Source organism: Erpetoichthys calabaricus, chromosome 8, assembly GCF_900747795.2.
Source record: "Erpetoichthys calabaricus chromosome 8, fErpCal1.3, whole genome shotgun sequence".
Lineage (NCBI taxonomy): Eukaryota > Metazoa > Chordata > Cladistia > Polypteriformes > Polypteridae > Erpetoichthys > Erpetoichthys calabaricus.
This window is the reverse complement of record NC_041401.2, coordinates 183,544,280-183,688,458: the sequence shown is the minus strand read 5'-3', so window position 1 is coordinate 183,688,458 and position 144,179 is coordinate 183,544,280. Positions and strand designations below refer to the sequence as shown.

Genomic DNA, 144,179 nt, shown 5'->3' with positions numbered 1-144,179 from the left:
ACCGTGCATTTCAAACCTAGGCCTTCAGTAGTGCTCTGTCTGAATCAACCCGCCCCTCAAAAATTAATTTTTGGTTATAAAAACCATCTTAATATGCAGAAATACAGTATAAAGAGCCGTTGCATTGCAGATAAATAACTCCTGTAGCCAATAGACAAACCAGGGGTGAATAAGTTCCTTTCTACTGCAGCTACAGCCCACGACACACATAAAAAACATCAATAATAACTCATATTATTTAGGAAAATCGCAACATTTTACTCACCAAAAATTCAGATTATTTGTAAGCAAAATCCATCCTCCTCTCTTTCCTCAAAAACAGTTCAATTACTCTGTCGTACAGATTATCCATGTGCTTCAGTTCCATCACGAAGTCCCTTTCTAACGCCATCGAAGCTAATGCTGAAAGTCGAACCTGCCCTGTCGTATTTCTGGCATAAGTTTTAATTCGCTTTAGGGCTGAAAATGTCCGCTCGACAGAAGCAGTGGACACGGGAATGCTCACCGCCAAACATACCAATGTGTACAGCTGCCCCATGATGCTCTCATTCAGATTTTTATATTACACCATCCTATCCCATCAACGGGTCTGAATACGGTGACGTTGCCGTACGCCTGCTAGAGGACCCTAGTGAAACCAACTCAAAATCTGATTGGTTGAAGCAACAGTTTAATCGACATTTATTTTGTGTTAGAGGGCCTGCAGAACGGATTGTGAAGGCCTCCCGGGCAGACTTCTTTGACTTTGACCCTGCCTGGTAACAAATGATGGCTGAAATGTGATTGGTTAAATGCTTTAATACGAAAATACATGTCTGGAAGCAGCATAACCATCAGAAAAGCTGTGAAAGGAAACGGACAGACTATTTGGAATTATTTAATAAGTATTCATGGACAAAACATAATTAAGATCAGTTTGTGATTCAGATATTTTTTTAGGCCAGCAGAGAAGGCCTTGCAGGCCCTGATGGTCCGCCACTGATGAAATGTATGTATTCCAAATTGACGATATATTAGTTACCCTATTCAACACCAGGCACCTCACATGCAGATAAGGAGCCTTAGGTTGAGCTGGGAGAACTTTTTGCCCAAGGTGAGCTCCGTCGAGGGGGCGGATGGGATAGCAGGCTGCTTGCTGCTTGTGCTGATCGACAAATTTACAAAACAAAAGACGCTGACGGAAAGGTGAGACGGAATTTAAGGTGTGCAGGGATTACAAGTTTTTTTGTAGGTTTCAGGGATTCTAGTGTTAAGTAAAAGTTTACGCCACCTATACGCACATAACATATTTTGAAGAATACATGTAGGAAAATAAAATACTTTGAATGGTCTGTTTTAACCAGCTGCTTCAGATTTGAATTTACACATTTATGTCTTTACCAAGGACCCATAGAGATGAAAAATCAAAAAAACATCTCCTTTATGTCCTTTTGGTCCCTAGACAACAATGAGATCAGAAGGAATTAAAATAGGGATGTTTTCTTTTGTCTCCAGCTTCTCAGATTCTTCTCGGCATTCTCACAAGTGTCTCCTCTTGTGTTTCAGCGGAGATCTCAGCAACGTCATGCAATGGGCCGAGATCTTTCAAGTAGTGCCTTGACATTTTTTTAAAGTTTGAAAGTATTTACATTGCATGCTTATTAATATCTGGTGAAAGGTATGGACAGTTGTTTGTTTTAATAAAACATTTTACTATGATTACAAAACTGTAGTCCTTGCTTCAGAGTAATACTATCAGTTGCTTTGATTTACAGTATATGGCTGTGCTCCAAATAAATGATGCTCATTCGGGAAGAAAGGGCAGGCAGTGTGCCATAGAGGTTAAGGACTTCAAACCTAGAGGTTGTGGGTTTAAATCCCACTACTGACACCTGTATGACCACAAGCAAGTCACTTCACCTGCCTGTGCTCCGGTTGGAAAGGCAAATGTTTTCAAACCAATCATTGCTCAAAAGTCACTGTGGATAAAGGCATCCGTCCAATAATAAATAAAAAATATGAAGTCTTAGAGATTAAAACAAGATTAGAAATACAGGAGATCTCACAAAATATAACTTATTTTTCAAATTAAATTCTCAATTTTGAGACCTTTTATCCTCAGTTGTTTCTTGTGTCTCCTTTTAGTCCAAAGCATTTTCTGTTAAAGAATTTTAAGAGAAACATCTGTGACAGAAACGATTCTTAAATGAAACATAAATGGGAATCTCTTGTAGGGTCTCATGAGCTATCAAAGATCAAATTTTGAGCTGTACAATTTCCATATGGGTGGCAGTAATGGATTTATTGTGATTATTCTCTCTCAAGGTCATTCCTAATATCCAATGCTTGTTATTCATCTGCATTTTTATATATCTTCTTCTTTTTTCGGCTGCTCCTGTTAGGGGTTGTCACAGCGGATCATCTTCTTCCATATCTTTCTGTCCTCTGCATCTTGCTCTGTTACACCCACCACCTGCATGTCCTCTCTCACCACATCCATAAACCTCCTCTTAGGCCTTCCTCTTTTCCTCTTCCCTGACAGCTCTATCCTTAGCATCCTTCTCCCAATATACCCAGCATCTCTCCTCTGCACATGTCCAAATCAACGCAATCTCACCTCTCTGACTTTGTCTCCCAACTGTCCAACTTGAGCTGACCCTCTAATGTCCTCATTTGTAATCCTGTCCATCCTCGTCACACCCAGTGCAAATCTTAACATCTTTAACTCTGCCACCTCCATCAGTCTCCTGCTTTCTGGTCAGTGCCACCGTCTCCAGCCCATATAACATAGCTGGTCTCACTACCGTCCTGTAGACCTTCCATTTCACTCTTGCTGATACTCGTCTGTCACAAATCACTCCTGACACTCTTCTCCACCCATTCCACCCTGCCTGCACTCTCTTCTTTACTTCTCGTCCACAATCCCCATTACTCTGTACTGCTGATCCCAAGTATTTAAACTCATCCACCTTCGCCAACTCTACTCCCTGCATCCTCACCATTCCACTGACCTCCCTCTCATTCACACACATGTATTCTGTCTTGTTCCTACTGACCTTCATTCCTCTCCTCTCTAGAGCAGATCTCCAACTCTCCAGGGTCTCCTCAACCTGCTCCCTACTATCACTACAGATCACAATGTCATAAGTAAGCATCACAGTCCACAGGGACTTCTGTCTAATCTCGTCTGTCAACCTGTCCATCACCATTGCAAATAAGAAAGGGCTCAGAGCCGATCCCTGATGTAATCCCACCTCCACCTTGAATACACCCATTACTCCTACTGCAGACCTCACCACGGTCACACTTCCCTCGTACATATCCTGTACAACTCTTACATACTTCTCTGCCACTTCCGACTTCCTCATACAATACCATAACTCCTCTCGAGTCACCCTGTCATATGCTTTCTCCAGGTCCACGAAGACGCAATGCAGCTCCTTCTGGCCTTCTCTAAACTTCTCCATCAACATCCATCCATCCATCCATTTTCCAACCCGCTGAATCCGAACACAGGGTCACGGGGGTCTGCTGGAGCCAATCCCAGCCAACACAGGGCACAAGGCAGGAACCAATCCCGGGCAGGGTGCCAACCCACCACAGGACACACACAAACACACCCACACACCAAGCACACACTAGGGCCAAGTTAGAATCGCCAATCCACCTAACCAGCATGTCTTTGGACTGTGGGAGGAAACCGGAGCGCCCGGAGGAAACCCACGCAGACACGGGGAGAACATGCAAACTCCACGCAGGGAGGTCTCCATCAACATCCTCAGAGCAAACATTGCATCTGTGGTGCTCATTCTTGGCATGAAACCACACTGCTGCTCACTAATCATCACCTCACTTCTTAACCAAGCTTCCACTACTCTTTCCCATAACTTCATGCTGTATATATGCACACTGTAAAAATATCTAAGCAAGTGAAAAGTATTTATATAATGACATTAAATCTTGTTTTTCTTATTGTATGAATTATTGACTTATCTAAAAGAATTACATTTAGAATTATTTAGCTAAGTTTAAGAAATCTTGTCAAGTAACCCCACTGACAGATGCTTCTGCTAAATAAAAGCAAAATAACTCCCACTTAAGTTGTTTTGTTCGATTTTTTGCAGTGCAGTAAAATCCTGCGTTAAATCTTCAAGTGTCAGTCTCTATTTGGGATATACAGATGCATCTCAATAAATTAGAATATCATCGAAAAGTTAATTTATTTCAGTAATTCAATTCAAAAAGTGTAACTCATGTATTATATAGATTCCTTACACACAGAGTGATATATTTCAAGCGTTTATTTCTTTTCATTTTACTGATTATGGCCTAACAGGTAATGAAAACTCAAAATTCAGTATCTAAGAAAATTAGAATATTACATAAGACCAATAATAAAAATGATTTTTAATACAGAAATGTTGGCCTACTGAAAAGTATGTCCATGTACGGACTCAATACTTTGTTGGTGCTCCTTTTGCATGAATGACTGCGTCAATGCGGCATGGCATGGAGGCCATCAGCCTGTGGCACACTGCTGAGGTGTTATGGAAGCCCAGGATGCTTTGATAGCGGCCTTCAGCTCGTAAGCATCCTAAGGTGAAACCAAGACTCATATTGCTTGTATTCTGTCACACTTGATTCTAAATATTTTGTTCATTTCGATTAATATATATGTGTCTCTTTATGTAAACATCGTCTGATTTTTAGTTTTATGTTTCAGTTTTATATTTGTGAATGTGTGCAAATATGTCAATGGCTGTCTTTATAGAAGAGAGCTATACGGCACCAAACTGAATTGAATTTTAATTATATAATGTTTAGCATTTCAAATTTGCATTACTAGTACCCTGGTCTGAATATTTATTAACATTTTTGCAGTATTTATAATGACACGCCCTATAAAATGTGCATTCTGGATATTTGACCACAGCCAGCAGACATCATGCATTAGTAAGCTAAACTTTAATACAATTGCCAGATACCTAATATATTATTTATTTCAAGGAGGAGATGAAAGATGGGTCGTATTTTATCTAAAATATCAAGCGGTTCACCTAACAGAACATCACACCAGGAAATTCAATGCAGTAAAATGATTATTTATTATTCATCTCCTATTATCTCTAATTTTGTACAGAAAATGGATTGAAATAAATCTCTGGTCCTTCATTTCCATCACCCATTGGTAACAGTTAAATGCAGCAGGTGCTCAGCACAGACGCAGGGAAAAGGAGAAGAAAAAAAAAAATAAAGTGGCAAGGCTGATAATTTGTGCAGAGCAGAAGATTCCTCCCTACGGCGTGACACTTCACCTAGGAGAGCAGCGGCAAGCTGCCAGCGTGAATATAAAAAGAGGAGACTGGGCTAAAATGTCAGTCGGCTGGTGAGGAGAACTCACTCACATGCTGAGCCTAATGAAGGCTAATTATTTGCGGGGTTATTCCAATAGTTTTATCCTTAAAAGTAGAAGACGTGTACAGTATCAGCAATTTAGAAAATGTTTGTTCATTTATTTTCTTCATCATGAACATCTTATGGATTAAATTACAGATCTAAAAATATGTTACCCAAATTCACTTAAAACTACGATAGTGTAGAAAAGAATATTCTTAGAGTTGATGATTTGCTTATATTCAAAGACAATCGTAAGCATATATGAAAATAAGTATTATATCCTAATGCACACTAACATAGTAAGGGTTAAACCATAAAACACCCTTCCTTGTCTATTTTATTACTTTTCTCTTTGCAGCTGCTAAGCTTAAAAACTTACATCAAGGACATTGTACTTTTAGAGGGCTAAACAGTCCATTGTTTTAAGAAAGGCAGCCATTGAGGCTTTGGCCATGAGAGAAAACCACATAGGCCTTTGCTTCCACTTGCAGCGTTTGGGCCTCTGCCTCCCTGTCTGCCTGCCTGGACAGGTGATGACAAGTCAAGGAAAATGCAGTTTATAAGATACAGCGTTATTGTATTAGGGGCGCAGCTGCCCCCAACCTCTATCCCAATATCTTATGTGTGGGTCTGCCTGATACTGACTTACTGGTGGGAATCGATTGATAAATAAGTTTCAGATACCTGCACAGGGTATGAAATAATGATGGCAGTTTCGGTCAGGTGATGGACATTAGGTAATGATGGGAAAGATAGATAGATAGATAGATAGATAGATAGATAGATAGATAGATAGATAGATAGATAGATAGATAGATAGATAGATAGATAGATAGATAGATAGATAGATAGATAGATAGATAGTGTAAAAGAAGGCACAAAGACAAGATAAAGGTTTGGGGTTTCCGGCTCCGTATAGTGAACAGTTTGCAAAAATAAACTTTTTACAGAGTGTCCCGATCGACATTCCACATTCGACAAAAACAGGGGATACTGAAGAGCTTTTATAGGGATTGGACCGGCCCCCAATCAGAGGATTGCTGGGTAAGGAGGTGCAGTGTCTTCTGGGAAAAGTGTGATGTCATCCGGGGAAAATTTAGGGAGGTGTTGGTAGTGATGCCTTGTCAGGGTGTCGGCGTTTCCTTCTTTCTAGGAAAATAAAGAAAAAGAAGTTAAGTGTCTCATCCGTTCCTTTTGGCCTCGGGTTTCGCGCTTGCTCTAGAGTCCTTCCGCGGCTCCCTAAGCGCTTGTGCGTGACGATAGATAGATAGATAGATAGATAGATAGATAGATAGATAGATAGATAGATAGATAGATAGATAGATAGATAGATAGATAGATAGAATTTGGTATAGTAGGCAGGATTAGATAGATAGATAGATAGATAGATAGATAGATAGATAGATAGATAGATAGATAGATAGATAGATAGATAGATAGATAGATAGATAGATAGATAGATAGATAGATAGATAGATAGATAGATAGATAGATAGATAGATAGATAGAATTTGGTATAGTAGGCAGGATTAGATAGATAGATAGATAGATAGATAGATAGATAGATAGATAGATAGATAGATAGATAGATAGATAGATAGATAGATAGATAGATAGATAGATAGATAGATAGATAGATAGATAGATAGATAGATAGATAGATAGATAGATAGATAGATATGAAAGGTTATTTAAGTTATTTATACTGTTGTTTCCTGTGTGTGTATGTGTCTTTTCTTTGATATTATATTATTCTGAAGATATGTAGGTAAGAATTCCCTTGTACTGACTACACATTATGACAATAAACATAAACTTAAGTCAAGCCAGACGTGGACATTCTTCGGTTGTCACAGTTTGGTCTGTCAGATGTCCTCCACTGTTTGCTGCCTAAGACTGTAGTGGACAGTTCTCTTTTGGCTTAATGCCTCCGGTGGTTAATGGACTGTGGCTGTAGAAATAAAAGGCATGCCTAACGAACTGTACACACTCAGTTTCTGTTAAATTTGCACTAACATGAAGTACTACATAATTAACATCGTCCTCGCTCATATCAGCACTGACGCCTCTCCGTTCACCCAACTATGATGAAGAGGAAAACTGAGTAATATTTTCAATTTCATCATCTTTAATTTGATGCCTTTTGCTTAGACTTACAAATCTGCTCTTTGTGATGGCCTCTTGCATGTAATCGAGGTTTGCTATTACTGGATTTCCCTGGGATGCACAAACAGGAAAGGCGTAATTTAAAACATAAATAAATACTAGAAAAATGCTGCCATTAATCATTACATAATCAGACTATATTGAAAGAAGTTTTCAAACTATATTTATTTCAGTCAGTAGTAACTTTTGCTGTAAATCTACACCTTGATTGCTTTTTTTCCTTTATATTTTGTTGACTTTTCTTTCATAGACATGTGCACGGTGAAGCTGCACTGCAGCAGGAAGCTCTTTGCCTTTTCCCCTGATTTGTAAAGCTATTCAGGAGACACGAGTGAAAAATATATTTAGTTTAAGACATCTGTCAACAAATAACTTATTTTGCTTTTTTTAATTTTTTGTTAGGGTGATTTACAAAAAACAAAACAGATTGGAAGTATCATTTGTAATCCAGCATTTCTCTGAACTTTAAAAAGGGTCTTAATGGATTTTGTGAAAACTCTATTCATATTATCAATGTTAACTTTCTTTCAACTTCATACAGTGATAACACACCCACTGCAGCTTCCCTTTCTGTGTCTCCTACTTCCTTTAAGATGCTGGCTGAGCTAAGGGCCCACCCTGCCTGTTGTGAATTCAAAGTGTTGTCACTTAAATGTTGATCGATGTTAACATGCACAATGTTCTTGAACCTCCTCAGTCCAAGTCAAGTCACGTCAAGTGGGATTTTTTGTAACAGCATCTATGCACATAACTTGGTACATTATAGAGTGCTGTGAAATTACATTTTCCAGGGATACAATGCAAGATTTAGACAATGAATATAACAATATAACAACATTACAGGGGTTTGAACAATTTTACATAAGGTACTGCAGAACAAGGAACGACATTGTTGTCTCCCCCTGTCCTTCCACTATATTAGTCACCTGGCTGGGTAAACAGTCTATCACCGGATATTTTCTCTTTTTTGGACCATTCTCTGTAAACACTAGAGATGGTTGTGCGTGCAAATCCCAGTAGATGAGCAGCCTATCTGACACCTACAACCATGCCACGTTCAAAGTCACTTCAATTCCCTGTCTTCCCCATTCTGATGCTGGGTTTGAACTTCAGCAGATTATTTTGATTGCATTGAGTTGCTGCCATGTGATTGGCTGATTAGATATTTTTAAAAAAGAAAACTTCTGACTCGGCCGTGTGTATACTATATTCAGTACTGTAGTACTGAATTATTATTATAGTAATAATAAGGACACAAAGTTGCATAAAGGTTTGGGGTTTCTGGCCCCGTACACTGCACAGTATTCAAAAAAACAAATAATGCAGTCAGTGATATGACTTGTCACCATTACAACAGACAGTAATGTATGTTGGAGGGACCATTTATGGGGTGGGACCGGAAACTGGTGAATGGAATGCTGGGAAGGAACTGAGGTGCTGTATGGGAGCCATGATGTCATCAGAAGGGGACCAGAGGAAGGGATGGAATGGAAAAAGTGGTAGCGCGTGGGGGTTAGGGAATCCAGGCAAAGTTATGGTGTCTCTGCCTTTCTGTGAAAATAAAAGAAAAAAGGTTAGTACCCCACCTTTGTCCCCTGGCATGATATTTTACGTTGCTTATCAGGTCTTTACACGGCACCTAATGCGTGCGTGTATGACAATATATACTGTATATACAGTATATATATATATATATATATATATATATATATATATATATATATATATATATATATATATATTCATGGCATTCGAAGTCTGTGTCACAATCTGATTGTATGGGTGGTTACCTACCAGGTAACGCTTTGTGGTTGGCCAGCAATCTGCTAACATCCGCCACGGTGCCCTCAGTTTGTGAGGAGCAGATCATAGAATGGTTGAAATAGTTTACTGTCAAATGCATTTATATATACTGTGTATTGTGAAAGAAACAGCCGGACACACAACGAAGGTTTGAGGCAGGCACCCGTATAGTTTCCCTAGCTGCAAAAGGCTTTACAGTAGAGTACAATGTGTACTGGTTAGAGTCCAAAACAGAACTGTTTAAGAATGGAGGATGAGGAGCTTTTATAGCTGGATCACAGGAAGTGACGTTCTTGGGCCGGGACAGGCAGTGAGGTCCTCGGGGGGCGGGAACGGTTTGGTCTGCAGAGAGAAAAGAGAGAGGCTTAGTGCACCCCACCACCCCCTGGCCTGGTGTGGAATTGTCGTTTCCTGGTCCCTTTGGTTGACTTCCAAGCGCACGTGTGTGACAATATATATATATATACTAGCTGTGCAAGCCCATGCTTTAAAAAGCCCTGGCTCCTTGAAACCATGGATTCTGGCACTTCAATCATTCAATTACATCGGTTGTGCATTTGCGATTAAGCGAGGTTTTCTTTTTGCTGGTTTCATTTTGTTGATGTGCTCGCCTCTGTTGTCTATCAGTGACTAAGAGAGGTTCTCTTTCCTCTGAGGTTTCGCTTTGCCAATTTGCTCGCCTCGCTTGTTCATTAGAGGCTAAGTGAGGTTCTCTTTCCTCAGCGGTTTCATTTTGCCGACGTGCTTGCCTCCATTGTCTATTAGCAGCTATGCGAGTTTCTCTCTCCTCTGAGGTTTTGTTGTGCCGATGTGCTCACCTCACTTGTGTATTGGCGGCTAAGCGAGTTTCTCTCTTTTCTCAGCGGTTTCACTTTGGCAACAGAGTCGCTCTCTTTGTGCTTCATGCTGTAGCATCGCACTTCCGGGCCGGACAGACAGACACAGACACTTCCACGCATAGACGTTTATATATAAGATAAATATGTAGTGGGGCCACATAGGGGGTTTTATTTGTATGTAAGTATGTCCTGTTGAGTGATTGGTAAATGTGAATAACAACACTGGGTGTACCGATTCCTGTTTGTAAATTGGGGTCGTTGTCTCTTAAACAGGTTTGCACCTGTGCGGAGTGGTTTATGGGATTTGTAGTTTGTGGTTTGTATGCACTGTACCAATAAAACCCAAACAGAAGGGTGTGGCGGGACTTTTTGATTGTGCCGTTTTCCAATCAAAATCATCTGCAGCAGCTCCTAAACCTTTCAGTTACTGGACATTCGTAGCAGAGAAGGATGGTGCTTGGCCACTGGATTTAAGGACGGAGGTGGGTTCTTTTTTCTTCCAATCCCAGAAGAGGCGCGCCTCCAAAGACTATTCTTCTGGGCTCTGGTGGTAGGACAGTATTTCACTATCCATGCTCCGGGAAGCAGTTTATTGAATATATATATATATATATATATATATATATATATATATATATATATATATATATATATATATATATATATATTCCATATATAGTTTCCATTTCCAGAATCACTTCCATCACTTACTGTAAGGACTTTTTCAGGACTGTAAATATCTTTGTGTGGGTGTTTGTTCGTGGGGTTTGTTTAATACTTTTTGTGTTTGTAAGTAGTTTTTCTAGCAAATACGGAAAATTTCATATATTTTTGCGACTGGTGTATTTAATCTTTATGGACATTTTCCTGGGTGTTGTTATTATTCGGGTGGCAGGGTGAAAATACGGTAGGGCTTAGGCCCGATTCTATCCATCCCTCATTTTAAAAGCATAGTGGCTTCCTTGCTACGTAAATCTGGTGGCAACCTCCGCACACGCAAGCATGGGGGTACACTACATATATATATACACATACATATATATATACACATATATATATATATATATATATATATATATATACACATACATATATATATATATATATATATATATATATATACACATACATATATATATATATATATATATATATATATATTACACACCTCGACTGGGCCCGCGAAGAGGTCCTTCGACGCACATGTGTGACAGCACGTATTGTTACTAAAATAGTAAGCATTGTGTTAGGTTACTCATCACTTTACAAAGTAGCTGGACTACATAACGTGCGTTACTTTTAACGTGTTGCCCTATTTCTCCTGCTACCCCTTTTCTCCTGCTGAGCTTGGCACTGTACGTTCAGATCATCAACACAAGTTTAGCGATTCCCTGAAATACTGAGACAGATTATTTCAGCCAGGAGAAGGAATAATGCAGTCGCCTGAGAATTTACCTCAGGAAGCTTATCTTGTGGACGCTTCCTTTGTTTTCTACCCATGGATGCTGGAAGCTTGTGCAAAGCTAATAGGGCGCGATGGACATACGCAGACTACAAACTCTAAGAAGCCAGAAGGAGGCCCCAGGAATGGTGATGTCAGGGTGGATCCGCCTTCTGTGGCTCCACCCACAAAGAATCAGGAACAAAAGTTAATTTTAAAACAGAGTACTCTTTTTAAAGAGAGCAACAGAAGGAAGGAAATCCATGTGTATGTGAAGAATTTGTCTTCTGGTTAAACGACAAAGTGCTTTGTTTTCGTCGATTGAGATTCTTGCCTTGCATGTTGGGTTTTGTCATTCGTTCATTTTGATTTTCTGGTTTAGTCCCCTGTGAGTTTCCTGTTTATGTGTTCATCCCCTAATCACTTTCTCTTGCTTCCATCCATGGCAGAATGGCCACCATATGTTGTACAAAACATATAATAAATAAGCTTCCCTTATTTAATATAACCCTCGATTTTTTTTCAGATTTTCTATCAAGTAATCAATGTAGTTACTTATCTAAAAAAATCTTGCTTCTTGTAGTATATGAAGCTGTCTTCATGTCACTACTGCAAGCCTGTTTCCAGAAGGGTGGACCAATTGGCCCTGACTGTGTGTGTGCATGTGCACACTGAACTGTCCATTTTAGCAAAGGGGCTTGAAGGTTATTATCCTTAAGAGAATGAGGACCACCTGTTTCTGTTATTAATTTTTTTTTTTCAATCACGTTTGCACTTTCAGTTAGAGATTTTTCCTATTGAGACGGACAGGTTGACAGAAGAGATTAGATAGGAGCCCCTGTGGACTATGATGTTTGCTGATGACATTGTGATCTGCAACGATATTAGGGAGCAGGTTGAGGAGACCCTGGAGAGGTGGAGATCTGCTCTGGAGAGGAGAGGAATGAAGGTCAGTAGGACCACCAAGACAGAATGCATGTGTGTAAATGAGAGGGAGGTCAGTGAAATGGTGAGTATGCAGAGAGTAGAGTTGGCGAAGGTGGATGTATTTAAATACTTGGGATCAACAGTACAGAGTAATGGGGATTGTGGACGAGAAGTAAAGAAGAGAGTGCAGGCAGGGTGGAATGGGTGGAGAAGAATGTCAGGAGTAATTTGTGACAGATGGGAATCAGCAAGAGTGAAATGGAAGGTCTACAGGACGGTAGTGAGACCAGCTATGTTATATGGGTGGCACTGACCAGAAAGCAGGAGACAGAGCTGGGGGTGGCAGAGTTAAAGATGCTAAGATTTTATATGATAGATTTGAGTGTGATGAGGATGGATGGGATTAGAAATGAGTATATTAGAGGGTCAGCTCAAGTTGGACAGTTGGAAGATAGTCAGAGAGGCGAGATTGCATTGGTTTGGACATGTGCAGAGGAGAGATGCTGGGTTTATTGGGAGAAGGATGCTAAGGATAGAGCTGCCAGGGAAGAGGAAAAGAGGAAGGCCTAAGAGGAGGTTTATGGATGTGGTGAGAGAGGACATGCAGGTGGTGGGTGTAACAGAACAAGATGACGAGGACAGAAAGATATGGAAAATGATGATCCGCTTTGCAACCCCTAATGGGAGCAGCCAAAAGAAGGAGAAGAAGACCATGCAACACGCACCAATGAAAAGGTTGGAAAAGTCCAGTACCATTTGTTCCCTTAACCTCCTTGACATTAACTCAGGTGTGGAATTCTATGTAAAAATGGTTAACCCAGAACATCTCTCCAGTTAAGCTATATGATCCAATGTACATGCAGTGTAAAGGATAAATAAAATTTGAGACAGTAGTCTGCTGCCTTCTAGTGGATAAAATAACCTTATGGTTAAAAAAAACATGAATATTTCTATGCATTTTTTTCACTCTCGTAACTCATTGATATTCAAGATTTGGGTGAAGCCTTCAACCAAAACAATGGTGTGTAAATGAAAAGGTGTAGAGGGGGTTTAATAACATAAATGAGCTTAGGTAGTTCTTTATTCAAAATGAACCACCAGGAACTGTGTGAGACCCCCTGGATTTGTAGGAGGGTGGGCAGATCCTGGCAATGATTGACAATTGGTGTCGGCTCTTGGAGAACATAACACAGGCGGCCAACATAGTCAAAATCAGAAACAAAGAATAATACACATAATCAAGAAAAGTAACACAAACATAAATAAATGGCACGACAAAAAGGCTTTGAAGCCCAGTGAAGAGATGAACAAACCCCAGTTTGTGTCAGGGGAAATAGGGAAGCCTACAATGAGACAATGGGTGCATCGATCAGGTGAATCAGGCACTGATATTCTACTCTAGAAAAATCTAAGAAAAGTGGGCAAAGAAACGCGTTTCAAAACATAAAGGACGTGCTCTAAATCTGCATTGGTACAGCAATGGACACTAGACATGCCTTTCCTACACTGATGTTTATGATTATGTTGACCTCTTTTGTAAGTCGCTTTGGAATAAAGCATCTTCTAAGTAAATAAATGTAAATGTAAAAGTATCCTGCATTCAGATTACACTGTGAGAAACATGGTAGGTTAAAGCTGATTGACTGAAATATGGAATAAGCTACCAAGTAGTGTGGTAGACAGTAGGACTTGAGGGACCTTCGAAAACTAAACTTGACGTTAGTTTAGAAGAATGAAGCGGACAGGCCTGGCAAGCTCTGTTGGGCTCAATGGCCTCTTCTCGTCCAGATTGCTCTCCTGTTCTAATGTTCAGACTGTTAAAGTCAAGGAACGATCTGGAAGATCTCTGACAAACTGCTGGCAGTGTCCACGTATTATTATCAAATCAAATCAAATCAAAATGTATTTATAAGGCACAATTTTAAAACACCATAAGGGTAGACCAATGTGCTGTACAATAAAATAAAAAAAATATCAATAATAAATCAGTAAACAAACAAAGTACAAAAATTACATAAATACTAAAACAAATAAGTTAAAAGAATCGATTAGAAGATAAACAATTTAAAGAAAAACAATGGATATGAAAAAATTTATAAATTATTAATAAAATTGATACCAGAGTTACTCATATACAGTTAAAAGCAATCAAAAACAAGTGTGTTTTAAGTCTTGATTTAAACATTTGGGTTGATGAAGCTGACCTAATTTCAATTGGCAGAGCGTTCCATTACTTTGGTGCAAGAACTACAAAGGCACGATCAGCCCTGGTCTTCATCTTAGACTTTGGCACGACCAACAATTGCTGTTGAGAGGAGCGTAGGGAGCAGACTGGTGTATATGGAACCAGCAACTCGGCCAGATAGGATGGGGCGACACCATTTAGTGACTTATAAATCAAAAGTAAAATTTTAAATTGAATCCTAAATTCAACTGGGAGCCAATGAAGCGAGGCCAGAATTGGAGTAATGGACATAACTTTCTAAGACCCGGTAAGAAAACGAGCAGTAGCATTCTGAACCATCTGTAGCCGAGAAAGATGAAATTTACTGATTCCAAAATAAAGTGAATTATAATAATCGAGGCTCGATATAATAAAAGCATGGCATGCCTTTGTAAAGGACAGCCGGGTCCCATGCCCGGCAGGGACGCCTCTGCTACATCTGTTCCGGGGGAGCAGCCATGGACTGTTCAATACCTCCCCCGGGACGCTTGGTGGCAGCCAATGATTCCCCAACCCAGTGCATGGCTCCAGGGGAGATGGAGTCCTCCACAGCCTGGTTGGGGGCTCGGAGGGCCACCAGGGGGAGCTGCGTGGAGTCAGCAGCCTGGCTGGTCATACCTTCAGCCCCACCCGGAAGGGCAATTAGGACCAGGTGGCCAAGCACCTGGACGGCTTCCGGGTGGGATATAAAAAGTGCCAGGCACCACCACTGAGAGAGCCAGAGTCGGGAGTGGTGGTGCTGAGGTGGAGAGAAGTGTGGTTAATTGTGAGTGTATTTTGGGACTGTGTTGGGCCTGTGGGACACGGGGAAGGCGTGCCTCACGGCTGAAGATAAATAAAAAAGCATTTATTTAAGTACGTGCCTCTGCCTGAGTCTGTGCCGGGTCGGGCGCTATATAGCGCCTTTTACACCTTCTTCAAATCAGAGTGCCCCAGAAACGGTTTGACTCTCGTAAACTGTCTAAGCTGAAAAAAGCAGCTCTTAAAAATGGACGATATCTGTTTATTAAAATAAAGATCGGAAATCAAGGATAACCCCAAGATTTTTGACGTAGGGTTTGCAAAACACAGCTAATGAGCCGAGCTGATCCCTGACAGCCCCATCAGAAGCCATTGGTCCAAATACAATAACTTTAGTCTTACTCTGATTGAGATTCAAAAAATACTAGAAAGGGCAGGTTTAGCTGACACCATAGCGGTGGTACACAAAAAAATAATCTCCATGGGTGAGCTGTCATGAAGGAAATCTTTCTTAAGACTTTCTTGTAAATGTCAGCATTTGAAGTGAGCAAAACAATATTTAGATAAGCCACAATCATTTTGGAACAAAATACTGTGGATTAGTGAAACAAAAAAAAAAAATATCTGTTTGACAAAACCCACACAAGACATATTTGGAGAAAAACAACGAAAGCTTTTAAAGAAACGAGCGCCTTGCCAGCACCTAAAATATTATGTTACTGTGGTAAAAGGAGCGAGGCATTTAACTAAATGTAAAGAAATCCGAAAAGCTAACACTCAAGAGTCACTGAAGAAATAGAAACTGGAAAGGGTTTGAATATTCCACCAAGGTAATAATAATAATAATAATTCTTTACATTGATAGAAAGCTTTTCTCACTACCCAAAGTGCTTTACATAGACCAAGAACACTGGTTGCGGTGTCAGTTCAGGGATGGAAGACCGCCAAGAGACTGGTACATCTGCTGCAGGTTTGCCTACAAACATATAATGGATAGGATGGTGTGGTATAGCAGGTCCACAGCTCTCTCAGAAAAGTCCAATTTTTGAATAAATAATCACCGGCTCGCAGCTTAGTGAGGCGGCGTGGTGGTTGCGGCTGTAGCGTCTCAGGGCGATTTGTGGTGTGGGCATTTCTCACCTAGGTGAAAGACTGCCCACATCCGTGATTGTTCCTGGGAATGCTAATGGGCTGCAGCTGCTACGTCCTAATAGAATAAGAAAGAATAAGAAAAGGATGAAAGAGAACGAAAGATGGAGGTTGCTGGAGAGCGAGGAGCAGGAGAGGAAAGAGAGAGAGAGAGTGAGAGTGAGAGAGAGAGCCGGTGCGGGCGAGCGAGCAAGACAGTGAATGCCCGCAGGCAGCTAAAGGGAAGCCTGGGTGTTAGGCCGACACCCGGGAGTTGTAGTAATGGTCGCTCCCACTGAGTGAGCATGTAGCGGGAGTGACCAATGAAGAAGAGAGACTGTCCGCGTAAGGCCGGGACGGCAGCGGGAGTCGGGAGGCTTGGAGGAGAAGTTCTTGTCGTGAGCGTCCTGGTTGGCAAGGACTCCAAGTCTCAAGCCTGGGATGAGAGTGCGACCGAAGCCAGGATCGAGAGGCCTCCAGACCTGTGAAAGAGAAAGAAGGACAGCTGCAAAGAGAGAGAGAGAGCGTCTCGCCTGATGGAGGGCCCTAACGGGAGAAGCAGGTGAGACGCTCGTGTAAAAGAAGCACTGGGCTTTTCATGGTTTTAAAGGACTGCTTCCAGCAGTTTTAAAGGATTGTTCTATTGTTTTAAACCTGTCACTTTCATTTTAATGGATTATTTATTTAATGATTTTTGAATACACTGCACTTTATTTGAACACTTTTGTTTTGATTGTTGGATTTTAAATGAAAACCACTTTTTGCACTTTGTGCCATCCCCTTTGCTATGTTGCCTCACTGTCTAGCTCATCTCGGTTATAACTATCGACGGTGTAGAGTTCAAGGGCTCCCTAACAGTGGATGGGAGTATGGAGCAGAACCCGCATCGTCACAGGCGGGACAAATCATACTGGTGTTACAGATCAGCTGTGTAGTGGGGTTTCAAAGCTGAGATCGGGTCTTTGTAGTGTCAGTTTGTAACGGCCGACACCGTACCCAGCCGGCAGCTGCACCTCCAAGACCTGTGGCCTGGATAATTTACTGAGATGAATCTAACTATCAAGCTGTACCTCTTAACAAATTACACTTTTTCCCCACAATCGACAGTGAAAATATAAGCACGCAAAAAGCAGATGATGTAAAAAATAAACTGATTAAATGTATTAAATGAGACCACAAGACAAATGCAAAAATAGAAACATATATAAATTTAAATATCCCTCAACCACATCAACAATAAGACACCACCATATATAAATACAACAAAACCCTCCCTTGCCCCTGTAACATATAACACACAACACGAATAACAAAAATGAATGATATACTGAATGATTGTGAACTTGAGTCCGGTTATAAAAACTGTCCTGAATACAGATGACTGAACTAGTGGTAAATGAGTCGTTTGATTTTCCCGGCAAATGGAACAACCTCACCGTGATTCCTCGGCGTATGGTGGATGGCGAATCGACCCCGGGGTCTCGGCAGATGAAGGATGAAAGCAGTCCGGCAAAATGAAAAACAAACTGGTGCAAAGGCGCAATGTGGAAAAACAGCAAGTAAGTTGATACGTGGATTAAAACGAATGGTCTCCTTTCTCCTCTCTTCTCTCCCCTCCTCTCTCCTTTCTAATTACTTAAATAGTCCTTGTGACGGCTGTAATTGATTAATTAAGAACAGGTGTTTTCCAGGTTAGAGGCTATGGTCTTCTTCCATCATCCGTCCCCCTTTACGGGGACGGCATTTCCTGATACACACACATAAACAGCAAACGGGACAATGGAAACAAGACGCACTTAGAACTGACATTTAACAACACTAAATATGTGTCCCCGCAACAGGTTCAGGGATGGAAGACCTCCAAAAGACTGGTACATTTTCAGCTCCACAAAAGAAGGTCTGCCTACCAATATACAATGGAGAGATCATCACACAATAGTGCAGCGGTAAACACCTCTGGAACACCACTTGATGGCGCAACACTCAACATCCCTGCTGCGCCACCTTGACAATGAAACGTTCACGACCCCTGCTTAAGTATCTTTATGTCCGGCCACAAGACCGCAGTAGAAAAAAATGACCACACCATCATTCTGAAGACTCTGTGTGCTATTTCAAAGAGTTGAAAGTGGTCCCTGCAAGCAGCAGCTTCAAATGGAGGGCTTCGTAACGGTGCTGACAAGATGCATCAGTCCTGAGATGAGTCACCAACAGTAGGAGCTGGGATTTCAACATTGAAATGAGCAGCTGCAGCGCCCGCTGCAGGGGAGCCTATGACAAAACAGCTAGCCTGACAAAGTCGGATGTAATTCCAGTTAGTGCAGGAGCAGAGAGCGATCCTTTTAAGGACAACAAGAGTGATGGAAAGAGCAACAATTCATTTACATCACCACTGTCTACTGGTAGGGTGACAATTTTTTTTTTTTCACGTGCCTTACTCTTTTTTTTTTTTTGTTTTAGTTTATTAATTGGCACACCAAATCTGCATAATGAAATTCAGAATTGCAGGGGGTTGAGCAGCACTGGGTGCAAGTCAAGGAGTGGAAAGCAGAAAAAAGATTATTAACTGTAATAATTATAAGTATCCATCCATTATCCAACCTGCTATATCCTAACTGCAGGGGTCTGCTGGAGCCAATCCCAGCCAACACAGGGTGCAAGGCAGGAAGCAGACCCCAGGCAGGGCGCCAGCCCACCGCAGATAATTATAAGTATTTTAACTGTATTTTGTATTAATCATGCTGCAGAGAACTATATGATTTTATCCTTCTTTATGATTTGATCTGCATTTAGGTAGGAAAGGAATTATGTTTATGCACAGAATATGAGACTGACTTACATTCTTCTATGTGAAAGTGCTAACCTCTTGATATTAACAGAACCCCCTGTGATATTATAAATCAATGTGATCGTTTTCTTCACTCTTGCTTAAAAATATAAGACAAAAATGTAATTTATGAATTAATAAATAAGGATTATTAATCTAATCAAACAAATATAATCTAATGAAGATATTAAAGTTATAGATAGATAGATAGATAGATAGATAGATAGATAGATAGATAGATAGATAGATAGATAGATAGATAGATAGATAGATAGATAGATAGATAGATAGATAGATAGATACTTTATTAATCCCAATGGGAAATTCACATCAATGGGAAATTAGAAATTAGAAATTATAAGAATGTAATCTCTTTATAACTAATGCAATGAACTTTAAGAAAACTGCTTAAAATGGGTTTGTGTGTGTGTACTGAGAAGGGCACAGTCTTTACAAAATATAAGTGCCTGGTACTGCTTTGTTTTTCTATCCATCTATCCATCCATTATCCAACCCGCTATATGCTAACTACAGGGTCATGGGGGGTCTGCTGGAGCCAATCCCAGCCAACACAGTGCACAAGGCAGGAAGCAGACCCCAGGCAGGGCGCCAGCCCACCACAGATGATGATAAGTATTTTAACTCACAAAATACCAATGACTTTATTTTGTATTAATCATGCTGCAGAGAACTATATGATTTTATACTTCTATATAATTTGATCTGCATTTAGGTAGGAAAGGAGTTATGTGTATGCACAGAATATGAGACTGACTTACATTCTTCTATGTGAAAATGCTAACCTCTGTAATATTATAAATCAATGTGATCGTTTTCTTCACTCTTGCTTAAAAATATAAGACAAAAATGTCATTTATGAATTAATAAATAAGGATTATTAATCTAATCAAACAAATATAATCTAATGAAGATATTAAAGTTATAAGAATGTAATCTCTTTATAACTAATGCAATGAACTTTAAGAAAACTGCTTAAAATGGGTTTGTGTGTGTGTACTGAGAAGGGCACAGTCTTTAGAAAATATAAGTGCCTGGTACTGCGTTGTTTTTCTATACTCCTGTATGTCATAAATTAAGATGTAACCCTAATCTACAGTATGTATGACCTCAAAATGAACTGTTATGTTTTTTCTTTCTGTTCTCTCTTTTGCTAATGAACAAGCTAGGTGACAAAAGAGAGAGCAGTTTTTCTTTTAGTGCAGTCTGCCCGAACTTAGATCAGTTGGCTGAGCTTAGTCTCACAGTCTCTCTAACTCACCAAGAATAAATATTAAAGAAATTGCTTTTAATTTTAAATTGGTGTTTTCGACTTCAGCGCTCACACAGTTCATCCCATCCCACCAATATTCAGCATTGAGAGGAAAAACGGAGTACCGGAAGAAGAATCTATGTGGACACAGAGAGAAGGCGCAAACGCCAAGGAGGTGACGGAGTGTGGGATGTGAACCCAGGACACTGGAAGCATGAAGCAGAAGAGCTACGCATTTTGCAGACCCAATTTATAAAACCCTGCGAATAGCAGTCATGAATTAAAAAGAAGAGAAATATGCTATTGTTAGTTTTTAGTTAACTTCCTTTGTCACAGAGATTTAGTAAAACATGCATCTTGGCTGGGGTGCACAAAATGTGACACACATTAATGCCGTAAAAAGGAAAGAGGATTATGTCCTATGGCTTCCTCATAGCCATCACAAGAGATGCATTACAGTCAACGGAGTTTTACTGCAGCTCTTGACGGCGCCATTGGACTACTTGCTAATTCTTGCTCTAGGAGGAAATGCACATGAGATGATGTGGCACTGCATCAGGGGATTTTCACCCAGGAAAACAGTAAACATGTGGCCACAGTTTTGCTGATGAAGGAAACTCTTTGTGAAAGGGTGAAGTTGAAAAAGAGAAGACCTCAAGCTAAATAAAGAACCTTAAAGTTCAACTTTTATTGGAAGTCAAAGTCAAAGGTTCAGAGTTTCAAATATAGGGAAATGATATGAAACCGATCCCAGCTCCACACTAGGACTCCTAATGCTCCAGCGCTTTGACTCCTCATTTGTGACATAACCAGACTGCTTCTGTTACTCCTGTCACAATAACCTGCCTATGATTTACACACAGAAAAGGAATTGTGTCACAGGAATAAGTGAGTAAGAAAGGTCAAAAATCTGGAATAGTTTACTAATAGTGATACATTTAAACAAAATCCGCCATTACGGCGTGAATGAATTGACGGTATGCTACATTATTATTATTATATTATTATTATTAAGTTACTCATATCCTTAGCCCAACATCCACATATCATATGTGTTTACAAAGTGTGTTTTAATAAGTTTGCATGTGTTTAAAGCATGTGGGGGGTATTTTAAGGCTTAAACTATAAAAACAATATTTATTTATATGGTCTTTCTATATCGCAGATTTTCACCTATCGCTGAGGGTCTGGAACGTAACTTCAGCGACAGGCGGGGGATCACTGCATGTATCTATCGATTATATAAAAAAATCTTGGGTCGAGGCGTGATCATCTCGGAGAGACACTTTGAAGTCCCGCGAGACTTCTTGCACGTCACGGCCAAACTGTCAAACAATTTCTCTGAGACCCTTTAACGTCCCATGACAAAAGGACAGCTGCTGTACAGGCTTTTAAATGATTGACGCGCAGAGCGACATGCAGATCACGCGGTTTGGTAGCAGCTAGCAGACAGCCAGCAGCTGATCCATCTTTAGCGTGCGTTCAGCCCCCCCCCCCCTCTTCACAACGCAAGCAGCAGAGACGTGATATGGCTGGCATGAAGCACGCCCCTTGGGGAGGGGGTTAAGGGGTGGGCAAGCGAAGTAAGTAGGGAGCACAGCCCCCCTAGTATATATTGTGGGGAACAGCCCGGACACAGACAGGCAGAGATCATTTTGTCACCCAACACACATTTATTTACAAGTCTGTTTACAAAGTTCAGTGCTCCACAACCCACAGACTCCCCAAAGTCCTGGCCAAGCCACTATGCCTCACTCTTCAGGCCGTCTCCGTGTCTCCTCCCGAGACCTTGTCCAGCTTCTCTCCCGACTGAAGGGAGGCGGCCCCTTTTATGTGCACCCGGATGTGCTCCAGGTGCTTCCCGGCAATCTCCCACCGGCACTCCGCAGTGTGGCGGAAGTGCCGGCTGCGTATCCGGAAGCACTCCGGGTGTCCCCAATGGTCTTCCCCCCAGCACTTCCAGGGTTCTCCAGGCATGGGGGCGCTCCCTGGCAGCGACCACGGGCCCCTACAGGGTTGAGCTTCCCAGCTTCATGCCCGTGGCCCCCAAAGGAACCAGGGCGGTCGCCCCCTTCATGGTCTGGAGGAGGCACAAGCCCTCCTCCGGTCTTCCTGGGCGTCCCGTCTGGGTGCCACCCCCAGCCGTGTGCCACTATATATATGTATATTGTGACAGTTTAAAGGTCCCCGTGACCCCTTGAACCCTCAGACCAAATGTCAGACACCAGATAAAAGTCCAAAATGAATATTTATTATAATAATAAGTGCACAAAGCACCCTCCACTCCACTATACTCCAATAAATCAATAATCACACATAAACAATCAATACAATCCTCCACTCCCAGACGCGTTGCCACCCTTCCACCCAGCTCAGCTCAACGTCTGGGATTTCCCACAATCCTTTTATAGTCCTTGACCTGGAAGTGGTTCTGTCCCTCACTCCATGTGACTTTCTATCACTTCCGGATCAGGTAAAAACTTCTCCTTTTCTTCAGCCCGGAAGTATATCATTTCTTCCGTTCCCATGACTTGGAAATACTTCTGGGCCATACAGAAAGCATAAATCCCTGGGCCTCCCTGCAGCGACTCCTGGCGGCCCCCATGGTATCCAGCAGAGCTGTGCATTAAAACTCCAAGGTCCATGAGGCCCTGCTCGAATTCGGGGCACCTCCATGTTGCAGGGAGGGCTCCATCTGGCAGCCTGGGGGTATTGGCTGGACTGTATGGCCGGCAATCCCTCACAATATATATATATATATATATATATATATATATATACCAAGGGGGCATGCCAGCCACCCTACCCAACACAGACAGGCAGACAAAAGTTGTCACACAACACATGATTTATTTTCCTGTAAGAGAAGCCCTTTCCCTTTGCTCCCCACTACACAGCACAGCACAATACAAAAGTCTTCTCTTCTTCTCCTTTTCTCAGCCACCTCCACTCCTCTCCTAGCAAGCTTTGTCCACCACCTCCCAACTCTGGCTCTTCGAATGGAGTGAGGCCGTCCCTTTCATAGGGCACCTGGAAGTGCTCCAGGTGCTCCCATATCTTCTTCCGGCAGCACTTCCAGAAGCAGGGTTGAGCTTCTAAGCTCCAAAACCTATGGCCCCACTGTGAGCCAGAGGGGTTGCCCTCTCGTGATCTGAGGGAAGTATTGCCATGAAAATGCCCTCTACCCCTTTCCTTCCATATATATACAGTGCATCCGGAAAGCATTCACAGCGCATCACTTTTTCCACATTTTGTTATTTTGTTCCTCAGAATTCTACACACAACACCCCATAATGACAACATGAAAAAAGTTTACTTGAGGTTTTTGCAAATTTATTAAAAATAAAAACATTGAGAAAGCGCATGTACATAAGTATTCACAGCCTTTGCCGTGAAGCTCGAAATTGAGCTCAGGTGCATCCTGTTTCCCCTGATCATCCTTGAGATGTTTCTGCAGCTTCACTGGAGTCCACCTGTGGTAAATTCAGTTGACTGGACATGATTTGGAAAGGCACACACCTGTCTATAGAAGGTCCCACAGTTGACAGTTCATGTCAGAGCACAAACCAAGCATGAAGTCAAAGGAATTGTCTGTAAACCTCCAAGACAGGATTGTCTCGAGGCACAAATATGGGGAAGGTTACAGAAAAATTTCTGCTGCTTTGAAGGTCCCAATGAGCACAGTGGCCTCCATCATCCATAAGTGGAAGAAGTTCAAAACCACAAGGACTCTTCCTAGAGCTGGCCGGCCATCTAAACTGAGTGATCGGGGGAGCAGGCCTTAGTTAGGGAGGTGACCAAGAACCCGATGGTCACTCTGTCAGAGCTCCAGAGGTCCTCTGTGGAGAGAGGAGAACCTTCCAGAAGGACAACCATCTCTGCAGCAATCCACCAATCAGGCCTGTATGGTAGAGTGGCCAGACAGAAGCCACTCCTTTGTAAAAGGCACATGGCAGCCCACCTGGAGTTTGCCAAAAGGCACCTGAAGGACTCTCAGACCATGAGAAAGAAAATTCTCTGGTCTGATGAGACAAAGATTGAACTCTTTGGTGTGAATGCCAGGCGTCACGTTTGGAGGAAACCTGGCACCATCCCTACAGTGAAGCATGGTGGTGGTAGCATCATGCTGTGGGGATGTTTTTCAGCGGCAGTAACTGGGAGACTAGTCAGGATAAAGGGAAAGATGACTGCAGCAATGTACAGAGACATCCTGGATGAAAACCTGCTCCAGAGCGCTCTTGACCTCAGACTGGGGCAACGGTTCATCTTTCAGCAGGACAACGGCCCTAAGCACACAGCCAAGATATCAAAGGAGTGGCTTCTGGACAATTCTGTGAATGTCCTTGAGTGGCCCAGCCAGAGCCCAGACTTGAATCCGATTGAACATCTCTGGAGAGATCTTAAAATGGCTGTGCACCGACGCTTCCCGTCCAACCTGATGGAGCTTGAGAGGTGCTGCAAAGAGGAATGAGCAAAACTGGCCAAGGATAGGTGTGCCAAGCTGGTGGCATCATATTCAAAAAGACTTGAGGCTGGAATGGCTGCCAAAGGTGCATCGACAAAGTATTGAGCAAAGGCTGTGAATACATATGTACATGGGATTTCTCAGTTTTTTTATTTTTTAAATATTTGCATAAACCTCAAGTACTAAGCTCTCTTCATCTTCCAGCCTTACATTGCAGAAGGAGCCCTCAGAAGACAGCTGACCGCCCCAGAAGTTCCTTCCTTTCAGTCACCCACTATTCAAGAAACAGCTCCACCAGAGGGTGGTGTTAATTATGGACAACAGTTGTCAAACTGTCCACAGGAGCCACCTCATCCACAATCACTAGTGCTCTATCTTTTTTATTTCTTTTGTTTTATTCAATATTAATTAAAAGGAGACCTCCCTGAAGACCCCAACACTTCAGCCTGTTTTGTCACTTTTGCCCTCACAATGTATACAGCTTATACATTATGCTTAGACTTCTCCTCATGTTAAATACTAACATCAATGGGGCTCCTTAAATATTCTCAGATCAATCTTTCCTGAATTTGGGGGCCTCCTAGTTGAAGGTTCAGCCCCCTACTGTAGTTTCAGTTTGAATCATTTCTTTGATTCATTTGGAGTACAACCAGTAGGTTGGGTTTGTTACACTACCACTTAGTTTTGTTTTTCAGCTTAGTTTTGCTCTTTTAGTGCCAAATTTAGAATCTGTAGATTGGGAAACGCCACCCTTTAAATCAGACGTTTGTGGAACAGGAGAATTTTGTCATAGGGAAAGAAATGGAGTTGCCAGAAGCAAAGAAATATGAATTTAAAAATGCATTATTTGAGAGCCATAAAAATAATTTTGATGAACAATTTCAGATTCAAAATCCTGGTAAGTGATTTTTGTTTCTTTTTATTTGCCTTGCTTACTCATCACTGATCAATGAGTCATATTTATCTTCACATTACAAATGTATGAAATTACAAAATATAGCAAAGTTTTAGGATGTCACTTTTTTAATAATGGCTTAGGTGTGATAACCATGCAAGACTCTTTTTTACAAGAAAAAACTTTGTTTTTCTTTAGAAAAGTTATTAAAAACATATATTGGCTAAAATAGTTAAATACTGTGAAATAACTAAGCAAAAACAATAAATTAAAGTAATTTTTACAAATCAACATGAGAAAATCATTTCGATGGAGTTGAATTGTATTGCAGTTCATGAATAAGTGAGACTCAGACATCGGCTATGAGCATTTGAGTGCCTTCAGAGATCTCATCACGTACCTGTCCTTTGTAAGTCGCTTTGCAAAAAAGCTTATTATAAATAAATCACTCTGAACATCCACAGAACTGCAAGATTCTTAAAAGACAAGTGCAGCTGCTGAACTGGAGGGCATGCTGAGCACACAGTCAAAGTTTCTGTAAAGAGCATCACCTTGACCTTTCAGAATATTGTAAAATGACATGAAATGTTAATGCATTTAAATGGGATTTTTTTTTACCAATCATCCACACAAAAATGTACAAGAGTAAAAAATATATATATATTTATTTCTAGGTGATATATATGTGATCTTTAAAATATTAATTTCTTTATCCTTGTTAAAGACACCTCTGACATTGTGAATCAAAATTTACCTGGAATGTTTTCTTATATATATTTTTTTATATTTATATAAATGTATGTGCTGCGGTGGCTTGGCGCCCTGCCCGGGGGTTTGTTTCCTGCCTTGTGCCCTGTGTTGGCTGGGATTGGCTCCAGCAGACTCCCGTGACCCTACGATATAGCAGGTTGGATAATGGATGGATAAATATATGTGTGAATATATATATATATATATATATATATATATATATATATATAAATATATAGTGTATATTAATGTGCCAATTTGTGTCAGACTGAGGGAATGGGAATGGAGTAAAGTATTAATGTTCAAGAAATTTTCAAAACCATAAACAATAATAATAATAATAATAATTTTACAGGGTCTCATACATTTTCAGACTCTTAGAGGGTTTTTTTGATCAGCTATATATAACTATATATACTATATATATATATATATACACATACAGTTAATGTACCAATTTAGAGCAGAAAGAGTTGAGGCAACTCATAATCACACCAGAAAGCCATAGAAAAAGAGTAATGTATTAATTTTCAAGAAATTTTCAAAACCTACCACAGTAATACATCATTATCAATAATAATAATAATAATATTTCACAGGGTCTCATATGTTTTCAGACTCTTGGAGGGTTTCTGTGATCAGCTATATATAACTACATATATATATATATATATATATATATATATATATATATATATATATATATATATATATGTAAAAAAGAAAATGGCTTTTTCTTTTTCCTTCTGATTATAATGGTTTTGTTTGGTTTTAATTTCTAGATTTTCTGATGTTTTAAGTTTTTTATAATTGTGTCTTTTATTTATTTATTTATTTATTGTTGTTCGGTGTCCTTGAGTTCCCTGAAAGGCGCCTTGTATAAATAAAATGTATTATTATTATTATTATATATATATATACATATATATATATATATATATATATATATATATATATATATATATATATTCATCCATCCATCCATTTTCCAACACGCTGAATCCAAACACAGGGTCACGGGGGTCTGCTGTAGCCAATCCCAGGCAACACAGGGCACAAGGCAGGAACCAATCCTGGGCAGGGTGCCAACCCACCGCAGGACACACACAAACACACCAAGCACACATTAGGGCCAATCTAGAATCGCCAATCCACCTAACCTGCATGTCTTTGGACTGTGGGAGGAAACCGGAGCACCCGGAGGAAACCCACGCAGACACGGGGAGAACATGCAAACTCCACGCATGGAGGACCCGGGAAGCGAACCTAATATATATATATATATATATATATATATATATATATATATATATATATATATATATATACACTATATACAGTGTATATATATATATATATATATATATATATATATATATATATATATATATATATATATATATATATATATATATATATATATATATATATATATATAAATACAAACATACAGTTACTGCGCAGCAGAATGAGTTGAGGCAACTCATAATCACACCAGAAAGCCATAGGAAAAGAGTAAAGTATTAGTTTTCAAAACCATCCACAGTGATACATTATTACTATTAATAATAATAATAATAATAATAATAATAATAATAATAATAATAAATGATAATAATCATATATGTTTTCAGACTCCTGGTGGGCCCTTTAAAGTTTTTTCTGATCAGCTAATTTTTATTAGCCAATCCTTCCTTAATCCAGTGTTTCTCAAGCTTTATGGTTTCACACCCCAGTTCTGCCTTTTTACTTTCATTGACATCCCTCCAGCAACAACTGCAAACCTCCCTCTTGGTGGAACGAGTTCACATAGAAACAGGGAAACATATTGCTCCTGATCACACCCACATTGCAACCCACCGGAACATTGCAACCCACCGGAACCCATTCAAAAACCAATGACAGCAACGTGCAGATGGCAAACCAGCAATCAACCAGCGACCAGCAGGTGGCAAGGCGGGTTGTGACCCAGTGGTATAGAAACACTGACTTAGGTGACCTACTGCAACCCACTCTTGAACCAGTGATTGCATCCTATAACCCATCGTTGGTTTTAACAAGAACTTAGGAAACATTGCAACATGAAGATCAGTTTGTGCTACTCCGTACCAGCTGTTAATGTATACTGTACATTTTGGTGACCCACAAATCTATCCATCCAAAAATAATTTCAATAAATTGTGAAGTAAGTGAAGGGATCTGAATACTGAATTAATCCACTGAACAGTTTGTGCAATATACAGTAATATTTTATTTGTCTTTTAATTAAGTTATTTAACACGTCATCCAGTTTATTAATATGGAATTATCACTTTGTGAAACAGCACTAAAGGAGGAAATACTAAGAAGTAGTACTCTTTCTTCCAAACCAGCAAGGAGTTACTTGAAATGTGGAATCCTACGCAAAAAGAACAAATTCTTAACTGATGAGAGCAGACAAATGGATAGAGACGTAGTGTAGATGATCGCCTTGTCAGTGAGGATGCCTCATCAACATTTAACAACTAAGTAGTTACACGTCCTAGCAGAAACTGGTTATGGTTCAGACTCAACCAAATGAAATCATACTTACCTCACAGAGGCTGACCTTCACAAAATCCAGAAATACAGAAAGTAAAAGGCAACAAAAAACGATGAATGAATTTATATATTGTTAAAGTAGCTGAAAAGCCCAGCTTTGCCTGGATATATTTGTATAATGAGTGTAGTGTGGGAGAATGAGAAGGCAACGCGAGTGCCAATAGAGTTGGGATGTTATCAAGGCAAACTCTGTTTAATTCTGCTTCAAAACAACAACAAAAAAACAAACGTAACAGGCACATGATGGCACTATCAAACAAAATCATCTTATCGCCCTCTTTTGATTTTTCTGGATAGATCAGGCTTTAGTGGAGTTCCTGTCACCCAAATGAGACGCCACCTTTATATCATCCTAACCGGAAGGGGCAGGGCTTCCCAAGCTCAGTTGCCCTCAAGGGGCGGTTTCTTGCCTCTGTGAAGAAAAAAGGAAACAAGACCGTGAGCGACAGCGCCCCCTCTCATTCCGGGGTGGTACCACATACCTTAGGCAAGCTTGCTAGGTGGCCCTCTGGCATGTGTGCGTGACACGGGTCAAGCTGAAAAAGCAACTATTTCTGCCTTTTTCAATGTTGACCCTTTCGCCATCACTTTCTGACCCGTTCATCGTCTACTTTATGTCTCTATAAATTTTGCAATTTTGAGTAACTTCTGACTGGGTCGAAAGCAGGAATGCTACTTAGCGTTTCCCAGTTTAGCGCTGTTTAACATATTGATGTTTCATTCCACATTAATAAACTGGATGACTTGTTAAATAATTGAATCCATGGGCCAAGGAAAGTATCTACAGTAGGGCAACTCATTGGTGAAGGGACTGGGGTTCACAGACATCACTGCCCTTCTTCACATTATTACAGGAGAGACCACCAGGCAAGGTATTCGACAATGTTAGAAGGATGATTCAAAGTAGATTCACTCGACATAGATTTAAAATTGCTACAATTCACAATGCTGTATTGCCTTCAATGATGACTCAGGCGCCGTCGTGAGTGGCAGCCATTCCAGCAGCTCCGTGTATGACTTTATTTTTCTACCTTTTTCTCTATTTCACTGTTCACTCCTACCACTTTCTATTATATGGACTCGTTCCCTGGACACTTTTTACTACTTGGACATGGATTTTTACACACCGAGACTCATCTATTCAAGTAGTTAACTTCAAGCACTGAGAACAAATGCCCGCACCGGTGTGGTTCCCTATTTACCCGATGAGGTAAGAAGGCTGTATCATGGCAGCAGAGCTGGTGCTAAGATAAAAGCCAAGCGTTTAGCGAGAAAGTGGCGCTACAAGCCTTCAGTGCCTTCTGTGATCCTTAGAAATGTGAACTCGCTACCAAATAAAATCAACGAACTGGCTGCGCTGGTGAAAAATGTCAAGACCTGCAGAGAATGCAGTTTGTTGCATTTTAGTGAAACGTGGCTAACAACTAACATCCCAGATGCTAACGTGGAGCTACCCGAGTTTAGCACAGTTAGAGCGGACAGAGATGCAAGTACCTGCGGGAAGCACAAAGGACTCGCTCTCTATGTCAATACAAGATGGTGCAACTCTGGACATGTTAAAGTCAAAGTCTCCACTTGCTGCAGGGACATCGAACTGTTGGCCGTAAGTTTGCACTCCTATTACTTGCCCAGAGAGTGTGGACACGTCATTGTTGTTATTGTTTACATCCCTTCTCGGGCGGACGTGGAGATAGCGAGTGACATCATCTACTCCACTGTTGCTAAACTGCAAATGCAGCACCCCGAGGCACTTGTGCTGATCGCTGGAGACTTTAACCATATAACGCTGGACAAAACATTACCTGCCTTCTCCCAGTATGTGGACTGTAACACCCGGGGAAATAAGACTATTGACCTACTGTATGCAAACGTTAAAGACGCATACAGCGCCACCCCGCTGCCTGCACTTGGGAAAGCAGATCATAACCTGGTTCTGCTTCAGCCTCACTACAAACCAAGAGTGAGGGAGCTACCTACAATAACACACTCATTCAGGAAGTGGTCCCCTGTGGCAGAGCAGGCTCTGAGAGACGGGAACTACGGACTGGGATATCCTGCAAGGCTCACATAGTGAGAACATTGAGGAGGTTGTTGACTGCACTACTGACTACATCAGCTTCTGTATGGGCATTGTAGTTCCAGTAAGAACAGTACGCTGCTATGCTAACAACAAGCCACTGATTACAAGTGACATCAAGGGCCTTTTGAACCAGAACAAAAGGGCTTTTAAAGGCGGTGATCAGCATGAGCTCAAGCGTGTGCAGAAGGAACTCCGAGTCCAGCTCAGGGCGGCGAAGGAGCAGTACAGGAGAAAGCTGGAGCAGAAGTTGCATAATAACAGCATGAAGGAAGTGTGGGATGGGATGAAGATCATCACTGGCTGCAGCTCGAAGCGAGGTGCCACCATCAAGAGAGACGTGGAAAGAGCAAACCAGATGAACAAATTTTTTAACAGGTTTGACCACCCTAACCCACTCTCACCTCGGAGTACTGCACCCTCCACCCATCCTTCTGCTGATACCAGCATAGGTGAGAATTTACCCCAACCCACAATTACAGCAGCCCAGGTAAGCAGAGAGCTGAAGAGACTTTGTGTCTGCAAAGCAGCGGGTCCAAATGGAGTATCGCCACGACTGCTGAAGGTCTATGCACTGGAGCTGGGGAGTCCTCTACAGCGCATCTTCAACCTGAGCCCTCTATTACAGGGGAGAGTCCCGAGGCTTTGGAAAACATCTTGTATCACCCCAGTCCCAAAGGTATCACGTCCTAGTGAACTGAACGACTTCCGGCCTATCGCTCTGACGTCACATGTGCTTCACCACCTGAGGCCACAGGTCCGCCACGCCCTCGACCCTCTGCAGTTCTCATACCAGGAGAAGGTGGGAGCGGAGGATGCCATCATCTACATGCTACACCGATCCCTCTCCCACTTGGACAGAAGCAGTGATGCTGTTGTTTCTGGACTTCTCTAGTGCCTTCAACACAATCCAACCTCTGCTCCTTAGGGACAAGCTGACAGAGATGGGAGTAGATTCATACCTGGTGGCATGGATCGTGGACTATCTTACAGACAGACCTCAGTATGTGCGTCTCGAGAACTGCAGGTCTGACATTGTGGTCAGCAACATAGGAGCGCCGCAGGGGACTGTACTTTCTCCAGTTCTGCTCAACCTATATACATCGGACTTCCAATACAACTCAGAGTCCTGCCAAGTGCAGAAGTTCGCTGACGACACTGCTATCGTGGGCTGTATCAGGAGAGGGCAGGAGGAGTAGTATAGGAACCTCATCAAGGACTTTGTTAAATGGTGCAACTCAAACCACCTACACCTGAACACCAGCAAAACCAAGGAGCTGGTGGTGAATTTTAGGAGGCCCAGACCCCTCATGGACCCTGTGATTATCAGAGGTCTGCAGAGGGTGCAGACCTGTAAATACCTGGGAGTGCAGCTGGATAGTAAATTGGACTGGACTGCCAATACTGATGCTCTGTGTAAGAAAGGACAGATCCGACTATACTTCCTTAGAAGGCTGGCATCCTTCAACATCTGCAATAAGATGCTGCAGATGTTCCACCAGACAGTTGTGGCGAGCACCCTCTTCTATGCGGTGGTGTGCTGGGGAGGCAGCATAAAGAAGAGAGATGCCTCACGCCTGGACAAACTGGTGAGAAAGGCAGGCTCTATTGTACAAGTTTGACATCTGTGGCAGAGCGATGGGCGCTGAGCAGGCTCCTGTCAATCATGGAGAATCCACTGCATCCACTAAACAGGATCATCTCCAGATAGAGGAGCAGCTTCAGTGACAGACTGCTGTCACCGTCCTGCTCCACTGACAGACTGAGGAGATCGTTCCTCATCTATCTATCTATCTATCTATCTATCTATCTATCTAAGCCAAAAATTAGAAGTGCACCAGCGTAAAATGCACTTGATAAATGTCTACCATCAAGAAACAGTAAAAGTTACTAACGCCATTTTCATTCATTCTACTCCTACCAGATTCTAAGTAATAGCCCAGCATCCATTTTCTAAACCTGCTAATATCACAAAATGCTAGGCAGTTGTGAGTGAAACAGATGAGTTTCTCGTTGCCTACACTTTCAAGAAAAGTTTCACTTTCAACTTTGTTTTACAGGCAGCTTTACAACTTGGAAAACTCACTAAAAAGGGGTGCTTTGGAGCTTTAAAAGTTTTTGGGGGTTTGAAGGAAAGTAATGTGCACACCACTGTGCACCCCATTTGGATCCGTATAATTTTCAAAAAGTGGATCTAAAAAAAAATCGGGAGTGGTCTCCCCTCGACTTTCTCATATATTCAGATATAGGGATGGATATTTGAGGAGTAAGCCGCAAAACAATGATTATATTTTTATATTATGAACATTAAGGAGCCATCAACAACAAAGCAAATCAAATAAAATTAATAATATATTAAACAGTTATTATAAAAGTAAAGCTGAATAAATTGGACTCTGCAGCTGCATGAATAAAAGGTAAATTATCACTTCCGGTTTGTGGAAATAGCTCAAAAGTCGATAGAAATCTACATTTTGTAACTAATACTTGCATGCAAAATTTGGTTGACCGAAGTGAAAGCGTACTCAAGTTATAATGTTTACACACACACTAACACACACACACGTACACAGAGACAAACATACAGACATAATTCCAAAAATGTTATTTTTGGACTCAGGGAGGTCTAAAACGTCGAGATTCATCAAAAACTCGAAATGGAATTTTAAAAGAATTCCAATAATTTCCCTATACTTCATATCCGAGAAAGTCAGGGAGGTCTAAAATGTCGAGATTAATCAAAATCTCGATATCTAATTTTTGGACGATTACAATAATTTCCATATACGTCGTATATGAGAAAGTAAAAAGGGGCAACAACTGTCGTTTGGAAATTCAACATGGCTAAACAAATCCCATGATGAGACAAAATGACACACCCATAGACAAAAGCTATCATCCAAATTATTATCTAGATTAGTTGAGAAGAAAACACTGTACCTGTGGTCTTAGAAGAGATTGCACTTTGGCCACTACAAAGCTTATAAAGGCATCCACCCATCAGCCCCAGCACACTCCTGCTCCCTGATGGGAATTGTAGTCCATATGTCAGCACTGACTTTTGTATTGCCTCCTCCCATTACAATCCTCTGCCCATTATGCCATCCAGCCTACACTATATTTTAAGTTGGACCAATGAAAACACATGGAAAAGTACAAGACAGACTGTCCAAACGTTTTGTGTGACTGGCAAATAAACAGACAGACAAACCGACACCTTATTGTTTTATTTCTACAGATTTTCAGTCCTTTTGGCAGCACGTCTGTGTTGAACTGCAATTCTTTGCTCAGTTTTGAAGATTTAACAGGTCTTGTGGAATTGGTTTGGTTGCCCCCTCAGTATTTGATATCTCTTCATCTTTGGTGTCCTCAATAACTAGGCTTGAAATGCCAATTATTATTATTATTATTATTATTATTATTATTTGTGTCAAGTGTGATTTAAAAGAAAATGTATGGTTAGTGAGCAAAGCTACTCTTTAAGCAATATTATGAAAGTGTAATCTCAAAGAGTTTAAAATAATTTAAGGCATGTATTTGTATCTGATTGTAACAAATGTTAAAAACAACTCATTTTGGACACGTTTGCAGACTACCTAAGTATGCTTACAATATTGTACTGTTTTTCATTTTAGGAGAAAACAAAAAGGAAAGTAAACCAAGACAAATGTGCCAATATATAATCATCATTTACCTTGTCCTGCTCACAATAGGAAATGTTTTTTTGGCTTTTAAAGGTATGCTCTCTGATTTAAAATATATTCCTAGAATCATGAAATGTAAATAAAGAAATTTTGCTCTCAGACTGCAAATCCGTTTAAAATTAAATATTTACCAGTAGATTCAATGCATACTCAAACAACAGCTTCTTAGAAGTGAATATTTTCTTTTGCATTTATTGCCAGATTAGAAACATTACCTTATTCAATTGTCTGCATGCTCTGTTCAGTCGAATATGCCATCAAGACAGAGAATGGGAATTGGGGCAAAGTTGAGCATGAAACATAAGGAAGGAACTGAAAGTGGGGAGGGTGGACATCTACTGCAGACACACACGTGTACTCACACACTCACTGGCGCCGAAAGGGTTAATGAACCAAATGTGTCAAACTACACAGAGAACAAGCAGAGGCCTTGCAATCCGTCAACAAGCCAGCATTTGATGAGCTGGAGCTATGAGGCAGTAGTGACTGTGCCACCATCTTGAATAATTAGCAGGACACTAATAGAAAAATAGTTTTTAATAGATAGATAGATAGATAGATAGATAGATAGATAGATAGATAGATAGATAGATAGATAGATAGATAGATAGATAGATAGATAGATAGATGTGAAAGGCACTATATAACAAATAGATAGATAGATAGATAGATAGATAGATAGATAGATAGATAGATAGATAGATAGATAGATAGATAGATAGATAGATAGATAGATAGATGTGAAAGGCACTATATAACAGATAGATAGATAGATAGATAGATAGATAGATAGATAGATAGATAGATAGATAGATAGATAGATAGATAGATAGATAGATAGATAGATAGATAGATGTGAAAGGCACTTTATAACAGATAGATAGATAGATAGATAGATAGATAGATAGATAGATAGATAGATAGATAGATAGATAGATAGATAGATAGATAGATAGATAGATAGATAGATAGATGTGAAAGGCACTATATAACAGATAGATAGATAGATAGATAGATAGATAGATAGATAGATAGATAGATAGATAGATAGATAGATAGATAGATAGATAGATAGATAGATAGATAGATAGATGTGAAAGGCACTATATAACAGATAGATAGATAGATAGATAGATAGATAGATAGATAGATAGATAGATAGATAGATAGATAGATAGATAGATAGATAGATGTGAAAGGCACTATATAACAGATAGATAGATAGATAGATAGATAGATAGATAGATAGATAGATAGATAGATAGATAGATAGATAGATAGATAGATGTGAAAGGCACTATATAACAGATAGATAGATAGATAGATAGATAGATAGATAGATAGATAGATAGATAGATAGATAGATAGATAGATAGATGTGAAAGGCACTATATAACAGATAGATAGATAGATAGATAGATAGATAGATAGATAGATAGATAGATAGATAGATAGATAGATAGATAGATAGATAGATAGATAGATAGATAGATGTGAAAGGCACTATATAACAGATAGATAGATAGATAGATAGATAGATAGATAGATAGATAGATAGATAGATAGATAGATAGATAGATGTGAAAGGCACTATATAACAGATAGATAGATAGATAGATAGATAGATAGATAGATAGATAGATAGATAGATAGATAGATAGATAGATAGATAGATAGATGTGAAAGGCACTATATAACAGATAGATAGATAGATAGATAGATAGATAGATAGATAGATAGATAGATAGATAGATAGATAGATAGATAGATAGATAGATAGATGTGAAAGGCACTATATAACAGATAGATAGATAGATAGATAGATAGATAGATAGATAGATAGATAGATAGATAGATAGATAGATAGATGTGAAAGGCACTATATAACAGATAGATAGATAGATAGATAGATAGATAGATAGATAGATAGATAGATACATAGATAGATAGATAGATAGATGTGAAAGGCACTATATAACAGATAGATAGATAGATAGATAGATAGATAGATAGATAGATAGATAGATAGATAGATAGATAGATAGATAGATAGATAGATAGATAGATAGCAATGAAAGGCACTATATAATATATATAATATACGAAAATTCCCAATGTGATAGATAGATAGATAGATAGATAGATAGATAGATAGATAGATAGATAGATAGATAGATAGATAGATAGATAGATAGATAGATAGATAGATAGATAGATGTGAAAGGCACTATATAACAGATAGATAGATAGATAGATAGATAGATAGATAGATAGATAGATAGATAGATAGATAGATAGATAGATAGATAGATAGATAGATAGATAGATAGATAGATAGATGTGAAAGGCACTATATAACAGATAGATAGATAGATAGATAGATAGATAGATAGATAGATAGATAGATAGATAGATAGATAGATAGATAGATAGATAGATAGATAGATAGATAGATGTGAAAGGCACTATATAACAGATAGATAGATAGATAGATAGATAGATAGATAGATAGATAGATAGATAGATAGATAGATAGATAGATAGATAGATAGATAGCAATGAAAGGCACTATATAATATATATAATATACGAAAATTCCCAATGTGATAGATAGATAGATAGATAGATAGATAGATAGATAGATAGATAGATAGATAGATAGATAGATAGATAGATAGATAGATAGATAGATAGATGTGAAAGGCACTATATAACAGATAGATAGATAGATAGATAGATAGATAGATAGATAGATAGATAGATAGATAGATAGATAGATAGATAGATAGATAGATAGATAGATATGAAAGGCACTATATAACAGATAGATAGATAGATAGATAGATAGATAGATAGATAGATAGATAGATAGATAGATAGATAGATAGATAGATAGATAGATAGATAGATAGATAGATAGATATGAAAGGCACTATATAACAGATAGATAGATAGATAGATAGATAGATAGATAGATAGATAGATAGATAGATAGATAGATAGATAGATAGATATGAAAGGCACTATATGATAGATAGATAGATAGATAGATAGATAGATAGATAGATAGATAGATAGATAGATAGATAGATAGATAGATAGATAGATATGAAAGGCACTATATAACAGATAGATAGATAGATAGATAGATAGATAGATAGATAGATAGATAGATAGATAGATAGATAGATAGATAGATAGATATGAAAGGCACTATATAACAGATAGATAGATAGATAGATAGATAGATAGATAGATAGATAGATAGATAGATAGATAGATAGATAGATAGATAGATAGATAGATAGATAGATAGATAGATAGATAGATATGAAAGGCACTATATGATAGATAGATAGATAGATAGATAGATAGATAGATAGATAGATAGATAGATAGATAGATAGATAGATAGATAGATAGATAGATAGATAGATAGATAATTTTTTTTCCAAAAAATCAAATACACATACAGTTAATGAAAAACAGGGCAATAAAGATTCAATAACTTTTTATCGTCTGAAAAAAGCAACAATTCAATTTACTAAATTCACAACTCCGTTTTCTCCATGCAGAATTTGAGATCAGCATGTCAGATATTAGAAAAAGAAGAAAACTTTAAACTCCTTCCCTAACATTACACATCCTGTCCAACTTAGTACACGTTTTTTAAACAAACCATTTTTAATATAACATAATAACTTAAAACTGTTTTCCCAAACTGAACATCTCCTCCTGCTCTGAAGAAATAGTTGATATAATATAATAAGCTTTAAAGTGCCTACTCTCACCATACTAAGTATTACACATTTTAATTTAACAGGCTTATACAAATATTTTAGCATTAAAACCTCCATTACTACAAACCTCCTTTAAATTCCATTATGCACTTAAAACATTTTTCTTGGTCATAAATTAGTTTTTAGTTGTCCGTCAACAACGGAGCACAGCACCTCCCTCACTCCCTACATATTTCTAAATTGTTCCATTTTGCATACTACTTTACAATAAATAAATTCTAACTTTATTTGTGAGGCGACTTTCACTCTAAAAATCAGAATCACATCATCTGCTGGTGCACCAGTCTGGTTATTATTTCAACTTTTTAAAATCTCTAACTTTCCTTCACCAAGTAAAAAATTTAAAAGCTGAAGTTTACGTTTATATTTTCTGAAATGTGCAACAATACATTTAAGTTTTGATTGTCAAAAGTAACATTCCTTTTTTTTGCACAATTCATGAAAAGAAAGAAACAAACTTTCCAATCTTGTACAAAGCAGAAATACACGAACAACGGTCGCTTTTTTCCCATAGAAAACACATACATCCTCAAAACAACTCTGAATTTGATGTTTTAGAGAATCTGCTGCCGTGATACCATGTAAGATCCTCCACTGTGGTTTGCAGTTTGTGGTTTTGGAGATTTGACCAAGTCTGTTCACGACTGCATGACTTCCCCTACATCTGGCAATTTCTCCCTCCAAAGCGTTTCGGATAAAGCTTTTAAATTTATAAAATGAAAAACTTTGACACAATAGAGATATGAGCCACACTTTAATAAAGAGCTAAAGATTGCACTTTCCTTTTTCAAACTTTAAAATGCAATTTTTCCTAACAAAATCAAAATTGACATGAGGTTCAACTTCCAGATCAGAGATTGAGTCCTAATATTCTTAAGCTGTATAGAAACTGTCCGGTGTGGATGTAAAGGTGTGGTGATCTGCCAGACGTTGAGGTGGGTGGATGGCAGGAGGATGCTAATCAGTTTCAATGTAAAGATGCCATAGGTCTGTTTGAATTCTGGCCTCACAGCCCCTAAATCCTGGCCTGGTCACCATCTGTGTGACACCTGGTGTGAGTGTGCCCTATGATCAAGTGACACCTACTCCAGTGCTGCTTCCCGGTTTTCGGCTGCCATTGCCAGAATTGGCCCCGATTTCCACAATCAAGAACTTTAATAATTGCTTTCAATAATGGAGGAAAGGTAGAGACTGTGATTTGTGACTTAATAGATGATGTAACGTCACCCACTTGTGTTCACAGTTTACCAGCTACACAATGTGATACATGATATGAATTCAGCCTCAGCTCAAGCTTTATACAGTGAAGGAATCCACCTCAATGAAACAACCCCGTACTATGTTCACCTCGAATATGTCAGGAGGAGTCACACGGACTTGCAGACGATGATAAAGAATATCACTGTCAAACAAGGTATTTTGGAACAGCTTTTAAAACCTGTACCTATTCAGATGGCTTTATACATTAACGGTAATCAATTTATTTTCAGGTCTTCCAGGGCCTATGGGACCCAAGGGAATTGCAGGAGCCCCTGGCACGAAAGGTAAACCACTGATATATTGATAATCAATAATGAGAGTCAAAGAACAGGGATTTACATATTTAAAAGATGAGCCGCACTGTGGTTTAGATGGTACACAAGTGTGTAGGACTTTCAGATAACTAAAGATTTATCAACCTTTACAGGGAAAGGACACTCGCAAGGTTGAAAATGAGATGAGAGGCACGGTTAAAACGTGCGGTTTTAATCACTCACTTGCCTCATTGATATTCCAATATAGATCTAAATACTGTACATAAAGTGCTAAGGATTTGTTCATCTGATATGCAATTACCCACAAACCATTGGGGCTACCAGCTTGATCTTGGTCTTAATTGAACATTTATATCGTGATATGAACTGATGAAGCAAAAAAAGGATAGTGTCAACGTTGGCAAAGTAATCAGGATTCTCAAATTTCTTATGGCGAACTGTTCAACAAGGTGACATGGTTGAAAAGACATGAGCATCACCATCTGCTGGGTGTCAGGTAAGGGTTCCAGAGTGAACCTGTGACAAAGTCAAAGTTAGACAAATGCCTATGCATATCCACTTGTGCTCTTGTCCTTACAACAACGTCATCGGTATGATGGCAATATACAGTGGCACAAACTGTAATGGTGTGAAAAGAACACTAGCAGAGACATCTGCTGAGCATCAAGCCAAACACAAAGAATGAAGAGAGATAAGCCTGAATACAGAGCCATTGAGGTGCTGGTTAATGCTGTGGCTCATTGACATTTCAGACGTACTCTATAATGCAGAATGCAAGAATGAGAGAAACCAAGAAATGTATGCAAATAAATGAGGAGATCGTCAAATATTCACAACTTCCACCCATATGCAAACACTGTTTTTACATCCTAACATCAATTGTTAGGTTTGTTGAGATGTGCATGTTGAGATAAGTGGCAATCCTTCTTCTTTGACTTTGATGTATAATGGCCTGCCATGCCATCCAGAACTGTTGGCTGGGAAAATGAAGGCAAACATTTTCTGAGAATATCCAAGATGAAGCATTACGGTGAAAATTGTGTTAAATTACAGGAGCCTATGAATAAAAATCCCACAAGTCTGACCACATGTAGCTTATCTCATTACGGACTATCCTGCCCTTGAGTGTGCCCTGAGCTTTTCATGTAAAGCTGAAAATGTTCCTATAGGGGAGCTTAGTGCATTACATACAATAGAAGTAGTTTTAATATTATTATTATTATTATTAATCTTGTTTAACTTCTTTCATTGTAATGTAAACTTATATAAAGCTTACCACATGACATGGAGCACACTTTCTGTGTGTATATGCAGTGTGTAAACCTAAAAATGTTTAATTCTCAGGTGAAGCCGGTCCAAAGGGTGATACAGGCAGTCCAGGAACTCTGGGTGTCCAAGGTCCTCAAGGTAAAAAGATTTAACAATCTAAACATATACATATGTGTATATATTTAATGCATCTATATAATAAAAGCCCAGCGCGGTGTCCGTGTCCGGGTCCGGGTTCCTTTTGGCTGTATAGCCGCCCCGTAGAAAAGCCCCAGTCCTTCCCCTCTCAGAATTCCTGCTTACCCCCCTCCGTTCTTTCCCCTTTGCTTTTATTTTTCCTGTTCCCGAAAATCTTTTCAAAAGAAAAGTAAAGAAATAGACAGAGAGTCACATTAACGTCTTCTCCCCTCTGCCCCTACAGCGTCCACCGCACTTCTCTCATTTTTATTTATACAAACACATTACATATAAAAACTATTTACAAAAAAAAAATGAATCCAATTTTCCAAAGAGAACTATTTACAATACACATAGACTTTATACAAAAAAAATCCTAATTATATATTCTCAACAAGTGAAAATTAAAGAATATACAGTAATCCCTCGCTATATCGCGCTTCGCCTTTCGCGGCTTCACTCCATCGTGGATTTTATATGTAAGCATATTGAAATATATATCGCGGATTTTTTGCTGGTTCGCGGATTTCTGCGGACAATGGGTCTTTTAATTTCTGGTACATGCTTCCTCAGTTGGTTTGCCCAGTTGATTTCATACAAGAGACGCTATTGGCAGATGGCTGAGAAGCTACCCGGCTTACTTTTCTCTCTCTCTCTTGCGCTGACTTTCTCTGATCCTGACGTAGGGGGATTGAGCAGGGGTCTGTTCGCACACCTAGACGATACGGACGCTCGTCTAAAAATGCTGAAAGATTATCTTCACGCTGCTATCTTTTGTGCAGCTGCTTCCTGAAACGACATGCTGCCCGGTGCTTCGCATACTTAAAAGCTCGAAGGGCATGTATTGATTTTTGTTTGAAAAACAAACTCTGTTGAAGAGGAAGATATGTTTGCATTCTTTTAATTGTGAGACGGAACTGTCATCTCTGTCTTGTCATGGAGCACAGTTTAAACTTTTGAAAAAGAGACAAATGTTTGTTTGCAGTGTTTGAATAACGTTCCTGTCTCTCTACAACCTCCTGTGTTTCTGCGCAAATCTGTGACCCAAGCATGACAATATAAAAATAACCATATAAACATATGGTTTCTACTTCGCGGATTTTCTAATTTCGCGGGTGGCTCTGGAACGCAACCCCCGCGATGGAGGAGGGATTACTGTATATATATATATCTATATATATATATATATATATATATATATATATATATATATATATATATATATATATATATATAGCATACCTTTTCAAAACAAAAGTAAAGAAAATAGACAGAGCGTCACATTAACGTCTTCTCCCCTCTGCCTATTAAATAATAAATGAAATTGATTATAAATTATTAACACAAAGTAAATGAAATAAAAAAATCACAAAAGAAACAGAAACCACAACCTACCCTTACAGCGTCCACCGCGCTTCTGGCGTTAGAGCCAAAAACGTGGTGTATGCAGGTTATGAGGTGTGACGCTAATTAACGCCCGTACTACAACAGATTATATTGTTGATATACTATTAACTATTTACAGGGATCAACTCTTTTGGGGAAGTTCATAACAAAAAAAAAAAAAAATTATAAATAACATTTACACTTTGCTACATGTGCACTTCAGTATTTCGAGCCCCGTGTCTGAGTCTGTACGGAGGAGACCTTATCGAACAATGCCGAAACGAAAGGCAACTGAACCTGCTCCTGCGAGAGAGGACACATCCAGTCACTCGCAAGAAACGGACACTCAGCATTCACACAGATTAGCTCAACGACGCGTCTCTGCCGCACAACGAAAGGCAACTGAAACCTCTACAGAGAGATAAGACAGATTACGCCGTGATCGCTAAAGAAAGATGCAAAAGCGTGCCAATGAGACACCCGACGACAGGTCCTTACGATTGCAAAACAACCGTAATATACAGAAACATACGGTCTCCCAAGAAACTCTGAGTGAACGCTCTCACCGTTCTCGCTCGCAACAAACTGACACTCACCACTCACAGACATAACCGCAACGACGCGTCTCCACTCCTCTTCCTTACAACCATTTACACAATGTATACGATTCTGATTAGTCTGCGTCCCACACTTCGTGAATCATGGGTTTTGTTTTGAAATTTTCTTTCCCAGGCAAAAATCAAATGCGGTGCGATGAAGGACCCAGTTCACGACTGCCAGGCGCGTTTAAACAGGGAGTCCTTCAACTGTAGTCATCCAACGCGCAGCGTAGCACGCACCAAGTCGCTAGTCTATATATATAAAATTCTTTTCGCGTTTGAAACGGAAATTACGTATGACCATGCGATATGGAAATTACGTATGACCATGCGATATGGAAATTACGTATGAAACGGAAATTACGTATGACCACAGAACATATTATAATACAGAAACTAATCACTTCATTTGTGGATGCCATTTTTATATCGTCTTTACGAATTGTTATTATTTGTGTGAGAGTAATTTTACTGATATTGAAAAGAAGTAAACACAAACACGCCGCTCTATCCCATAGAAGTGCGCCACCCGCTCCCAGCCCTCCTCTCTGGACTACAGCGCTGAGTCGTCCGCGCGTTCTGACAGAGAAGTTTTATTTATTTGTCCACGTGACTGTCACGGAAACTGCCACATTGTAACATTTTTTTAGTTGGCAGTAATTGATAGTAGAAGAGATGAGGTAAACAGCTTTGCGTCTTTCTATTTTTTAACTGCGCCGAGCTGTAAACAATGTGCGCGAGAACAAAGTGGATGCTGGGAGGCATGGAATGTCGGGCTGCTCCGCTGGGTCGAGAGCTTCACAGTTTCGGGCAGCATCCTTCTCTTCTCGCACTGTTTGTGACACCTCAAGTGCCCCGTCGGCTCCTGGGAGAGTGGAAGTATTTGCGAATGAGTGTGATCGGTGCCATCAAAGCAGGACTCTGTTTGTAAATTGCCCTGCACGACTACTTACTGTCCCTTAAGGTGAGTTCAGGTCACTAAAACCCCGCAACATTCAAGGTTGCTTTTGTGATCAATTATTTTAAGAAGATGGAGAGTTTACATCTAAGAAGATGTAAAGTGTTGGACTTGGGAATTGTTTGGACCTTTTGCCCGTTAAACACGGAAGGGCAGCGTCCACATTTATCAGAATTATTTTTCTCTTAAATCACAGGCACGTAGTGCAAGGTTGTCAGGCAGAAATTTGGACGATCACAGCAGTCGTGTAGCGCCTTTCACAAGGGATCTACTACCGAGAAATGATCCAAATACATTTTAGCTGCTGTTCATACCACTTACCTGTTGTGTTATAGTGCCTTTAAAATGTAGTTTACCCGAAACCACTCCAGTAGTGCTCAATGTATCTTTACTTCTTAAATGTTAATGTTTTACTGTTTAAAAACTTATAGACTACATTTTATTTTTTGCACTCAGTGAGCAAAGCCACTGGGTAATCATCCATCCATCCATCCATTTTCCAACCCGCTGAATCCGAACACAGGGTCACGGGGGTCTGCTGGAGCCAATCCCAGCCAACACAGGGCACAAGGCAGGGAACCAATCCCGGGCAGGGTGCCAACCCACCGCAGGACACACACAAACACACCCACACACCAAGCACACAGTAGGGCCAATTGAGAATCGCCAATCCACCTAACTTGCATGTCTTTGGACTGTGGGAGGAAACCGGAGCGCCCGGAGGAAACCCACGCAGACACGGGGAGAACATGCAAACTCCACTCAGGGAGGACCCGGGAAGTGAACCCAGGTCCCCAGATCTCCCAACTGCGAGGCAGCAGCGCTACCCACTGCGCCACCGTGCCACCCACTGGGTAATCAGCTAGTATATATATATACTGTATATATTATACATATATATATATATACAATATACTATATATATATATATACCGTTTATACTCATGTTTAAGTTCTCCCACAGATAAGTCAGTGCTTGATTTTACCATATAATTTCCGGTATTTTATAACGTCAGTCTTATAAGTCGAATGTGGAAAACTCACACTATTGGTCCAAGAGATTACGATATGCTAACACCCACCTAAGAGAATAACCACGGAGCACACAGCCTTTTTTTTCTATGTACTTTGCCTATGTGACCACACGGTAAGACCCGAAATATTCCGAAGCAATGTTTGCACTGATCTGTGTTTTTTGTATGTCACACCCTCATACACCTTTATTGTAAGAGCATCTCTTATCTACGATGGAGCATTCGATCAGAAGAAAATATGAAGCTGGTTTTAAATTAAAAGTCATTGAAGTGGCAAAAGAAATTGGTAACTGCACTGCTGCAACAAAATTCGATGTGTCTGAGAAACTGATGTGAGATTGGAGGAGGCAAGAAGATGTATAAAAAAAAATTAAGTGTAATATTTTTGAACGGGCGTATAAGTCGGGGTCTGATTTTATAATCGATTGTTTGCTTTTGAAGACCCGACTTATATGTGAATATATGCGGTATATATTGTAACAGTAGGGGGTGCTAGTGCTCCCTTGAACCCTCAGGTACCATGCCAAACACCAGGTAAAAGTCCAAGACTTTTTATTTTTATAATAATAATGTGCACTAAGCACCCTCCACTGCACACTACTCATATAATCAATAAACAATCAATAATCACAATTCCTTCACTCCCAGACACTTAGCCATCCTTCCTCCCAGTTCAGCTCACTTGTCTGGGGTTTCCCACAATCCTTTATAATCCCTGACCCAGAAGTGGTTCCAATCCTACAGTCCATGATTCCTTATCACTTCCGGGTCAGATTAAAAAATCCTTTTCTTCAAAAGCACGTTGTTCCTTCTGGTCATGTGATCATGACATACTTCCGGGTTATAGGGCACGTATAAGTCCTTGAGCCTCCCTGTAGCGTCCTCTGGTGGGCCCCAGCAGGGTTGGGAATAAAAACTCCATTGTTCATAATTCCCTGCTGGCCTTCGGGGCACTCCCATGCTACAGGGAGGGCTCCATCTAGTGGCCTGGGGGTATTGGCCGGGATGAACAGCCGGCCATCTCCCACAATATATATATATATATATATATATATATATATATATATATATATATATATATATATATATATATATATATATAAATATGATATTTTATTTGAGTTATTAGTATTAGAAACAATCACTATTTCACTGTAGTTGCATAAATCTTTTCCATGTTTTAATAGATTAAATCTACACCTGTGCTCCTGTGAATGATGTATTATATAAAATACAAAATGTGATACCTTAATAGTAATGTAAATTCATTGTTAAATGCATTCCAGTTACACTTTAGAACAGGAACTATGTACAGTGCCTGTATTAGTAACTTACTACTATGTAACAAATACTCCATTTTATTTACTTTGTTAGGTAACATAAACAAGTAAAAAATGAATTACAGCAAGCCCTTCGAGTCCAATTCTAAATTATGTGCTTTATTTCTATTTAAGTAAAAACTGTGCAGAATATTTAGTCAGATGTACTGAAAAATGGTCTGTACTGTTTAACATAGTTTTCATATCATTATTTTCCCTTCAAAGGTCTGGTGCAACATTCAGGGCTGTCCTGCCTTGCGTCCAGCACAACCCTAGCTAACAGCAACCCTGAATTGGAATTCGTGGTTTTGAGAATGAATTAAATTATATAAAATCTGAGTAGATACATAGATAGTGTTACATTTTTGTTGTTTTACAGGTAACATTATGTTATGATAATACAGGTTCTATCTATATAATAGGTCCTCCAGGAACAAAAGGAAGCACAGGTGTGCCTGGAATGAAGGGGTTCAAAGGAGACGCTGGCCTTACAGGTAATTCAAGTTTTTAAGAATAGCACAATTGATATTTTAAAAAGTAGGATGGCAGTTGTTTTGACCCTCTGGATGCAATTCAGTTCGGCTTATTCCTACTGTACGAGTGCTGTATACTAAGTACAAGATTACAGTGTTTACACAGATAATATAGGAATATCTCAAAATTTGAAATTAATAGAGAAAAACAATAAAGACATGAAAAAGAAGCTTAAAAAATATGTGCATAAAACATAAAAGAGCACGAGTTACCAAGAACACCAGGCCACTGTTACCAAGAATATTAGGGAAGCTAAAAGGCAGTTGGAGAAAAATATTCCAGATAAGGCAAAAGATGACCCAAAGAGATTCTTTCTTATTTTAGTAGTAAAAGAACAGGCAAGGAGGAGGTGACGTGCAACAGGAATAGCAAAGAGGTAATTAAAATATATAGACAGTGAAACGGCAAATGCTCTAAACTGACATTTTTCCGAAGTTTTCACGTGTGAGGGAGTGAATAACCTCTCAGCATTAACAGGGACTACTAAGGAGATACTTAGTGCTTTGGAAATTGTAGAGGGAGAAGTGCTGTGTAGACTAAATAAGCTAAGACCTAACTACTCGCAATGACCAGATAATATTTATAAGTATTTAAAGAGGTTAGTGACCACTTATATTGATCTTTGACAAATATTTTTGAAAGCCACTGCACGTTAGGAAAATTCCTAAGGACTGGAAAAACACAAATGTTATCCTATTATATCAAGCAGACCCGAGTAACTATAGGCCAGTAAGTCAACTCGGTATCCTTCAATAAGGGCGCGCACAAAAAGGCGAGCTTCAAAAGGGCGACCTCAATTGGGCGCCGCGAATAAAGGCACGCATAAATAAAGGCGAGTTTCAAAAGGGCGACCTCAATTGAGCGAATGTTTTAATATTCTTGCTTTCGCCTTTTTATACGTTCAATCATTGCCTTTATCTAATAAATTTTCTGTAATAATTTTGTTGCGTGTGCCTTTATTCGCTGCGCCCAATTGAGGTCGCCCTTTTGAAGCTCGCCTTTATTTACGCACGCCTTTATTCGCCGCACTCAATTGAGGTCGCCCTTTTGAAGCTCGCCTTTTTGTGCGCACCCTTATTGAATAGAACCAGTCAACTCTGGAACAGATGTCAATACACTGAAGTGCCCACTCAGTTATTTCTAAAATCTTACCAAAATCTTCACATTGAATAAATAATTGAAATACTTGTCAGGACCAGAGGCTGCCTTTTTGGGATGAATTTTGTACAGCACCGAGTACTTCAACGTGTTGTGTACTTCAACAGCTGAAACAATTTCATATCATTTTTGCAGGTTTGCAAGGACAGCGTGGTTTGCCAGGAGAGAAAGGTAAGTATGGAATATTTTGAGCTGCAAATTATTTTCCTTTCACAGCCTTCTTTGGTTTTATTTTAATGTGTGAGCATTTTTTAAGGCAGTGGTTCTCAAACTGTGGGGCAGGCCCCCCTAGGGGGGCGCGAAGTAACAAAAAGGAGGGCGCAAAGATGTGAAAAAAAGAAAACAAGAATTGAAAATATGGAAAATACATCTATTGAAACCAAAACAAATTAACTTAAACTACATTCTGATACTAGAAAAATAAATATAGAGTTAGATAAATGTTGATAAAAGTTAAGTAGGTATAATAAAATATGCATTTATAATATATCATTAATTAAAAAAGAACAAATTGATATTAGTGGGCTCCTTTCAAAAAAATGTTAGGGGGGCGCAATTAAAACTGTTATGAAAACTTGGGACGCAAATACTTAAAGGTTGAGAAACTCTGTTTTAAGGTAAAACAGGCAACCTTTGCAGATGTCTGAGTAGGACGTATGTGGAAAACAACTGCAGTCACCAATGATGTTAAACGAAACAGATTAAAAGTGACATGTGTATGTTCAGAACGAGTAATGTCACGCAATGTTTATTTTACTAAAGTAAAATACCCAAAAAAGAATTCACTAAAAAAATTTTAAAAAAACTTTCTTTGAACGTAAACAAGAACTTTCCATGTTTTCTAACCTTTGCTGCATTTGCTTGAAACAAAGGGTGCTTGGCACACACAATAATTGAAAAAGACTCATTAATATTATGGACATGTTAATTAATGCTATATTTTCTAAACATTTGTTTTTGACTGTGTGTTATATCAAAGTGGCAGTCTGACAATCATAGACCATGGTGTGCAACCACAAGTAGAGTTTAAATGGGGGCTGGGGTCCCTAACCCCTAAAACAGATGCCCAGGTCAAGGGTTTTCAGATGCCAGTCCATGAAGAGTCTTTTACTGGTCCCTAAAAAAATGGAATGATCTACTACTTATGTTATTTATCTTGTCAAACTATACATTTAAAGAGTATGCACCTCGTCTGTATGTTAAATTGTTCAGAAATTATATCACAGCATGTTTGTTTAAAACGTCGTCACAAAGGCTCATTCACTGCGATTGGCTTATTTCATATTGTTACTACTGGGCCGCTGTAGTGCTCGCCGATGCCAAATGCCGATGCATTATTACTCTTTTACATCGCTCTTTCAGGTAGCTCACTCACAGTTGGAATTCTAAGGCGACTTTGGCAGCATTGCCATTTTCATCAGCTCCTCAGCAGCGGGCATTGAAGCTGCTTATTTGTCTTGTGGAATGCCAGCTCATACTATGGGCGACTCATCCCTTGGCAATGTAAAAAAAAAAAATATATATATTTTTCATTATTTTAGTATATGAAGGTACAGTAACACTTTAGTTTTAGGTACTGCAGAAAATGCATCTATTAATCACTTACCATTATGTAGCAATACATTAATTAGCATTTCTTTTGGTCTTAATAACACTTACAAAGCATCAATGAGGTGTTTTTTCATCTCTTCAATATGGCTAACTGAAATAACTTTACGTTGGAATGAGCTGACATACCTTAACTGGGACATGTTTCTGTAAATATTGTATATTTGAATATAAGGCCTGTGAATCCTTCGTATTAATTTTACCAACATGTCGATATGCCACACTGCATTGAGGTGAATGATCGCGTTACTGAAGCTTTGTAAATTGAAATTGTAATGTATAATGTTTTTGGGATTAACTGTTAGTCTGTATGTGTCCTCTCAGTCTTTCCATCTTGGTTTTTGCTATAATATGTTTAAATAGGAATTCAGAAGATGGAAGTTATTAGGGTGTTTCCATTATGTTTTAATCTACTCTGAAAATGATAGCTCTTGCATTTTCTGCTCTTACTGTAACTAACGAGAGTGAGAAATGGTCATGTGCCTAAGTTGACAGGAAATGAAACTGCTGTGAGGGTATGTGGCATTACTGACATAAAAAGAACTGCAGTTACCTCTGCTCACAGAGGTGAAGCACATTGTACAGGCCGACTGATCGTTTCATCAGAAACACCAGTCATTTAATCCAAGTGCGGCAGAAAGTCATATACATCCAAAGCATTTGAGGTGCAGCCTTCCTTCACCCACATTATTGGGTTTTGGGTCCTTCACACAGCAAGCAATGACATGGTTACGCAATATGGCTGCCTGGAAAAGAACTGGTTCACAAGCATGCAGCAATATCTATCAGGAAAAGATCCATGACAACATCAACTGACATTGAAGAATTTTGTAGCAACCTTGGCTTAATAAAACTTAAAGTAAATGAAGAAATCAAAAATCAGAGTCATACTTTACAACCCCAAAAACGAGTGTCAAAATTATGAAATTGGCCCTGAAAAGACACCAAGAACAGAAACCAGTTCATAAAAATAATTCTTCCCCACCGTATCCCTCAGTGGATTGTCTATGATTCAAATCTTAGTGCAGTTAGCTTATTTTTCAAAGCAGGCCCGAGTGTTAGGTTTGTGTTGTTTTCTGACTTTCATTATACCTTCAGCTTCTGATTAACATGTCGCTCTTAGATTCTTAGTCTCCTGATTATTTTCGATCTCCTAGTTTTGACCCTGTTCTTTATCTGAACACAATTTTGGCTAAGAAATTATCTCTGGGACCTACGGTTTCTCACAATAATTTTAAACATGCTACATGTCTCATAACAACAAGGATTTCCTACTTGCTTCACAAGACTAAATTTGAAGTTGTTAAAACCAGGGTGTGACTCTCTTACCATGCACAGGGCTGTTTTTAGCCCACCAATTTCAAGAAACACTTTTTTTTGTTGTCTGGGGTCTGTCGTTTGATAAAAATTATAACGTTTAGATGTCTAACCACTGTATGTCTGAGAATTCAAAGCTACTCAAAAATGTTACAACCATCAGAAGAAAATTTTCAGTTTAGAGTCCCTAAAAAAATATTTACTATTGCAGTGCATACCTTTTGTTGAAGGAATATTCAAATGAATTAAGAGAGTAAATGCATAGTTTCTCATTTTTCACAATATTTTTTTCTTACAATTCTTAGGAATTTCAGGTATGAAAGGAGAAAAAGGACTTCAAGGACTATCAGGAGAGAAGGGTGATACTGGAATTAAAGGAGAAACAGGAGAGAAAGGGTCGCTAGGTAAAGGTCTTCTGCCATTATGCATACTTTTAAGGCTTTTAAGTGATGGCTTAACAAATGTTGCACCTGCCTCACGGCTCCAGGGGTCCAGTCAATCCCCATGAGGAGCTTTTATATTCTTTCTGTGACTATGTGAGTCTTTTGTGCATAGTCCCATATCCTACAGCTGTGCATGTTACAGTAGATTGATGGGTGACACTAAACTGTCCCAGAATAAATGACCAGTTATGAGTCATGCAGTCACCTGACATCCCATACTGTTTTCATCAAAGTACCCAATGCTAGGCTCGACCCATCCCATGAAGCTACAATGAGAACCACAGCAGTTTCAGAGACTACATGAATATTTTTAGCACTGCAATCATTTAAGTCTTCTTAAACAACTGGCTCCGTTCTCTCTTAACTTCCTTCAATGTAATTGGATTGAAAAAGAAAATGGATGGCTGAAGATTACTGACAATTTTTAATTTTTACACCTAGGAATACAGGGAGTTGAAGGAGCAACAGGAGAAAAGGGAATCCAAGGAGAAAGAGGTAACAATTCTATTGTATTTTCCCATCTGATAGTCTGTGAGGTTGCCCACCTGAGCAGCAATACACAAGTCTGAAAAATTTAACAAGTAAAATATTGTTTTTAATTATGAATAGTTATTTTTATTTACATTCATGAATACAATAAGAAAAATTCGGACATGAGGGTCAGTAGGCTTTGTGCCCTAGGAACCAAATTACCTGAACTATTCTATAACATTTCAGTAATTATTTACCGCTCTGATGCTGATCTTTTTGATCATAAAATAGGTCCTTACGATAGTAATTGACAAGAAGAATTCATCATTAATTGCAGAATTACGCCATTTGGAGGTTCCTCTAGAGTGTCACTTTCTCTTGCACGATTTGGCTCAAAAACTAATCAGCACGCTGTCATCTCATAACAGGCTGAAGTTTCGAGTTTGCTATTTTTCCGTCTGGTCGTTTTTGCTCAAGACCGTCCTCAAGAAACTGTGACACAAAGACAGACACACACCTATCATCTAAATATCAATGTTTTCAATATCAGGGGACCCTAAAACGTTGAGATCCGTCATAAACCAGATATCGAAATTTTTGATGAATCTAAAACTTTCGCTCCTCCTACATAGATGATAGGTTATGGTAGGGGAGGAGACAAAGCAAAAATAATTAGAAGGTTTTCAGCACATCACACTTAAGTACAAAACTGAAAAGAAATGTAATTAAAATTAAACGAATTACACTATGTATTCATGTATACAGTATTGTTCCAAGTCAAGTACTCTTTTTAAACATATATGTAAAGAAAAAACTACTACAAACTCATCAGAAGCGGAGTGGTGGCTCTGAGGCTAGGGATCTGCACTGGCAATCGGAAGGTTGCCGCTTCAAATCCCATAAAGGCCAATAGGGACTCTGCTCTGTTGGGCCCTTGAATAAGGCCCTTAACCTGCAATTGCTTTGCGCTTTGAGTAGTGAGAAAAGCGCTATATACATGGAAAGAATTATTATTATTATTATCAGCTCACATATAACATCTCTAGTTTTTGTCACTTCTTGATTTTTTCATTTGATCGTGTGACGTTGGAAGACTATATCTGGTGCTCCCCTATGAATCATCCAGTAATAGTCCACCATTATACTGACATGCCAACATCCGAGGTACCTTCATTCAATGTCCTTGATATATGTAATTACCTGAAATTACTGATGCTTGAGACAACCTAAAGTGAAAACCAAGCAGAAACAAAGACAATTCACAAACCTCAGAAAGACAGCTCCTGGGCCAGCAATGGAAATCGGGGACTAACCTGTGCCTCCCAGGTATAAAAGTGTACTCGGATTCCACAAAAGGTAACTACAGACAAGAAACAACAAAATATGTATGCTTATGGTCATTTTCATTTTATTTGATGGGTTTACTAACATACCCTAAAATACATTACATTTATACAAAATGGAAGGCCCATGTTGCAAATACAGAACCATCAAATAAAGTAACATGCCCAGAGTCATGCAGTATGCCAGAAGCTGGTGTGAAATGACTCTTTGACATCATACTACATTATCTTATGTTAATTCATTTTCTAATCCACTTTTTATTAACAAGTACAAAAATTGAGATTCTTACAATGACAAGTAGTCGCATATTAAGATATATGTTAGGGTATTTACACCGATCAGCCCCAACATTAAAACCACCAACAGGTGAAGTGAATAACTTTGGTTATCTGGTATAGCAGTAGAGGTGCTTATCTACCTCTTGAACCCTCAGGTACCACTCCAAACACCGGGTAAAATTATAATTATTATTTATTTTATAATAACTATGTGCACAAAGCACCCTCCACTCCACACTACACATATAAGTACACTAATCACCAACAATAACCAATCCTCCACTCCCAGACACTTCGCCACCCTACCTCCCAGCTCAGCTCAATGTCTGGGCTTTCCCATGGTCCTTTATACCCCCTGACCCAGAGGTGTTCCTGTTCCATAACCCACAAGTCCTTATTACTTCCGGGCCAGGGTAAAAAGTCCTTTTCTTCAACCTGGAAGTACGTCATTTCTCCTGTTCATGTGACCAGGACGTACTTCCAGGTTATGTGGCACATAAGAGTCCACGAGCCTCCCTACAGCGACTCCCGGTGGTCCCCAAGGTATCCAGCAGGGCTGTGTATAAAAACTACAAAGTCCATGAGGCCCTGCTGGAATTCGGGGCACGTCCATGCTGTTGGGAGAGCTCCTCCTGGCAGCCTGGGGGTGAGGGCCGGAAACTCTCGCCGGTCATCCATCACACTGGTTACAATGGCATCTGTCATGTAGTAGGATATATTAGGCAGTAAGTTAACAGTCATCTCTTCAAGGTGATGCGTTGCAGGCAGGAAAGATGGGCAAGCATAAGGATTTGAGTGACATTGACAAGGGTGAAATTGTGATGGCTAGACAAAGCATTATCAAAATGGCCGGCCTTATGTGGTGCTCCCAGTACGTAGTGTGATGGTGTGGATTGGTTCCAAGCTCCCCCTGCCATTTGGTAGCCTCTTGAACCCACCATTGTCGATAGTCATAAGCCAGATGAGCCGGTCAAATGAGGACACATACATCCAGACAAGGGGTAGGTGGAAAAGATGAGCTGGGCAAATGAGGACACTTACATCCAGACAAGGGGTAGGAGAAAAGTGCCAAATGCTTTTATTAAAAGCAATCCCGAAAACAAAAGTGATACAAAGGTGCAGTGTAAACATTTAATAAGTAAATAAATAAACCAATCAGTGACTATTGTGGAGGTTAAAATCCCACAACTAATCCATAAAAATGAGACTAAAATCCTAAGGCAGTAAAATCTCAGTTCCAGGTTCATCCTTTAAAAAACCGACACCTCCTCTGCTTATCCCACACCAGATCTTGCAGTAGAGGACATGATCAACAGACAGGCATCACCAACCTTCATTTACAGGCCCGGGTCTCTGCTGTCCATGGCTCTCAACAGGGTCCCAATCTGAACCTCACCTCACTCCATTCTTCTCCCGCTGCCTCTACCCAGACTTACATAGGAGTGCTCTCCGGGTCACTCCAACTACACCAAGACGCTCAACTGGAGTGGCCTTCTTCAGTTCCTGAGTGTAGGCCTCACGATCCCCAAGGGTCTCTCCTCCTAACTGCCTCCCTCCTTTCTTCCATGCTGCCTTCTCACCTGTTCCTTCCTTTGGCTCCCTATTTTAACTTCTGACTTTTTTCCTTTTGTGTTCTTTTATTTTATCCATTACTCTCCCTTCTGCTGTTTAGGCTCCTCTTATCATGACCTGTCTAATTGGGTTCAGGTGTGATGCGTCTCTTTCTCCAAGACAATAACGAGGCATTCGCACATGTGTGCACAATCAACCAGGCACCCCAACTGTCCCTGGAACGAAGCACATTTGCACCCATCCGCGTCTGATCTGAGCTGCACCTCATGGGGCATGACTTTTAATTTCAAATCTGCCCAGTGCCATGGACCATTTATCACATGCTGTAGTTAGTATCTATCAAAAGAAGGACAACCAGTGAACCAGCAGCAGGGTTTTAGGTGCTCAAGGCTGACTGATGCGCATGGCGAGTGTCCGATCCCACACAAGAGTAATTGTACCACTCTTAATGCTGGCCATGACAGAAAGGTGTCAGAAAACACAGAGCATTGTAACCAGCACCGTAATAGTGCTGCATAGCCACAGAGCAGTCACAATGCCCATGTTGACCCCAGTCTGCCTCGAAAAGCACCTACAATGGGTATGTGAGCATCAGAACTGGACCATGGACCAATGGAAGAAGGTGGTCTGAGCTGACGAGTCCCACGTGGAAGGTAAGTGTGTGTGTGTGTGTGTCATTTATCTGAGGAAGAGATAGCAGTAGGGTGCACTATGAGAAGAAGGCAACCTGGCAGAGGCTGTGTGATGCTCTGGGCATTGTTGTTGAGAAACCTTGGGTCCTGACATTCATGTGGATGTTACTTGGACATGTACTGTACCTGTGACATTGCAGGTTGGCTCCTTACTCCCTCTTCTCATTGATGAGCCTCTTGAGCCCGACACTGTCGATAGTCATGACCGAGATGAGCTGGACAAATTAGGACCGTACACAAAGCAAGGGGAAGGTGCAAAAGAGTTCAGTGCTGCTATTAAAAACAATCAAAACTAAACAGTGTCCAAAAAGAAAGTGCAGTGCTCAACTGACAAATAAATAATCCATTAAAACGGGTGAATGTGGAGGTAAAAAATCAAATAAAAAATTCTGTTAAAAACGAGGTTAAAATACTGGAAGGAACAGTCCGTTTTTAAAAACCTGGTACCTTTTCCTTTATCTGGTGGCTCCTCTGCTTATCTCATACAGGCCTTGCAGCAGAGTAGTTGCCCTATTGATCTTGCACAGGTCCGGTTGCCTTCCGTCCCATGACTACATACAGGCTCCCTTGACAGACTGAGCCACGGGTCCCCAAAGGCCAGAGCGCTCACGTTGGGACCTTCCCCAAAGCCTCCTCAACACCCACTGCATTCTCGGCCTTAAGCGGCAAACCGTTCATCTTCCAGGTCATTCCTGCTGCTTGGAACTGCTCAACAGGATCAACCCGAGTGTCAGCTATACACTGTTCCCCCGGGGCTCTCCTCCCAGTTGCCTGCTTTCTCTCTCATGGGCCTGCTCCCTTTTGCTCGTTTGCTAGCTCCCGCACCAGCTCTCTTTTCCTCCTGCCGCCTTCTTCCTTTAACCTCCATTGCATCTTTCCTTTTTCACCCCTCACACTTGTGCTTCTCCCTTTTAAAATGGGGGACATGTGACACAACTGTGATGATTAGCAGTTCATGGCACCAATTACAATTCCGCACTTGTGCACTTAAGTGCGGGACCACCTGTGTCACGCATGGGAACCACTCTCGCCACGCTACCACGCCCCTGCCCCCCTAATAAAGCAGTGAGTGCGGCGATTATTTATTTAAAACTGTAATCAGTCGTATACCTCACTTTACCACAGCACCACCTGTCTAAAGATTGTTGCAGACCACGTACACCCCTTGATGGTAATCGTATTCCCTGATGGCAGTGGCCTCTTTCAGCAGGATAATGTGCCCTGCCACACTGCAAAAATTGTTCAGGAATGGTTTGAGGAATGCGACAAACCGATCAAGGCGTTGACATGATCCACCCTCCTGGCCATCGGACCTTACTTTATTCTTTGTTACTTACTATAGCCTAATCTTATTTTTATATTTTTCTTTTTTCTTTCTTCATCTTGTAAAGCACTTTTTGAACTCCATAATTTGTATGAAAACATGCTCTAGAAAGAAATGTTGTTGTTGTTGTTGACCTCCAAATTCCCCTGATCTCAGTTTGAGCAAGGATCTGTAGAATGTGCTGGAAAAACAAGTCCTATCTACTGAGTGCCCACCACGCAACTTAGTTAAAGGACTTAAAGGATCTTCTGCTAACATCTTGATGCAGATACCACAGGACACCTTGAGAGGTCTTGAGGAGTCCCTGCCTCAGTGGATCAGAGCTGTTTGACCATAGATAGATAGATAGATAGATAGATAGATAGATAGATAGATAGATAGATAGATAGATAGATAGATAGATAGATAGATAGATAGATAGATAGATAGATAGATAGATAGATAGATAGATAGATAGATAGATAGATAGATAGATAGATAGATAGATAGATAGAGATATGGCTGGCTATTTAACCAGGCCAAATCCCCAGGCCGCCAGATGGAGCCCTCCTTGCAGCATGGAGTTAGCCCGAATGCCAGCAGTTATGGACAGTGGACTTTTAATGCACAGCCCTGCTGGATACCATGGGGGCCCGCCAGGAGTCGCTGCAGGGAGGCCCAGAGATTGTTATTTGCACCTTAACCCGGAAGTGCATCTTAATCACAGCGACACAAGGAATGACGTGCTTCCGGGGTGAAGAAAAAGGATTTTTATCTGACCCGGAAGTGTCCCATGTCACATGGACAGAGAAAGCGAAACACTTCCGGGTCAAGGACTATAAAAGGATGATGGGGAATCCCAGACGCTGAGCTGAGCTGGGTGGTAGGGTGGCTAAGTGTCTGGGAGTGTGGAGGATTGTTAATTATTGTAGTTTATTATTATTGTAGGAGTATTGTGTAGAGGAGGGTGCTTTGTGCACGTATTTGTTCAAATAAATATTATTATTGGACTTTTATCTGGTGTCTGACGTCTGGTCTGAGGGTTCAAGGGGTCGACAGTGCCTCTATTTCTCACAATAGATAGATAGATAGATAGATAGATAGATAGATAGATAGATAGATAGATAGATAGATAGATAGATAGATAGATAGATAGATAGATAGATAGATAGATAGATAGATAGATAGATAGATAGATAGATAGATAGATAGATAGATAGATAGATAGATAGATACTTTATTAATCCCCAAGGGGAAATTCACAACTCCAGCAGCAGCATACTGATAAAAAAAATATTAATTAAAGAGTGATAAAAACACAGTGCAAGTTAAAAAATGCAAGGTGGAGAGTGCGAGGCAGGTATAACAGTCAATAACATTGTACAGGGGGTCCTCAGGTTACGACACAGTTCCGTTCCTACAATAGTGATGTATCCAGATACATCGATAGCCTAAGTCACTTACCTATCCTAACACATTTGCAAAATCATAATCCAAAACATAAAAACACAACTAAGCCACAGAAAAAGGAAAAGGACATATGAGATGTTGTAACCCGAGGACCCCCTGTATAATGTTAACGTTTACCCCCCAGGTGGGATTAAAGAGTCACATAGTGTGGGGGAGGAACGATCTCCTCTGTCTGTCAGTGGAGCAGGACGGTGACAGCAGTCTGTCGCTGAAGCTGCTCCTCTGTCTGGAGATGATCCTGTTTAGTGGATGCAGTGGATTCTCCATGATTGACAGGAGTCTGCTCAGCGCCCGTCGCTCTGCCCCAGATGTCAAACTGTCCAGCTCCATGCCTACAATAGAGCCTGCCTTCCTCACCAGTTTGTCCAGGCGTGAGGCGTCCCTCTTCTTTATGCTGCCTCCCCAGCACACCACCACGTAGAAGAGGGAGCTCACCACAACCACCTGATAGAACATCTGCAGCATCTTATTGCAGATGTTGAAAGACGCCAGCCTTCTAAGGAAGTATAGCCGGCTCTGTCCTCTCTTGCACAGAGCATCAGTATTGGCAGTCCAGTCCAGTTTATCATCCAGCTGCACTCCCAGGTATTTATAGGTCTGCACCCTCTGCACACAGTCATGAGGAGTCTGGTCCTCCTAAAATCCACCACCAGATCCTTGGTTTTGCTGGTGTTCAGTTGTAGGTGGTTTGAGTCTCACTATTTAACAAAGTCCTTGATTTGGTTCCTATACTCCTCCTCCTGCCCACTCCTGATGCAGCCCACGATAGCAGTGTCGTCAGCTAACTTTAGTTAGGCAGGTGGTTTTAATGTTGTGGCTGATTGGTGCATATCGGAATGTACACGCTGTCTAAGAGTAATTATTCCATAAATACAGGGTGAGTCAAAATTATGTTAACACTAATGGATTATTTTTATGTTGACCACACCTTTCCAGGTTGATGGATAGGTCATGGTGAGCCATTGCCATGGCCTCCACACTCCCCTGATTTGACACCCTGTGATTTCTGATTATGGGGTATAGTGAAGGAGCGCATGTGTATAGCACGAAAGTTCATGATATCAATGACCTGTAGGACAGAATACGGACTGTGGTATCATCTGTTCCCCACGAAATGTGTGTCTGAGCTTTAAATGGTACTGTTGCTCGTTGGTTTTTGTGTGTTGAACAACCTGATGGAGAACAGTTTGAGACATTCCTGTAAATCATCTTGCACATATGAAGTATGTTTTGTGAATGAATTGTTTCCTCCATTCAAATGTTAACATAATTTGACGCCCCCTGTATAATTCCATGGTAGCACGTGCCTCTGAGTTCACCTTATAGGGCAGGTTTTATGAGGTTACGATGATTGAAAAATAAAAGAAAAACAGGAAATGTTTTTAGAATCTAACATGACCAACAGCCAAAAAATAAAATAATAATGATCAATGGTCATTTGAGTATTAAAAATGAAAGAAAAAAAAACAAAAAAACTTCAGAGTTGTGCCATGCAAATAGCAGAAGGTCAGGTTATGAAAACGAGTGCTTGAGAAAGTGACCGACATTGATGTGTTTGCGTTTAAATAGCTGAGTGCCTCAGGGTGGCAATGCACCATTTACATTACAGAACACGGAATGACATTGCAGGTCTTAGGTGGTGGAGCGTATCTCACAGAGCAGGAATCCCCCCCTGGATGGGGCAGTCATTTACATTATATTTCATATTTAAATGTAGTAAGTCAAGTCAAGTTGGTACAGTGCATTGCTGCACCCACTACAGGACGAAACAACTCGGGATCCCGGTTGGCCACCCCTCAGGCAGATACGCGGTCCAATCCCACCCTCCGGAAATGACCCTCTATCTGCCGTAGCCAGGTGTTACATGGGCGACACCTTGGCCTGGTCCAGCCACTCAGGTCCCCAACAATGAGGATCTTACTAGCTGGATCACCCTCGGGGAAACACGCCATATGGCCATAGTGCCGTAATTGACGCTCCCTCACAATGCAGGCAATGTGCCTCATTCGGGACTCCATGAGCAACACAAAGTCAAACCAACGGTACCCAAGGAGAGACACAGTACCAAAGGAGTCCAGTCTTCATCTCAGGTCACTGGATAGCGTCCATGTCTCGCAACCATATAGCAAGACAGGAAGCACCAGGACTCTAAAGTCCTTTTGCAGAGATATCGGGAGCGCCACACACTCGTTTCCAGCGACCTCATGACCCCCCATGCTCTCCCAATCCGTCTACTGACTTCATAGGAAGAGTCAGCAGAGAATGATTAGAGTTGACAAACTGAATGTTCTGTATGGTTGATGAGTAGTTAGTGCTGCTGTTTCAGTTGCACTGGACTCTTGGGTTCATATCCTTGAAAGGGCTTTACTTGGGTGGACTCCTTGGCGTTAACCCCGAGCGTGACTCAGGTTTAGAGTTCTATGCAATTACGGTTAACCATGAGTCAGGCTGATATTTAATGATCCACTTTACAGTATTCTAATGCCACCTAGTATAAATACATTTATCTATTTGGAAAATAAATTGATGGATGGATGTATAGGATGGATAGATGGATGGATGAATATGTAAAAGAATTTATAGTTTTGATGAAGTATTTACGCATAGCAGCTGTTAAACAGGACACTCTTTGAGTGATCACCTTTTTGTAATAGCTGCCCTGAAACAGATTCTGCTGAGTGAGTCACTTAGTGTGCGCCAGGTGTTGGAAAAACAGAAAGAAGAATGTCCTAAGTAACTTCCTGTGAAAATATCTAGCATGCAGGCAGTGAGGCACCCTAAACAAGTAAATAGAAACAATGCTTAGTTTTCCAAATGGTGTTGTCTTGTCTTTCGATTCAGACGTTTTAATAAATGATTCTGTTTATGCAGGGTTCCCAGGAGCACAAGGAGTTGCTGGCATAAAAGGAGATAAGGGAGAAAGAGGTAAAGTAACAAACATTTATGCATCTGAAAAAGAGGCAAATAAAATTTTAACAATTTTCCATTCTGGGATATGCTCATGTTGAAATAAAATACACATGTTCATCTCATATTCCCACTTTATGCTAATTGGTGGGAAGCAGACATGGCCAGAATTGCAAGGACTGGATGAAAGACAGGCAAGGAGACAAAGAGTGGCAGCCACATGTGTGACTTTTACGGTAAAGTGAATATTAGACAATTAATTATATATCATCGTTTCCTCCGTTTACTGCCCCCTAGTGTTAATCGACTTATTAATGTATGAGTTTCATTAATTTAATGTTTTCTACATCATCAGACAATATAAATCGTTAAAATGTCTTTAAAATATTTAGATTAAGTTTAATTTTAGCACATTTTTTTGTTTCTGGAAGTTGTTTGCTTAAGTTAAACAGATTTTCAGAAGTGAAGAATGTAAGAGGTAACCCGGCCACAAACAGAAACGACAAAGCAGTGTTCACAACACACATGTTTACTTACATAACTATTTACAATATATACACGATTGCACAGTCCTTGGTTCTTTCGGCCGCCTCCACTCCTGTCTCGCAAGCTCCGTCCTACTTCCACCCGACATCCGGCTCCTCAAATGGAGTGAGGCGGCCCATTTTTTCTGGCCCCTGGATGTGCTCCAGGTGCCGAATGATGGAATTTGACACTCCCCAATGTGGTGGAAGTGCTGCCCTTGCACACGGAAGCACTCCGGGCATAAACCACCACTGGTCCGTCAGCACTTCCTGGTGTCCCAGAAGCATTGTCCCCCAGGGATCAAGGACAGTCCGGGTGCCCAGGGAAAAGAAGTGCCGCTCTCCCGGTTCCTCCTTCCTCCAGGCATCCCGGCAGGGCAGGGTTCCTGGCCATCTATCACAAGGACTACAAGTCCAAAGGAGATACACTACCAGTCAAAAGGTTTAGAACACCTTGCTTTTTCATCAAATTTAATTAGTTGAAATGCAATGAATTTACCTAAAATGGTGAAAAGGTAAGCAGTAAATTGCCAGAGGGTTAAATTTAAAGTTTAGGGTAGCAAAAACTGAAACTTCAGGGAACAACTAATTGTTTACAACCTACGGACATTCTTAAGCAATTAAAGTAAATGAAGCTTTGCACGGTGAAGCAAACAATTTGCACAGGTGTCCTAACTTCTGTTGATTACTTAAAAGCCATCTGTGTGTCTTAAAGCAGAGTTGGAGCAGACTGTGTTACTACACCCTCTGAAGTATGACTTGGACAATATTCCAGTGATAATGGCAAGAAAATGGCAATTAACAAATTAAGTGAGACAGAGCATTATTACCCTTAGACATGCAGGCCTTTCATTTAGAGACATTGCAAAAACAAATCAAAATGTCAGTGAGTCCAATGGTGTCTTACACAATCCAAAGGCAATTGTAAACTGGAAGAAGCTCTGATAGGACGAGATCAGGCAGAGCCAAAGTCACAAGCCAATCAGAAGACAAGTTTCTGTGCGATCACAAGTGCCTCACAGCACAACAGCTTTTTAAAACAAATGTTTATGATGTGCCATCTGTTGAATAACAAATTCCAATTCATTTTTTTTAACTACAAATGTTTGTGAGGTGCCATCTGTTGGAATGAAAGAGTCATAGCAACCAGTCAGATACACAGACACTTCTCCTTTTATTAAGGTGGATATTTTTTTTTTTGCTTAATTTCTCTGTTTTCTATTTTACAGGTGATTCTGGGATTAGTGGATCAAATGGGGAACGCGGACCCCCTGGAATCAAGGGAGACAGAGGCGATAAAGGAGACTTGGGAGAGAAAGGCTTACCAGGTAGTCTTCTTTTTAATTATAAATAAGTCTTAGGCCACCCAAATGTTTTTAATGCTGTGTGTTCCAGTGCTGTTAGCGTTTATTCACTCATACAAACACTTTTTTTGTGTTTTACTTTGTTTACCTTCATGATATTTGTAAATGTCTTCAAAGATTTGAGATTTGTAATGATTTATATAAAAATAAATTGTATTGAATTGAACACATTTTCTATTCCGAGGATCACTTCACAATAACTATCATAATAAGCCTCTTGATCTCCTCTGTACTCTACGAACTGCATTTTCTTTCATAAAGGAAGTAACGCTATTATAAATTAATATTTTAGGTTTCTTTTATCTTACTTCAAGTTTATTCATAACCACTGTTAATTTTTATAAGGACTGCCTGGAATCAAAGGATCAAAAGGAGAATTGGGCGTTCCAGGTGAAAAAGGTAATTTTCCATGACATTCTTAACGTTATGCAATCCCATCAATCCATTTCTGAGCTCACTTAATCCAGTTTACCGTCACATGGGCCACTGACTATCGCGGCAGCACTGGGCATAAGACAAGAACCAACGCTGCGCAGGGAAATGAGTCACATTTTAAGATCAGCAGATTAAAATGCTGCATACTGATTAGATTTGAAGCGAATGCGTATTTTCATATTTAAGAAAGGCACTATGTCATTTGTAGATAAATAATAAAGGCACTTTATAATTGAGGGTAGCATAGTGGCACAGTGGTAGGAGACATGGGTTTGCATCACCGGGTCCCCCCTATGTGAAGTTTGCATGTTCTCCCCGTGTCAGGTGGGTTTCCACCAGGTGTTACAGTTTCCTCCCACAGTCCAAATGGGTTGGCATTTCCTAAACTGGCTCAAGTGTGTGCTTGAGGTGTGTGTTTGTGTGTATTTGTCCTGCGATGGACTGGCACCCCGTCCAGGGTTTATTCCGGCGTTGCACCCTATGCTAGTTGGGATAGACTCTAACTGACCCCCACCACCCTGTTCAGGACTAAACAGGTTAGAAAATGACTGATTGACTTTATAAATGATAGATACATACGTAAGCCACTATATAATAGAAGGATAGAGAGATAAGGCTCTATTTCATAAATGCATATGGAATATGTGATTTCATTAATAGGTGCAAAGGAAAGGCACTATACAATAGATAGCAGTTTATTAGTCCCAAGGGGAAATTTTACCTTTTAACAAAAGCTCAAGAAATACTGTATTATACTGTAATAATATTATACTATACAATTTTAATTGATTAGTAATCTTAATACATAATTCGCCTGCCTCCTCACTCACTCACTCACTCACTCACTCACTCACTCACTCACTCACTCACTCACGTCCGAAGCTGAATGCACAGTCGCCTTCTGCGCAGCTGCCCGAAAAAACGGGCGCAAAAATTCAAAGAGAAAGGCGACTTCGATTAAAGCTCTAGAGGCCTGAAAGGCGATTTCGACTACAGCTCGAGCCTAATTACGCATTCTGATTCAATTACGCGTTCATTCAATACACCTATATCAGGTTTGTGGTGCTTATACTTATTACTATTCCATATTGTACTGGAACATTCATCATTGAATATTATACTATAGGTCTGGAAAATTCATCAACTAACAGTACAAGCCTGTACAGTAATGAGTAAAGCGGACTACAATCATTACAAAACAACTTCTTCGTTACTTATCATTTGTTCTTCATACACTGCTGACACAAACTCGTGCCCGTTTCATCTTACATTGTCGAAACGGGCTCTTTGTCTAGTACATTTATAATTGATAGATATCTAGTAATGCTACTGTACAATAGACAGTGTTGTTCACACCTCACAAAAACTCACTCAAAGTTCAGTTCATCCAGCCATCCATCCATCAATTATCCAACCCACTATATCCCAACTACAAGGTCACGGGGGTCTGCTGGAGCCAATCCCAGCCAACAAAGGGCACAAGGCAGGAACAAATTTCCAGGCAGGGTGCCAACCCACCGCAGGACACAAACACACCCACACCAAGCACAATTTAGAATCACCAATCCACCTAACCTGCATGTCTTTGGACTGTGGGAGGAAACCCACGCAGACACGGGGAGAACATGCAAACTCCATGCAGGGAGGACCCGGGAAGTGAACCCAGGTCTCCTTACTGTGAGGCAGCAGCGCTACCCACTGTGCCACCATGCCGCCCCAAGCTCAGTTCACACAGATTAAAATGAATAAATTCACGTTCATAGTTCACCATTTCAATTTTGAACTAGTTCATGTTCAGTTCATTTTGCATTTTTTAAGGAGTGAGAATAAATGACCCATGAGTTTCCTTTTATCAATTTTGCTTGCTTTATATTAGGCTATTACAGTGTTCTTGAATAAAATACAATAATTATGAAGACTTTTTAATTTAAATACACTTTATTGAGTTATACCCAGCAACACACATGTATAACCATATATGCAAATTAAATTAAATTTAATTAAATAGATGCAAGTATCCATATAAATGACCGCTCTGTTTCCAACCGTGTGACACAAATGGTGACTGTGGAGCCAGCGTGTTGGTGAACTAACAGATTACGTTGCTGGTCACAATTCGCGTATCACATATTGCATGTCCAATGGAGAAAAATATAAAATGGCCTTGTGAAGTACAACGTTTTCCTAAAAACGAAAGCGGAGCTTCACCATGTGCTCATGTCAGCAGGGGTGCAGCATAAGCACAGGCAGGCAGACACAGACTGGACCTAACTGATTTGACATTATTTTTTTCTGAATATAAATAAATGATAAAACATTCATACAAAATGAATATTCATAAAAATCCACTATTTGTGCTTATCCAAATACTGTATTCAGATTTGGCTCCACCCCCTACATTACAGGGTAAGGCAAAACGTTTAATCGGGACCTGAACCAGATCCAGAATTTCACCTAAGACTGAACTCACTCACATTCAAGTTATTCACTTGCAAATGCGTTACGTTACGTTCACTGTTCTTAGAAAAATGAGCTTGTTGAATGAAGGCGCTCTTCTGAACTCGTTCATGCACAACACTGACAAATAGATGCTGTAGACTGAGTGAAAATCCAATATATAATAAAAGATAGATAGAGAGAGATAGAGAGACTATATCAGAGATAAACTAGGAACATCATGATGTAATTGTTAGATCAATAGGAAAGGCACTATATAACATATAGTATACAAATATAAAATATTTGGATATAATGTACAGTAAATGTACACTTACTTCTTCCAGTCCAAATTTACTAACTGGCCCGATGATATGTGCAGGTACAACGGGAGCAAATGGATCAAATGGTCTTCCAGGTCCTCCTGGACCAAGTGGATTGAAAGGCAGCAAAGGAGACCCTGGTGTCAATGGGCTTCCAGGTAGGAGTCTGTTGTGTTTAGCCTCATGTGTTATAAATGCCTGCACTTTTACCTGGTTTGGCCTGTAATTTTTCTAACAAGTGTGTTTTATTTTCATTAAGGAAACCCAGGGGTCCAAGGAAGAACTGGTGAAAAGGGTGCTAAAGGAGAGGCAGGTAATCCACGGTTCAGATTTCTATCTAATAGCCCAGTTTCACTTCATCTTGACACAACTCCGCTCAGCTTGATCTGCAGTCGACGCCACCACCCTCAGAATTCTTCTGAAGCTTCTGATCTTGGCTGTGTTGCAGTACCTGAGATTGCGTTTGATTTTGCGCTCTTGCATGATGTTGGTTTCTGTTTTGCCATGCTGAGGTCCTAAAGTGACCGTATTCTCCCCTTTTTTACTTTTTATTACTTAGACATAAACAAAATGGCCCAAATCACATACAGTCATCCCTCGCTATATCGCGCTTCGCCTTTCGCGGCTTCACTCCATCGCGGATTTTATATGTAAGCATATTTAAATATATATCGCGGATTTTTCGCTGCTTCGCGGGTTTCTGTGGACAATGGGTCTTTTAATTTCTGGTACATGCTTCCTCAGTTGGTTTGCCCAGTTGATTTCATACAACGGACGCTATTGGCAGATGGCTGAGAAGCTACCCGGCTTACTTTTCTCTTTACTTTTCTCTTTCTTTTGCGCTGACTTTCTCTGATCCTGACGTAGGGGGATTGAGCAGGGGGGCTGTTTGCACACCTAGACGATAAGGACCCTCGTCTAAAAATGCTGAAAGATTATCTTCATGTTGTGATCTTTTGTGCAGCTGCTTCCTGAAATGACATGCTGCACGGAGCTTCGCATACTTAAAAGCTCGAAGGGCACGTATTGATTTTTGATTGAAAAACAAACTGTCTCACTTTGTCTGCTCCTGACAGAGGGGGTGTGAGCTGCCGCCTTCAACAGCTTTGTGCCACGGTGCTTCACATACTTAAAAGAAAAACAGCCCTATTGATCTGTTTGCTTTTTTCTATCTCTGTGACATGATCTGCTCCTGACAAGCACTCCTTTGAAGAGGGAAGATATGTTTGCATTTTTAATTGTGAGACGGAACTGTCATCTCTGTCTTGTCATGGAGCACAGTTTAAACTTTTGAAAAAGAGACAAATGTTTGTTTGCAGTGTTTGAATAACGTTCCTGTCTCTCTACAACCTCCTGTGTTTCTGCGCAAATCTGTGACCCAAGCATGACAATATAAAAATAACCATATAAACATATGGTTTCTACTTCGCGGATTTTCTTATTTCGCGGGTGGCTCTGGAACGCAACCCCCGCGATGGAGGAGGGATTACTGTACTCTTACCACACTTTAAAGGTGGACTGAGACTGTGTTTCAATAGTCTCCTTTCCTTTAACAACTGTAGCCACAGACAATTAGACAGAGTACCAGAACACGCAGGAGAAGAAGTTACACATTTATTCATCATGTGTTAGAAATAAAAGGCCCGAAATATAAGCAGAGTACAACTGTGAGTGCTGACAAAATAATACTCCGTAATAATAATAAGTGCAAAACACTTAAAGTACAAATTCAGAAGTGTAAAAAGTATAATAATGACACAAATGATAATAATAATTCAAATGCCTCGCAGTTAGGAGACCCAGGTCCACCCTGCGTGGAGTTTGCATGTTCTCCCCATGTCTGCGTGGGTTTCCTCCGGGCACTCCGGTTTCCTCACACAGTCCAAAGACATGCAGGTTAGGTGGATTGGCGATTCTAAATTGGCCCTAGTGTGTGCTTGGTGTGTGTGTGGGTGTGTTTGTGTGGGTCCTGCGGTGGGTTCGCACCCTGCCCGGGATTGGTTCCTGCCTTGTGCCCTGTGTTGGCTGGGATTGGCTCCAGCAGACCCCCTGTTTCCTGAAGAGAGGTATTAGCTCTCTGGAAATGTGTTCTTTTTCAATTGCGGTGTTTTTAATAACCTGAATTTAAATAAATGATATTATCCCTCCCACCCCATGCAATAGATAGATAGAAAAGCCGAAAGGGTTAATGAACCAAATGTGTCAAACTACACAGAGAACAAGCAGAGGCCTTGCAATCCGTCAACAAGCCAGCATTTGATGAGCTGGAGCTATGAGGCAGTAGTGACTGTGCCACCATCTTGAATAATTATCAGGACACTAATAGAAAAATAGTTTTTAATAGATAGATAGATAGATAGATAGATAGATAGATAGATAGATAGATAGATAGATAGATAGATAGATAGATAGATAGATAGATAGATAGATAGATAGATAGATAGATGTGAAAGGCACTATATAACAGATAGATAGATAGATAGATAGATAGATAGATAGATAGATAGATAGATAGATAGATAGATAGATAGATAGATAGATAGATAGATAGATAGATAGATGTGAAAGGCACTATATAACAGATAGATAGATAGATAGATAGATAGATAGATAGATAGATAGATAGATAGATAGATAGATAGATAGATAGATAGATAGATAGATAGATAGATAGATAGATAGATAGATAGATAGATAGATAGATAGATACTTTATTAATTCCAGGGGGAAATTCACATACTCCAGCAGCAAAAAATATTAAATTAAAGAGTAATAAAAAAATGCAGGTAAAAAACAGACAATAACTTGAATAATGTTCAACGTTTACCCCCTCTGGTGGAATTGAAGAGTCGCATAGTTTGGGGGAGGAATGATCTTCTCAGTCTGTCAGTGGAGCAGGACAGTGACAGCAGTCTGTCGCTGAAACTGCTCCTCTGTCTGGAGATGACACTGTTTAATGGATGTAGTGGATTCTCCATAATTGATAGGAGCCTGCTGAGTGCCCGTTGCTCTGCTACGGATGTCAGACCGTCCAGCTCTATGCCAACAATAGAGCCTGCCTTCCTCACCAGTTTGTCCAGGCGTGAGGCATCCTTCTTCTTAATGCTGCCTCCCCAGCACACCACTGCGTAGAAGAGGGCACTCGCCACAACCATCTGATAGAACATCTGCAGCATCTTACTGCAGATGTTGAAGGATGCCAGTCTTCTAAGGAAGTACAGGCGGCTCAATATGACGGTTTATAAAATTACATGAAAGCGAGGATTAAATTAGCTTCTTTAATTTCGGCTTACGCTGCATAATTAACGGGGGAAACACACCGCAGTACTCAGTCCAAGGGTGGGGACCTTGCGTATGGAGTTTGCAGTCATCGTCACAGCGCAGGAAGGATTTCTCGGACTAATTCGACGTAGTCTTCTGTAGTCCAGGTCGTCGGGTCTCCCAATGGCTGGCAATCCTCCAAGATACTTTATAGTATTTCTCCACGTGCAAGCCCCCAGACGGCACAGAGTCCATTTCCAAACAAGGGTACAAACTTTTAGCTGACATCAGACAGTAGGTTTAAAATAACACTCAGTTCTCCTTTAGGCTGACACAGTCCTCCAGCTGTACCTGTCTGTCTTATCCTCATGCTGGCTCAGCTCTGCATGCTTACAGAAAAGAAATGAATGTATACAGTTTAAACAGATAAAGTGACAATTAATCTCAATATTATAACAAGATTCATATAACAGACCACCCCTTGTCACTGTATCTGTGACAAAACAAGTCCTGAGGATCTTATCCACAAAGTAAAAGGTACTCGATCCCCCTCTACAATGTAAACAGCTCCTCAAGAATGTTTGTAAAGACGTGGAGTGTACTGCCGATCTCGGTCCTGCTTCACCCGTCTAATACGCAAGTGTAGGTAAATATTTGTAATGGTGAAAATTATAATAATAATAATAAACAGTACAATTGGACAGTTACATTTAACATGGTGTTACTACATAGTGAATATTATATTTCATCAGTTATATCATAGCATCAGATAATATAATTCTATATAGCATCTTAATGGATTTTACTATTCTTTGGTACTCATAACATTTCTACATTCAGTATGTTGCTATATGTACCCCACCCTTTGGTGTCTGATCCCTTGTTATAAGTTATAATAGTTGTAACACAATATTATAGCTCTATTGCTATGATTATTACTTGTTCTTAACTAGTATTATGGCATAATTGTACATTGTACATATATCCTTCCCAACTTCACTATTAGATGTTATATTCACATTCAATTTACAATTTAAACATTATTGGTGATTAATTATGCATATCCTCATACCTTTGAGCCCCTCTTATAACATTTTCACCCCCGTGAACCTGTGTTCGGATTCAGCAGATTGGAAAATGGATGGATGGATGGATGGATGGATGACAATATTTACTGTCAAAACATGTGTTTTGTGTGGTATATCTTGAAGCACAATGAAATACACAATCCAACATCACAGTCGGGATAATAGTACAGTAATCCCTCGCTATATCGCGCTTCGCCTTTCGCGGCTTCACTCCATCGCGGATTTTATATGTAAGCATATTTAAATATATATCGCAGATTTTTCGCTGCTTTGCGGGTTTCTGAGGACAATGGGTCTTTTAATTTCTGGTACATGCTTCCTCAGTTGGTTTGCCCAGTTGATTTCATACAAGGGACGCTATTGGCAGATGGCTGAGAAGCTACCCAACTTACTTTCTCTCTCTCTCTCTCTCTCTTGCGCTGACGTAGGGGGGTGTGAGCAGGGGGGCTGTTCGCACACCTAGACGATATGGACGTTGCTACCTTCTGTGTGCAGCTGCTTCCTGAAGGACATGCTGCACGGTGCTTCGCATACTTAAAAGCTCAAAGGGCACGTATTGATTTTTGACTTTGTTTTTCTCTGTCTCTCTCTCTCTCTGCTCCTGACGGAGGGGGTGTGAGCTGCCGCCTTCAACAGCTTTGTGCCGCGGTGCTTCGCATACTTAAAAGCCAAACAGCCCTATTGATTTGTTTGCTTTCTCTGTCTTTATGACAGTCTCTGCTCCTGACACGCACTCCTTTGAAGAGGAAGATATGTTTGCATTCTTTTAATTGTGAGACGGAACTGTCATCTCTGTCTTGTCATGGAGCACAGTTTAAACTTTTGAAAAAGAGACAAATGTTTGTTTGCAGTGTTTGAATAACGTTCCTGTCTCTCTACAACCTCCTGTGTTTCTGCGCAAATCTGTGACCCAAGCATGACAATATAAAAATAACCATATAAACATATGGTTTCTACTTTGCGGATTTTCTTATTTCGTGGGTGGCTCTGGAACGCAACCCCCACGATGGAGGAGGGATTACTGTAATGCGATTCCTTGTAGATTTTCTTTCCAGACTGATCAGCTTTTGAACATCACACTTGCAATGTGTGAGTGACACTTTCAGATTCATCCATTTCACTGCCTGAAGACAGATTCTCTTCATCACTACTGCTGATGAGAGGCTTGTGACGGTGCGTGTTCGTCTCCATGCTCCATCTTCCAAGCTCAGGAGCCCTTGAACCCAATACCATCAGTAATGTAACTGGATGAGGTGGTCTAACGGGGACAAATTAAACTGAGCAAGGGGATGGTGCAAAAGGTGCAAGTGCTTTTATTAAATCAAAAACAAATCCAAACAGTGTCCATAGTGAAAGTGCAGTGCTTCAAAATGTTAATAATTAATTCCAAATGTTTAAAACAAGGCTAAAACACAAGAATAAAAACCTGCAGCCATCAATGGAGCAAACCAGCCAAGCACAGCTGGCTCAGTGGTAGTGCTGCTGCTTTGCAGTAAGGAGATTTTGGGTTCGCTTCCCGGGTCCTCCCTGTATGGAGAGCTCTTTGAGTAGTGAGAAAAGCGCTATATAAATGTAAAGAATTATTATTACCCATGGCTGGAGAGACTTCAGCCACCACGGTCCTCACACTACCGACCCCCGTCTTGGCTGCCACCCCTGACATTTGCCAGGGTCGGTTGTCTTCTCATCTTCCTTCTCACACACGCAGTCGTCCCTCGGATCCCTAGGGAGGACTCCACCTCGATTGAATCCACTCCTCACATTCAGTGGGTGCGATCCGTCCCTCGAGTGCCCATCCTTTTCTCCACATGGGACCCCTGACCACGCTGACTTCTCTCTTTAAGCTGGTTGGCTCGTCCTGTCTTTCACCCCAATGCTACTCTCGCTCTCTAAGCCTCTTTCATTTTCTTCTTTTCTGTCTTTTTTCTCCTTCCTTTCTCCTGTGCCGGTTCATACTTATATGGCTCTGTGGGCGCAGTGCCTCAGGAAGCCGATTACGCAATTGAGAATGAGTGAACCCTCATGTGCAGGTGCGACTTGCCCCAGTTACCTCATCAACTCCGCGCGGCTGCACGATTGCGCCCACGGAGACTGACACGGCCAAATGGATTATTTAAAAACTGGTCTTTCATTTTGAGTCGTGGACCTGCTACACCACAAGGCTCCTCAAGATCACTGCTCTTATCACTCTCAAGAACGTACAACATCGAGGCTGCTGAAAAATACTTCTTATGAGACGCCATTATTACTAGTCACGCCAATATGTGAGAGGAGAAGGCACGTATACCTCAGGTGCTCAGGTAGCACTCAGGCCTAACTCTTACATGACATGCCTATACATATTCATATATTTATGTGAATTTCCCCTAGGGATTAATAAAGTATCTATCTATCTATCTATCTATCTATCTATCTATCTATCTATCTATCTATCTATCTATCTATCTATCTATCTATCTATCTATCTATCTATCTATCTATCTATCTATCTATCTATCTATCTATCTATCTATCTATCTATCTATCTATCTATCTATCTATCTATCTATCTATCTATCAAACACTCGGGACTAATGCTGTTTTAACATTTACAACTCGAGTAATTCTCAGGTCTAACACTTAAGCAAGACTGTTGACACTCAGGACTAGAGCTTTTAGCAACCCGAGTAACACTTGGGTCTAATGCTAAAGAGGTTAAATAAATTAGGAATAATTGTGAACCCAGCGTTTTCTGGTTAGCTTATTTTAGGACAAACCCAAAACATATGACCTAGCGAGGCCAGTGCTTGAGGACATCACAGTCACAGTTAGAGTCCAATCTCTGATATAATAAGAATTAGTCTAATCGAATTTGAATTGCACCTTGCTTTACACACTGAATGATTGAATGTCATTCCTTGTTTGAGATTTTGGTTCAGTTTCAGAATCACCTCAAAAATTTCAATCTGGTTTCCGATCTTCTCGCAATACAGAGACAGCTCTGGTCAGAGTCACCAATGACCTCCTGATGGCCGCTGACCAGGGCTCTCCATCACTCCTTATCCTTCTGGATCTCACAGCTGCATTTGATACGGTAGATCATAATGTTCTCATCCATCGTCTTCACTATATGATTGGAATTTATGGCATTCCTTTGGAGTGGTTCGAGTCCTGTCTTACAGATAGGGCTGACAATGTGGGCCTAGGGGATGCTAAATCTCGTACCCACACTGTCACCTGTGGGGTCCCACAAGGATCAGTCCTTGGGCCGACCCTTTTTAATATCTATATACTACCCCTGGGTCACATCATCCGCAGGTAAGGAATTTCATTCCATTGCTATGTGGATGATACGCAGCTCTATATGAGACTAGATTCGACTTCTCTTACACCTCCATCAACTCTTTCCTTCTGCTTGGATGAGATTGAGGCTTGGATGTCCAGGAACTTTCTTAAGCTGAATAGCACCAAAACTGAAGCTCTTTTAATTGGTACCCCCATCCACTTCGTTCCTCTGTAAATTGTATTCCCTTTTCTGGCCATACCATTACTTTCTCTCCTTCTGTTACTCCCATTTGTCATTTGATACACATGTCCACCACCTCTGTAAAATTGCATTCCTTCATCTTCGAAACATAGCCAAACTCCGTCCCTACCTCTCCCTTTGTGATGCTGAAAAGCTGGTTCATGCCTTTGTCTCCTCCAGACTGGATTATTGTAATGCATTCCTCATTGGGATACCCAACAAGAGCCTTCAAAAGCTCCAACAAATCCAAAATAGTGCTGCAAGGATCCTAATGAGGGTGCGGAAATATGAACACATTTCACCAATCCTTCAGTCACTTCGCTGGCTCCCTATTCACCTCCGTATTGAATACAAACTTTGTTTGATCACTCATCAGTGTATCGATGGAAATGCTCCACAATACCTTAAGGAACTCCTTATATTACAATCCACTATAAGAAACCTCCATTTTGCAAATGCCTACCGCCTTCACCCCTCTATGACCAAACTTCGTACAATGGGTGACCGAACCTTTGCAGTTGCTGCTCCACGACTCTGGAATGCCCTACCAGAGAACCTGAAAACACAGTTTAAGACTTTTCTACTACAGTGGGTTGGCACCCTGCCCGGGATTGGTTCCTGTCTTGCGCCCTATGTTGGCTGGGATTGGCTCCAGCTGACCACCGTGACCCTATATTTAGGATTCAGTGGGTTGGAGAATGGATGAATGGATGGATGGACTTTTCTATTTAGGAAAGCATATTAACAGAATTGCCTCTAATTATTGTTTTATCTTTGTTTTTATCTTGTTGTGTCTTTGTTTAAATTATTTTTATGTAGCACTTTGAGGTTTAGGTGGATTTGTTCCTGCCTTGCACCCTGTGTTGGCTGGGATTGGCTCCAGCAGACCCCCGTGACCCTTTGTTAGGATAGATAGATAGATAGATAGATAGATAGATAGATAGATAGATAGATAGATAGATAGATAGATAGATAGATAGATAGATAGATAGATACTTTATTAATCCCAATGGGAAATTCGCAAAATTTATATATAGCGGGTTCGGTAATGACTGACTGACTATGAGGTTTACTACAAATTTAAAGTGCCTTATAAATAAAATGAATTATTATGATTATGATTATTATTATTATTATTATTATTATTATTATTATTATCCATCTATCCATTATCCAACCCGCTATATCCTAACTACAGAGTCATGGGGGTCTGCTGGAGCCAATCCCAGCCAACACATGGCGCAAGGCAGGAAACAAACCCTGGGCAGCACCGCAGGACATATTATTATTATTATTATTATTATTATTATGATTATTATTATGGGCGGCACGGTGGCGCAGTGGGTAGCGCTGCTGCCTCGCAGTTGGGAGACCTGGGGACCTGGGTTCGATTCCCGGGTCCTCCCTGCATGGAGTTTGCATGTTCTCCCCGTGTCTGCGTGGGTTTTGTCCGGGCGCTCCGGTTTCCTCCCACAGTCCAAAGACATGCAGGTTAGGTGGATTGGCGATTCTAAATTGGCCCTAGTGTGTGCTTGGTGTGTGGGTGTGTTTGTGTGTGTCCTGCGGTGGGTTGGCACCCTGCCCGGGATTGGTCCCTGCCTTGTGCCCTGTGTTGGCTGGGATTGGCTCCAGCAGACCCCCGTGACCCTGTGTTCAGATTCAGCGGGTTGGAAAATGGATGGATGGATGGATGGATTATTATTATTATTATTATTATCCATCTATCCATTATCCAACCCGCTATATCCTAACTACAGAGTCACGGGGTTCTGCTGGAGCCAATCCCAGCCAACACAGGGTGCAAGGCAGGAAACAAACCCCGGGCAGCACCACAGGGCATATTATTATTATTATTATTATTATATTGATTTAAAGGTCCGTTTCCCATCATTCCTTAAGACCGACTATAGGTTCACACGGTGAAATTAGTTGATAAGAGTATAGAAGTTCTACCGAAATTCTCCTCATGGCTGAGTAAATACATACAAGTGTAGGTACTGACAAAAGATTTGAGAAGTTCGGCAGGCTGTTTCTTAGAAAGTTTCTAATTTGTAAAGAAGAAATGGTGTGTTCCATATTTAATACGTTGAATCATCTGCTGGGAAGCATGTAAATCTGTAAGATGCTGACAATAAAACTGCCTGTTATTTCTGACAGAGTATTTATGAAGCCCATGAGTTTAAACAGGAACTCGATGAAGCAGAAGTTGCTATTTCCCTTTATTCCTTAGGTTCAGGAGTTAAACAGTTCAAGTTATTTTGCCCTTTAAATGTTGATATCAATAAGGGAAGCTTGAATTATTAGCAGAACATTTTCTTTCAACCAGTACTAAGCTATTTCCTATACATCCACTTGCACCAAGTGAACAAATGTCACTTCCCATTTTTTATTTTTGTCATCCAATTGTAACATTCTTGCAATACCTTAAAATGTCTGTCCCACCTGCCAGTTTCACTTCTAATATCTACTTTTTATAGTTTGTTTATAAACCTTACGTGTTCTTGTTTAGGAATTAAGGCCCAAGATGGCTGATAATCACTTTTACGTCTCTTTTGTGTTGAAATATGACAGTTATTAGGTAAAACCATCCTGAAGCCATGTCATTTTCTAAATTGCTTAATCCAGTCCTGGTTCACCAGGGGCTTATTCCAGCTGGCATAGGGCACAACAAAGGATCAGACCCTAGACAGGGTGCCAGCCCATTGCAGGTTGAACACACACACATCACACACTGGGGCCAATTTACTGTCACCAATTCAACAAACTTTTGGACAGTGAGAGGATCCTGGAGCACCAGGAGGAAACCCACGCAGACATGTGGAGAACATGCAAACTCCCCACAATGAGGACCCAGGACACACACCCTGGTCTCCTTACAGCGAAGCAGAATAACTACTACTGCGCCAACATGCCGCCCCCAGCTTAAAGTCATTACCCAAAATTAGAACATACTTTACATTTTATTTGTCCCCAAGAGGACATTTTTAATTAGAAAGACAAAAAAAAATGAAAGCATGACAAAATGAAATCTCAATTGTAAATGTTTAGGGTGGTCCAGATCTAATTATGCAATTTTCATTACGCTATAACATATTAAGTTTATTACATAGAGAATTCACAGCACCTGCCCTGCGCATAGAGATTTCACTTACAATTCTTTTTGTTGCCGATAGATGGCAGCACCTACCCTGCATTCCAAAATGGCAGGGAGACGGTTGTCAGTGGAACAGTTGCATAATTAGATCTGGACCATCCTGTACAGGATACTGTGGTCATCCGAATAATAACAGGCTGGTACAAATGCAAATTTTGGGGTGCCAACCCAGCTGTCCCTGTTTACTTATAGGAATTTAAAGAAAAATAATGAATGATGGCATTCAGCAAAGTTTGACACCAAACAAGGCTGTCCTTTAGCAATTGGGTTTATCAAAGGCTTTTAACAACATCTCTCTGTCCAGCTGTGGAGCTCCTCTCCTTGGGTCTCTTAAGGCATAAGTGATGCCTCCCTCCATGCTGTCTCATTTTTATAGCAGAGGTACTAGGAGAAGTTGCCCTTACTGGATGGTCTTTCTGCGCTTTGAAACCAAAAGAAGAGAAGGTAGTTGGCGGAGGCAGCGTCCCCTCTCCGCTTAGGTTGGTATGACATACCTAAGTGAAGAACTTGGAAGGTGACCCTCTGACGTGCATACGTGACAACACATAATTAACCACATAAGGATCAAAATAAATGATAATCAGCATTTAAAATACAAAATAACAAGAACTTATTTTTTGAAAAAAATTGTATATTTCTCTGAACATTTCCAAAATGTAATCACTTTTAAAATACTCTCCCAGAGACACAATATACTTGTTCAAAACTGTTCTGAAACTCTTGCAAAATGATAGCCTTCAGTGCCTCTGTCATTTGCTTCTTGACCTCCTCTACATCTTGAAAATGATTTCCTTTAAGGTCCCTCTTCATTCTTGGAAATAAGAAAAAATCGGAGGATGCAAGATCCAGGGAATAGAGGGGAACTATTGTCATCCCATTTTTCATGAGGAACTTCCACACACTCAATTGTGTATGTCCAGGAGTGTTGTAGTGATGTAGAAGCTGCTCGCCTGATCACCGTAATTCGGGTCATTTTCTCTACGCAGTTGCTTACCTGGCTCAAAGCTTCTTCTTTGAAAGCCTCTTAAAGCATTGTGACAGCTTCTGCTTGATGCACACACGTTATTCTTTCAAGTCTGCCATCACAAAATTGACAAAGTCAGTAACTGAAGCTCAAGAAAAAAATGACACTGACCTTACAGACCTTTCCCCAAGGAGGTCACTTGGCCAAATGATGCAGACGGCAGTCTAGTAGGCGCATCTAGTGGCAAACATCGGAACTAATGGACCTCCAGCCAAAAAAATGTCATTATTTTTGTGTCCCCCCTAGTATATAGTAAAGCATAAAAATAATATCTATATATATAATTCACTAAGCAGCCGACCAGGGCACGCAAGACAACCATGGGATACGCACGACATAGCCACGCCCGCCAACTTACAGAGCCCCACCCACCAACTCTAAGACCCACCAGACTGTTACCAGCATTCACCGCAATGTACTGGAGTGTAAAACTATCGCAGCTGCTAACTCACAAACTGTCCTTATTCCTCAGCCCGCGTCCACCCTCGCTCTCGAGGCATTCACACTGCCTGCTCATGTGCCCGGACGCAACAACTCACCAAACACCACCTCAGTCGCTTTTGTCTCTGCTACAGTCCACATGCACCTCTGAGCCACGTTGACTTTTCATTATTCTTTTCGGTTACGACGCACGACCGCATCCACCATCGCAAATTGTTTTACACGCTGCATACAGCGATTCGCATCCGCGACAAACATGCTTCATCTTAGATGGTCCTGCAGGAACACGGAAAACATTTGTCTACTCTATATATATATAATTCACTAAAGCAGCCGACCATGGCAGGCAAGACGCAAGACAGAGCCACACCCGCCAACATAATTCACTAAAGCAGTCGACTATGGCAGGCAAGACGCAAGATAGAGCCACGCTTGCCAACTCACAGAGCCCCGCCCACCAAAAGTTCACTAAGCAGCCATGCGCGCTGATGATTTCCGCACGTCTTCAGTCTCTCCCTGTGCATTACCTGTGCAACAAGCGAGCGAGCGAGAGAGCCAGAGAGAGAGAGAGAGCGACACACACAGGCGCACGAGAGAGACACACACACATACACAGGCATGCGAGAGAGACACACACATACAGGCACGCGAGAGAGAGACACACACGCACAGGTGCGCGACACCATGGCAGGCAAGACGCAAGACAGAGCCACGCCCACCAACTCACAGAGCCCCGCCCACCAACAATTCACTAAGCAGCCATGCGTGCCTCTGATTTCCGCACGTCTTCAGTCTCTGCCTGTGCAATACCTGTGTAGCGAGCGAGCCAGAGAGAGAGAGCGACACATACAGGTGCGCGCGAGAGAGAGACACACACATACACAGGCATGTGAGAGAGACACACACACACACACACACACATACAGTGATCCCTCGCTATATCGCGCTTCGCCTTTCGCGGCTTCACTCCATCGCGGATTTTATATGTAAGCATATTTAAATATATATCGCGGATTTTTCGCTGCTTCGCGGGTTTCTGCGGACAATGGGTCTTTTAATTTCTGGTACATGCTTCCTCAGTTGGTTTGCCCAGTTGATTTCATACAAGGGACGCTATTGGCAGATGGCTGAGAAGCTACCCAGCTTACTTTCTCTCTGTCTCTCTTGCGCTGACGTAGGGGGGTGTGAGCAGGGGGGCTGTTCGCACACCTAGACGATAGGGCGTTGCTACCTTCTGTGTGCAGCTGCTTCCTGAAGGACATGCTGCACGGTGCTTCGCATACTTAAAAGCTCGAAGGGCACGTATTGATTTTTGCTTGAAAAACAAACTCTCTCTCTCTCTCTCTTTGTCTGCTCCTGACGGAGGGGGTGTGAGCTGCCGCCTTCAACAGCTTTGTGCCGCGGTGCTTCGCATACTTAAAAGCCAACAGCCCTATTGATTTGTTTGCTCCTTTGAAGAGGAAGATATGTTTGCATTCTTTTAATTGTGAGACTGAACTGTCATCTCTGTCTTGTCATGGAGCACAGTTTAAACTTTTGAAAAAGAGACAAATGTTTGTTTGCAGTGTTTGAATAACGTTCCTGTCTCTCTACAACCTCCTTTGTTTCTGCGCAAATCTGTGACCCAAGCATGACAATATAAAAATAACCATATAAACATATGGTTTCTACTTCGCGGATTTTCTTATTTCGCGGGTGGCTCTGGAACGCAACCCCCGCGATGGAGGAGGGATTACTGTACAGGCGCGCGAGAGAGAGACACAGACGCACAGGCACACGACACCATGGCAGGCAAGACGCAAGACAGAGCCACGCCCGCCAACTCACAGAGCCCCGCCCACCAACAATTCACTAAGCAGACATGCGAGCTGATGATTTCCGCACGTCTTCAGTCTCTCCCTCTACATTACCTGTGCAGAGAGAGAGAGAGACACACACACACACACACACACACACACAGGCGCGGGAGAGAGAGAGAGACACACACACACACAGAGGCGCGCGAGAGAGACACACACACGCACGCGAGAGAGAGGGGGCTGGACGCATAAGGCAGAGAAGGCAGTTAAAGAATGCACCGGGCTTGATTTTTGTTTTCACTTCTGTTTACAGCGATCGGTTCGTAGCGTGCATTGTTGCAATGTTACTTTACTTGGTGGTTTATTAAATTATGGATTTTTCAAATGTTCATTTTTTTCCCTTTGCTTAAAACTCATTAAAAAAGTGTTTTTACCGAGCGGTTCGTAGCACTATAGTGCAGACTCTTGCAGTGTTAAGTTTTCTCTGTTGTTCAAGGTTTTCTCAGTGTTATTCAATGTTTTTATATTAGTTTACTGTTATGCTGTGCATTCTATGGTATAATCTTCTATTTATATATATAATTCGCTAAGGCGGCCGACCATGGCAGGCAAGATGCAAGACAGAGCCAGTTCTCAGTCACGGACAATTGTATGTTGCTCTCTCCAGAGTTCCATCTTTTCATTCACTCACAGTCGCATCCTCAGACCCACCCCATTTGGACAACTGTGTCTTTCAGGAAGTGTTTACCCATCAATAAATAATTATGCGGCGTATGCTACACCGCGGATTGGCTAGTATAAAATAATAGTTGACATAAGTCAGAGATAAAACCTGCCTAAATATTTACTGAGGAATAGGACTGGACAATAAACATGGACTAAACAAGCTGAGGTCAAAGCTAGAAATCAAACCAATCAGAAGAACTAAGCTGAAATTGTAAACCAAAAATCAAAGGACAAATAAAAGAAGAAAAGAATCTAAGCACCAGAAGGACAGGGAGAGGATTTTTCAAACGCACATTTTAAAGTTTATATCCGTCAATCTCAAATTCTCAGGCTCAGGCATAGCAGCTGTTAAATGAGGATGCCCCCTTGAGTGGTCATCTAGGGCAACAGTTGCCCTGATCTGCTGAGTCACTTAGCGTGCCAATGCTCCTGGTGTAGAAAGACACAAAGAAGAATGTTGAAAGTAAGTTCCTGTGAAAAGTTCTAGTATGCAGGTAGTGTAGCCCCCTAGTGGCTAGGAGGAAAATCCCAAAAAAAAGTTCAAACAAGTGTTCAAAATGGTGTTGTCGTGTTTCTCTATTCATAATTTTTAATAAATAATTCTGTTTATACAGGGTCCACTGGAGCACAAGGAGTTGCTGGCATGAAGGGAGATAAGGGAGAAAGAGGTAATATAACATTAACTTTTACAGATTTAAAAATGAGAAAAAAAATCATGGTTTTTCCATTCTGTGTTGTACTAAGGTTATATAAATATAATAAAACAGATAATGAATCACATGTCCTTCTGATTTTCCTACATTAAGTTTATCAGTGGGAAGCAGAAGTGGCCAAAAATAAAAGAACTGAAGGAGACACTGGACCAAGAGTGACGGCCATTGTCTCTAAATCACACCAGTTGCCTTTTACAGCTGTCTGAATATTAGACAATTCTTTAGATATAATTACAACCCTGTTTCCAAACATCTGTGTAAAATGTAAAATGAAACAGAATGTGATGACTTGCAAATCATTTAAACCCTTATTTAATTGAAAATAGAAGAAAGACAACATATCAAATGTTGAAACTGAGAAATTTTATAGTTTCACGAAAAATATACGCTCATTGAAAATTTGATCCCAGCACTACGTTTCAAAAACGTTTGGAGCATATAAAATAAAATATAATATAATATAATATAATATAATATAATATAATATAATATAATATAATATAATATAATATAATATAAAATGATAGTCGAGTTTCTCCGTTTCAGCACGGTGGCGCAGTGAGTAGCGCTGCTGCCTCGCAGTTAGGAGACCCGGGTTCACTTCCCAGGTCCTTCCTGCGTGGAGTTTGCATGTTCTCCCCGTGTCTGCATGGGTTTCCTCCCACAGTCCAAAAACATGCAGGTTAGGTGCATTGGCGATTCTAAATTGTCCTTAGTGTGTGTGGGCTGGCGCCCTGCCTGGGGTTTGTTTCCTACCTTGTGCCCTGTGTTGGCTGGGGTTGGCTCCAGCAGACCCCTGTGACCCTGTAGTTTGGATATAGCGGGTTGGATAATGGATGGATGATTTGCATATCGTCAAATTCTGCTTTATTTTTTACATTTTACTCAGCATCCCAGCTCTTTTAAGTAGCAGGGTTGTTATTTCCTCAATTCACCGTCTCTTAGTGTTACTCAACTTGTGTTATGTTAATTAAAGAACGTTTTGCACCTAACAGACCATAAGCATCTCATGAAAACATTCAAAAATGTTCTTAATATTTTTAGTACATTATATGTTTCTGGATATTATTTCCTTTAATTAAACATGACTTCAAAAGCAGGAGCCATATATAGTTTTCTAATTCGTTGCCGTCTTTTCTATTTGACAGGTTATTCTGGGAATAGTGGATCAAATGGAGAACGGGGACCCCCTGGAATCAAAGGAGAACGAGGAGATAAAGGAGGCCTGGGGGAGAAAGGCTTAGCAGGTAGCCTTCATTTGAAACTTGAATTACTTATTGATAAAAAACTGTGCAGAAGTCTTAGCCCACCCATTAAGAGTACAGTTCTTTGTGCAGTTAGTGTTTATTCACTAATTAAAACACTACATAACAGGACATAAACCACAAATAGACAACAAAAAGTAACAAGAATTGTTAGTATGTTACGTTGATGTCTTGGGAGACAGGTAGAGCAACACAGACTTGGTTCCCAGCTCTCTTCTTGGGGCACCGCAGCCATTTCATGCGTTTGTTAAACTCCACTGACAGCACACCGGATTCAGGTAGCGGGGCAGTTTTACAAAGAATTGAGTTTGTTGGTTTGAAACTACAAACCTCATGGTGGTTGAAAAGCCACCAGAGTTAGGAGCGAGATGAGTCCTTCCTTAGGTTTTGTGTTGTTTTGTTTTGTTATTCTTTTGCTTTGTTGTATTTTACCCCTTTGATGTTGTGCTTAATAATTACTGCTAATTGTGCTGACTCAGCACAAGACAGTAGAAGTTTTAAATGAACAGGAACAGGAGATTAGATGAGGTTACAAAAAAATCACAGGCAAAGGTCCTAACCAGAATATTCAAACGATCAGGTTGTCAAATTTAAATCACAAACCAAAAATCAAAGTCTGGAAAACCAGGAAAATATTTCTTTGTAACCAGAAATAGAGACATCAAAATAAAGGAACACACACCACTACAGGAATCCCAATACTGGATGTTCTGCATTAGAATGTAGAATGTGGCCCCCTTTATGAAGGTACTCTATTATGTGTGATTCTGGGAAGGATGGTCGTGGCAACAGTCAGTGTGATCACTAAAAAATAGTGATGCCTTACTCAAAAACAAAATGGTGTCATGATAAGATGCTATTAAACTTTTTTTTGGAATGGTGAGGATGCAAGCAATAGAGTTGGCAAAGGTGGATGAGTTTAAATACTTGGGATCAACAGTACAGAGTAATGGGGATTGAGTGGTGAAGAAGAGAGTGCATGCAGGGTGGAGTGGGTGGAGAAGAGTGTCAGGAGTAATTTGTGACAGACGGGTATCAGCAAGAGTGAAAGGGAAGGTCTACAGGACGGTAGTGAGACCAGCTATGTTATATCGGTTGGAGACGGTGGCACTGACCATGCAGGAGACAGAGCTGGAGGTGGCAGAGTTAAAGATGCTAAGATTTGCATTGGGTGTGATGAGGATGGACAGGATTAGAAATGAAGACATTAGAGGGTCAGCTCAAGTTGGACGGTTGGGAGACAAAGTCAGAGAGGCGAGATTGTGCTGGTTTGGACATGTGCAGAGGAGAGATGCTGAGTATATTGGGAGAAGGATGTTAAGGATAGAACTGCCAGGAAAAAGGAAAAGAGGAAGGCCTAAGAGAAGGTTTATGGATGTGGTGAGAGAGGACATGAAGGTGATGGGTGTGACAGAGCAAGATGCAAAGGACAGTAAGATATGGAAGAAGATGATTCGCTGTGGCAACCCCTAACAGGAGCAGCCAAAAGAAGAAGAAGAAGAACCTAGAAGGTTTAACTTGTGCAGGCAGGGTGGAGTGGTGGAGAAGAGTGTCAGGAGTAATTTGTGACAGACGGGTATCAGCAAGAGTGAAAGGGAAGGTCTACAGGACGGTAGTGAGACCAGCTATATAATAATAATAATAATTCATTACAGTTATATGATTTGGAGACGGTGGCACTGACCAGAAAGCAGGAGACAGAGCTGGAGGTGGCAGAGTTAAAGATGCTAAGATTGACATTGAGCGTGACGAGGATGGACAGGATTAGAAATAAGGACATTAGAGGGTCAGCTCAAGTTGGACAGTTGGGAGACAAAGTCAGAGAGGCGAGATTGCATTGGTTTGGACATGTGCAGAGGAGAGATGAGTATATTGGGAGAAGGGTGCTAAGGATAGAGCTGTCAGGGAAGAGGAGAAGAGGAAGGCCTAAGAGAAGGTTTATGGATGTGGTAAGAGAGGACATGCAGGTGATGGGTGTAACAGAACAAGATGACGAGGACAGAAAGATATGGAAGAAGATGATCCGCTGTGGCGAACCCTAATGAGAGCAGCCGAAAGAAGAAGAAGAAAATTCATCTTTTTAAATATTACATAAAGGAAGGAATTGATGCAAAGATCATATTCCTTCCTTGAGATCTAAAACCCCATATTCCATATCTAACATGTACTGAGAACACATAGGGAAGGAAAAAAAAAAACAGCTTATAATAAGTAAACTATTTAAAAAAAATTGTATTGTTATTATTAGGTTAATTATCTAAAGTGTTTTGACTATAATCTGTGATATCAAGTAACAGCGGTCATTACAGCTGTGGTTAGCTAATGCTAAATGTTATATAAGACACTTGTTGCCACAGCCTCTTTGTTGTGGCATTTTCTGCCCTACAACTGTGTTCTTTTGCTCCTCTTACTTTATTCTTGTATTCTTTTTTAATTTAGTAAGTGTGTGCTCTTTCCACTCAACTCTACGGATTTAACATTTGTGATTATTGTTTAGATTTTGAGGTTTTGGAATGTGATTTTTGGCTTTGTAATTTTCAAAGCTTTCCTCAATTAATTTCAGTTTGTGTGCTGCCCCTAGTTATCTCTCAATTGTGCAATATTATTTATAATAAACACATCCTTTTTATATTGTATTTTTGATTTTTTGATTTTTTATTTAATTCTACTAAATATTATTTTGTGTTTACTGTGTTAAACTTTATTATATTTCTATTTTGTGTTCAGAGATGTGAGATTTTCAATCCCTTATATTAAAATGAATTGATATTATTTTCTGAGCATCACCTAAATATATCCATAATCACCCATCTAAACTCTTATACAATTTAGATGTAGTTTTGGAGTGAAAATAATGGCCCAATAAACTTAACACATCTGTCCAGGCCTGTTTTTAGTTTCTCTCTTTTTACTTCAAGTTTATTCATAAACACTTTTATATTTTTATAAGGGTTGCCTGGAATCAAAGGATCAAAAGGAGAATTGGGCATATCAGGCGAAAAAGGTAACATTCATTAACATTTTAAACATAATGCAATTCTATTAATCCATGTTTAAACCTACTTAATTCATTTAGCGATACAACGGCCATGGACTATCCTGGCATCCCTGGGCAAAGACAAGAACCAACATTGTGCAGGGAAAGAATGATGACTTAAAATCTGTAGATTAATATGCAGCATGCTGAATAAAGACTGAAGTGACATCTGGGGCCACGGCCGGTTCTCCCCGGTAATGGATGGACTGGGGGAGAGGGCATTCTCGGGGCAATACCTCCCCCGGAACATGACAGAGGGCCACCCTCCTGGCCTACAGAGGGGCCACACGTTTGGAGCTTAGAAGTTCAACCCTGCTGGGGCTTATGGTCACCTCCAGGGGGTGCCTGGATAGTTCCTGAATCCTGGGCTGCAACACTTCCACCACACCCGGAAGTGCTGCCGGAAAAAGGTTTGGGAGCACCAGGAGCACTTCCGAGTGCCCTATAAAAGGGGCCACCTCACTCCATTCAAGAAGCCAGAATCAGGAGGAGGAGGACAAAGCTTTCTAGGAGAGGAGTGGAGGTGGCAGAAGAAAAGAGGAGAGAGAAGAAGGGACTGTTTATTATCTTTGGTGCTTTGTGTACTGTGCCGTGTAGTGGGGAGCAAAGGAAAAACGCTTCCCCACGTGAAATAAAGGTGTGTGCTGGACAGAACTGCTGTCTCACATCTGTCTGTAGCAGTGGCGGACCGTGCATTTCACACCTAGGCCTTCAGTAGTGCTCCGTCTGAATCAACCCGGCCCTCCAAAACTAATTTATGGTTATAAAAACCATCTTAATATGCAGAAATACAGTATAAAGAGCCGTGGCATCACAAATAGATAACTCCTGTAGCCACAGTTAATGCCTTTATTGAATTGATAAACCAGGGGTGAACAAGTTCCTTTCTACTGCAGCTACAGCCCACGACACACATAAAAAACATCAATAATAACTCATAAACTTGCAATATTATTTAGAAAAATCGCAACATTTTACTCACCAAAAATTCGGATTATTTGTAAACAAAATCCATCCTCCTCTCTTTCCTCAGAAACAGTTCAATTACTCTGTCGTACAGATTATCCTTGCGCTTCAGTTCCATCACGAAGTCCCTTTCTATCGCCATCGAAGCTAATGCTTAAAGTCAAACCAATTTCTGGCATAAGTTTTAATTTGCTTTAGGGCTAAAAATGTCCGCTCGACAGAAGCAGTGGACACGGGAATGCTCACCGCCAAACATACCAATGTGTACAGCTGCCCCATGATGCTCTCATTCAGATTTTTATATTACACCATCCTATCCAATCAACGGCTCTGAATACGGTGACATTGCCGTACGCCTGCTAGAGGGCTCTAGTGAAACCAACTCAAAATCTGATTGGTTGAAGCAACAGTTTAATCGACATTTATTTTGTGTTAGAGGGCCTGCAGAACGGATTGTGAAGGCCTCCTGGCAAACTTCTTTGACTTTGACCCTGCCTGGCAACAAATGATGGCTGAAATGTGATTGGTTAAATGCTTTAATACGAAAATACATGTCTGGAAGCAGCACAGCCATTGGAAAAGCTATGAAAGGAAGCGGACAGACTATTTGGAATTATTTAATAAGTATTCATGGACAAAATATAATTAACATCAGTTTGTGATTCAGATATTTTTTTAGGCCAGCAGAGAAGGCCTTGGTCTGTAGGATAGGGAGGCTGCATGCGCCCTGAGTGTCACACAGCACATGCTCACATTTAATAAAGGCACTATATAATTGCTAGATAAGAAAGAAATCTGTTTTTTATTTAATAGGAAAGTAGTAAAGGCACTATATCATAGACCAATAGACAGATATTTATTTCATAAATAAATACGAAAGGCATGAAGTTTCATTAATAATGAAATAGGAAAGGATCTATATAATAGATAGATAGGATTTGTAGGTTGAAAGTATCTAATAATTACTACTACTACTAATAGTAATAGTACTAATAATGCCACGTAATACTAATAATATAATAATGCTAATACCAGTACTAAAAATGGTTACTTATCTATTGTATGTATCATGTACAAGGGGAGACCCAAAAATTCCCATAATCGGTGAGTATAGCACAGGACTAGGGTTTAGTTCTCAAATATGCCACTAGGTATCATATGCCTATGGTCTGGTTAGTCAGTCTGCCGAGTGGCATCATGCTGAGTCGATTGAATGCATGTTTCTGGCATTTATTCTATAATCATGCATGTGTCTTGGGCAATTTGGTTTTCCAAGGCAGCATGGCACATTTTCGAGAAACAATAATGATCACGTTTTTCAACATTTTCGAACTTGCTCATAAAGAATTTTGTCCTCCATGGGCAGATGTTAATCAGCAACATTACCCTGAACTGCTTAGGTGTCTATGGGAAGTATCGAGTAAAAAAATATCTGGAGACATGATGCACCCAAAACCACATTTTGCACCATGACAATACACTGTGATGTCAGTCAAAGAGTTTTCGACCAAAAATAATGTGGTTGTATTCATTGGATCTTGCTCCATGTGACTTCTTCCATCCATCCATCCATTATCCAACCCGCTATATCCTAACTACAGGGTCATGGGGTCTGCTGGAGCCCACCGCAGGGCACACACACCAGGACAATTTAGAATCGCCAATGCACCAAACCTGCATGTCTTTGGACTGTGGGAGGACACCCACGCAGACACGGGGAGAACATGCAAACTCCACGCAGGGATGACACGGGAAGCAAACCCAGGTCTCCTAACTGCGAGGCAGCAGCTCTACCACTGCACCATCATGTCGCTCCATGTGACTTCTTTTTGTTTTCAAAATTAAAATTGAGACTGAAGGGCAGAAGATTTGCTACCGTGAAGGGAATCCAGGAAGAAAATGCTGGAGGTTTTAGACAAGGTAACAAGTACAGGAAATGTTAACAGAAATGGGAGAAGTGCTGGGACAAATGTATTGCATGTGAAAGACAGTATTTTGAATGTCACTAAAAGGAAATTACTGTCAATTTCTATAATAATTTTGGGTTCACCTCTCCAACATCACGCTTGTGCTCACTGTTTTCAGTCCAAATTTACTAAATGACCGCTTGATATGTGCAGGTACTCCAGGAACAAAAGGAGCAAATGGCCTTCCAGGTCCTCCTGGGACAAGTGGATTGAAAGGCAGCAAAGGAGACCCTGGTGTCAATGGACTTCCAGGTAGAAGAACGTGTTGTGTTTAGTGTTATACATGTCTGCATTTGTAGTTTATTTTGCCCATATTTTTTTAACAAGTATATTTCATTTTCATTAAGGAAACCCAGGAACACAAGGAAGAACTGGTGATAAGGGTGCTAAAGGAGAGGCAGGTAATCCACATTTTAGTTTTCCATCTTCATGATCATCCAGTAGATTAGATTACATTAGATTAGATAAACTTTATTAATCCAATGGGGAAATTCAGATGCATACAACAGCAAAAACATCCATCTGAATCCAAACACAGGGGTCTGCTGGAGCCAATCCAGGGCAGAAACCAATCTTAGGCAGGGTGCCAACCCACCGCAGGACACACACAAACTAGGGCCAATTTAGAATTGCCAATCCACCTAACCTGCATGTCTTTGGACTGTGGAAGGAAATGCACACAGACACAGGGAGAACGTGCAAAATCCACGCAGGGAGGACCTGGGAAGCGAACCCAGGTCCCCAGATCTCCCAACTGCGAGGCAGCAGCACTATCCACTGCGCCATCGTGCCACAGCAAACACATGAAAAACAAAAATACAGACTCACAGGACAGATAATTCAGCCAATCAATAACTGATCAATTGATAAATCTCTCTCTCTATATATAAAATCCAATGTCTGTCTGTCTGTCTGTCTGTCTGTCTGTTTGTCACGAGAGAACTACTTAACAGATTTAGGTCGGGGTTTTTTCTAGAATGTGCTTGAACATTCCAGTTGATTTTGCAACTTCTGTCTTCGCGCTGAGTATCATAGTTCGCTTGCAGGAGCGATTTATTCGCACTAATCGAGTAGCATATTGTTCGTGATAATCTGAGACAGAGGCTGCGGGCCGAGGGGAGGGGGAAGCGTGACGTCAGGAGTGGAGGAGCTGGACGGGGCCTTCCTCAGTTGTGCGCCAGCCTCCATTCAAGTTGGTATATCTCTCATCACGTGTTGGAATGTACAGTGGAAACTTGGTTCATGCACGTCTCTGAACACGTACAAATCGGGTTACGACCAAAAAGTTCGCCAAACTTTTGCATCTGTTCACGACCACACACTTGGTATACGAACAAGCCAGGTTCCCTTTCGGTTTGTGCGCACCGATGATTTCCGCACGTGTTCTGTCTCTCCCTGTGCAGCGAGTGACAGAGACAGCGCGTGCGAGAGAGAGAGACAGACAGACAGACAGACAGACGCACGCGAGACAGAGAGAGAGAGAGAGGGCTGGCCGCATAAGGCCTAGAAGGCAGTTAAAGAACGCACCGGGTTTGTTTTTAAAGAGTGATTCCAGCATTGTTTTAACCTCGTTGTATTTAATGTAGACTTTTTTCTTTTGGATTGTAACCTCCACTTCACTTCTGTTTACGGCGATCAGTTCGTAGCGTGTATTATTGCAATGTTACTTTTCTTGATTGTTTATTAAATTACGGATTTTTCATATGTTCATTTTTTCCCCTGTGCTTAAAATTCATTAAAAAAAGTGTTTTTAGTGAGGGTGGCACGGTGGCGCAGGTGGTAGTGCTGCTGCCTCGCAGTTAGGAGACCCGGGTTCGCTTCGCGGGTCCTCCCTGCGTGGAGTTTGCATGGTGTCTGTGTGGGTTTCCTCGAATAAAGTCCAAAGACATGCAGGTTAGGTGGATTGGCGATTCTAAATTGGCCTTTGTGTGTGTCCTGCGGTGGGTTGGCACCCTGCCCGGGATTGGTTCCTGCCCTGTGTTGGCTGGGATTGGCTCCAGCAGACCCCCATGACCCTGTGTTTGGATTCTGCGGGTTGGAAAATGGATGGATGTTTTTAGTGAGCGGTTCGTAGCGCTGTAGCGTGAACTCTTGCAATGTTAGTTTTCTCTGTTGTTCAAGGTTTTCTCAGTGTTATTCAATATTTTTACATTTAGTTCACTACTACACTGTGTATTCTATGATATAATTAGCTACATTTGTGCTTAAAAATCTTTAAAAAATATATATTTACATACAGTTAATATGGTCTGGAACGGATTAATCGTATTTACAATCCTATGAGGGAAATTACTTCTGGTCACAATCAAATCGGGTTACGACCAGAGTTTTGGAACGAATTACGGTCGTGACCCGAGGTTCCACTGTACCTTGCCTCTACTTAGCTAGCTAGTGTGTTTATTGATTTTTAAACTTTGTCCTGTTTCACTACTATGCAAGCGGAGCCACGGGGGACAGCTAGTCTTCTTATATAATACGCTACCATGGCTGTTTGTTTGTTTGTCCAGGATTTAAATCACCTGTAGCTCACAAACCGTTTGACCTATTGTCCTGAAATTTGGTACACATATACTATGTGACGTCTACTATCCGCTTTCGGGGTGATGATTGACCTCCAAGATTATTCCTCTTTTTATTTTTATTTTATCTTATTGTAGAATCTACTCTCGGCTGCAGGGCGGCCGTGTGGTCGATGCGTACGTTTTATTCCCTACCACCTCCGCCGTCACTTCCCTTACCTCTTCATATCTTAAGTCATTCTTGAGGCAGATTGAAGACTTAAGTGCCATCTTAAGTGAGAAATTAAGGAAAACGTACTCAGTAATTGCAACACAAATGTTGACTTCATCAGTTTTAACGCGAAAAGATGCCGACGAAAGAAGAGAAGAAGCGGCCCGCTAGAGTAGAGAAAAGAAGAGCTGCTCAGGAAGCAGCAAGCGCGTCAACTTCTGAGCAAACGAATGGTAAACATACAGAAAAAGAGGACGAAAACTAGGAACATTCAAGTCAAGTGTATTCACTGCACATTATTGTGTAGTGCACCGTTACTTGTAAATAAATAAATATAACAAGTACATCGGGGGGAAGCATTGAATTTCATGATAGAAGTATGGCAGAAAAGAACCCCAGAGCTTCTTAGCACACCATGATGGAATGAGCCTGTGGCTAAATGTGCTCCAAGAGAGCTCCTCCTGGAAGGGATTTTTCATGATGGCACCCAACTTTGCCACCATCTTCTTCTCCACAATAGCTTCCAGTGTGTCCAGGGTTGGCCCTGTGATTGCACAGGCTTTCCCGAGAAGTTTGTTCAGGCATTGTGCTTCTGTTGAGTTCAGTCCGCTTTCCCAGGAGACCTCAGCATAGAACACCACACTGGCTACTTTGGACCTGATAGAACATTTCCAGCAGCTTGTTGGACACATCACAAGACTGCAGTCTCCTTAGCAAGTTCAGTCAGCTCTGGTTCTTCTTGTCCAGCACCACTGTATTGTCAGACCAGTCCAGTTTGTTTTTTATGTGAAACCCCGGGTATTTGTAGCTCAAAACTTCTAGAAGCTGTACTGGAAAGAGAAGATACTGTTAACATCCCGGAGTGGTATCGTTTACCCCAGTCGAGCCCAAAAGATGATCTCAGAAGTGTGACAAGGAGTACTGGGGAAAATCTACAGTACGCAGACATGAGGAAAACGTTTAAACTCCATGCAGACAACATCTGATTGCAGGACTTGAACCCAGAACACTGAATCTGTGACACTGTAGCGCAAACCCACTCGCCATCCATTTAACTTGCTTTTAATTTTCATTTGCTATCTTTATGGCCACTTTACTGCTGCCTGATTGCATTGCTGCCTATGGTGTATTCCTTTTTGCTTGTTAATAATCTTCTGGCAGATTGGTCATCCGTGACTTCATCTTTTTTGTTTCTCTTCTGTTTTCTATTCAAGGTTTGACAGGAACGGCTGGGGCCGCAGGAATCAAAGGGCAAAAAGGTAAAGTTGACTTTATTAATCCTTGTGGCTGGGTGCTGGAATGATAGGTACATGAAAGTTTGGGGCACCAACAGGATCCTCCCGTTTATTGACCAACACAAAACAAAAATCAACGTTCTTTGACATGCATGTCCCACAAAACAGGCAATGAACTCAAAACAAAATAGTCAGGCTGGTTAGCCAGTACCAAGGTCACTTCAGTGGGTCACTGTTGGCAGAAATGACTTCTTCTTCCGGGAGGGGCAGAGTCAGGTGCCCTCACTGGGGAGTTTCTTGAGTTTCTTGACAATGGGGTTAGAAGATGATACTGTTAATGATAGTGGCCCCTCTTATCCCACCGGGTTCTTACATACCTCAATGGAGCCGGGAAGGAAGCCCACCAACATTATCTAAAGTATTTATGACCATCCACTTCCATCACTAACATATAAAGGCATATAGTAATCTTAAAAAACTGAAATATTTTGTTAATAAAATCTTCAAGAAAAATATCTTATTTGTTTTTTATATTAAAGTTCTGTACAAAGTTTGCCTTTATTATTTACTGAAAGCTGCAAAACTAAGACAGCTAGAAAAAAAAAAACTCTATACGAGTTGTGATCAAAAAAATACGGTGGATGTTTTAAAAAAGAAATGTTTATTGCAGTAAAAGATTTACAATGACTAGTCACCCTCAAAATACTCTCCTCCACTTCGAATGCACTTATCCCAACGCTCCTGCCACTTTGAGAAGCAGTTCTGGAAGTTTTCTTTCGAGAGTGTCTTTAGTTGGGCTGTCATGGCTGCCTGGATGTCCTCAATGGATTGAAATCGTTTGCCTTTCATGGTCATTTTCAATTTAGTGAACAGCCAGAAGTCACACGGTCAACAGATCCGGCGAATAAGGTGGATGCGGACACAGCGTAATGCTTTTATTTGATAGAAATTGTCGTACTAGAAAGGATGTGTGAGAAGGAGTGTTGTCATGATGAAGAATGAAACCGTTTCAACATTTCCCTCGGTTATTGATGTTGAAAGACGTCCTGATCTTTTCTCGTCTTCAAGCCATTATGAAATTAATCAAACCACTTGTAAATACAATACAATACAATACAATACAATTTATTTTTGTAAAGCCCAAAATCACACAAGAAGTAACAAAATGGGCTTTAACAGGCCCTGCCTCTTGACAGCCCCCCAGCCTTGACTCTCTAAGAAGACAAGGAAAAACTCCCAAAAAAAACATTGTGGGGAAAAATGGAAGAAACCTTAGGAAAGGCAGTTCAAAGAGAGACCCCTTTCCAGGTAGGCTGGGCGTGCAGTGGGTATCAAAAGAAGGGGGTCAATACAATACAATACAATACACAGAACAGAACAAATCCTCAAAAGAGTATATAAATGAAAATTTTAGAAGTACAGATCAGAAATCAACAGTAGATAATATCCCATAATATGATTTGGATATGTTTAGAGTCCTGTAGACCTCATCCATCAAGCTGCCTCCCCCATTTGGCCATTCCACGGCTGAACAGCGCTGGGCCAGCCAATCCGATGAAAGGACCCCTCTTTCCCATGCTTCCTGTGATCCTCCATCAGGGATGACTTTACCTTAGGCAGGCAGAACAACTTGGCAGGTGGGCCGTGACACCAAGTGCCACATTTGAGTAAACAGTCTTAATTGTCGTAGCAGTGTCACCATTTTAACATCTGATGGGTGGGCTGTGGCACCAAGTGCCACATTTGATAGATAGATAGATAGATAGATAGATAGATAGATAGATAGATAGATAGATAGATAGATAGATAGATAGATAGATAGATAGATAGATAGATAGATATATAGATAGATAGATAGATAGATAGATAGATAGATAGATAGATAGATAGATAGATAGATAGATAGATAGATAGATAGATAGATAGATAGATAGATAGATAGATAGATAGATAGATAGATAGATAGATAGATAGATAGATAGATAGATAGATACTTTATTAATCCCAATGGGAAATTCACAATTTGAGTAAACAATCTTAATTGTCGGTGCAGTGTCACCATTTTAACATCTGATGGGTTTCTTAAGCTTAAGCAATTTGAAACAAAATTTCATGTTAATACATTGCTCGATATCCATTATTAACGACAAACTTGAAAAAATACACTTGAACTCAACAGTGGCTCACAAACGACTGACAGTATCAAACACATTGAAACATGTCACATACTCGGTTCTAGGATGGACCTGTCAGAACCGGCATTGAATTGTTTGCTGTTGCTCTTGGATGGTGCTCTGTATCAACATTCACCGTATTTTTTGATACATCGCGTAAAGCTTTAAATAAGTTTAAGAACAACCAAGTACAGTAAATAAAGTATTCAAAAGCCTATATCTATATGTTTAAATCAGGGCTATTAAACAATATTTTTATAAGGTGCATATCAAAATTTAAGTGTGACACCGAGGATCATTGATTAACTTCAGGGCACCAATTCCATCTTTTATGATTAGGGTTAGGAAACAATTTTTCAGGGTCAGAGAAAATAGGGCTATTAAGATTAGGGAAGAAGAGCTCATTTTTAAGATCAGGGTAGAGAAAAAATAAATGCCCCCCCCAAACTATTTTTAAGTTTAGGATCTGGGGGTAGGGGCAGGACAGTCTAAGATAAAGCCTGAATCTTTTTAACCCAGCAGATCAATATGGGCCGGCTCTCGATTCAACATACTTTATTTGTATTTTGTTCATCCCTCTAAGATCATCATTTAAGAAAACACAAAGTACTTTTGATAACTGGTCACAAATTGCCAAATTTAATTCCTGTACAATACATACTTTTGGATGTTCTATAGCCTGTATTTGTGGAACCCTGGATGCATGAAGGGTGGCATTTGGAAAACATCTCTTTAATGCTGTTATCACTGGAACAAACTAAAACTTATCCTCTGTGCATTAAGAGTGCTAACTAATCCGACCAAAATGACCAGCTTTATAATTTGGGGCTGAATTTGAAAATTATTAGCACAAGTCGTCAGATTTGCAATTGAAAAATCATAAAGAAGCATAAGCAGGCACAGAAATAATAGGAGGTGCAAAATCACCCAGTTCACAATTCGTAGCAAATATAAAGAACTCCATTTCAAGAAAAGCAACGCAGTTTCTCATACGTTCATTTAAGTATACTTTTTTCTCTTTCTAGGTTGAAATTTGAAATTAACTCAATGCAGTGACTCGAAATTACGACCCGTTTAATTTACAAAATGTGGTTTGGCATCTGAAAAATGGTTATTTCAATTTCAAAATTTCCTAATCTTCCATCTCAGCTATTTTATTTACGCTGTGGATGGACATTTAGTATTTTGCTTTATTAACTTAGGTGATGAGATGCAGTCAACTTCTGATTTGTTTCTAAAATTGATGGAATGGTAGGCACTAAGGAGGCAGCGAAAAGAATTCAGAAAAGAAGTGAACAGAACTGGGCGAATATGTGGAAAATACAGTTTAATGTAGACAAGTGCAAAGTGGGGGCAAATGGAATACCATTTATAAATACAAGATGGGGGGGGCAGTGTCCTACAGAAAGCAGTCACTGAAAAGGATTCCCTAAGGGGTCCTGGAGGGCTGCAGTGGCTGTAGGTTTTCATTCTAACCCTTCTCTTAATTAATGACCTGTTTTTGCTCCTAATTAACTTCTTTTAAATTAATTTTATTTGACTCGCTCTTGAAGACTCAGACCCCTTAATTGTTTCTTTTTTCCTGAATTAGCAGTCAAGCAATAATGAAATACAAAATGAACCATAACATGACCAGCAAACTGCGTCCATCATATAATATCTGAAAATAAAAAAGGGTGACAGTCTCATGAATGTTCATCTGCTCAGGTCCCCAAAACATTTTAATGGTATTCTTAGAAAAAAGTAAGTCAACAATTTTGGAAATGTCTGCTTTTGCACAATGAGAGTAGCAATGAGCCATGGAATTAAAGAACGGGTTTAATTAACAACGAGATTTGACTCCTAATTAAGCAACTGATTGGAGTTTAAGGCCCTGACTTAGTTGGTCTTCTGTTGGCTCACTCACTTCACATTTCGTTTCTGTTTGGGTGCCATTTAAGGAAAGAAATGAAGCAATTCAGAGGAACGATGAAGAAATTCAGAGGTACAAATCTTAAAAAAACAAGTCAATTAAAATGAATTCAAAAGAAGTTAATTAGCAGCACAAACAGGTCACTAATTAAGAAAAGGGTTAGAATGAAAACCTGCAGCCACTGGGGCCCTCCAGGACATTGAGGATGTGTTAACACAACATTTTCATTGTCATTGTAAAAAAGTGAATAAAATGTTATGTTATATCATAAAACAATTGAATATAAATCAAAGGATGTTATGCTCAAACTATATAATTCACTAGTAAGAGCGTGTGTGGAATATTGTGTGCAGTTCTGGCCACCATGCTACTAGAAAGACATAGCAGCACTTGAAGTGTTCCAGAGGAGAACAACTAGGTGCACCCCAGCACTTGAGGACATATCCTGCTGTGACAGAGAATTAAACCTGTGTGAGAATGTGGAAGAACCTAATCCTGGTCTTCAAAATCCTCAAAGGCATTGCAAGGCAGTGGTGAGCTGTGAACCCTGTGAACTCCATCCTGCTCAAAAGCGAGCCTCTGGTACCATAAGCTCAAGAAGTAACTCCATTAGTCCGCCATGCAGAGACCGTCTCTGAACACAGCGAGCAATACACTTCCTTGTGATGGTAGCCATTATGTTTCACTTTTTTGCACAGCGTCACCACTCCACTAACCATGGCAAAATTAAAAATAGTGACCAGATACTCCAAAGCCATTTATTTAAAAAGTACATATCATTCCAGTCATTGCTGCTGGAAAGAGCTTTAGAAAAACCAAAGTATAAAGCTGAGCGTTTGAAGGACACTCTATAACCCAGTATGAAGGACACTCTATGTATCATACTCCAGTATGAAGGACATTCTATAACCCAGTATGAAGGACACTCTATGTATCATACTCCAGTATGAAGGACACTCTATAACCCAGTATGAAGGACACTCTATGTATCATACTCCAGTATGAAGGACACTCGATAACCCAGTATGAAGGACACTCTATGTATCATACTCCAGTATGAAGGACATTCTATAACCCAGTATGAAGGACACTCTATAACCCAGTATGAAGGACACTCTATGTATCATACTCCAGTATGAAGGACACTCTATAACCCAGTATGAAGGACACTCTGTGTATCATACTCCAGTATGAAGGACATTCTATAACTCAGTATGAAGGACACTCTATAACCCAGTATGAAGGACACTCTATGTATCATACTCCAGTATGAAGGACACTCGATAACCCAGTATGAAGGACACTCTATGTATCATACTCCAGTATGAAGGACATTCTATAACCCAGTATGAAGGACACTCTATAACCCAGTATGAAGGACACTCTATGTATCATACTCCAGTATGAAAGACACTCTATAACCCAGTATGAAGGACACTCTGTGTATCATACTGCAGTATGAAGGACATTCTATAACCCAGTATGAAGGACACTCTATAACCCAGTATGAAGGACACTCTATGTATCATACTCCAGTATGAAGGACACTCTATAACCCAGTATGAAGGACACTCTATGTATCATACTCCAGTATGAAAGACATTCTATAACCCAGTATGAAGGACACTCTGTGTATCATACTGCAGTATGAAGGACATTCTATAACTCAGTATGAAGGACACTCGATAACCCAGTATGAAGGACACTCTATGTATCATACTCCAGTATGAAGGACACTCTATAACCCAGTATGAAGGACACTCTATGTATCATACTCCAGTATGAAGGACACTCTATAACCCAGTATGAAGCTGCAGAATCTAACCTGCTCATTTCATACTACATACTTTTACTGGTAAATTTACCGATCCACTATGAAACTATGGGACTTTGGAAGGAAGCCCAGCCCAACACTATGCTGAGATACCAGATACACAGACTCATTGAGCTAGGGATCAAAGTACTTGAGGTGGCAAAGACAGCCGAGGCCATGCTAATTAGTTACGCCACCAAACAAGATTAGCAGGGATACAAAATGTACGTGAGGACACACATGAATATCTGCATATTTCAATTTTTGCAAAGGCAAGTAGAGAACAGCATCTGGCATGTCGAGCTTTTAGTCCCAGAGGTAGGCGTACAAACATGACATCATCTGTAAGGCTCTGTGTTTAGATCTCCTGGGACATAAAGAAGTCAGGCTGAGATCGATCTTCGTTTTAGGGAATTTCTGAGACAATAATAATGTGACCGCAGCAGAGGTTGTAGTTCATCTGAAAATGAAGCTACAGAATCATACCTGCCGTGGACCACCAAGGCGGGCACCACCGCCCCAACCCAACACAGACAGATGCGGGAGGCACAAGTGGAAGCACACATTTTTATTATTTATTTTTCTTCCCGTGGGAAACGCCTTCCTCGTTTCCCACAAGCACAGCACAGTCCAAGCAAGCACAACACAAATTTCTTCTTTTTCTCTTTCTCTTTTTCCTCCTCCACTCCTCCGGTCAAGCTTCGTCTCCCTCCTCCTGACTCTGGCTCTTTGAACAGAGTGAGGCGGCCTCTTTTATACTGCACCCGGAAGTGCTCCCGGTGTTCTCCGGCAATCATCCGGCAGCACTTCCTGGTGTGGCGGAGGTGCAACATGGGCACCCCAAAGTACTCCAGGTGCACCCGGATCTTCTTCTGTCCACATTTCCAGGACTCCAGAACTGTCCAGGCACCTGCTGGTGGCAGCCACAAGCCCCAGCGAGGCTGAGCTTTCAAGCTCCCAGCCCATAGCCCCAAAGCAATCCAGGCGGGCTGCCCTCTTGTGTCCCAGGGGAGGTATTGTGTCTCTCCTGGTCCTTCCATAGTAAAGGCATTCCAGCTAGGCATGAGCCCCAACTGTCCACCACACTGCTTATTCTGTTGGTCAGAGTGTCTGCTCGTCTTGACATTTTAGTTCAATTGCCTTTACAAGACATTTTTTTGTGTCTTGCAAAACATATTCTGCCTTACTTCTCTTAGCAAAGGTTAAGTTATGATTCTTCATAAATATGCATCATACTACAGTATTGCATTAATATATGCATTACTATCCAATGACCCATTCATTATCAGAATTGATTGAAGCAGTTCAAAGTTTTGGGGGGTGCCGGAGTCTATCCCAGTAGAACCCTGTCCAAGGCAGGAACTCGACATCATGGATGAGGGCTTATTCCATCACAGATCCAGATCTTGCATTTATAAGCCCTATTCAGACTGAATTAGTTTTACACTACGAGGTGGGGTGAAGTAATTATTAGTGGAGGACTTTTGTCATTTTTGCTCTGTTCAAATCACTCAAATGATGAAATATCACTGACCTGTCGATTCACACGGTACTAGTTTAACCCGGGGCACTTTTTATGGACTTTTTACAGAAGGTAAAACCAAGAGCAGCATTTGGAGGTGGCAAGTGGGGTGACTGCCCCAGGCCCCGCACCTAAGGGGGCCCCGCTTTTGAGGTCCATGTGTCCCATTCAAGCGGATTTGTCAAGTTATATTCTCCAGTATATACAGTTAGGTCCATAAATATTTGGACAGAGACAACTTTGTTCTAATTTTGGTTCTGTACATTACCACAATGAATTTTAAATGAAACAACTCAGATGCAGTTGAAGTGCAGACTTCCAGCTTTAATTCAGTGGGGTGAACAAAACGATTGCATAAAAATGTGAGGCAACTAAATCATGTTTTGAACACAATCCCTTCATTTCAGGGGCTCAAAAGTAATTGGACAATTGACTCAAAGGCTATTTCATGGGCAGGTGTGTGCAAGTCCGTCGTTATCTCATTATCAATTAAGCAGATAAAAGGCCTGGAGTTGATTTGAGGTGTGGTGCTTGCATGTGGAAGATTTTGCTGTGAACAGACAACATGCGGTCAAAGGAGCTCTCCATGCAGGTGAAAGAAGCCATCCTTAAGCTGCGGAAACAGAAAAAACCCACCCAAGAAATTGCTACAATATTACGAGTGGCAAAATCTACAGTTTGGTCCATCCTGAGAAAGAAAGCAAGCACTGGTGAACTCGGCAACGCAAAAAGACCTGGACGTCCACGGAAGACAACAGTGATGGATGATCGCAGAATCATTTCCATGGTGAAGAGAAACCCCTTCACAACAGCCAACCAAGTGAAGAACACTCTCCAGGGGGTAGGAGTATCGATATCCAAGTCTACCATAAAGAGTAGACTGCATGAAAGTAAATACAGAGGGTGCACTGCAAGGTGCAAGACACTCATAAGCCTCAAGAATAGAAAGGCTAGATTGGACTTTGCTAAAGAACATCTAAAAATACCAGCACAGTTCTGGAAAAACATTCTTTGGACAGATGAAACCAAGATCAACCTCTACCAGAATGATGGCAAGGAAAGGCGTGGAACAGCTCATTATCCAAAGCATAGCACATCATCTGTAAAACACGGTGGAGGCAGTGTGATGGCTTGGGCGTGCATGGCTGCCAGTGGCACTGGGACACTAGTGTTTATTGATGATGTGACACAGGACAGAAGCAGCCGAATGAATTCTGAGGTGTTCAGAGACATACTGTCTGCTCAAATCCAGCTAAATACAGCAGTCAAATTGATTGGGCGGCGTTTCATGATACAGAGGGACAATGACCCAAAACATACAGCCAAAGCAACCCAGGAGTTTATTAAAGCAAAGAAGTGGAGAATTCTTGAATGGCCAAGTCAGTCACCTGATCTGAACCCAATTGAGCAGGCATTTCACTTGTTGAAGACTAAACTTCAGACAGAAAGGCCCACAAACAAACAGCGACTGAAAGCCACTGCAGTAAAGGCCTGGCAGAGCATTAAAAAGGAGGAAACCCAACATCTGGTGATGTCCATGAGTTCAAGACTTTAGGCTGTCATTGCAAGCAAAGGGTTTTCAACCAAGTATTAGAAATGAACATTTTATTTCCAGTTATTTAATTTGTCCAATTACTTTTGAGCCCCTGAAATGAAGGGATTGCGTTAAAAAAATGCTTTAGTTGCCTCACATTTTTATGCAATCATTTTGTTCACCCCACTGAATTAAAGCTGAAAGTCTGCACTTCAACTGCATCTGAGTTGTTTCATTTAAAATTCATTGTGGTAATGTACAGAACCAAAATTATAAAAAAGTTGTCTCTGTCCAAATATTTATGGACCTAACTGTAGCTAGTTGTGCTACCCATCTAAGACAGGTTGAAAATCTAAGTAATGAACATAGGCCTCAGTGTTAACATTTGCAGTGCACCATCTATTGGAATGTATTTTGTAATGCATGTAGTGAAAACAATGCATTGCGTTTGTAATTTCAACAGATGGCGCATTGCAAACAAAATGGAACAGCAGGAATCTGGTTTGTCCAGTCTAACCTGTATTCACAGAGAAACATGTTGATATAGGTCTGCCTCCAGTATAACCATCTACTGTATTAAGGGCTTACTTATTTGAAAGATCTGGGTGGCTGTGCACACTGACTTACCCAGATGAGATAAAGTACTGTGCCTTGCTGTAGATGGTCTGAAACTCTCTCCACGTGGCACTATTAGACAGCCAAAATATTTATGGACCTAACTGTGTATATATATATAGATAGATAGATAGATAGATAGATAGATAGATAGATAGATAGATAGATAGATAGATAGATAGATAGATAGATAGATAGATAGATAGATAGATAGATAGATAGATAGATAGATAGATAGATAGATAGATAGATAGATAGATAGATAGATAGATAGATAGATAGATAGATAGATAGATAGATAGATAGATAGATAGATAACTCACAGGAGCTCTGTCCAGATTGGAGTTTAATAGAACCCCTAAAGCAGGGGTAGTCAACCTTTTTATACCTACCGCCCACTTTTGTATCTCTGTTAGTAGTAAAATGAGATGCTTCTAAGAGGAACCCTTTTAAAATCCCTCTTCAAGGTCAAATTAACCATACATGTCGGAGTATATTTGCAATTTGGGTACGTTTTCTAGAAGAGGCCCTGCTAGTTTCCGCATGACACCTCATCACATTTCGCACTGTTGTCGTATTGTCATGAATTATGAATTGCACTCTTATAATAGATTATATATTGTTATATTTTGATAAAGTCCGCATGTTATCTTGCAAAAATGTAGCTGAATACTGTAATGAGAAAATCCGGTGTATGTTAACATTATTTTTATTAAATTCGCGTGCAAGTTTATACAGTCCACACATACCGGTAATAGCGTTTGACATAACTGGCCCCGCATGGGGTTGGTCAGCCCTAGGCCCCCTACACCTCTAAGGCCACCTCTGGGTAAAACACTCCGTAATCTTAACAGAGATGGGAACGCACAGTCAGCAAAAAGTTACTGACAAGAAGCGATAAGGATGCGACTAAAACAGAGGTTTTCTGGTAATAATCATGGAGTTAAACTGATCCCGACTGAATAGCACGTTACGTCATACTTATCATACAGAGTCAATTATAGTCAACATGTAAGTTAATGCATTTCTGCATCAAACCCTCATTTCTCTGCTGTTCTTTTTCCGGTTTTCTGTGGTGTCGATCTGCCCCACCACCACCTGATCAAAGCACTGTGCTGTCCCTACATTGATGGATTGAAGGCCAGAGGTCCACATGACCATCATCGTCTAATTCTTCCAAACCTGAAAACCATGAGGGCTGATTTAGTTCATTTATGTTAGGTAGAATGCCTAGTGGGGTCTGGGTGGTCTCGTGGCCTTGGAACCCCTGCAAATTTTGTTTTTTTTTCCAGCCCTCTTGAGTTTTTTTTTTTGTTTTCTCTGTCCTCCCCAGCCATCAGACCTTACTTTATTCTTTGTTAATTAGTATTGCCTAATTTTTATGTTTTTTTATTTTTTCTTTCTTCATCATGTAAAGCACTTTGTGCTACATCATTTGTAAGAAAACGTGTTATAGAAGTAAATGTTGTTGTTGTTGTTGCTGCAAAGAGTTAAGAGAATAGCGAGGCTGAAAAAGACGAGAGAATCCATTATGTGATATGACACCCTCACCGCTGCAGTTAGAAGGCAGAATTTATTTACTTGTCTTTTCCCTTTGGGTGAGATTATTAAACAATAGTGTCTGGGACTCAAAGCTGGTCAATCCATTAGGTGACATAGGCGTAGAAGCAAAACAGACTGGGACAGAAATCTCAGTGTGATTTCTTGACATGATAATGGGGGCTTGTCCAGGATCACTAAGAGGATGGTGGGTGTAATAAAGCTGAGAGAACCAGAGCCCACTGCATAATATGACCCCCTCGCTATTACAACTAAATGTCAGAAACCTACTTGCTAATTTGAGGAGAACAAAGAGGGTGAGAAGGTAAGAGGCCAGCCAGCCAACCACTGAGTGATTTCACTTTGGTGACAGTTAATGTTCAGAATGTGGGAGAAAAACTGGAATGCTGGGAAAAAAACTCTGTGCAAAATGGTACACAGAAACTGGGCTGGGATTCCACTGCTGGGTGCTGGAGCAGTAGAGCGGCAATCCTAACCAACAACGACACCATGCCACCCTACATTCTGCTCTGATAAATAACATGAAGAGAGTCACACCAGTAAATTAATTCCCACTGGTCTTTGCCGCTTCATCTAATTACATTTTGAAGTGGACCATTTAATGACTGTTGTAATTTGGAAACTAGAAATGTAAACAGAACTGTCTTGTTATATTAAAGTATTTTTTCATATTGCTTATTTCAGGAGATACCGGTTTGAAGGGAAGTAAAGGAGAGCAAGGAGTGAAAGGATCAAGGCAGTGTAAGTCCCATGTTTGTATTGTTTTTATATTTAAGATGGCATCCCTACTGTACATTGGTTGCCACTGATAGATATGCTGGAAAAGTGGCACGGTGAACTTTAGCTAAACCAGGATGGACCAGGATGAATGGTGGGAAATGCACTGTGGAAAGGTCATTCCTCTTAATATTGCCACCACAAAGCCACGGCGACAAAATAACCACAAGAACAACAGAAACCAATTGTGACAGACATGATAAATGTTATACTTCGCACAGTCTGCAGAGAGTACTGTTTGAGGACCCACATGCTTTAGAGAAATGAGGTGAGTAGGATCGACGTTATTGTTGGCCTGCCCTTGTTCTAATGGCTTACAGATACATCCGTGACAAGGTGACAGACAACTCCTGAAATCGAAGCTCTGAAACCCTAGTATTTGAAACCAGACCATATTAAAGGTGAAATGACATGCAGAGTGAATATCCTAAATTAAGACTTTCCCTACATGAGATTCTGTTCTTATTTATTCTTATAACTAATTATTCATTGGTAGCATCTTGCTGAAGGGATTTTTGCTCCGACTCCTCAATAGAAAACTCTGCCAGTTCTGTGAGGTGTGAATGAGATGCCTTGCATAAACAAAATTTCATGTTTCAAATCAATTTGTCATGCACATTTATACACACAGTGCAAATTGTAGCGAAATACTTAGTTACAGACACTCAAGAAAAATATAAATATTATAAAAAACAACAACAAACTGCACCAAACACACAAGAGAACTTCTGGCTTGGATAATAAGAGAGCTGCCATCGTCTGATAACAGGCTTGTAGATGGTAGTAAGATGAGGTCGGATCTGCCCAGTAGGGACTCAGGTTTATGTTTAACACTAAAATTACCAGAGTCTACGAAAAAACTCGTAGATTCGGCCTACCTTAAAACCGTTCTCATCTCTCTTTTGTCTTCCTCATGTGCCGATTAAGACAAGCAGCAAAAAGCCGGCTATTCCATCCCCCACCATCGCAAAACGTTCACTAAGTTTTCCCAGCTCATGCCTTGTTTGATTATCTGGGAGTGACTGAACTGGAGATTTAGAGTGGAAATAATAGATCGTTATTTGGAACACACGCATTTCATGTGTGTTCCGTTTCTACAGTAATCTGTGTAAACACATTGTTAAAACAGAAACTTTTTTCATATTTTAGTAATTATTGTTACAAAATGTAGGCATAAACTATAGAATGTGTGAAGCCTGACGGCCAAACATCAAATAAACACTTTCACAGAAGGTTCAAGGGTATCACAACACCTTTGGTGGCATAACGCTGAGATTTGCTGACTCAGAGCTCCACTGTGCCGTAGAAACCTGAGTTCAATTCCCTGCTGGGGAGGAAGTGTTTTTTTTTCTTTGTAGCCTCAAACGGACATAAAATTTATAAACTGGCATACACAGTAAATTGTTAAGTTTAAAATGTTGATCGCGGTTATTTCTGTTGATTAATTCATGCTTTTTTTACTTAGAGTCAGAACAGGAGCTTATTCAGCTTAATCAGCTTCTGATCTGACTCTAAGTAACAGCGCCAGTATAAATCACACCCAATCTGACGCTGTTCATTTTCAAATAATATTGCATTACTTCGACAATGTTTTCTGATTGGTACTATTTGCGTCATAAAATGATTTCTTCAAAACGTCACATATATTTGTTTTGAGATAATGAATAGAGCTGCAAATTACAGGTGCTTGTTCAGTGTAATAGGAACCATAGCACAGAGAGATGTGTACACTGCAACAAGTACACATGTTGTAAATGTAGGAAGGGCGCTCCTTGGGTGAGCTATAGCGCGTCTTTATGTGAAAACAGCAGTGTCAGATGGGGAGTGTCTGATGATTGCATATAGTGCTGAAGTTACTGCTCTTTACTATGTTTCCTCTGCATGTCCTGGAGCACAAAAGAAATAGCATACAGCAACATATGGGGACTGGCAAGATTGGGGGTAAAAAAACACGCGGTCGTATGTATCGTGATACACTGCAGAGCTATAGCGCGTCTTTATGTGAAAACAGCAGTGTCAGATGGGGTAGGGAAGGATCCTGAACGCGACTGAGAGAATGGAAAGTGAATAAAAAAAAACAAAAACAAAGCTAACCTTTACAAATATCATAAATTACACCGGCTGTTACAGACTGAAATCAAATGTACTGTGATCCCTCGCTATATCGCGCTTCGCCTTTCGCGGCTTCACTCTATCACGGATTTTATATGTAAGCATATTTAAATATATATCGCGAATTTTTTGCTGGTTCGTGGATTTCTGCGGACAATGGGTCTTTTAATTTCTGGTACATGCTTCCTCAGTTGGTTTGCCCAGTTGATTTCATACAAGGGACGCTATTGGCAGATGGCTGAGAAGCTACCCAACTTACTTCTCTCTCTCTTTCACTCTCTCTCTGTCTCTCTCTCTCTCTTGCGCTGACTTTTTCTGATCCAGACGTAGGGGGATTGAGCAGGGGGGCTGTTCGCACACCTAGATGATACGGACGCTCGTCTAAAAATGCTGAAAGATTATCTTCACGTTGGCTACCTTCTGTGCAGCTGCTTCGTGAAGTGACATGCTGCATGGTGCTTCACATACTTAAAAGCTCGAAGGGCACGTATTGATTTTTTTTATCTGTCTCTCTCTCTCTGCTCCTGACGGAGGGGGTGTGAGCTGCCGCCTTCAACAGCTTTGTGCGACGGTGCTTCGCATACTTAAAAGACAAACAGCCCTATTGATTTGTTTCCTCCTTTGAAGAGGAAGATATGTTTGCATTCTTTTAATTGTGAGACTGAACTGTCATCTCTGTCTTGTCATGGAGCACAGTTTAAACTTTTGAAAAAGAGACAAATGTTTATTTGCAGTGTTTGAATAACGTTCCTGTCTCTCTACAACCTCCTGTGTTTCTGCGCAAATTTGTGACCCAAGCATGACAATATAAAAATAACCAAATAATCATATGGTTTCTACTTCGCGGATTTTCTTATTTCGCGGGTGGCTCTGAAACGCAACCCCCGCGATGGAGGAGGGATTACTGTATCTTTTATTCTAAAATAGTAAAAATAAGAGCGGTTCACTTCTCAAAAGGGAGTCGTGCAGGATCGAACTTCTGATCTTTTGATTCCCAGCCAGCAACTGATACTGCTGCACCACGGGGCCATCGTGGTAAGTGAGTGTCAATGTCGCACGCTAATGCGTCTTTTTTTTGTGCAGTTATATTTTTGAATAAAAGCGCACTTGGTCTGTTATATTTGTACCTTTCGTGAAAGTGTTTCTTTGATATTTGGACTACAGGCTTCATACATTATATAGTTTATGCCTACATTTTGTCATTTACTACTAGAATATGAAAAACGTTTCTGTTTTAAAAATGTGTTTACACAGATTACTGTAGAAACGGAACACATATGAAATGCATGTGTTCCAAATAACAATCTATTATTTCCACTCTAAAACTCCACTTCACTCCCAGATAATCAATCAAGGCATGAGCTGGGAGAAGTTCGTGCACGTTCTAAGTCGGAGGGGGGATGGAATAGCCGACTGCTGGCAGATTGTCTTTTATCAGCACATTTAGAGGACAAAAGACGCTGGCGGAAAGGTGTGAACGGATTTAAGAAACGATTTAAGGTGGGACGGATCTACGAGTTTTTTCGTAGGCTCTGGTAATTCTAGTGTTAAAGACATTAACATTTAGATAGAGCAGCTTCAGCTACTCACGCAACAAGTTGCGGATAACGTCCTTTTGCGCCGGAGCTCAGAATTTGAACTGAATTCAAAGTGGCCAAACTTCCGGACTTATGGGCTCCAGGCAGGAAGGGGCAGGTCCAGGAGGACGAACAACAGAAGTGACTTCAGTGGTGGAACGGCCGTCAGTCAGTCTTTTATTTTCTGCAGAGGGAGAAAGAGAAAAAGCATTAGAACAGAGTGCCAACCCCTGGTTCGGAGGGTAATTGCTATCACCAGAGCCCTTATGCTGCCTCTCATGCAAATGCACGCACATGACACCAGTTAACACATTTTTAGTTTCAATTGTAATTTGTTTGGTTTTTGCAGTTATTTTTTACATAAATCTGAAGTCCTTCTCCTGCTTTTTCCACTCTTTCTGATTGTATCAGATGAAACCAGTCTAGCATTAAAATAGTGACTGAAATAAAAGTTCTAAGTTGGTTCTCCTCAGTACACAAAATGCCTTAGGAGAACATACCACATTTATGGAGGCAGGCCAGTTTGGAATCCTTTCCACCTTGTTTTTATTCTGGCTCCAGATCTTCATCCTTTTCATCTTTGAAACAGAACTCCTTTGGTGGTGATGATCGCAGTGCTACCAGCTGAGATTGGGAATATTTAATATATCCCACTTAATGTTCCTCAGAGTCTTCCATTCTCAGGTATTATAGACGTTTAAGGTTCAGTAGCCATTAAATCCTAAACGCTCGCCGCAATGACATCTCTCAAGTTCACAGCTTGTCCCAAAAAAGACAGCTGAGAAGGTCTAATGAAAAGGTCTGCATCTGTGATGATGGTGGCATATCTTCACTTTTAAAAATCCATTTAAAAAATAGTAACAAGCTGGAGGTAAAATCTTAACATACATACATATATAAGTAAGTAAGTAAACAAAAGTTTATCCAAAAAAATAAGAAGAGACAGAGAGCGCATCAGAAGTTCAGAGAAGGTTCTACCATGGCATTTCAATTGGATTCATGTCAAGGAGTTTTGTTTCGCAACTCCTAAGCCATTCTTGGCTCGACTTGTTTAGGATCGCTATCATGTTGAAGAGTTTTTGAATTCTGATAGTTTGCCATTCTTCTCAATAGTTCCTTGATAATTCCATAATTCATGATTCTCTTACTGCGGTGGGTTGGCACCCTGCCCGGGATTTGTTCCTGCCTTGTGCCCTGTGTTGGCTGGGATTGGCTCCAGCAGACCCCCGTGACCCTGTGTTCAGATTCAGTGGGTTGGAAAATGGATGGATGGATGGATGATTCTCTTAGTGACATCAAGTGGCTCAGTTAGATACAATAGCCTCACATAATGACACTTCCATCACTTTGCTTGACAGTAGGCGTAAGGGTTTTTTTTGGAGATAGGATGTTTTGGGTCTTGTTGTGCACTTATAGTTCAATTTTGAACATATTAACATCCAGAACACTTTTCCAGAATTCTTCAGGATTGTCCAGGAGGTGAACAGACAGCTTTGTTCTTCGTGGTGACCTTTTAGTAAACGCCCTTTCTGTTGCGGGTTCTTCATATTTGCTGATCTCTGCCTCACCACTCCAGTGGCAGCAATGAAGGCTTGGAGATCTCTACTTGATATTTTTGCCTTGCCTTTTGTATCTTGTATTATTCCCTTTGTAACCCAACTTCCTGGCATGGTGGAAATTATTTTAAATGCCCTCCATTTTAAATGCTCATGGTGGATTTATCGGACCTAAGTCGTTTTCAAATGTCTTTATAACTTTATAACTTTGTCTCAATTGATGAGCATCCAGTAGTTCCCACACCTCCCCCCAGGGTATGTTGATGTTCCCTTTAGTTCAATTCCTGAACCTGAACTATGTCTATGCCACGGATGACCTCACTTCCAGTTCCAGGCCCAATGATATAATTTCGTTTGATCTGCCTTAAAACCACCATCTTTCTTCCTATCAAATCAGTTCTGTTTTGGACTTGATCCTGTACACCAGCTCTTCTCAAAGTAACAAAAAAGGGGGTGCGAATGTTGCCATATGTGGCGTAATTTTGCTATTCGTTGGGAAATTTTAAACTTGTAGCGGTTTATCGCCAGCAAAAAAATATAGGAACACATTTTATTAGGGTTTTATTTGGGGCGCGATTAAAACTGTTATGAAAACTCGGGTCGCAAAGACTTAAAGGTTGAGAAATGCTGCTGTACACATCGATGTGAAAAACTTTTTTCAGCCACAAAGAATATACGGGTGGCTGCCCCAAACTTTTTTGTGACTGCTTGTCTTCTCATTGACAACGGTTAGGGAATTGTGTTTAATTGTATCTGATTGCTCAGCCTGCATTTCCTCTGGAGTCTCAAAAAATGAAAACGCTCTTCTGCCTTTTTCAAAATGGCCGTTATGTTGTAGGTCTAAGAAAGGCAGGTCATTTCAAATTTGAAATTCCATAAAATATGAAGAACTAAGCCATCTCCACTGTTGCTCCCTCAAAGGTGACTCCCCAAAATAAGCTCTTTTCTCGGACGTCTACTGACATCTCATATGATGTATGCTTTATGCCACTTTAAAATAGCTTTCAGGCGCACTAATTTTTCTAGCAAATGCAAAACATCAGATGTAATTTTAACTGTGTGGTGTAATAACTTCTGTCCAATAAACCTAATGGTAAATACATGCATTCTCAAAGCCATTTGTCTAATTCAATGTTGCAGATGCACTTCATGACAAGATCAGGCCCTCCCACACTCCGTACTCACAAGGGGAACATATAAAGATGCCAAATAGCCAGATATGCATGCAGAGTCCAGGGGTATGGTGGGCAAAGTCAGTTGGGGCAAAGCAACCGTGACAAAGGCCTACTGATAGCCACACTTATCACACAGGCCAGTTTTTAAAGTCTCCCCACATTGTTGAGTGTCGTTCTTTAAAATAATAAGCCTGCTTATTGGTGGTGGAAGAAGTTGGATGTAATGTTAGTTTCTTTCCTTTTCATGAAGATATTGCAAGAATTGTTGGTGGTGGTACAAAAGGACGTGCTGAATTGTTTATTGATGGAGCTTGGGGAACAATATGCGATGATGGATGGGATATAAAAGATGGAAACATTTTCTGCCGAATGGCTGGTTATACTTCTGCAGTCAGTGTTTATACTGCAGGTTCTGGTAAGTTCCAACATTTTTCTTTCTTTTTTAAATTTATTTGTTGGTTATCATCACAAATAAAGAAACGGAAAAAAGAAATAATTGGTCAATTTGAAAGCAGTCAGAGAGCAGAATAATTAATAAAACAGAATGTGGTTTTACTGTGGGTGCCATGGAGGCGCAGAGGGGGCACCAAAGTGGTTTAATGGTATTAAGGAGACTGGGTCCATATCCTTGGTTCTTCCTATGTGAAGTCTGCATGTTCTTACCCAGGCCTGTATGGGTTTCTTCCCCTTGATTCTAGCTGGAATAGATAGATAGATAGATAGATAGATAGATAGATAGATAGATAGATAGATAGATAGATAGATAGATAGATAGATAGATAGATAGATAGATAGATAGATAGATAGATAGATAGATAGATAGATAGATAGATAGATAGATAGATAGATAGATAGATAGATAGATAGATAGATAGATAGATAGATAGATAGATAGATAGATAGATAGATACTTTATTAATCCCAAGGGGAAATTCACATACTCCAGCAGCACCTTACTGATACAAAAAACGATATTAAATTAAAGATTGATAATAATGCAGGTAAAAACAGAGAGTAACTTTGTATAATGTTAATGTTTACACCCTCATGAGTGGAATTTAAGAGTCGCATAGTTTGGGGGAGGAACGATCTTCTCAGTCTGTCAGTGGAGCAGGACAGTGACACAAGTCTGTCGCTGAAGCTGCTCCTCTGTCTGGAGATGATCCTGTTTAGTGGATGCCAGCTTCCCCACGACCCTGCTCAGGATACAGAGTAGAGGATATCTAGTGGGGCTCTGGCCCACTTCAGGGACTCAGTAATCTTTCGGCCAGGGGATGCAAGATAAATGAAAATAATTCTAAAATAGCTGCAAAGTACTCAGATAACTAAAAATCAAGAAAGAGTCAAATGCAGTGAGAGTCACAGAGGAGTCACACAACGTGCAACCAGAAGGTGAGTATTTAGCCAGGGCCCGAGCTGCAGTGTTCAAAAATGCCTTCAAAGCACAAAACTTTAGGGAAACCATAGTCTTTAAAACTAACATCCTATTCTGTTAGACAGATTAGATAAAACGTTATAAATTCCAAGGCATACAAGCAGCAAAAACATGGAAAATGAGAATACAGACTCACAGGACAGATCGTAAATCAATCTATCAAAATAAATGTAACGAGTAAATTGGGTGGAAGCATTGAATTGGCAGAAAAGACCCCCACAGGCACTTCTTAGTACACCGTTGTGGAATGTGCCTGTGGCTTAAATTACTCCAAGACAGCGCCTCCTGGAGGGGATTTTTCATGATGGCATCCAATTTTGCCACCATCCTCTTTTCCACACCAGCTTCCTGTGTGTCCAGGGTTGGCACTGTGATGGAAAAGGCTGTCCTGATAAGTTTGTTCAGACGTTGTGCTTCTTTTGTGCTCAAGTTGTTCTATAGGAGTCTGCGGTGTAGAACATCACACTGGGCTACTATGGACTGGTAGAACAATTCCAGCAGCTTGCTGCACACATCAGAAGACCGGAGTCTCCTTAGCAAGTCCAATCTGCTCTGACCCTTCTTGTCTAGCACTACTGTGTTGCACTACTGTGTTTGTCAGACCAGTCCATGAACCCCAAGCTTCTTGTAGCTCTGCACCACTTCCACGTCCTCTACCTGAATCTCAGAGACTCATTGGCACACCGTAAGTCCACCACCAGCTCTTTTGTCTCGCTGATGTTGAGTTGCGGGTTGTTGTCCCTGCACCACAAGAAGTCTTCCACAACTTTCCTGTCCCCTGACTCATCTGCATTATTAATGCAGTCTTTGATGAACAAGTCCTCTGAAGATTTCCATAGACGTCAAGCACTGGTATTATGTGTAGAGGGGTACACATTTTCCCATATTAGGTATTTTGCCCTTCTCAGAACCATGTAGTCTCTGGCATACAATATGAATGTGCTCAAAAGGGCATTTGGATAATACTTTGTTATTTAATCCCTCAATTTTTATTTGCCCTTTTTTAACAGGAACGGGGAACATCCTGCTAGATGACTTGGATTGCGTGGGAACAGAGAGCTCACTTCTGGAGTGCCCGTCGTCTGGTTTGGGAAAGCACAACTGCCAGCACAATGAAGATGCTGGGGTTCAGTGTCAATGAAACACAAACTGTACAGTTATTTCAGATCTTCATCAAATGAACCTTTTATCACCCGCTTCTGCATATGCTGTATATCCAAGAGAAATGTTTTGCTCTTGCCTTTTAACAAACTAACTTAAGGTCTGATTTGAACACACAGACAAAGTGGTGGGAAGTAGGGAGTGGGCTTTATGAAGCTTATAGAATGGCAAGTGCTTACTCCAATATCTTATAAAGCAGAATGTATATTAAATAAAAAAGAACTGCCATTAAATTAAATTCAGTTCCTTTGCCATTTATATGCTATATTTTCCAAAGCAAATCCAATCTATTAAACTGTTACTGTTGTGACAATGATGACGCAAAGACGTCGTAAAGGTTTGGGGCAGCCACCCGTATCCACGACCTCAAAATAGTTTTAAATCTGAACAGAAGTGTTCACTGATCTGAGTCCAAAACAGAACTGATTGTATGGAGGCAAGATGGCGGCTTTAAAGGCCAGTACAGGAAGTGATGTCATCATTGGGGCCGGAACCAGAAGTGATGTCATCGGAACCAGAAGTGACATCATCATTGGGGCCGAAACAGGGAGTGATGTCTTCGGGGACCGGACATGGCGTCATCATTGGCTCCGGAACCGGAAGTGATGTCATCAGGACCGGAAGTGACCTCATCAGAGGCGCCGGAACTTGGTGGGAATTCCCAAGAATGGTCTGCAAGGAACTGAGAGAGATAGTCAGCGCACCCCGCCGCCCCCTGGTATGTCGTGGAATTACAATTACTCAGGCCCTTTAGCTGCCTCCTGCTCACACGTGTATGACACTGTCATAATCTAAGGCTTACATTATCACATTGGTAACTGGTGTCAGATTAATTTTTTGTTTGTAGATGTGTCAGCTCCTATAAAGTTGTATTTTATTTACTTTTTGCAATGTATGGTACGACTGTTAAGGAAATGAATGAACCCAAAGACCCATACCTCTCACATAGTGTGTAACATCAGACATGCTGGTGGTACTTTAACTCCAACAAATCCAGAATAAGTCCTCTTACTTACATTTATATAATACATCCATCCATCCATTTTCCAACACGCTGAATCCGTACACAGGGTCACGGGGGTCTGCTGAAGCCAATCCCAGCCAACACAGGGCACAAGGCAGGAACCAATCCCGGGCAGGGTGCCAACCCACCGCAGGGCACACACAAACACACCCACACACCAAGCACACACTAGGGCCAATTTAGAATCACCAATCCACCTAACCTGCATGTCTTTGGACTGTGGGAGGAAACCCACGCAGACACGGGGAGAACATGCAAACTCCACGCAGGGAGGACCCGGGAAGCGAACCCGGGTCTCCTAACTGCGAGGCAGCAGCGCTACCACTGCGCCACCGTGCATAATTGAATAAACATCAATCTGAGGGACTGTCTGGGAACAAGTGTTACAGGACAAAATTGATCATCACAAGTGAGGAGCTCAGGACTAAATGCGAGTGAGTGACAATTCTTAGGTTACAATAAACATGAGAGTCTTCAAACGCTTCATTCTACCGGTTAAGAGCTGAACAAGAAAAGAGTCAGCATCGTGATTGCGTATGCATGAGGCCGATTAGCACAGTCCATGTATGGCTGTTTCAGAAGTGTCCAGCTGCAGTCAGGACAGTTTTAGGCCTCGGACAGATCCGAGCACTTCAGATACTATGAGGTCCCCTTCAGGAGCCCCTCGCCTGTATCGCTGGTGAACTGACGCCCATATTACATGCCCTTCATGACGATTTCAATTCCCTTTACTTCTTGCGCTCAGATGTGTACTCAGCGTTTATTAAACTTCTAAACTATTGAAGTTTTTCAGTTCTGCATCCAAAGCAGTTGTTTTGGTGTCATATATTAGAAACAAATTGAACAAAAAATATTAACATTTTGTATTTAATAGTATACGTTTTATATCTGCATTTGCCATGTCTCTTTCATGAGACTGCACTTTTTAATATGTCAGTTACCGTTGTGACAGATAGGGGCGCTGTCGTCCCCTTGAACCCCCGGACAATATGCCAGAAACCAGATAAAAGTCCAAAGATTAATTTATTATAATAATAAAGTGCACAAAGCACCCTCCACTCCACAATTCTCCAATAACACAATCAATACAATACTCAATAATCATAATCGTCCACTTCCTCCCAACTCGGCTCAATCTGCTGGGGTTTCCCACAGTCCTTTTATATTCCCTGACCCGGAAATGCCTCTATCCCACAGTCCACGTGACTTCCTAGCACTGCCAGGTCAGATCAAAAACTCTTCTTTTTCTTCTGTCCTCGTGATGAGGTAGTACTTCCGGGCTATAATGAAAATATAAATCCTTATGCCTCCCTGCAGCGTCCCCTGATGGCCCCCACAGTATTCAGCAGGGCTGTGAAGGAAAACTCCAAGGTTCATGATGCCCTGCTGGAATTCTGGGCATCTCCATGTTGCAGGGAGGGCTCCATCTTGTGGCTTGGGGGGTATTGGCCGGGATAAACGGCCTGCCATATATCACACCGTATATACTCACGTTTAAGTTCTCCTGCATATAAGTCAGGGCTTAATTTCCGGTATTTTATACTGTTGGTCGTATACGTCGAATGAGGAAAACTCACACTATTGGTCCAAGAGATTATGATATGCTAATGCCCACCTGAGAGAGTAACCACAGAAGAGGTTTTGGTCCCATACTTTATTCATGGCTGTGTTCTTAGGCAAAATTGTGAGTGAGCCCACTCCCCTTGGCTGAGAAGCAACTCCACATATGAATGGTCTCAGGATTCTTTACTGTTGGCATCTTCTGAAACAATCGGAAAGGGAATTCATCAGAGAAAATGACTTGACCCCAGCAGTCCTCAGCAGTCCAATCCCTGAATATCAGTCTGTCCTTGATATTTTTCTTGGCTTCTTTGCTGCCCTTCTTGACACCCACCAGGCCATCCTCCAAAAGTCTTAGTCTCACTCACGTTTGCCTGCTGCCATTCCTGAGTACGCTCTGCACTGGTGGTACCCCCCCCAATCCCGTAAGCTGAATCAACTTTAGGAGACGGATCTGGTGCTTGCTGGGCTTTCTTGGGCGTCCTGAAGCCTTCTTCACAACAACTGAACCTCTCTATTCTAACTCCATCAGCATGACAGAGTGACCTTCAGCTTTGTCCTCATTGACTCTCTCACCGTGTTAATGTGAGGATCACTGAAATGACGTCAGCAGATCCTTTAGTGGCAGGGCTGAAATGCAGTGGGAATGGGTTTTTTGGGATGAAGTTCATTTTCCTGACAAAGAGGGACTTTGCAATTCATTGCAATTTATCTGATCACTTGTCAGAGGGAGGCATTTTTTTGTGCACTGGGTGGTTCCATTAGGCACCCATTGTTGGGACTGGGGGGTGAGAAGTTAAAAGGCTGTCTGCAGGATGTAGGTATTTGCCGTATTGCAAAGGAGTCACTTTGGCTGGTTGAGATTACAAACAATACCAAGTTGTGATAACAGAACTGCTCCTTCCTTGGAGGATGTCTGTATTTACCTGAAATTAACATGTTTGACAATATTGGTTTCTAATCAGCAGATCTGTTCTCATTAATGGTTGGTAACAATACATTTTGTTAACCTGTGTTTTCATTAATTGTTAAACCCAGGAAATGTAGATGTGCCATTGATTAAACTGATTGTCCAGGACTTACAATGGCAGGGACTAAAGGAGATTTAAACTCCTGGGCAGGAGAAGGCAGAAGGGACGGTCCACTGAGAACGCTGCCAAGACACTCTGACAGAGCACAGGGGCTCGTAGGCAGACGAGGGTACCTGGCTGGCATGACGTGAGGCACAAGGACGGCAACACTTACTTCCAGGGAGGAAGAAACAGCTTCACAAGGAGATTCCAGTTGTGGGTCCAGCGAGACAGGGAAGCCACATGAGAGGACCAAGCAAAGCTGGCAGACGAGAAATGAGGCGTGCCGAGGTCACAGCAACACAAGGAGCCCAGAGTGGAAAAAAAGGGAACGACGAAGAGACGCTGACAGGCATTCAACGATTTGATAAAACTTCTGTTGGGAAAACGAGTGTCCGGTGAACAGAGTGCATCCGTGGACAGTTGAACCAGTTGAACAATTAAGTGTTGGGGTAACACAGTGCGCAAACTGGACTCTACACCACTAATAATAATAATAATAATACATTTTATTTAAATAGCGCCTTTCCCATGCTCAAAGCACTTACAGAATATAATAAAGAATGGCAGAATATACAGTATATAGCATTGTACAAACCAGATAAATAAATAAAGAAGATTAAGACAGTAAATTCTGAAAAAAAACAGACAACATAATTGATGGTCTCTCACACACACACACAGGTTACATGAGCATCTTGACAGAGAAGTAAACTGAGAGAAAGGTAATAAAGTCAAGTAGAGCTAAAAGCCTTCCTGAACAGATGAGTTTTGAGTTGTTTTTTAAAAGAATTCATGGAGTCAGCTGACCTGATTAATTTTGGTAGGTCATTCCAGAGTCTGGGCGCTATACAGCTGAAGGCCCTGTCACCCATGGAGTGTAAATTAGTGAGGGGTACAACAAGATTACCAGAATCAGAGGACCTTAGTGGGCGGGCAGGCACATAGTGATAGAGAAGATCACTGATGTAGTTTGGTGCGAGGTTATTTAAAGCTTTGTAGGTTATTAGTAGGATTTTATATTCGATTCTGTAGGACACAGGGAGCCAGTGAAGACGGAGCAGGATGGGTGTGATGTGCTCGCTGCTGCTGCTGGTTCGAGTAAGGACTCTTGCAGCTGAGTTTTGAATAAGCTGGAGCTGTGATATAAGATTAGAAGGGGCACCTGCCAGTAGGAAATTACAATAATCGATGCGGGATGTGATAAAAGCATGGACAAGTTTCTCAGCATTAGAGAAGGAGAGGAAGGAGCGAACACGGGATATGTTACGGAGGTGAAAGTAAGAAAGTTTCTTAATGTGATTTATGTGGGCGGAATAAGTGAGGGAGGAATCAAAAATGACACCAAGATTTTTTACAGTAGAGGCAGGTCTGATGAGATCACCACCAAGATGGACTGGGAAGGAGCTCATTTTATTAAGTTGCATTTTAGTCCCAATTTGCAGGAGTTCAGTTTTGTTGCAATTTAGTTTTAAAGAGTTCTGCTCCATCCAGGTTTTAATTTCACTAAGGCAGGTTGTGAGCTGAGAAAGCTCTGATGAATTTCCACTTTTAACATTGAAGTAGAGCTGAGTATCATCTGCATAAAAATGATAACCCAATCCATAACTACGGATAATATGGCCAAGGGGAAGCATGAAAATACAGAAAAGCAGAGGACCGAGGACAGAGCCCTGAGGGACTCCTTGTGTGACTGGCACGGAGTTGGATCTGCTGTTGCCAAGACTAAAACTCTTGCCTATCAGTCAGATAGGACTTGAACCACTGGAGGGCAGTGCCAGAGATACCCAGCATGTTCTCCATTCTGGACAGTAGGATGTCATGTCTGACAGTGTCAAATGCTGCCCTGAGGTCTAACAGAATTAATATGCTAGTTTGTCCAGAGTCTGCTGCCATAAGCAAATCATTGGTTACCCGTAGCAGAGCAGTTTCACAGCTGTGCCGCGCCCTGAAACCAGACTGAAAGGGTTCCATCAAATTATTAGAGGTTAGGTAATTGGTGAGTTGGGAAGCTACAACACGCTCAAGAACTTTTGACAGGAAAGGTAATTGGGAAATAGGCCAGAAATTGTTAAGATTGTCAGCATCAAGGCCAGACTTTTTTAACTTTAGGGTTACAGAAGCAATTTTAAAAGTGAGCGGCACAGAGCCAGTGTCAAGGGATGAGTTTATTATTGTTGTAACAGTCGGGATTATGGCATGAAGGCAGGATTTAAGTAGTGTGGTGGGGATGGGGTCCAGTACACAAGTAGTCGGCCTCATCTTACAAAGCAGGTTATTAACAAACGCAGAAGTGACTGGTGAGAACTTAGAGAAGGAGCTGGATGGAGTGGGAAAACAGGGAGAGATATAAACAGATGATGTATTTATGTTAGTTGAATTATTTAGATCTTTAATTTTGTTACGGAAAAAGTGGAGGAATTCCTCACAGACTTCAGTAGAAGAGGTAGTTGGACCAGATGCGGGTTCGAGTAGTTTATTAACTACAGAGAACAAAACCCTTGGGTTATCATGGCTACTTTCTATTATTCTGCCATAATGGGTGTTCTTGGCAGAAGTTAGTATCCTCCAATTCTTGTTTTTAACGGACTTTTAGAGTGTGGACTGTGTGTTTTCCTTTTAAAAAAAGGAAATTCATTCCTGATATGTTTAGATTTTGTTATGTTCGTTTATGTTTTTAATGTACTTTATATTGTCTTGTGTAATAGAACTTTCTGTTGTTTTTTTCTGAAAATTACTGTTGTGTTTTTCACTGTGTGTTTACTCACCACCCAATTTAAAGAAACCTGTGTGCTATTATCAGTAAATGTCAAGAGTTCCCAGTCTCTTAATAAAACTGGGTGGCGTAGTCGGATATTTTAATGGTGTCTAAGTTAGATTACCTGTAAGTGTGACCACACACCTGTCACACACTCTTCAGAACATTCTGGAATAGATGCAAATTGCCATCATAAAAACCGAGGCAGCAGACTTTGTGAAAATTAATATTTGTGTCATTCTCAAAACCTTTGGCCATGGCTATACTGTATATGGGAGACCCACTAGGAGCTGCTGCCACCTGTTGGACTGGGTGAGTAAATGGATCCGGGTGGTGGTCTCCTGCCATCCATTAATAATAATAATAATAATAATAATAATACATTTTATTTATATAGCGCCTTTCCCATGCTCAAGGCACTAAGGCCATTCCGTTAAACTAGCCTCTTAGCCAGGCAAGGAACCTTGAACCATCCTGGGTGAGATACCAGTCCATGCTTGGTGTCCATGACAGCTCATTCATATACCACATTCACACAGACATGGCCAGATTAAAGTCTGCCATTAACCTGAGAGAATGTGGGTGTACCAATGGAAAAATCCCAGGTAGATGGTGTGAAAATGCATGAGGTACACCACACAGATAGTAACTGGACACATTCTTAGAACTGCGCTATGATCAAGATACACTGGATGCTTTTTTATGAAACATGAACATCAACTGGGGCGGCACGGTGGCACAGTGGGTAGCGCTGCTGCCTCGCAGTTGGGAGACCTGGGGACCTGTGTTCACTTCCCGGGTCCTCCCTGCGTGGAGTTTGCATGTTCTCCCCGTGTCTGCGTGGGTTTCCTCTGGGTGCTCCGGTTTCCTCCACAGTCCAAAGACATGCAGGTCAGGTGGATTGGCGATTCTAAATTGGCCCTAGTGTGTGCTGGGTGTGTTTGTGTGTGTCCTGCGGTGGGTTGGTTCCTGCCTTGTGTCCTGTGTTGGCTGAGATTGGCTCCAGCAGACCCCCGTGACCCTGTGTTCGGATTCAGCGGGTTGGAAAATGGATGGATGGATGAACATCAACTGCAATATCAGTTTTGTAAAACATTCTGGGCTCCCTGTACCTTAATTAAATTCAAATTGCACACTCTTTTTAGATAATCTAGTGACATATACAAAAAATGTTATTTTTCTTTAATGTGTACTTTTGAAGTACACATTAAAGCTTAAAGCTTTCAAATAAACAATAACAATAATGCGCAGCAAAGGTTGTCAGGTTAAGAAAGAATCGTCACATCTACTGTACAATAACCGTGGGATGGAAAATACACCTTCATCACAATGCATGATGAGGCTCGTTTTAATTCTGGTCGGCTTCTGCACGAGGGAAAAAGGTTTACCAGAAAACGCAACATTAAACGATTTAAGAAAAGTGGTGTCAAATGTTTCCTAATCTGCTATAACCCTCTGAATAATAATAGATTGGAGTTAAAGCGGATGGAATTAGAATGTGCAGATGGTTCCTAGCAGAAAAGATACCTTGCTTAAAAAGTCACTCGGATGTAAATCAATCCCTTATTACTTGAGCGCTTTGTGAGAAAATTATACATGAGTTACCTCCTCATGCTGCTACATTATGATTTGAAATTATTCAAAAAGCACTCAAACAACATTTTCTATAATCATCAGAATAAAACGAGAAACCAGTGTCTGCTAATTTTTCACTCAGTGTAATGACTGTTTCCATCAGCCAATTACTCTTTAACGAGATCGAGAACCCTGCCGTCTGTGGAGCTCACCAACCTACGGCGGCTCTCGTAAATTACAAGGAGGAGTCATCTGACCCAAATAAATTTATCTTGAGGAATACAAGACAGAAAGGGAAGAAAAGATCTCTGTATTAACTGCCCATTCTACAGCACATACAGTACTGGCTCCCTGTTTCAGCACACATTTAAGTTCAAATCCTTGACGCTTGCCTATAGAGTAGTCAACGGGTCAGCGCCTATATTTATGAGGTCCTGTGCCCCTTCTCTCCCACTCAGGTTTTCTAATGAACAGCAACCACCTCTACATCTCAGTCACGACTCCTTTCTAGTGTAGTTCCTTGTAGGTGGAATGACCAGGGTTGCCAGACGTTCCTTATATACAGGACATGTCCCATATTTAATCATTTTGTCCCCGTCCCGTACAGACCTTTCAGGGACACCCAAATGACAAAAACTGGTCCACCCCAAGGTTCGGGTGCCCCGGCACGGACAGAGTAATATAGTTTACACAGTTACGTAAGTGCCAAGAGGATTGCAGTGAATTATACTTTGGGGAAACCAAACAACCACTGGCGATGTGGATGGCACAACACAGAAGAGCTACATTGTCAGGCCAGGACTCCGCAGTCTATTTACATCTACAGGACAGTGGTCACTCTTTCAGTGAGGAAGATGTGCACACCCTGGACAGGGAGGAACGCTGGTTTGAGCGAGGAGTCAAGGAGGCCGTTTACATGAAAAAGGAACAACCATCTCTGAACTGAGGAGGGGGCCATCTTTCACCATCTTGCAATGCTGTGATTGCAGCCATTCCCCAACTCTCTGTGAATGGTACTCATGGCCATTGATCAATGGACAATTTGCATACCATTGATGACACGGCCCATTGTTAGTCAGTGGTGCTAGTTGCGGTCATTATGCAAAGGTACTGTTTATAAGGTTGGAGAAACCTCAACTGAGACTGAGGGAGTCACTTGGATGAGTGATGTAACGTATCTCCCTGGAAAAGAACTATGTCCAGATGAGCTGAATCAACTTTCTAGAAGTCCCGTATTTAGGTCATTTTCAAATTTCGTAATAAAAATATATTTTTATTACCTTCTTACATTACTTAGTTGTAACTTTATAAGTAATGATACTTTCTTTTCTCAGATTCTCTCAATTAAAATAACCCAAATGTAATGAGGAAACGAGTGTTTGCTGCCTGTTTGCAGTTTGTTCAGTTGCTCTGGTTGGCTGAGGACAGCGACACTCTTACCGTTCTGCTCTCCAGCTGTGCTGCTGTGCAGTTCTGGATCAGCATTGCAACATACAGTGACTGTTGACAAAGGGTGTTGTGACTACTTGCCACGGCCCACTCTTTTTCTAACTTAGAAACTAATCCATCCATCCATCCCAAGATGCCAAAATGTAAGTGTAAATTTCGTGATGAATATTCCAGCGAATGGACATTTATCAAAGAAGGCAGAAGCTGTTTTGAAGCAAACTGTCATGTATGTAATTGCACTTTCAGTAAATAATTTTCAAATGATTTTACTTTTGTTTTCCTCATAACCCATTAAAATCCTTTTTAACTTATGTCTCTACTTGTATATAATATACAGTAATCCCTCGCTATATCGCGCTTCAACTTTCGCAGCTTCACTCTATCTCAGATTTTATAAGTAAGCATATCTAAATATATAACGTGGATTTTTCGCTGCTTCGCGGGTTTCTGCTTGGACAATGGGTCTTTTAATTTCTGGTTCATGCTTCCTCAGTTGGTTTGCCCAGTTGATTTCATACAAGGGACGCTATTGGCGGATGGCTGAGAAACTACCCAATCAGAGCATGCAGTTAAGTTCCTGTGTGCTGATTGGCTCAGTGACAGAGCACCAAATTCAATTCCGCTGCATTAACTAGGAAGTCTCGTCTCGCTCATTCAGCATCAACGTGTTTTGCTGTGTAAAGAGTTAACTTTTGTGCTCTTTTGTGTTTATCTTTGTGTGTAGTCAAGCCCTTCGTTATGGCTCCAAAACGATCTGCTCCTGCTACTGCTTCAGGGGCCGTGCCCAAGCGCCAACGGAAGATGTTAATGATTGCCGAAGAGGTAAAAGTTTTGGATATGTTGAAGGAAGGGAACAGCTACACCGCTGTAAGACGCCATTACGGCATCAATGAGTCCACGATTCTTTTTATTTAACAAGGAGGAAAAGAATATAAGATCTACGGCCGCAGTGTCCTTTAACCAGGGTGCAAAACAAGTTGTAAGTGGACGTAATAAGGCGGTAGTCCGGATGGAATCTGCTTTAGGGATTTGGATTGAAGACTGCCGGAAGAAAAACAATGGCGGTTCTACACAGTCGCCTGAAGAGGCTCCTTTAGAAGAGCTGTAACGCTCTCCTTTGTTGTGCAGTAAAATTAAACTCATCGTTATCGGACAAGTCGTCGTGTCATTGTTGGTGAGTAACCATAATTAATTTTCTACGTACAGTACTTAGTACATGTATATACGTTTAGTGTCACTGTACACACATTTTACTGCGTATAATTTTTCTTGCATTGTCAATATTTATAGCTGGTGGCCTGTCTATCGTAATGGCTGCAACATAACATGTAATATATGTGATATTGGAGATGCTCAATATCTTATCTATAATATTTAGGTTTTACTGTATATAAACAGTGTGTTTACATACATAATTTCAACGAATCTTACCTAATATCTATGAGAATATTAAAGGGTTTATGCTGTATAACTATGCGGGAAATGTTTATAAGAGTGTGGGAGAGTTTATAAGGGCTTCAAATATATAACAATAAGCATATAAACATATGGTTTTTACTTTGCAGAATTTCACCTTTTGCGGGGTTGTATCGCGGAGGTTCTGGAACGTAACCCCCGCGATAGGTGAGGGATGACTGTATTGGTCTGGGTGTATAGGGGACATGTATTAATTTGTATATATATATAGTAATACAGAGAGAGATTTTAAGAGTGTCCCGTATTTCTAATTTTCTAATCTGGCAACCCTAGGAATGAGCTGCCCATCTCCATCTGAACTGCTGACTCCCTCAAAGTGGTTAAGAAGCATTTGAAGACTCTCTTCTTCTGTAAATATCTAGTTGATTATGGCTTTGATGTGCGGTAGCTAAGAAAAGTGTAACCCATCTTGTGCCATTCTGTTAACAGCATCATAGGCACCCCGAGCAAAGTAGAGCACTGGGGCCCCTGTTTTAATAGCAAAACAGAAACATACGTAGGCATCAGAAAAAAATGTGGGCCCCTAGGCTCGTGAGACCCCCGGGCAACTGCCCAGCATGCCCATGCATTAAGAAGGCCCTGATTCTGTTTGGTTTGAATCTCTTTACTTGTGATGGTCAATTGTGTGAGCTTGCTCTGTAACCACGTGTTTCTAAACAGTCCCAAGATTGCCAGGACCTCTCAAAGTTTAATCTGTAGAAAATAACAGAGCAAGTCAAGGACATTGTGCTACACTGCCTGGTGGGGGCTTTGGAGTTTGTGCTTCTTGTGCCGAGTTTACTAAAGTCAAGGGAATTTTGCGACTTTTCATTGACTCTGAGGTGTTTACTAATACACTGTAATGGACACATTAAGCATTCGAGGCCCATTCTGAACAATGGGGGAACCAGGAGATGAAAGCAAAGAAGCGTAGGAGTTGTGCTGAAGCAGAATGATATTTTATTATGGGGACCGATGATGAAACGAGAACAAAACAGAGTAAGCAAAACCAAAGAGATAAACTAATCTTTCACCACACCAGAACAACCACAGTAACAACATTTATTTGTGTAGCACATTTTCATACACAGATTGTAGCTCAATGCGCTTTACAAGATGTCAAAGAGAAAGTTATAAAAAAAGAAAAAATTAATAAGATTACATAAGAATAATAATAAATAAGTAACAAAGAAAAAAAATCTATACCATTTTATAAACATAGATGTATAATTAGTAGAAGAGTAGCATCCATATATACAATATCATGTTGTAAGTCTCTAAAGATGGTCCCGGAGACAGAAAAAGAAAACCTCCATTTAATCTGGTGAAAAAAAAAACAAACTCCGCAAGGGTTTCAAAGCCAAAAGACCACCTGGCCTGCACCCCACTGAGCATTCTACCTAATATAAATATCCATCCATCCATCCATCCATTTTCCAACCCGCTGAATCCGAACACAGGGTCACGGGGGGTCTGCTGGAGCCAATCCCAGCCAAGACAGGGCACAAGGCAGGAACCAATCCCAGGCAGGGTGCCAACCCACCACAGGACACACACAAACACACCAAGCACACACTAGGGCCAATCCACCTAACCTGCATGTCTTTGGACTGTGGGAGGAAACCGGAGCGCCCGGAGGAAACCCACACAGACACAGGGAGAACATGCAAACTCCACGCAGGACCCGGGAAGCGAACCAAGGTCCCCCAACTGCGAGGCAGCAGCGCTGCCCACTGTGCCACCCCTAATATAAATATACTTAAATCATTCCTCATTGTTTCCAGGCTTCGTCCAGTAGGTCTCGTGGACAGCTAGGGCACCTACTTTCTTTCAGTGCAGTATCCCAGGTGGCTGCACAGGACTTTGATCAAGTGGCAGTGGCAGCACAAAATGCCATCACAGAAGACAATAATCAGATTCGAAAATTGGAAAGTAAGACTGACGTTACAATCGGTGGTTTGTTCTCATCACCAACAACAACAACATTTATTTCTATAGCACATTTTCATACAAATGATGTCGCTCAAAGTGCTTTACATGATGAAGAAAGAGAAAAAGGACGAAATAAATAAGAATTAAAATTAGGGAACACTAATTAGCATAGAATAAAAGTAAGGTCCACTGGCCAGGGAGGACAGAAAAAAACAAAAAAAAAAAAACTCAAGATGGCTGGAGAAAAAAAAATTAAATCTGCAGGGGTTCCAAGGCCACGAGACCACCCAGCCCCCTCTAGGCATTCTACCTAACATAAATGACCTCAATCAGTCCTCATAGTATTCAGGGTTCTCATGGAAGAACTTGATGATGACGGTCATGTGGACTTCTGGCCATGTAATCCATCAGTGTAGGGACATCACGGTGCTCTAATCAGGTGGTGGTGGTGCAGATCACCACCACAGAAAACCAGAAACAGAACAGAAGAGAAAGTAGGGGTTAGTACGGATTTTGGAGCCACCATGAATAATAATGATAATTAATTGAATATACAGAGCATCGGGATTAAACTAAGATGAAGCAATGAGAAAGCCATGTTAAAGTAATGTGTTTTCAGCAGTTTTCTAAAGTGCTCCACCGTATTAGCCTGGCGAATTCCTATTGGTCTGCTCTTCCAGATTTTAGGTGCCTAACAGCAGAAGGCCGTCTCCCCACTTCTTTTAAGTTTAGCTCTTGGAATTCTAAGCAGACCCTCATTTGAAGATCTAAGGTTACGATTTGGAGTGTAAGGTGAAAGACATTCCAAAATATAAGATGGAACGAGATTATCTAAGGCTTTGTAAACCATGAGTCAGTTCTAAATGAGACAGGTAACCAATGTCGTGACATCAGAACTGGTGTGATGTGCTTGGATTTTCTTTTCCTAGTTAAGTTTCTAGCAGCTGCATTCTGCACTCGGTGCAATCGACTGATATCTATTTTTGGGTGGTCCCGAGAGGAGTGCATTACAGTAATCTAGCTGACTGAAAGCAAAAGCGTGAACTAATTTCTCAGCATCTTGCAATGTTATAAGAGGTCTAACTTTTGTTATATTTCTTAAGTGAAAAAATGCTGTCCTAGTAATCTGATTAATATGTGATTTAAAATTCAGGTCAGAGTCAATAGTTACCCCTAAATGAGTTAAAAAGTTACCCTCATGAGAGAATGACGACTCCAGTGGTCAGGCTTCTTTATAGCACCAATGCAGGAAGGGGCAGAGCTAAGGGTCCTCACTGGGCAGATTAGCAAGGACAACATTGAATGCGGGGAGGGCAAGAGTTTCACAGAAAACATTATTTGTTAGCTAACAGTTCCCTGTTTTTATGTCTTTCTCTTTCTTTTCTGTTCCTTGGAGAACATTATACATTTTGCAGGCGCCATTTGCCTTCAATCTCACTCTGTAACATTCCAGTCTATAAAGTGCACTATGTTAGTTTCAGTTTTGGCCAGGACATATTGCTGTACGGATACAATCAATTTACTAGTCTTTAAATGTCTATGTAAAGTAGGCTTTTGCTCTGTAGGGAGTAATAAATTTGTTGGAGGACAAGCTAAACAGACGATGACTTTTATCTTTTATTGTGTGGTCATCCAGCAAAATATCCACACGTTGTTCAAACTAAATGAAGCCAAGTGACAGAGGGCAGTAAATTTTATTAAAGTCTTTGGCAAACATCCACACAGCTGGGCTTATAATGCACTTCAATCTCCTTTGACATGCACTTCTTGATATCATCAAACTGATGTTTGGTGGGTGTTTTGTCTTTACTTGATTTATCTTCTGTTAATTTAACAAAATTAACATCACCATAGGGTCATTTTAACTTAATAAAAAGAAAAAATAAATCAGACAAAATTAGACCTTACACTGGCTCCCGGTTAAGTTTAGGGCAGATTTCAAAATCCTTCTTTTAACATATAAAGCATTAAATGGCCGAGGTCCAGCTTACTTGTCTGAACTTATCATGCCTTACAAACCAGAGCGCACATTAAGATCTCAAGATGCCAGTCTGCTTATGGTTCCAAGGATTAATAAAATAATGGGAGGTCGAGCTTTTAGTTACAGGGCCCCTAAACTGTGGAATGGTCTGCCTGCTACTATAAGAGATGCCCCTTCTGTCTCAGCTTTTAAATCCCAGCTGAAGACTCACTACTTCAGTTTAGCACACCCTGACTAGAGCTGCTGATTAACTGTACAGACTGCATCTCTGTTGTTAGTCATTAGCACTAAAACATAGTTAGAATTGGATACTAACCCTCACTTATTCTGTTTCTCTTCTCGTTACTCAAATGTGGCACTTGGTGACACGGCCCACCTTTTGCCTGCCTAAGGTAAAGTCATCCCTGATGGAGGATCGCAGGAATCGTGAGAAAGAGGGGTCCTTTCATCGGATTGGCTGGCCCAGAACTGTTTCAGCTGTGGAATGACAAAATGGGGGAGGCAGCTTGATGGATGAGGTCTCCAGGAGTGTAAAATTATCCAAATCCTATTATGTGATATCATCTACTGTTAAATTCTGCTCCGTACTTCTAAAAAAAATTTTTATTTTTTATTGAGGATTTGTTCTGTTCTGTGTATTGTATTGTATTGACCCCCTGTGTGATTTTGGGCTATACAAAAATAAATTGCATTGTATTGTATTGTAGAGGCCACCTGTATGTTGCATTTGTTTGACTGGATCTTCTGAGCAGTCTTTTAGAGAAGAAAATGACAGCACAGAGAATGATTTCTTAGTGACAATTAGAATATTAACAAGTGCTTCATGATTAGCGAAATGACCAGAGAAGTAGAAACAAATGTTTGATGTTTTACTACAATTAAAGATGATAAACTCATTTGATTCTGAAGATGGAGACACATATGAACTTACTAGAAATGCAGAGTGTACGGTTGTGCTCGAATAGTCTAGTAGGCCCCCTCCAAGATCTGAGTCAATGTAATGGAGGGCATGGGTGAGGGAAATGCATAAATTACCCACAATTCACCATCTTATCATTTCTAAGAACAGAATTACTTTACACTAAATGGGCCTAAATTAATGTCACGCTAAATAATTAATAAAAATAAAGCTGAATTGACATTAAGAGAAGATATGACAGGGAGAGCAGAGCCACAGGAAGATGATTTTGACGTAGTCCTTGTTAAACTCAAATTGTTATAATAATTTTTTGTCCAGAGTCAGCCATGGACAAGTGTAATACATTTTATTATGTTAGTAATGTGATATTGATGTCATTTTATGTTTTGTCTGTCTCGCACCTTTCACCATTTTCTGGTTAATGATATAGCAGCAGCTCCAGCTGTCACGTGACAGATGATGCCATCATGGCCCACTAATTTTAGATGGTGGAGTGCTGCCAAACTTGCTATTTAAGAGTAAAACTGATTTTGAGTTACTGTCAGACTAAGACTTTATGGCTTTCATTTTTGTACTTTTTAAAATTTATATATTGTGATGGACGGCCGGCAGTTCAGTCCGGCCGGGACGTCCTTGAAAGAAAAGAATGGAAGAAGGCAGCCTTTTCAGGACACTGCCTCCCCCGGGATGCTAGGTGGCAGCTCCCCTGGACGGCAACGGTTCCCCGGATTCCCTCAGGGCATCCTGGGATATGGAGTTCATTTCCTTAGCCCTATTGGGTGACATGGGTGCCAACAGGGGGAGCTCACAAAGAACCTGGGGACTCCTACTGTTACTACAACCCGGAAGTACTTTGGAGTCACGAGGACGGAAGCCCGCAATACTTCTGGGCTACTTGAGGACAGATGATGTGGCGCTTGACCAAGGAGGAATACTTCTGGGTCATGGACTATTTAAAGGTCTGCTGAAGACCCAGCAAGAGAGCCAGAGTTGGGTGGTAGTGTGACGGAGCTGCTGGGAGTGGAGGATTGATTTATTGTATTATTATTATTGATTATTGAGTATTGGAGAATTGTGGAGTGTATGGTGCTTTGTGCACTGTATTAGAAGAAAAATATTAAAGAATTCTTCTTGGTGCTTTTACAAGTGTGTCCTGGACATCTATCTGGTGGGTTTCACGGGGCAACAGCGACCACTAGTGTCCACAATATATATGTATTGTTACACACGTGCACATGGGAGGCAGCTAAAGGACTTGAGTAAGAGCAGTTCCGAGTCATACCGGGATGTGACAGAGTGCACTGACTCTTTTTCTCCCTTTCCTACAGACCATTCACGGGAGATTCCACCTGGTCCTCTTGACGTCACTTAGCCTATGGAAGGAGTCCTTGCCGGCTCCAGCCCCTGAGATGTCACGTCCGGGCTCGAGCCTATGGCTGAAGACCTTCATGAACCCAACCCCTTTGACCTCACTTCCTGTCTTCCCCTTTAAAAGCCTGCACCTTTTCCCTCTTCCCTCAGTTCTGTGCTGGACTCGGTTTTGTGCACGTCAGTGCTGTATTCATTCGAACGACTTTGCAGCCAGAAAATCAATTATATGGGTGGCTGCCCCAAACCTTTCTATGACTCTGAGTCGAGTTTGTGACAATATATATAAATATAAATATATGTAGAGAGAGAGAGAAAGAGTAAGTCAGGAAGGTTTAGAGCACTTTAGTGATTTCCATATATTTTTAAGAGAAAGCAAAAATAAACAAGAGATATGTCTTTTCAGACAGGAGTCCAAAATCAGACTAAGGTGATGTAGAGTAGGAGGTGCTTATATGGAATTCAGGCAGGAAGAGGCGGGTCCAGGAGGCTGTATGATGGAAGTGATGTCAAAGGTGGAACAGGTGTCAATTGTTTGTCGTGCAGAGGTAGGAGAAGAAAAGGCATTAGGCAACAGCATTGAACCGTGGCCCAAAAGAGAATTACCATAACCAGAGCCCTTCAGCTGTCCCTGAAACACACATATGTGCCAATATATAAAGTATATTGTTACTCACGCATGTCAGAGGGTCACCTTCCAGGCTTATCTGAGGTTCGCAGTACCCCACTGGAATGAGAAGTGGTGTTGCCGCTAACAATCTTGTCTCCTTTTCTTACCTCACAGTGGCAAAAAGACACACAATGACAGAAACTTGTTGACTTTTCAAGGATACATTCAGATCTGTCTACTGGACCACTGTATATATATATATATATATATATATATATATATATATATATATATATATATATATATATATATATACTGCGGTGGGTTGGCACCCTGCCCGGGATTGTTTCCTGCCTTGTGCCCTGTGTTGGCTGGGATTGGCTCCAGCGGACCCCCGTGACCCTGTGTTCGGATTCAGCGGGTTGGAAAATGGATGGATGGATATATATATATATATATATATATAGTGATAAAGGTGCTATATATGCACCCGACCCGACACAGACTGACAACTTAGGCACGTTAAAATCAACCAAGAATGATTTATTTTTCTTCTTCGCCTGGGGTTCACATCTTCCCTGTGTCCCTCAGGTATAACACAGTCCCAAGCACTAAGCACACCAAATAAACCCAAAGAAAATCACCCCAATACACTCTTCTCAATCACTCCTCTAGGCAAGCGTTGTCCTCCCCTTCCTGACTCAGCGTGCTCAGTGGTGGCTGCTGGCTCCTTTTATAAGGCACCCGGAAGTGCTCCAGGTGCTTGATTGCCGAGTTTTGGCTGCACTTCCAGGTGTGGTGAAAACACTGCCCATAAGGGCTCAGGAGTCCCAGCTGCAGCACCCTTTGGTGGCGCCTGCGGGACCCAACAGGGATGCACCAAACTCCAATTCCCATGGAGACCTGCGGGAGACTGAAGCACCGCTTCAACCCAGGAGGGTTGCCACCTATTGTCCAAGGGGAGGTATTGAATAGTCCATGGTTGCTCACCCTGAACGTATACTGAATGTTTATATATATACTACAATACAATACAATACAATACAGTTTATTTTTGTATAGCCCAAAATCACACAGGAAGTTAGCCGCAATGGGCTTTAACAGGCCCTGCCTCTTGACAACCCCCCAGCCTGGACTCTCTAAGAAGACAAGGAAAAACTCCCAAAAAAAACCTTGTAGGGGAAAAATGGAAGAAACGTTGGGAAAGGCAGTTCAAAGAGAGACCCCTTTCCAGGTAGGTTGGGCATGCAGTGGGTGTCAAAAGAAGGGGGTCAATACAATACAATGCAGTACACAGAACAGAACAATTCCTCAATATAGTAAGAAATAAAAAATATAAATTTTAGAAGTACAGAGCAGAATTTAACAGTAGATGATATATCCCATAATAAGATTTGGATTTGTGTAGAGTCCTGGAGACCTCATCCTTCAAGCTGCCTCCCCCATTTGGCCATTCCACAGCTGAAACAGTGCTGGGCCAGCCAATCCGATGAAAGGACCCCTCTTTCCCACGATTCCTGCGATCCTCCATCTGGGATAACTTTACCTTAGGCAGGCAAAACAACTTGGCAGGTGGGCCGTGGCACCAAGTGCCACATTTGAGTACCGAGAAGAAAAACAGAATAAGTGAGGGTTAGTATACAATTATAACTGTCATGTTACTTATGTTTAAGTGTTAATGACTAACAACAGAGATGCAGTCTGTACAGTTAATCAGCAGCTCTAGTCAGGGTGTGCTAAACTGAAGTAGTGAGTCTTCAGCCGGGATTTAAAAGCTGAGACCGAAGGGGCATCTCTTATAGTAGCAGGCAGACCATTCCACAGTTTAGGGGCCCTGTAACTAAAAGCTCGACCTCCCACTGTTATTTTATTAATCCTTGGAATCATAAGCAGACCTGCATCTTGAGATCTTAATGTGCGCTCAGGTTTGTAAGTCATGATAAGTTCAGACAAGTAAGCCGGACCTCGACCATTTAATGCTTTATATGTTAAAAGAAGGATTTTGAAATCTGCCCTAAACTTAACCGGGAGACAATGTAAGGATTTAAGAACTGGAGTTATGTGTTCGTATTTTCTTGTTCTTATAATAATTCTTGCAGCCGCATTTTGGATTAACTGGAGGCTGTATAAAGAACAGTTTGAACATCCAGTGAACACCGCATTGCAGTAGTCAATCCTACTAGAGATAAATGCATGAATTAGTTTCTCAGAATCCTGTTTATTTAAAAAGCACCTTAATTTCCTAACATTTTTAAGATGGAAGAAACATGTTTTGGACAACTTTGTAATATGCGCTTTAAATAACATGCTAGAGTCAAAGATAACTCCTAGATTGCGGGCTGATTCAGTAAAATTGACTGGGATTCCAACTGAGTTAAATGATGACAAAATATTGTTGTGATCAGCATCATTCCCTCCAACAATTAACATCTCTGTTTTATCTGTATTTAAAGACAAGTAGTTCTCATTCATCCACTCCTTTAATTTGCTAACACAACTAATTAAAGACAACATCGGAGAAACTTCATTTGATTTAAATGAAAGGTATAACTGTGTGTCATCTGCATATGAGTGAAAATTAACATTATGTTTCCTAATGAGAGATCCCAGTGGAAGCATGTAAAGTGAAAACAGTAAAGGTCCCAGTACTGAACCCTGCAGGGCACCATATTGAACTTCTGTGTATAATGATGGAGTCCTGTCAGCACATTTCTGTACATTTTGGAATCGATTTGATAAGTAAGAACTAAACCAAGCGAGAACGGTGCCTGTAAGCCCAACATCATTTTCTAGCCTATGCAGTAAAATAGAATGGTCGATGGTGTCAAACACTGCACTTAAGTCCAACAACATAATTATAGTGGAGTTTCCTTCATCAGAGGATATCAGAATGTCGTTTACAACCCGTGTTAGTGCCGTTTCTGTACTATGACCAGTGCAAAAACCAGACTGGAATTTCTCAAATAAATTGTAATGCGTAAGGTGTGTCTGAAGCTGACTGGTGACTACTTTTTCTAGTATTTTAGAGAGAAACGGTAAATTTGAAATAGGCCTATAATTATTTAGTATATGTGGGTCAAGGTCTGACTTTTTAAGTAATGGTTTAATGACTGACACTTTTAGTGTATCAGGTACTGTGCCATGCAATAATGAACTATTGATAATGTTTAGGATAGGCACTGCAATAACATCCATTGCACTTTTTACTAGTTTTGTTGGCACTGGATCTAGGGAACAAGTAGTGGGCTTCATTTTAGAAATTAAACTTATACTGTATATATATATATATATATATATATATATATATATATATATATATATATATATATATATATATATATACTAATAAAAGGCAAAGCCCTCACTCACTCACTCACTCACTCACTCACTCACTCACTCACTGACTGACTCACTCACTCACTCACTCATCACTAATTGTCCAACTTCCCGTGTAGGTGGAAGGCTGAAATTTGGCAGGCTCATTCCTTACAGCTTACTTACAAAAGTTAGGCAGGTTTCATTTCGAAATTCTACGCGTAACAGTCATAACTGGAACCTCTTTTTTGTCCATATACTGTAATAGACTGCAGCTCGATGGCCGTGGGAGGCGGAGTTGCGTATCGCGTCATCACGCCTCCCACGTAATCACATGAACTGACTGTGAACGCAGTACGTAGAAAATAAGGAAGAGCCCCAAAGAGCGCTGAAGAAAACATTCATTACACAATTGAGAAGGCAGCGAAACAATAAGAAGCGAGCGAGTGACGCATACAAGCATATTCATAAGTGCAGCTACTGCGGAAACAAAGCACGGTGTAAACCGTAAGTTTAAATTAAGTTTATAGAAACGCTCCCCCTGTCGTTTGCAATATCATATTCACGACATACAAGTTTAATGAGGAGACACGAGGTATAAACGAGACTTTGGATCACTTTGTAACAGAGTTAAAATTGCTGTAGCGAGAAACTTGTGTGTGTGTATGTATGTGTGTATATGTATGTGTATATATATATGTTGATATGTGTATATATATATGTATATATATATGTGGATGTGTATATGTATATATATTTATATGTAGATATGTATATTTATGTATATATGTATATGTATATATATGTTTACATAACCTCTTTAACACACTACTTCTCCGCTGCGAAGCGCGGGTATTTTGCTAGTACATATATATATATATATATATATATATATATATATATATATATATATATATATATATATATATATATATATATAGTGAAATAATCATATAATCAGCCTCAACACAGGAAAAGGTATGGGGCAGCCACCCATATATTGTCCCAGGCCGCAAAATGGGTAATTATAACAGACAACGATGTGCACTTTTCAAGTTCCTGACTGAACTGAAATGGTGTTCAAAAGCATGGTGGCTTTAAAGGTCAAAAACCGGAAGTGACGTTCTTCTGGCCGCCGGAACCAGAAGTCTTCAAGGTTAGATCAGTCAGATTTTCCATGTTTGGTCTGCAGAGACAACAGAAGAAGGTTTAGTGCACCCGCCAACCCCCTGGCCTGTACAAGCACCTTCAAACACTGGCTTATTTCACCAAGATGTGCTGAGAGACACTGCTAGAGTTCTTTTTTATCTACAGCCATCATAATGTTTTCCACCATCAGACCAGTGTTCACCCTAGTCTATAGTAAAATACAACATAATTAATATTGATAATAATAAATTAATAATATTAACAATAGATGTGAATACGTGTGGTTCTTTCACTTAAGTAATAACTTGCACTTTGTTTTTTTACCATTATATAAGAGTGAAAATCTATCTATTATATAGTGCCTTTCAGATCTATCTATCTACAGTATCTGTTGTGATGTGAGATTTTGCATATAAGTTGATACATTTTTTGTATGTCTTTATTTGTAACTTAGGCAAAGCAATGTAATATTAGTGTTACATTAGTGAGAAGCACTCATGTTTACAACCCCCACTCCCACCACCACCACCAGAACTGAGTCTCTGAATTTTACGACAGGATTTGTGGGAAGTGCCTCAAACCAGTTTGGCAAGTGTTTCTCTGCTAAAGTCTCTCTCTCAACCCCCTGCAGGAAAGCCAGGCTGCCTAACTGCCAAGCTTTACCTTAACAAATGGTTTTGGGGGCAGGAATGAAGGTATTCTATTCCCCCATTGGTCTGAAGTATGACTGTTTGGAACTGGCTTGTATCAGAAGCCTTTAAGTACCATGACATCCTATTGGCTCTAGGAGTTGGACAGAAAATCTATAAATTTGCTCACTCCCTCACTCTCTCTCTCTCTTACCAAACTGATGAAAGATTATCTCACACACCATGAACTGAAAAGGACAACACAATGAAGAGCACAGCTGGGCAGCCATATTGAGACAGGCATGCAGCCTGTTCTGAAGAAAGCTGACCACAAATGAAGACTTAACTAGAGACATTTTTAAGTAACTAACAAGTCTGTGTGCCGCCTGAACTACACATCACCATTTATCAGGTTGTATGGTTGCCAATATTCAAATGTACTTTGCATATTGTTATTATTTATGAATATTACCAATAAAACATTGTTTAAATTGTAACTTAACTCCTGTTTGTCTTTTACTACACCTAATTATCTGAGGTTATAGATGTAGAAGGGAAGGTGGGGAGAAGTTATATGGTACAGCACCTTCAGAGCATTGGTAAGTCTGGGAGATTTGAGACATTCTGACAAAGGCTACGTATTAATAATACAAAAGGGGAAATCTATCTATCTATTGTAAAATGAATAGACTCAACACACTTAAAAAAGGTTTGGGGCAGCCATCCGTATATTATTCCTGGCTGCAAAAGAGTCTTTTAAATACAGAGATTTTCTCTATACCGAGTCCAAAACACAACTGACTATGGTTAGTCAAGATGGTGGTTTTAAGGGATAGGACAGGAAGTGATGTAAGGGAACCGGAAGTGATTATCTTCATTAGTCAGAGTAGGTGCTGGAAATGATCATCTTCTAGGCGCCAGAACCAGAAGTGATATTTTTCTGGGCGCCGGAACCAGAAGTGATGTCTTCTGTTCTAAATCAGACAGGTTTTCCTGCGGCTGGTCTGTAGAGATGACAAGAGAAGGTTTAGTGCACCCCGCCACCCCCTGGCCTGGCGTGGAATTACCTTTACTTGGTCCATACAACGTCTTCCTAGTCGCATGTGTGTGACACTATCTATCTATCTATCTATCTATCTATCTATCTATCTATCTATCTATCTATCTATCTATCTATCTATCTATCTATCTATCTATCTATCTATCTATCTATCTATCTATCTATCTATCTATCTATCTATCTCTCTCTATCTATCTCTATCTATCTATCCATCCAAATTGCTACTCTGTCCAAGAAAACAAAAGTGGCCATCACAGAGTTTGGAATATGTGAAGGATGCCATTATTCAAATTAAAGGAACGCAGTCTCCTAAGTGAAAAGAGCCTGCTTTGTCCTTTCTTGCTCTGTCCTCTGTTACAAGACCAGTCCAAGCTGTCTTTAATGTGGACCCCCCAAGAATTTGTAGGAGTGCCTCACCTCTACAGCCAGTCCCTGAATAGTGATCAGACATTGAGGCTCATTTCAATGGTTAAAGTCAATAAGCAGTTCCTTGGTTTTCCTGACGTTGAGTTGTAGACAATTCTTAAAGTTCTCCCCCTCACTCCTCTCCTCTGTCTCATCCCAGTTATCAATACATCCTATAAGTGCATAATCATCTGAGAATTTCTGCAAGTGACACGATGTGCTCTTATATTTGTAGTCAGAGGTGTACAGAGTGAACAGAAAAGGAGCCAGGACAGTGCCTTGCGGTGCTCCAGTGTTGCTCACATCTGGATTAGTGACATATTGTAGTCCCTGAGTCTCCCAGACTGTGGTCAGCCCGGCAGATAGTCCATTATCCAGGACACCACAGGCTCATCCACCTGTATATCTCTGAGTTTACCCCTTAACAGAGATTACTTGATGGTATTGAAGGCATTGGAGAAGTCCAATAACATAATGCTCACAGTGCTGCCAGCTTTGCCTAAGTGACAATAAGCCTGGTGGAGCAGATAGACCATTGCAATTGCATCCTTCACTCCTGACTTTGTCCGATTGGTAAACTGTGACAGGGCCAGATGGTCCACCACCTGAGTGACTCATATAGTCCAGGACGAGTCTCTAAAAGGCCTTCATGATGTGAGACATGCCACAGTTGTTCCTAACCCCTTTAACTCTGTGTTGGATGAAATGGCTTGAGAAAAGAAACAAATGAGTTAAATAATAGGTTATTAAAGTGTGAGTGACTGCTTGAGAGTGATGACTGATGGACTGGCAGGGCTGATTATTCTTGCCAAGCATTGTATACTGCAGGTTTAGGCAAGGATAACGGGTCCAAACACAAACAGATGGATGTATGGAGGCGCCCACATGTGTGTGTGTGTGTGTGCATGTCTGCTTTTCACTTGAGCTGCTTGCAATATCAACTGATGTTAATTTCTGCACTATAATTGCATTGATTACCTTCATGTGGAAATATCCCATTTTGTATGCTTGTGTTTCTTTCAAATAATGAGACGCACACAGAATCTGACAAGCATGTTTAACACTAGAAGTCCCACATTATCCGCTTAAAAACACATTGGTTTAGAGAAAAAAAGCATGCTCCGTTCCAATAGATAACATTCATTAACATCATAGAAAGCGACTGAAGAAAAAGCATTCAAACAAGGAATGAGACACGTTTTTTGTTTTTTTTTCTTATTTATTCTTAAGGGTCACAAAGGACATTTGTGGCTTGAAGCACCTTACTGTTTTATTAACAAATCCCCGAGGGATTTAGTGTCTATCAAACAAACACGCAGGTGTCGGCAGCAAACATAAATATACTTTATCCCATTTCCTGCAAGGAACCAACAAATAAGCTAGACAGGGTGAAAGCAGGTGGGGGCTTTGCTGTTATATTGTTCTTTATAAGTTACTATAAATATGGTGATCTTTAATTTAGTGGACAGGCAGAATGACTCTGACTTTAAGATGAACAGGTTGTACTACAGGGTGATTGGCAAAAAGCAATTTGACAGTTTTGATACAGCATTAAAGATGTTGGGAAGAAATCTTCAGAGAGTTTTCAGAAAGGCATTCAGGATTTAGACTTTATTGCACAGCATAAGAAACAATTGCAGAGCACATTAAAGCCGTCTCAGTTCACGGAGTGAGCCCGGTGGTTTCGTTTTTATTTCAGTTCTAATCACAAAACATCCCCATTTCGTGCATAATTCTCACCATGCACTTTACACGTTATCTTCGTAACAAAGGGGCTTCGCCCCCTGCTCGCTTCGCTCGCCTACCCCCGGCGTTTTGAGCCCGTGCCTGCTGGGCAGCCGTAGTTTCAGACGCGCGTTGTAGGAGCCTGCGTTGTTTTGAATCCGTGCTTGCCCTGCTTCTGCGTTTTGAGACGCGCGTTGTAGGCATATATCCGTCAGTCGAGCTCTTTCGGTTTTGAACCCTTGCTAGCTTTGCCTTCGCAGTTTCAGACGGTGGGTCGCGTTCGGTGTTTTGTACGATCCCAAGCAGCACATTATTCCTAACTTCACTCCGCAGTAGTGCCACGCACAATATGGCGGTGACGCCTGCGCCTTCACTACGCAGTAGAGCCACTCACAATATGGCGGCAACGCCTGCGCCTTTGCCTTTTGTACTTTCCCGCGCCTTCCGACGCGCGATGTAGGCGCCTGCACCTTCCGGGTCTGCCTCCGCTGTGTGGTGTGGACGTTTAACTGTCGTTTTTTCTGCTTTTATATTCTGTATCTCGCTGTGCATGTGTTTCGTGCCTAGGTTTTTTTGAAGCTGTTGCATTCCAGTTTTCATCATCTGTAACCTGCTCTCCATGTGTTTTGCCCCATTCTTTAACCTCTTTATGACGTTTTACTTTGTTTCCTACTCTGTCTTTTATTTCTGACCTCGCTTTATCCTGATTGCGGCATGTCAGACGGTTCGTAGTCTCTCCCGTTTCGCTCTGGGGCGGGGGGGCTTTGTGTGGCGCCTGCGCACATTCATAATCTCTAATATGCAAACTGCAGAGGGTCGAGGGCGTGTTGAACCTGCGGCCTCAGGTGATGAAGCAGCAGCCTCTCCATGGTCTTCATCACATGTGATGTCAGAGCAACAGGCCGGAAGTCATTCAGCTCACTAGGACGTGATACCTTTGGCACTGGGGTGATGCAAGATGTTTTCCAAAGCCTCGGGACTCTCCCTTGTTCCAGGCTCAGGTTGAAGATGCGCTGTAGAGGACCCCCCAGCTCCGATGCACAGACCTTCAGCAGTCAATGCTTTTATGCACTGGTGTGCAAGTTTACTTAGTTTTTTTTAAGTTTGGGGGTGTTGAAGGTTTTTCCAAAATATTGTAAAGATTTTATCGAGTCAAAAGGCCCAGCAGAGTCGCCATGTCCCAAAACAAAATCTTGTTTCACTCATTTCCCTCAAAAACACAGCGTTCTCGGTCCTTAAAAACCAAGGCAAGTAAAAAGCAGGCAGTCCATATTAAAAACAAAAGCAGTGGCCTGTAAAATAGTAGTGCCTGTCTAAGCCACGAAGAAAGAATATTTAGAATTAAGGTGCTTCAGCCTTTCCAAATAACAAAAGCATAACACTAATAGAACTATAAGAACCGTGTCACTTAGGCATTAAATAAGGATGTGTTAAGCTAACCGAACAAATGTAATCTACAGTAATCCATCCTCGATCGCGGGGGTTGCGTTCCAGAACCCCCCGCGAAAGGTGAAAATCCGCAAAGTAAAAACCATATGTTGGAAGAGCCCATGCTTATCAAGTGTCCCATAACTGGAACACGGTCCTTACAGGCTTAAAAATGAGTGGTTCGAATTTACACAATTTAAGCAGTGGATGTGGAGGTGGTGCACTCTTACACGTACTTGGGGGTCCACATCAATGACAGGTTGGACTGGTCTCGGACCACAGAGGAACTACTGAAGAAAGGGCAGTGCAGGCTGTTCTTCCTTAGAAAACTGCATTCATTTAACCACCTTAGCGTTGGTCCCGAGTGTCACTCAGGCTGTGAAAACAGTGCTAAAAGCGTTAGTCCTGAGTGTCACTCGAGCAACTATATAGACACGTCTCGCATAAGACCCATGGATCACTCAGGCTGTAAAAGTGCCAACAGAGTTAGTGCCGAGTGTTACTTGGGCAATGCTATTTGCGTGTCTTGAGTAAGCGTCAGGCCCAAACGTTACTGGGGCGATGGTGTAGACACGTCTTTTTCTTTTTCTTTCGGCTGCTCCCGTTAGGGGTTGCCACAGCGGATCATCTTCTTCCACAGTGGTTCTCAAACTGTTGGGGTGCACCAAGTAACAAAAAGGGGGGAGCGAAGATGTGAAAAAAAGAAAACAAGAATCGAAAATATGAAAAATACATCTATTGAAACCAAAAAATAATAATTTAAACTATACTCTGATGCTAGAAAAATAAATATAGAGTTAGATAAATGTTGATAAAAGTTAAGTAGGTATAATAAAATATTCATCTATGATATATCATTAATTAAAAAAGAACAAATTGGTATTAGTGGGCTCCTTTCCAAAAAACGTTAGGGGGGCGCGATTAAAACTGTTATGAAAACTCGTGTCGCAAATACTTAAAGGTTGAGAAACGCTGTTCTTCCATATCTTTCTGTCCTGGTCATCTTGTTCTGTTACACCCATCACCTGCATGTCCTCTCTCACCACATCCATAAACCTTCTCTTAGGTCTTCCTCTTTTCCTCTTCCCTGGCAGCTCTATCCTTAGCATCCTTCTCCCAATATACCCAGCATCTCTCCTCTGCACATGTCCAAACCAATGCAATCTCACCTTTCTGACTTTGTCTCCCAACCGTCCAACTTGAGCTGACTCTCTAATGTCCTCATTTCTAATCCTGTCCATCCTCGTCACACCCAGTGCAAATCTTAGCATCTTTAACTCTGCCACCTCCAGTTCTGTCTCCTGCTTTCTGGTCTGTGGCACCGTCTCAATCCCATATAACATAGCTGGTCTCATTACAGGTCTGCAGACCTTCCCTTCCACTCTTGCTGATATCCATCTGTCACAAATCACTCCTGACACTCTTCTCCACCACTCCACCCTGCCTGCACTCTCTTCTTCACCT

At 40.9% G+C, this 144,179-nt stretch overlaps 1 protein-coding gene across 4 annotated transcripts; it reads left to right on the top strand.

Annotated features, from left to right (window-relative positions):
- Nucleotides 1–25,908: 25,908 nt before the first annotated feature.
- marco (macrophage receptor with collagenous structure) lies at nucleotides 25,909–115,548 on the top strand. 4 transcript variants are annotated; one of them, XM_051930753.1, is made up of 23 exons: nucleotides 25,911–26,105; nucleotides 35,145–35,246; nucleotides 40,257–40,427; nucleotides 40,504–40,557; nucleotides 41,893–41,955; nucleotides 47,713–47,784; nucleotides 49,118–49,153; nucleotides 52,213–52,311; nucleotides 52,792–52,845; nucleotides 62,352–62,405; nucleotides 64,141–64,239; nucleotides 64,621–64,674; nucleotides 67,529–67,627; nucleotides 67,729–67,782; nucleotides 83,082–83,135; nucleotides 84,329–84,427; nucleotides 87,396–87,449; nucleotides 90,569–90,667; nucleotides 90,763–90,816; nucleotides 94,360–94,404; nucleotides 106,195–106,251; nucleotides 112,958–113,122; nucleotides 115,153–115,548. In XM_051930753.1, exons 1-23 carry the CDS (start codon nucleotides 26,009–26,011, stop codon nucleotides 115,281–115,283), a joined length of 1,866 nt encoding a protein of 621 aa, XP_051786713.1. In that variant the 5' UTR covers nucleotides 25,911–26,008; the 3' UTR covers nucleotides 115,284–115,548. The 4 variants fall into 4 exon arrangements, with proteins under 4 accessions (XP_051786715.1, XP_051786716.1, XP_051786713.1 ...); XM_051930754.1 differs by having other exon boundaries at nucleotides 25,912–26,105; nucleotides 40,513–40,557; XM_051930755.1 differs by lacking the exons at nucleotides 67,729–67,782; nucleotides 83,082–83,135; nucleotides 84,329–84,427; nucleotides 87,396–87,449; nucleotides 90,569–90,667 and having other exon boundaries at nucleotides 25,909–26,105.
- The last annotated feature ends 28,631 nt before the right edge of the window (nucleotides 115,549–144,179 follow it).

Coding starts and splice junctions, on each gene's coding strand:
- marco (XM_051930753.1), top strand. CDS start 26,009: ATGGAGTTGCCAGAAGCAAAGAAATATGAATTTAAAAATGCATTATTT. Junction 35,247..40,256: donor TGTTTTTTTGGCTTTTAAAG/GTATGCTCTCTG, acceptor TTGTGTTCACAG/TTTACCAGCTACACAATGTG. Junction 41,956..47,712: donor GGGTGTCCAAGGTCCTCAAG/GTAAAAAGATTT, acceptor TCTATATAATAG/GTCCTCCAGGAACAAAAGGA.